Source organism: Coregonus lavaretus (genome assembly GCF_964263955.1).
Source record: "Coregonus lavaretus genome assembly, chromosome: 1".
NCBI classification, from domain to species: domain Eukaryota; kingdom Metazoa; phylum Chordata; class Actinopteri; order Salmoniformes; family Salmonidae; genus Coregonus; species Coregonus lavaretus.
The window spans coordinates 9,443,164-9,586,904 of NC_139988.1; the positions used below are offsets into that span (position 1 = coordinate 9,443,164).

Sequence of the window (143,741 nt, forward strand, 5' to 3'; positions counted from 1 at the left end):
AGAAACAAAATGGACAGAAAAAAACTAGGAAAAAAAGACAGTGACGTATTGGAACATGCAACAAGGCCTCCCCATGTACATGCTGACAGTCACTTCCCGACAGAACAGAAGTGTCATTTTCTAAAATATCAAAATCACAAATACTGACAATAAGGACTCCAACATTTCAAGAACACTTGTAGACTTCTGATAATGGAAATTATGGCTCCAACATTACCCTGTAATAAACTCTTCACCAATACTGATTTGGATGAGGTTATGACAGGGTAGTTACTATGGTAACACTGACACTGAAAAGGAAAACAAATCTAGAAAGTAAGAGAACAGTCAGAACACAACAACAGTATAAAGAAATATCTGTCCAGTTTACTGTGTTCCTCAGCTGATTATTCTACAGTATAATTGACACAAAACATTTTTTTCGATGTCTGCTAGAAATAAAATAAAACTATAATAAAACTTGGACACTGTACTGCTTTTGCAAAGAAAAAACAAACATTCATGAAAATATATATCTATGTATTTTTTTGTGGATTTTCCATTCTATTGTGATGGACAAAGGGGACAAACACTGAGGAGCCGTAGCAGCCAGTTCTACAGTCTGTGACGATCCAGCAGCGATACATCTACACCCTCGACAACTCTTGGCCCCACCAGTATCCATGAGGCCTGCGAAGAGCTTCTTCTGATCGGACGACGTACCCTCTTACAACCCGTGGCAGGAGCAAAATCTCTTTTCCGCTCACTCTGGCAGAGCAGTCCACCAATCAGGAGAGAAGCGTTTGAGTGAACGAGAGGAACAGTGCATACAGTCATTTCCCTTCTACCAGCAGGATTTTAAGGTGCCAAACCCAGCTGAAACCATCAGCTTTCTTCCTGTGCAGTCTCTGTCTAGTCAGGGAACCTCTGTAGAATACGTATTTTACATTCAACAAAGACAGATTGCTTGAGAGAGAAAAACGACTAATTAATAGTCTTATCCATTCAGAACTTCAGTGGAAAGAGAGAACAAAGAACACGCACAAAATAGAAAAACATCCAGAAAGTTCCTTTCACCTGCAATAAGAAAAATTACTTCTTCACGTTCCAAAGAGCGGGACTAAAGATGAAAAGCTGAGGTATATAGTTTGAGGGGAAGCATTATCATCATCACCAACATTAAAATCATCATCAACATTAAAATCATCATCATCATCATCATCCCACTTGGTAGTCTGTAGTTTCATATCCTTCTTCCCTCTGTGTTGTGGCCCCTCCGGGGGCCTCAGTCTGTCCGTCTGTATGTGTTGGTACTGGGTGGCTCCGGGGAGGAGAGGAGGTGGTGCTGGTGGGGGACACTCTGTCTGTCTCTCTCCCTCTCTAGGGCTGGAGGTTGAGGGTGAACTTCCACTGCTGGTTGAGGTTGGGGCTGCACACCTCCACTGTCAGCCCCCCAGTGCGTGCACTGCGGCTGTCCAGGCACAGGTTGCTGCCCATGTGCCGCAGCTTGGAGTTGCTCTCGAACTGCTCCCATTTCTGGAGACACATGAGGTGGGGTCAGGGAGGGGTTGGGAGACGGAGGAAACAAGGGTGCACAAATCAGTCACAGGTTTTTATGTAATAATCCTATGATCACTAATGGTTTCTATTGATGGTGAGTTTAAATCCAAAGGGATCATCCCAATCCAGTCTCTTTAATTTACTACTAGTGCTTTCTGATTGATCTGATCCTTGGTGCATGACTCGGTGCTCGTCTCGCTCACTTGTCTGCTGTCGTTTTCCCTGCAGCCCTGCAGTTTGATTTGTGAGCCTGCGATGCGGTCCACCACCGTCAGACAAAGGTCCATGTGCTTTACTGACTTGTCCTTGGTCAGCGCCCATTCCTGAGGACCAAGAGGGGGACACAGTCAATTTGCTACATTTGCACAGTTTAGGGTAGTCCTCTGAATGACTATGCAGATCTATTTTTTATGTGTGTGTCTTTGTCAAGTGTGAATATGTGGTGTTTGCATGTTGTCTGTTATAAATCACACCTATATAGACCAACAGGGGCTTGACTCTCCCAGAATCTCTTCCTCCAGCTCAGTAATATAATCAATATATTGTGGGAAGTGGGACATCAAAATGGATTTCATCAGTATGAATCAGACACCCCCAATCAAAGTAGTCCAGAACCTGATAGTTGACTATCCAGTCCAGAATCTGATAGTTGACTGTCCAGAACCAAAAATGGTTGACTGGCCAGTCCAGAACCTGACCAAAGTAAACCCACCTCAGTGTGTGTTACCCAGCCCAGTGCACAGCTTGGTTATGTGTAATGGATCTGAGCAGTACCTGAGCCCTGAATGGTACCTGATTTCCCCCAGCGTTGTGGCATTCATAGACCCCCACAACTCCGTCTGCAAAGTGTCCCAGCGTGTCTAAGCAGTTCCCTCCCTGCTGCAGAGCTCCGAAGGCAATGTCCTGATGGTCAGGGACCCTGAAGGGCCAGACAAACACCACAAGTCAAATCACAAGACGTGAGTATATGCCAGCACCACAGTATTTCCCCTAGTTGAATTTCCAAGTGTCACGCAAAGGCCCCCAAAGTATGTTCCGCCTATATAATGGTAGGGGAAACAGTCAACAGCTATGTCTTTATGTTTTGGCCATTTTCAAAGCAGTATCTTGCTGGTCCACTGTGGCGGTGCTGCCTCTCTACTCACCGCAGCTCGGGGTACACGTTCTCCAGGTACCACTTGAATGGCTGGCAGCCCAGCCTCTTCTTCATCTCCATTCTGCTCTGAATGCTGCCAGACAGAGAGGAAACCATGACTCATCTAACTACCAGCCATCTCAGAGAGACAGACCGCAGCATGACATCTGGAGGCAACTGAGATCACTACATCAAAGCACAGAGTACATCATATTAGAACTCAGCTCAGGGTGTACCATCTGACCTTCTGTATGTGTTAGAAAAAGGGAAATGTGTTTTGATATTCTATACAAGGACAGCAGGGCGATCTGCGATGCCATCTTGGAAGAAGGTTGTCTGAAAGGATACTTACTTGCCGTAGGGCACAGAAAGAAGGGTGTCTGAAAGGATACTTACTTGCCGTAGGGCACAGGAAGAAGGGTGTCTGAAAGGATACTTACTTGCCGTAGGGCACAGGAAGAGGGGTGTCTGAAAGGATACTTACTTGCCGTAGGGCACAGGAAGAAGGGTGTCTGAAAGGATACTTACTTGCCGTAGGGCACAGGAAGAAGGGTGTCTGAAAGGATACTTACTTGCCGTAGGGCACAGGAAGAAGGGTGTCTGAAAGGATACTTACTTGCCATAGGGCACAGGAAGAAGGGTGTCTGAAAGGATACTTACTTGCCATAGGGCACGTTTCGGGCCGAGGGCACAGCGGCGTAGTAGAAGTTCTTAAACTCGTCCATCCACACCTCTGCTGCTCGCCTCGTGTTCCTGTAGACATACAGATACACACCATGTTAGAATACTTACAAAATGTATCCTTCCTGGTCCTTCTTCCAGTCCTGTAAATAATCACTGATTTCAAAAACTACAGGCAATGTTATAGAACCCCTGCTTGCACCTTTTCAATTGATCATATGTTATTTATTCAATGGAAGGAAGGATGTCTGTTAAAAATATGAACAGGGCAAGAGAAAGTGAGGAGGCGGTTCAAGCTTCAGAAAACACGAGTGTGACAGTCCTCGAAGCTATTTTGAGATATGAGCACACATCCTAAGACTTGGCAATCTGTGGGGTTTTCAGTGCTGCGTGACAGACGGGCAGTGAGGGAGTGTTCACTTCTCTCATCCATGAATCACCCAGATGCCATGCGTGCTGGAACAGTGTTGACACTGCAGGGGTGAAGCCAGGACGAGAGCAGAGCTGAGGCCTCTGTTCTGATTGAGCCTCTATTTGAATGACTGCAGCTCAGCTAGACTTTGAACAGCGGTATTATGATGTGAATTTCAGAGGAATGAAACAGGCCTTCTCTGCAGGCTACTAGCAGGTATTCGTCCCACTGCCTCAGCTTGGATTTCATTGGGTCTTTGAGAAAAGTAAAGTTAGGGGAAAATGTGGGTAAAGTTAAAGTTACTGTAGGGTTAGTGAGTAAACTCAATTGCCAGTTGTTAGCCGGTACAGTGGGCCTTTATTATGGCTCTAATTACAAACCCTAATGTACAGTCACTCTAGTTGGTTATGTGACAATATGTAGAAGAAGTTAGTACCCAGTGGACCACAAGAGGGCAGACTTTAGCCAAGTCTACCTCACATCCTTTACATTTTAGTCATTTAGCAGACGCTCTTATCCAGAGCGACTTACAGTTAGCGAGTGCATACATTTTCATACATCACAGGGACAATCAATAGTCACCTAGCAAACACGGTGCCACTGCCCCCAGGGAAGGTATATGGATGCTGCTTCCTGAAGACGTGTCCCACTCGACTGCAGGGAATGATCTCTAGACTGCCGCCACACTGCCACACGCGGAAAGAGATCTCTGCAATGTCCAAAGACAAATACAAAACACACACATTATTATAACGGTTTAGGGCAAGGTTTTAGAGTGACAATTCATTGTGCTAGAACTTCTCACGGTTGGCACCTTCAACGTCAGTACGGTTTCAATCAGAAAATGGGCTCATATAATATTGACATATAGATATCGTCCCATTCCCACACAATGACAAACAAGCTCAAGCTTTCCTAGTGTTCTGTGTCCTCTTACCTAGATTCTCTCCACCCCACACATCCATCATCATGTCATACTTCCCCAGCAACTCAAAGTAGTCCTTGTCCATGACAAAGAGGCCGCCGGCGATCATGGGAGTCCTGAGAAAGAGGTAAGACAGAAAGTAGTTAGGGCTATGAGACAAAACAGCGTGGCTATGAGACAAAACAGCGTGACATTTCTGCCAAGTTCAGCTCTCCTACAGTCCTCTCATCAGCATGTGATACCCGGAGCCTGGCCCTGTAACCCGGCAGCAGCAGGGAGCTGTGGTGCCCTGTAACCCGGCAGCAGCAGGGAGCTGTGGTGCCCTGTAACCCGGCAGCAGCAGGGAGCTGTGGTGCCCTGTAACCCGGCAGCAGCAGGGAGCTGTGGTGCCCTGTAACCCGGCAGCAGCAGGGAGCTGTGGTGCCCTGTAACCCGGCAGCAGCAGGGAGCTGTGGTGCCCTGTAACCCGGCAGCAGCAGGGAGCTGTGGTGCCCTGTAACCCGGCAGCAGCAGGGAGCTGTGGTGCCCTGTAACCCGGCAGCAACAGGGAGCTGTGGTGCCCTGTCCTGTGACTGTTTGGATGGAATAATACAACACTTCACTTGTCCTCAGAGGCTATTTTGTTTTCAAAAGGAAGAAAAACATCAATGAGCGTCTTGGATAAAATAATGTTGTTGAACAAAAATCCATGGCTCAAAACAAAAACAAGGTCTGGTCTACAGAGAAATGGATCAAACAAGGTCTGGTCTACAGAGAAATGGATCAAACAAGGTCTGGTCTACAGGGACATGGATCAAACAAGGTCTGGTCTACAGAGAAATGGATCAAACAAGGTCTGGTCTACAGGGACATGGATCAAACAAGGTCTGGTCTACAGGGACATGGATCAAACAAGGTCTGGTCTACAGGGACATGGATTACATTTACATTTACATTTAAGTCATTTAGCAGACGCTCTTATCCAGAGCGACTTACAGTTAGCACATACATTATTTTTATCGAACCCACAACCCTGGCGTTGCAAACGCCATGCTCTACCAACTGAGCTACATCCCCTGCCGGCCATTCCCTCCCCTACCCTGGACGACGCTGGGCCAATTGTGCGCCGCCCCATGGGTCTCCCGGTCGCGGCCGGCTACGACAGAGCCTGGATTCGAACCAGGATCTCTAGTGGCACAGCTAGCACTGCGATGCAGTGCCTTAGACCACTGCGCCACTCGGGAGACATGGATCAAACAAGGTCTGGTCTACAGGGACATGGATCAAACAAGGTCTGGTCTACAGGGACATGGATAATGCATGGATAATGCAGGGATACAAAAGCAGATCTAGAAGACCATTTAACCAGAACAGCTTATCCTATTGTTGACATTTTCAAACACAGAATGCCAATTATGATAAAAAATGACTTGAGTCACCCTTTGGGTTAATTACCATCACCTTGTGAAGAGGAACAATATGCATTACAGGCAATGAAGAGCCAAATTCTAATTCTAGTCTTTGGATATTGATTAAATGCCGCCCTCTGTTGGTAAACAATGGAACAATGTGTTTACTGAGAGAATGCATCTGACATTTGGTTATTCAGTAAAACAGAATTATTTCTGTGATCTCATACTGATTGAACAAATCAAAGTGTTTGCTCTCTTCTGATCTAGAAGCGATTGAATTGCAGAAAAATAGTACAATGTACCAAATCTATCCTTTCACAGCAATATCCCCATCAAATATCTTCTCCCTTCTCATCACTGAACACAATTTAAGACACAAAGCTGGATAAGATGAGAATGCCTTCAATCACCTCTGCCTGTGTTTACTTCACTCTCCGATGTCATACGGCAGGGAGAAAACAACAGAGGCTCAAAGGCTCTGGGTCTTTTTCAGGAGCTTTGGACTATATTCCCCAGAGGGCTCAGTGTGGACGCTGCACACTGATATCTAATGCTGCTTGCCTCAGCCTCTCCTCCAGGGGGCTCAGGGGCCTGGCTATGAGGCAGAGGTGAGGCAGGCAGGAGAGGTCAGCAGAAAGAACCCAGAGGAGAAGAAGGCTTACTTGATTGGAGCAGTGGGGTTTCCTTGACGCACCCTCCTCTGCTCCAAGGTCATATAGTCCCACTTGAAGACCAGATTCCAATCAAATCCTAGAGCGGGAAAAACAGGTACTGATTAGGTTTCAAGTGATTTCAAGTAAACAAGAGTGGAGTCATTTTAATAAAAGGAAAAGCTGGTTGTCAGTGTTTGTATTCCTCCTAACACTTCTATCCTTTTCACACACAATGCCTAACTGATAGCTATAAGGCCATAAGCAAACAAGAAGCGGTGCTCCTAGTGGCCGGGGACATAAACATAAATCAGTTTTACCTCATTTCTACCAGCATGTCACATGTGCAACCAGAGGGAAACAAACACTAGACCACCTTTACTCCACACACAGAGATGGGAACAAAGCTCTCCCTTGCCCTCCATTTGGCAAACCTGACCATAATTCTATCCTGCTGATTTCTGCTTACAAGCAAAAACTAAAGAAGGAAGTACCAGTGACTCAATATGGAAGTGGTCAAATGACGCGGAGGCTACGCTACAGGACTGTTTTGCTAGCACAGAATATATTCCGGGATTCTTCCGATGGCATTGAGTAGTACACCACATCAGTCACTGACTTTATCAATAAGTGCATCGATGACGTCGTCCCAACAGTGACCGTACGTACATACCCCAACCAGAAGCAATGGATTACAGGCAACATCCGCATTGAGCTAAAGGCTAGAACTTTCGCTTTCAAGGAGCGGGACACTAATCCGGACACTTATAAGAAATCCCGCTATGCCCTCAGACGAACCATCAAACAGGCATAAAGGCAAACCAGGACTAAGATTGAATCGTACTACACCGGCTCTGACGCTCGTCGGATGTGGCAGGGCTTGCAAACTATTACGGACTACAAAAGGGAAAGACAGCCACGAGCTGCCCAGTGACGCGAGCCTACCAGACGGGCTAAATGTATTTTATGCTCGCTTCGAGGCAAGTAACACTGAAGCATGCATGAGAGCCCCAGCTGTTACAGACGACAGTGTGATCACGCTCTCCGTAGCCGATGTGAGCAAGACCTTTAAACAGGTCAACATTCACAAGGCTGCGGGGCCAGACGGATTAACAGGACTTTTACTCAGAGCATGCGCGGACCAACTGGCAAGTGTCTTCACTGACATTTTCAACCTCTCCCTGACCGAGTCTGTAATGCCAACATGTTTCAAGCAGACCACCATAGTCCCTGTGCCCAAGAAAGCGAAGGTAACCTGCCTAAATGCCTACCGCCCCATAGCACTCACGTCAGTAGCCATGAAGTGCTTTGAAAGGCTGGTCATGGCTCACATCAACACCATCATCCCGGAAACCATAGACCCACTTCAATTCGCATACCGCCCCAACAGATCCACAGATGACGCAATCTCAATCGCACTCCACACTGTGCTTTCCCACCTGGACAAAAGGAACACCTATGTGAGAATGCTATTCATTGACTACAGCTCAGCGTTCAACACCATAGTGCACACAAAGCTCATCACTAAGCTAAGGACCCTGGGACTAAACACCTCCCTCTGCAACTGGATCCTGAACTTCCTGACGGGCCGCCCCCAGGTGGTAAGGGCAGGCAACAACACATCTGCCACGCTGATCCTCAACACAGGGGGCCCTCAGGGGTGCGTGCTTAGTCCCCTCCTGTACTCCCTGTTCACCCACGACTGCGTGGCCAAGCACGACTCCAACACCATCATTAAGTTTGCTGACGACAACGGTGGTAGGCCTGATCACCGACAACGATGAGACAGCCTATAGGGAGGAGGTCAGAAACCTGGCAGTGTGGTGCCAGGACAACAACCTCTCCCTCAACGTGAGCAAGACAAAGGAGATGATCGTGGACTACAGGAAAAGGAGGGCCAAACACGCCCCCATCCACATCGACGAGGCTGTAGTGGAGCGGGTCCAGAGTTTGAAGTTCCTTGGTGTCCACATCACCAACAAACTATTATGGTCCAAACACACCAAGAATGTTGTCAAGTGGGCACGACAAACGCCATTTGGCATGGGTCCCCAGATCCTCAAAAAGTTATACAACTGCATCATCAAGAGAATCCTGATCGGTTGCATCACCTCCTAGTACGGCAACTGCTCGGCATCTGACCGTAAGGTACTAGAGGGTAGTGTGTACAGCCCAGTACATCACTGGGGCCAAGCTTCCTGCCATCCAGGACCTATATACTAGGCGGTGTCAGAGGAAGGCCCAAAAAATTGTCAGACTCCAATCACCAAAGTCCATAGACTGTTCTCTCTGCTACCGCACGGCAAGCGGTACCGGAACGCCAAGTCTAGATCCAAAAGGCTCCTTAACAGCTTCTACCCCCAAGCCATAAGACTGCTGAACAATTCATCAAATGGCCACCCTGACCATTTACATTGACCCCCCTCCCACATCTATGCATAGTCACTTTACCCCTACCTACATGTACAAATTACCTCGACTAACCTGTACCCCCCACATTGACTCGGTACCGGTACCCCCTGTATATAGCCTCGTTATTGTTATTTTATTGTGTTACTTTTTATTTTATTTTTTACTTTAGTTTATTTAGTAAATATTTTCTTAACTCTATTTCTTGAATTGCATTGTTGATTAAGGGCTTGTAAGTAAGCATTTCATGGTATGGTTGTATTTGGCGCATGTGACAAATTAAATTAGATTTATATCACATATCTGTGGCGTCTATCTTAATATGGTTGTACATTACACTTCTCATAAGCCCTATAGAATGCAGGAGCCATGGGAGACAAATCAATCAAATAGTTTCCATTCCAAAGGGCTTAAAGATTTATCAAGCTCTTATTCTCTCCTTTGCTCTCACACACACGTGCAGCTAGGCAGCCAACCAGCCAGTCAGTCAGTCAGCCAACCAGCCAGTCAGCCAGCCAGCCAGGCATTCAGTCAGTCAACCAGCCATTCAGTCAGTCAACCAGTCAGTCAACCAGCCAGTCAGCCAGCCAACCAGCCAGCCACACACCAAGAAACAGACTTCTTTGGCAGAAGGTGACATTGGGTACAGAGTGAAAAACTGCAGTGTAATTTTCTAGCCTGCCCTGGAGAGGAAATGAAAGCTGCTGGTGATTTACCTCCTTTGAGATCGGCTGAGGCGCCTACGTACTGGAAGTTGTCCATGTTGATGACGTCGATGATGGGGGAAACAACCCGCGTTTTGTCCTGTGGGAGAAGTAAAGAGAGATGGAACACAAAGATGCAGTGTTCCACTAGATTATTTTCCAGGCCGGGGGGGGGGGAGACTGAAATAATACTGAGGGACTGAAATAATTAGTCAAAACCACCACATAATTTCACAATCAAGCACAAGATAAAAGCAGAATAACTAAGTTAGACTCCAAAACAAATCTGCGTTGAGTCAAACTTTTGTCCAAATATTCCCTTAAATATATGAGCTTAATGCAGCCAGAACACAAATAGATGTTGGTCTTCCTGTGACACCGGGTGCTGTAGATGTCCTGGAGGGCAGGCAGTGTGCTCCCGGTGATGCATTGGGTTGACCGCACCACCCTCTGGAGAGCCCTGCGGTTGCGAACGGTGCAGTTCGACAGGATGCTCTCAAAGGTGCATCTGTAAAAGTTTGTAAGGGTCTGAATTTCTTCAGCCTCCTGAGGTTGAAGAGGCTCTGTTGCGCCTTCTTCACCACACTGTCTGTGTGGGTGGACCATTTTAGATTGTCAGTGATTTGTACGCCGAAGAACTTGAAGCTTTTCACCTTCTCCACTGCAGCGACATTGATGTGGATAGGGGGGTGCTCCCTCTGTTGTCACCTGAAGTCCACGATGAGCTCCTTAGTTTTGTTGACGTTGAGGGAGAGGTTATTTTCCTGGCACCACTCCGCCAGGGCCCTCACCTCCTCCCTGTAGGCTGTCTCGTCATTGTTGGTAATAAGGCCTACCACTGTTGTGTCGTCTGCAAACTTGATGATTGAGTTGGAGGCGTGCCTGGCCACGCAGTCATGAGTAAACAGGGAGTACAGGAGGGGGCTGAGCACGCACGTGGCCGCTCCTCCTCACACCCGAGTAACACGTAGGTAATACTCTTAACCCAAGGCTCTGATACTGCATTATTTAGCAACTCTAGTTATGTTTACCCTACCTGGCTGAACCCCAATCTGTCGAACTGTCCCTCTGTCTGTCTGTTTAAGTACCTAGAGGGGATGTGTGTGTGTTTAACGTTACCTGTGCTTGTCTCAACACCTCTGAATCCCCCATGTCTGTCAGTGTGTTTATCCATTAGTGTCTGTCTGTCCGTCTGTCTCTGCCTGCCTGCCTGCCTGCCTGCCTGCCTGCCTGCCTGCCTGCCTGCCTGCCTGTCTGTCTGTCTGTCTGTGTGTGTGTGTGTGTGTCTGTATAGGATGACAAGATAACACAACAGGATAACAGATAATAGGCTAACAAGATAATAGGATACCAGACAATAGGATAACAGGATAACAGATAATAGGATAACAGGATAACAGATAATAGGATACCAGATAATAGGATAACAGGATACCAGATAATAGGATAACAGGATAACAGATAATAGGATACCAGATAATAGGATAACAGGATACCAGCTAATAGGATAACAAGATCCCAGATAATTGGATACCAGATAATAGGATAACAGGATACCAGGATAACGGTAGGCATCTGAGCTCAGGCCAAACTCAGAGGGGGCTGCTGCTTCAACAGAATGGTATCTGCCAGGCCTGCGAGTGTGTGCTCCGGTGTGTGTCGGTGTTCCGGTGTGTGTGTGTGTGTGTGTGTGTGTGTGTGTGTGTGTACAGTGGGGAAAAAAAGTATTTAGTCAGCCACCAATTGTGCAAGTTCTCCCACTTAAAAAGATGAGAGGCCTGTCATTTTCATCATAGGTACACGTCAACTATGACAGACAAATTGAGAAAAGAAAATCCAGAAAATCACATTGTAGGATTTTTTATGAATTTATTTGCAAATTATGGTGGAAAATAAGTATTTGGTCACCTACAAACAAGCAAGATTTCTGGCTCTCACAGACCTGTAACAACTTCTTTAAGAGGCTCCTCTGTCCTCCACTCCTTACCTGTATTAATGGCACCTGTTTGAACTTGTTATCAGTATAAAAGACACCTGTCCACAACCTCAAACAGTCACACTCCAAACTCCACTATGGCCAAGACCAAAGAGCTGTCAAAGGACACCAGAAACAAAATTGTAGACCTGCACCAGGCTGGGAAGACTGAATCTGCAATAGGTAAGCAGCTTGGTTTGAAGAAATCAACTGTGGGAGCAATTATTAGGAAATGGAAGACATACAAGACCACTGATAATCTCCCTCGATCTGGGGCTCCACGCAAGATCTCACCCCGTGGGGTCAAAATGATCACAAGAACGGTGAGCAAAAATCCCAGAACCACACGGGGGGACCTAGTGAATGACCTGCAGAGAGCTGGGACCAAAGTAACAAAGCCTACCATCAGTAACACACTACGCCGCCAGGGACTCAAATCCTGCAGTGCTAGACGTGTCCCCCTGCTTAAGCCAGTACATGTCCAGGCCCGTCTGAAGTTTGCTAGAGTGCATCCAGAAGAGGATTGGGAGAATGTCATATGGTCAGATGAAACCAAAATAGAACTTTTTGGTAAAAACTCAACTTGTCGTGTTTGGAGGACAAAGAATGCTGAGTTGCATCCAAAGAACACCATACCTACTGTGAAGCATGGGAGTGAAAACATCATACTTTGGGGCTGTTTTTCTGCAAAGGGACCAGGACGACTGATCCGTGTAAAGGAAAGGTCCTGGAGTCTCCAGATCTCAACCCCATAGAAAATCTTTGGAGGGAGTTGAAAGTCCGTGTTGCCCAGCGACAGCCCCAAAACATCACTGCTCTAGAGGAGATCTGCATGGAGGAATGGGCCAAAATACCAGCAACAGTGTGTGGAAACCTTGTGAAGACTTACAGAAAACGTTTGACCTGTGTCATTGCCAACAAAGGGTATATAACAAAGTATTGAGAAACTTTTGTTATTGACCAAATACTTATTTTCCACCATAATTTGCAAATAAATTCATTAAAAATCTTACAATGTGATTTTCTGGATTTCTTTTCCTCATTTTGTCTGTCATAGTTGACGTGTACCTATGATGAAAATTACAGGCCTCTCTCATCTTTTTAAGTGGGAGAACTTGCACAATTGGTGGCTGACTGGTGCTCTTTCATGCCATCCCTAGGAGGGGTGCGTCACTTGAGTGGGTTGAGTTACTGACGTGATCTTCCTGTCTGGGTTGGCGCCCCCCCTTGGTTTGTGCTGTGGTGGAGACCTCTGTGGGCTATACTCGGCCTTGTCTCAGGATTGTAAATTGGTGGTTGAGGATATCCCTCTAGTGGTGCGGGGGCTGTGCTTTGGCAGAGTGGGTGGGGTTATATCCTTCCTGTTTGGCCCTGTCCGGGGGTTTCTTCGGATGGGGCCACAGTGTCTCCGGACCGCTCCTGTCTCAGCCTCCAGTATTTATGCTGCAGTAGTTTATGTGTCGGGGGGCTGGGGTTAGTTGGTTATACCTGGAGTACTTCTCCTGTCTTATCCAGTGTCCTGTGTGAATTTAAGTATGCTCTCTCTAATTCTCTCGTTCTCTCTTTCTCTCTGAGAACCTGAGCCCTAGGACCATACGTCAGGACTACCGGGCATGATGACACCTTGCTGTCCCCAGTCCGCCTGGCCTTGCTGCTATTCCAGTTTCAACTGTTCTGCCTGCGGTTACGAAACCCCTACCTGTCCCAGACCTGCTGTTTTCAACTCTTAATGATCGGCTATGAAAAGCCAACTGAGAGACCTGAGCCCTAGGACCATACGTCGGGACTACCGGCCGTGGTGACTCCTTGCTGTCCCCAGTCCGCCTGGCCTTGCTGCTATTCCAGTTTCAACTGTTCTGCCTGCGGTTATGGAACCCCTACCTGTCCCAGACCTGCTGTTTTCAACTCTTAATGATCGGCTATGAAAAGCCAACAGATTTATTCCTGATTATTATTTGACCATGCTTGTCACTTATGACAAGGTTTTGGCCTTTCTAGGGAGTTTTTCCTAGCCACCGTGCTTCTACACCTGCATTACTAGCTGTTTGGGGTTTTAGGCTGGGTTTCTGTACAGCACTTCGAGATATTAGCTGATGTAAGAAGGGCTATATAAAATAAAATTGATTGATTGATTGACTAAATACTTTTTTTCCCCACTGTATATATATATTTGTTTCAGAGACAGTATCCCTGACCGTGGGGCTAAATGACATGGGTGACTATGGTACACACTGACCTCTGCCACCCTCTCCAGGAGTGGTTCCAGCCAGTGTTCGTTACACTCGCAATGGCTGTCCAGGAAGGTGAGAACACTTGCAGTGGCTGTGTTGGCCCCTCTCACCCGCGATCTCATCAGACCTGTGGAGGAGAGATGCCTGGTGCTCTTATCTACAACATGTAATGTTATTCATACGCCTCTCATTTCCTTAACTACATATACACTACCGGTTCTCTGAAGTTTGGCTACTCATATTTCAATATTTTTTCATATTGAAACTTTTCACATTATTAATACAAAACTTAAAAATACCCCGATTAAAATGGTTAAATTTACATTATAGTCATTTAGCAGACACTTATCTAGAGCGACTTATAGTAGTGAGTGCATACATTTTCACATTTTTTCATACAGAGTGAAAAGCTATTAAATGAGTATGTTTTAATGACTTGGTTTGAAGTCATCTGGTATGTTTAATGACTTGGTTTGAAGTAATCTGGTATGTTTTAATGACTTGGTTTGAAGTAATCTGGTATGTTTTAATGACTTGGTTTGAAGTCATCTGGTATGTTTTAATGACTTGGTTTGAAGTCATCTGGTATGTTTTAATGACTTGGTTTGAAGTCATCTGGTATGTTTTAATGACTTGGTTTGAAGTAATCTGGTATGTTTTAATGACTTGGTTTGAAGTCATCTGGTATGTTTTAATGACTTGGTTTGAAGTCATCTGGTATGTTTTAATGACTTGGTTTGAAGTCATCTGGTATGTTTTAATGACTTGGTTTGAAGTCATCCATTGTCTGCTGAAGTGCAAGCTCATATGAAATGTAATCCTGGGTTAGATAATTACAATCTTGCTTAGTTGGTTGAGAAGGGCAGGGTGTGGTGTGCTATTGTGTAAAAGAGAATCAGTTTTGCAGAGATACGAATAATGAACAGAGGACTGCAGCCAAGTCTTTTTGGATATGAATAATGAACAGAGGACTGCAGCCAAGTCTTTTTGGATATGAATAATGAACAGAGGACTGCAGCCAAGTCTTTTTGGATACGAATAATGAACAGAGGACTGCAGCCAAGTCTTTTTGGATACGAATAATGAACAGAGGACTGCAGCCAAGTCTTTTTGGATACGAATAATGAACAGAGGACTGCAGCCAAGTCTTTTTGGCCCAATGTTCTTTCTATTGGACAGCACACAAAGCACTTTACAAAAATATACTCTGCTTGTTACAAACTCTTCATTGTTTTGGAGTGTATATTTTCTCCCCAGTATAAACCTGTTCAGTGTTTTTCTTTCCTCGCCCTAATGATCCTTCTCTGCTGGTACAAGTGGAACATTTGATTAGGGTACATCTGATTAGATAAAAATACACCTTACGCAACAGCGGGGACTGTGAAGCAACACAAACATAGACACATCCATACAAACACACGATAACATACGCACTATACACACATGTACACATGGATTTTGTGTTATAGATATGTGGTAGTAGAGTAGAGGCCTGAGGGCACACACTGAATATGTTGTAAAATCTGTTATGAATGTATTGTAATGTTTTTTAAATGTATAACTGCCTTAATTTTGCTGGACCCCAGGAAGAGTAGCTGCTGCCTGCTAATGGGGATCCATAATAAATAAAATCTGATTAGGGTACATGCAGTGCTGGACAAGGTCAAGGACAATGGGCATCAAATATTGATGATGACTGAAGCCTGACCAATCATTTTCAACTAGTAGTTTTATTCCTTCAAATGTATTTCCCATACATCCACTCACCTTCTCGTCGATCGTTTCGAAGAACCCGGATCTTCTCAATTGTCCCCAACAAGGCTCCATCTTCAGCTGAACCACGAGACACAAACCTTGGTTACTAAAATAAACCATCTATATACATATACACACACATGTCAAATAAACATCTACAGTTGAAGTTTACATACACTTAGGTTGGAGTCATTCAAACTTGTTTTCAACCACTCCACAAATTTCTTGTTAACGAACTATAGTTTTGGCAAGTCGGTTAGGAGTCATTTTTTCCAACAATTGTTTACAGACAGATTATTTCACTTATAATTCACTGTATCACAATTCCAGTGGGCCAGAAGTTTACATACACTAAGATGACTGTGCCTTTAAACAGCTTGGAAAATTCCAGAAAATGATGTCATGGCTTTAGAAGCTTCTGATAGTCTAATTGACATCATTTGAGTCAATTGGAGGTGTACATGTGGATGTATTTCAAGGCCTACCTTCAAATTAAGTGCCTCTTTGCTTGACATCATGGGAAAATCAAAAGAAATCAGCCAAGACCTCAGAAAAGAAATTGTAGACCTCCACAAGTCTGGTTCATTCTTGGGAGCAATTTCCAAATGCCTGAATGTACCACGTTCCTCTGTACAAACATTAGTACGCAAGTATAAACACCATGGGACCACGCAGCCGTCATACCGCTCAGGAAGGAGACGCGTTCTGTCTCCTAGAGATGAACGTACTTTGGTGCGAAAAGTGCAAATCAATTCCAGAACAACAGCAAAGGACCTAGTGAAGATGCTGGAGGAAACAGGTACAAAATTATCTATATCCACAGTAAAACAAGTCCTATATCGACATAACCTGAAAGGCCGCTCAGCAATGAAAAAGCCAGACTACGGTTTGCAACTGCACATGGGGACAAAGATCGCACTTTTTGGAGTAATGTCCTCTGGTCTGATGAAACAAAAATCGTTATGTTTGGAGGAAAAAGGGGGTACCTTGCAAGCCGAAGAACACCATCCCAACCGTGAAGCACGGGGGTGGCAGCATCATGCTGTGGGGGTGCTTTGCTGCAGGAGGGACTGGTGCACTTCACAAAATAGATGGCATCATGAGGAAGGAAAATTATGTGGATATATTGAAGCAATCAGTCAGGAAGTTAAAGCTTGGTCGCAAATGGTCTTCCAAATGGACAATGACCCCAAGCATACTTTCAAAGTTGTGGCAAAATGGCTTAAGGACAACAAAAAGCATGTACGAGCAAGGAGGCCCACAAACCTGACTCAGTTACACCAGCTCTGTCTGGAGGAATGGGCCAGAAGTCACCCAACTTATTGTGGGAAGCTTGTGGAAGGCTACCCAAAATGTTTGACCCAAGTTGAACAATTTAAATGCAATGCTACCAAATACTAATTGAGTGTATGTAAACTTCTGACCCACTGGGAATGTGATGAAAGAAATACAAACTGAAATAAATCACTCTACTATTATTCTGACATTTCACGTTCTTAAAATAAAGTGGTGATCCTAACTGACCTGAAACAGGGCATTTTTACTAGGATTAAATGTCAGGAATTGTGAAAAACTGAGTTTAAATGTATTTGGCTAAGGTGTATGTAAACTTCTGACTTCAACTGTATATAGGCCTTATAAAGGCTTTATGAAGACCTATTTTCAGCCTTAAAAAAGTTGTTTCATTTAAAGCGGGACCAATGGTTTACTTAGTTGCCCTCCACTGACGGCGACACTGTCTGACAGAAAACTCTAGAACGACTCAAAGATCGCTTTAATCTATTTCAAAAGGCTGACGGGTACAACAAGAGACCTCTATGAAAACTATGGAGGGAAAGATAAATGACAGGTGTGATGCCTGAGCTGGAGGCATGTGCCCTTAGGGGTCCCCCAGAGTTTAGAGGGAGGGAGCCTGAGCGATGGTTCAGGACAGGGGCTTTAGTTTACAGACGGGGTGACGGGGGAGAGAAGGACCTGGAGCCTGTAAACCAGTGCCAGTACTGATCCAGAGTGACAAAGGCACTCTGGATCAGTACAAAAGAGAGAGTAGAAAAGACTCAAACAGCAACTCACGGTTGTCGCTGTAATCATCCACCAGAATAATCTCCTTGACAAGGTGGGGGGGACTCTTCTTAAGAACACTGGAGGGGAGGAGAGGGTTAGACATGGGCTAGCATCACCAGGCCTAGACTGTCAGAGTGTGTGTGTGTGTGTGTGTGTGTGTGTGTGTGTGTGTGTGTGTGTGTGTGTGTGTGTGTGTGTGTGTGTGTGTGTGTGCTCACCTGACCACAGTGCGGAGCAGAGCTGAGCGGGCCTCATTGTGGAAGGTGATGATCACACTAGAAGCAGGCAGCTCTGTCTTCCACTGTTTATGCCGGCAGCTGAGGGACAAAGGGGAACATTCATTAGGACACTGAAAACACTCAATGGCCAAAAAGGACCAATTATCTGCCTTTAAAAGAGAGAAACAAGGGTTAGCTGGTGTTGTGTTCCAATACGCTGGCTGAATAAATGTAGCTTTTGGAGTTTAAATCTCTGGGCCCAGACCAATGTATCCATCTGTAACCTTTAAAAAAATAGGTTACACACTCTTGTGACGGTTTGGTGAAGCTGTAATGGACAGCAAGTGTTGCTTGCTTAAGCGATGGAGCCTCAGACCAGCCCCTTGAGATTTCAATATGACAGAGATGGGATAATCCACTAGAGCCCAGTCACCAGCAGCTTCGGCTACGGTTGAGAGAGCAGCCGCTCCCCACGTCAACGCCATCGACACAGAGTGCCCACGACGAGCCTCCATGGAGCGAGAGAGAGAGGGAGGGAGAGAGGGAGAGAGTGACAACACTAGAGTAAGATTGTGACATCAATCAATGCTTCCTACAGGAGTTACAAGACAAGACTCTCCCTTTTTAGGAAAACTCCAGGCATAAAATAGCTGGCCATAGTTCCCAGAGCAGAGATCAACTATGATACCATCTGGGCCAGGAGAGGACCTCCTGAAGCTACTGGATCAATGGATGCCTGATCTACTTTACAGACAGTACCTGAGACACACACAACTTCAGTAGTGGACTATTTAGTGCCCCAGCTGAACACCAGCAGGTCTCCCAATAGACCATTACACACCGCCTGGTGTCTCCTACAGTAATCAAGTTATGGCTGTTAGGGGAACTAAATTGACACAGACTGAGCAGAGTTCATTTTTAACCTTCCTTGGAGATGGAGTTTTCTGTCTACTCAGTCTGTCATAAAGAAGTAAACCGTCTATAACATGTTTGGGTTGACAAGTAGCGGAGGGGGTATAACATTAAACTAAATATGGGTGATTAGCAATGTACCGGCAAGGCACCGGCATTTTCATTTGATATGCATTTCACTATTTTTCCATAAGCGTACAGTGTAAACTCCATATCCTGCTCCGGATGTGTGTAGGCAACAGACCTGGGTTCAAATAACATTAGTAATTGAAAAAAGACATTGTAAAAAATATATATTATGTATTTTTTCAAAAACGCTTTATATTTTATTTTACAATGTATTATTTAAATTACTTTCACATACATTTCAAAGTAAGTATTAAGAAAAAAAAAATTTGAAAATACAAGTTGTTGAATATTAGAATGTATTTGGAAATACATTTGGAAAGTATCAAATATAAATCTATTTTCAAATACAAATATTAAAATACTATGTATTTAAACCCAGGTCTGGTTGGTCTTAGGGGTATATACTGTAGTTTCACATACCCTAATATTTCTAGGAAATTATTTCAAAATACTTCAAATACACAGCAAATAAGTATTTAAAATAAAAATAGTTTAAAAATGCATGTATTTGAACCCAGATCTGGTAGGCACTATAACACGATGGCACTGAAGAAGAGAGGCCGTTTCCTTTGATCTACAGGCAAACGTGTTCAGCCTGTGCCTGACTGGAACATAGCACTTTTACACCCTCCGCAGGAGGACTCCTAACCTACATTGCTGTTAGGACTGTATTCACATTAAAGTCCATGCTTCTTCGAATGGATGTAAACTAGTCAAGTAAACCATCCCCGGCTTAACCAAGCCCTTGACACCGGCTGTGTACCATCAAACAAACTGCAGCACTCCCCTTTCTTTGCACAGACAACAATCCTACTTCATGTACGCCATGTGATGTAGCTCTCTCTGAGCTCCGCAATAGAAATGAGGTGTCGGTAACAAGATACTGTAGGGAGGGGATATGAAAGACTAGCCATAGTCGGAATAAAAAACCAGCACGGCTGAGGAGTTGCTTTGTATAACCTACTGCCTGGTCCTTTGGTGGTCTCCTCACGTGCACGTCGTGCAGCGCTTCACAATGTGACCCGCTCACATTTCTCATGAAATATTCATCCTGCAGTGTACACCGAGAACGCTTAATTAGAATCGGAGAGAGTGGCCAAAACAACAACGGTTACAGAGTCCACGCTGGGTTGACAACAGACGATACATAAAACATTAAGACCCGTAGCCTCCAGCAGGCCTCCAGCCATCCTAGGTAAAGCCTCCAGCAGGCCTCCAGCCATCCAAGGTAAAGCCTCCAGCAGGCCTCCAGCCATCCAAGGTAACGCCTCCAGCAGGCCTCCAGCCATCCAAGGTAACGCCTCCAGCAGGCCTCCTGCCATCCAAGGTAACGCCTCCAGCATGCCTCCTGCCATCCAAGGTAACGCCTCGAGCAGGCCTCCTGCCATTAATGTATTTAAATTTGATTTTCACAGTGTGCAAAGGGTTTCATGTATACAAATATAAGAGGCAATTATCCCTTTCTGCTTTGGTACTGATCTTTCTAACATGATGTACTGGGTCCATTCTAACATGATGCACTGGTGGGTCCATTCTAACATGATGTACTGGTGGGTCCATTCTAACATGATGTACTGGTGGGTCCATTCTAACCTAACATACTGGTCAATCAATTTTATTTTATATAGCCCTTCTTACATCAGCTAATATCTCGAAGTGCTGTACAGAAACCCAGCCTAAAACCCCAAACAGCTAGTAATGCAGGTGTAGAAGCACGGTGGCTAGGAAAAACTCCCTAGAAAGGCGAAAACCTAGGAAGAAACCTAGAGAGGAACCAGGCTATGAGGGGTGGCCAGTCCTCTTCTGGCTGTGCCGGGTGGAGATTATAACAGAACCATGCCAAGATGTTCAAAAATGTTCATAAGTGACAAGCATGGTCAAATAATAATCAGGAATAAATCTCAGTTGGCTTTTCATAGCCGATCATTAAGAGTTTGAAAACAGCAGGTCTGGGACAGGTAGGGGTTCCATAACCGCAGGCAGAACAGTTTAAACTGGAATAGCAGCAAGGCCAGGCGGACTGGGGACAGCAAGGAGTCACCACGGCCGGTAGTCCCGACGTATGGTCCTAGGGCTCAGGTCTCTCAGTTGGCTTTTCATAGCCGATCATTAAGAGTTGAAAACAGCAGGTCTGGGACAGGTAGGGGTTTCGTAGCCGCAGGCAGAACAGTTGAAACTGGAATAGCAGCAAGGCCAGGCGGACTGGGGACAGCAAGGTGTCATCATGCCCGGTAGTCCTGACGTATGGTCCTAGGGCTCAGGTTCTCAGAGAGAAAGAGAGAACGAGAGAATTAGAGAGAGCATACTTAAATTCACACAGGACACTGGATAAGACAGGAGAAGTACTCCAGGTATAACCAACTAACCCCAGCCCCCCGACACATAAACTACTGCAGCATAAATACTGGAGGCTGAGACAGGAGCGGTCCGGAGACACTGTGGCCCCATCCGAAGAAACCCCCGGACAGGGCCAAACAGGAAGGATATAACCCCACCCACTCCGCCAAAGCACAGCCCCCGCACCACTAGAGGGATATCCCCAACCACCAACTTACAATCCTGAGACAAGGCCGAGTATAGCCCACAGAGGTCTCCACCACAGCACAAACCAAGGGGGGGGGCGCCAACCCAGACAGGAAGATCACGTCAGTAACTCAACCCACTCAAGTGACGCACCCCTCCCAGGGACGGCATGAAAGAGCACCAGCAAGCCAGTGACTCAGCCCCTGCAACAGGGTTAGAGGCAGAGAACCCCAGTGGAGAGGGGAACCGGCCTGGCAGAGACAGCAAGGGCTGTTCGTTGCTCCAGCCTTTCCGTTCACCTTCACACTCCTGGGCCAGACTACACTCAATCATATGACCTACTGGAGAGATAAGTCTTCAGTAAAGACTTAAAGGTTGAGACTGAGTCTGCGTCTCTCACATGGGTAGGCAGACTGTTCCATAAAAATGGAGATCTATAGGAGAAAGCCCTGCCTCCCGCTGTTTGCTTAGAAATTCTAGGGACAATTAGGAGGCCTGCGTCTTGTGACCGTAGCGTACGTATTGGTATGTACGGCAGGACCAACTCGGAAAGATAGGTAGGAGCAAGCCCATGTAACGCTTTATAGGTTAACAGTAAAACCTTGAAATCAGCCCTTGCCTTAACAGGAAGCCAGTGTAGGGAAGCTAGCACTGGAGTAATATGATCAAATTTCTTGGTTCTAGTCAGGATTCTAGCAGCCGTATTTAGCACTAACTGAAGTTTATTTAGTGCTTTATCCGGGTAGCCGGAAAATAGAGCATTGCAGTAGTCTAACCTAGAAGTAACAAATGCATGGATTAATTTTTCTGCATCATTTTTGGACAGAACATTTCTGATTTTTGCAATGTTACGTAGATGGAAAAAAGCTGTCCTTGAAACAGTCTTGATATGTTCGTCAAAAGAGAGATCAGGGTCAAGAGTAACGCCTAGGTCCTTCACAGTTTTATTTGAGACGACTTTACAACCATCAAGATGAATTGTCAGATTTAACAGAAGATCTCTTTGTTTCTTGGGACCTAGAACAAGCATCTCTGTTTTGTCCGAGTTTAAAAGTAAAAAGTTTTCAGCCATCCACTTCCTTATGTCTGAAACACAGGCTTCTAGCGAGGGCAATTTTGGGGCTTCACCATGCTTCATTGAAATGTACAGCTGTGTGTCATCCGCATAGCAGTGAAAGTTAACATTATGTTTTCGAATAACATCCCCAAGAGGTAAAATATATAGTGAAAACAATAGTGGTCCTAAAACGGAACCTTGAGGAACACCGAAATGTACAGTTGATTTGTCGGAGGACAGACCATTCACAGAGACAAACTGATATCTTTCCGACAGGTAGGATCTAAACCAGGCCAGAACTTGTCCGTGTAGACCAATTTGGGTTTCCAGTCTCTCCAAAAGAATGTGGTGATCGATGGTGTCAAAGGCAGCACTAAGGTCTAGTAGCACGAGGACAGATGCAGAGCCTCGGTCTGACGCCATTAAAAGGTCATTTACCACCTTCACAAGTGCAGTCTCAGTGCTATGATGGGGTCTAAAACCAAACTGAAGCATTTCGTATACATTGTTTGTCTTCAGAAAGGCAGTGAGTTGCTGCGCAACAGCTTTTTCTAAAATTTTTGAGAGGAATGGAAGATTCGATATAGGCCGATAGTTTTTTATATTTTCCGGGTCAAGGTTTGGCTTTTTCAAGAGAGGCTTTATCACTGCCACTTTTAGTGAGTTTGGTACACATCCGGTGGATAGAGAGCTGTTTATTATGTTCAACATAGGAGGGCCAAGCACAGGAAGCAGCTCCTTCAGCAGTTTAGTAGGAATAGGATCCAGTATGCAGCTTGAAGGTTTAGAGGCCATGATTATTTTCATCATTGTGTCAAGAGATATAGTACTAAAACACTTAAGTGTCTCTCCCGATCCCAGGCCCTCGCAGAGCTGTGCAGATCCAGGACAGCTAAGCCCTGGAGGAATACGCAGATTCAAAGAGGAGTCCGTAATTTGCTTTCTAATGGTCATGATCTTTTCCTCAAAGAAGTTCATGAATTTATCACTGCTGAAGTGAAAGCCATCCTCTCTTGGGGAATGCTGCTTTTTAGTTAGCTTTGCAACAGTATCAAAAAGAAATTTTGGATTGTTCTTATTTTCCTCGATTAAGTTGGAAAAGTAGGATGATCGAGCAGCAGTGAGGGCTCTTCGGTACTGCACGGTACTGTCTTTCCAAGCTAGTCGGAAGACTTCCAGTTTGGTGTGGCGCCATTTCCGTTCCAATTTCCTGGAAGCTTGCTTCAAAGCTCGGGTATTTTCTGTATACCAGGGAGCTAGTTTCTTATGACAAATGTTTTTCGTTTTTAGGGGTGCAACTGCATCTAGGGTATTGCGCAAGGTTAAATTGAGTTCCTCAATTAAGTGGTTAACTGATTTTTGTCCTCTGACGTCCTTGGGTAGGCAGAAGGAGTCTGGAAGGGCATCAATGAATTTTTGTGTTGTCTGAGAATTTATAGCACGACTTTTGATGCTCCTTGGTTGGGGTCTGAGCAGATTATTTGTTGCGATTGCAAACGTAATAAAATGGTGGTCCGATAGTCCAGGATTTTGTGGAAAAACATTAAGATCTACAACATTTATTCCATGGGACAAAACTAGGTCCAGAGTATGACTGTGGCAGTGAGTAGGTCCAGAGACATGTTGGACAAAACCCACTGAGTCGATAATGGCTCCGAAAGACTTTTGGAGTGGGTCTGTGGACTTCTCCATGTGAATATTAAAATCACCAAAAATTAGAATATGATCTGCTATGACTACAAGGTCTGATAGGAATTCAGGAAACTCAGAGAGGAACGCTGTATATGGCCCAGGAGGCCTGTAAACAGTAGCTATAAAAAGTGATTGAGTAGGCTGCATAGATTTCATGACTAGAAGCTCAAAAGATGAAAACGCCATTTTTTTTTTTGTAAATTGAAATTTGCTATCGTAAATGTTAGCAACACCTCCGCCTTTGCGGGATGCACGGGGAATATGGTCACTAGTGTAACCAGGAGGTGAGGCCTCATTTAACACAGCAAATTCATCAGGCTTAAGCCATGTTTCAGTCAGGCCAATCACATCAAGATTATGATCAGTGATTAGTTCATTGACTATGACTGCCTTTGAAGTGAGGGATCTAACATTAAGTAACCCTATTTTGAGATGTGAGGTATCACAATCTATTTCAATAATGGCAGGAATGGAGGAGGTCTTTATCCTAATAAGATTGCTAGGGTGAACACCGCCATGTTTAGTTTTGCCCAACCTAGGTCGAGGCACAGACACAGTCTCAATGGGTATGGCTGAGCTGACTACACTGACTGTGCTATTGGCAGACTCCACTAAGCTGGCAGGTTGGCTAACAGCCTGCTGCCTGGCCTGCACCCTATTTCACTGTGGGGCTAGAGGAGTTAGAGCCCTATCTATGTTGGTAGATAAGAGGAGAGCACCCCTCCAGCTAGGATGGAGTCCGTCACTCCTCAGCAGGTCAGGCTTGATCCTGTTTGTGGGTGAGTCCCAGAAAGAGGGCCAATTATCATTTACATTTACATTTACATTTAAGTCATTTAGCAGACGCTCTTATCCAGAGCGACTTACAGGAGCAATTAGGGTTAAGTGCCTTGCTTAAGGGCACATCGACAGATTTTTCACCTAGTCGGCTCGGGGATTAGAACCAGCGACCTTTCGGTTACTGGCACAACGCTCTTACCCACTAAGCTACCTGCCGCCCATTATCCACAAATGTTATCTTTTGGGAGGGGCAGAAAACAGTTTTCAACCAGCGATTTGGACCCAGTACATCCGGTTAGAATGGTGGGTCCATTCTAACAATGTACTGGTGGGTCCATTCTATCCTGTTGTACTGGTGGGTCCATTCTAACCTGATCTACTGCATCCATTCTAACCTGATGTACTGCATCCATTCTAACCTGATGTACTGCATCCATTCTAACCTGATGTACTGGTAGGTCCATTCTAACATGATGTACTGGTAGGTCCATTCTAACATGATATACTGGTGGGTCCATTCTAACATGATATACTGGTGGGTCCATTCTAACATGATGTACTTGGATCCATTCTAACATGATGTACTGGGTCCATTCTAACCTGATATACTGGTGGGTCCATTCTAACCTGATATACTGGTGGGTCCATTCTAACCGGATGTACTGGGTCCATTCTAACCTGATGTACTGGGTCCATTCTAACCTGATATACTGGTGGGTCCATTCTAACCTGATGTACTGGGTCCATTCTAACCTGATGTACTGGGTCCATTCTAACCTGATGTACTGGGTCCATTCTAACCGGATGTACTGGGTCCATTCTAACCTGATATACTGGTGGGTCCATTCTAACCTGATGTACTGGGTCCATTCTAACCTGATGTACTGGGTCCATTCTAACCTGATATACTGGTGGGTCCATTCTAACCTGATGTACTGGGTCCATTCTTTTGATGTAAAGTGATTTTATGTTCAGTTTTCTTTTCACTTTCTGAAGAGTACTTCTAGTTCTATTCATATGATTTCTCTGGCAGAACATCTAAGTGTTGTACATAAACCTTGAGCATTTGGGCCTTTCCTCATTTAGAACTCTCGCGACTTGGAAACAAATGTGACAATTTGATGAAGCAGAATGTTGGAAAGTTTGTGGGGGAATTCTTCTAGTGGAAATACTGTACTGAGAGCCATGGCTCAGGAGGTGTATTAATAAAAATAGGTGACAGATATCTTCCATTGCTGCCAAGGAAGAGTCCAGGACAAGAAAAAAACAACAGGTTAGTTCAAATAAATCCTAAACCCATTTCTACTAGTGGTTGTACTGTAATAGACATGGTTCAGACACTCGGGGTAACCTCCCTGTGGCTCTGTAGTCACAGCTCATGTTGATGTGGGAATAAAAGAGCTTCAAATCTATTCAAATATATGCATGTTATGCATGCAAATGTTGGGCACACTGTGGGCACCTTTCACTTGTATGCTAACAGTGTCAGCCAGAGAAACTCTGGGAGAGCTCAAACTCAGTGAAGAAGACACAAAACTTTCAAAGACACTGGCCTAATCCTGCAGGGTGTCATGGAAACCAATTTATACAGTCAATATGTCAACTATAGAGGAAACGTATCCTTGATTCAAATACACTGACTAGCACTATGGCCATATATGGTAAACTGGCATTCATTTAATCCCCACATACTTCAACCCACACACACAGTGAGAGGAGCCAAGCTGGTGAAGCAAACAAATCAATGTGCCACCCCCTGGCATTGATATCCATCAACTATGAATACAGAGACCTCTGCATGACATCATTTTCACCAGAGCACATACTGTGAGCCTGGCACATTGACTGGTGAGAGATACAGTTCAATCCCCTCCTAGAAGTTACAGCTCTCTACAGACACCGAGTGAACGGAAATTAAATCAGCATGCGGTACACCTCCGGAATAAACAAATCAATCACTGTGAATTCTACCCCATTTCCTTGTTGAAACTAACAGGACAGAGTGAAAGCTGAAATAGTGTATATGATATGGAACAAAGTAAAGAGGAGAACTCACAGTAAATCACAATACTCCTCTTCACAGCAACAACAGAGGAGAGAAGACAAAAGGCTGAAATATCCATGTTCACATTCAGCCTGGCTGCTTTATGTCAGCCTGGTTCCAGATGGCTGCTTTATGTCAGCCTGGTTCCAGATGGCTGCTTTATGTCAGCCTGGTTCCAGATGGCTGCTTTATGTCAGCCTGGTTCCAGATGGCTGCTTTATGTCAGCCTGGTTCCTGATGACTGCTTTATGTCAGCCTGGTTCCTGATGACTGCTTTAAGTCAGCCTGGTTCCTGATGACTGCTTTATGTCAGCCTGGTTCCTGATGACTGCTTTATGGCAGCCTGGTTCCTGATGACTGCTTTATGGCAGCCTGGTTCCTGATGACTGCTTTATGGCAGCCTGGTTCCTGATGACTGCTTTATGTCAGCCTGGTTCCAGATGGCTGCTTTATGTCAGCCTGGTTCCTGCTGACTGCTTTATGTCAGCCTGGTTCCTGATGACTGTTTTATGTCAGCCTGGTTCCTGATGACTGCTTTATGTCAGCCTGGTTCCTGATGACTGCTTTATGTCAGCCTGGTTCCTGATGGCCGCTTTATGTCAGCCTGGTTCCTGATGACTGCTTTATGTCAGCCTGGTTCCTGCTGACTGCTTTATGTCAGCCTGGTTCCTGCTGACTGCTTTATGTCAGCCTGGTTCCAGATGGCTGCTTTATGTCAGCCTGGTTCCAGATGACTGCTTTATGTCAGCCTGGTTCCAGATGGCTGCTTTATGTCAGCCTGGTTCCTGATGACTGCTTTATGTCAGCCTGGTTCCTGATGACTGCTTTATGTCAGCCTGGTTCCTGATGACCGCTTTATGTCAGCCTGGTTCCTGATGACTGCTTTATGTCAGCCTGGTTCCAGATGGCTGCTTTATGTCAGCCTGGTTCCAGATGGCTGCTTTATGTCAGCCTGGTTCCTGATGACTGCTTTATGTCAGCCTGGTTCCTGATGACCGCTTTATGTCAGCCTGGTTCCTGATGACCGCTTTATGTCAGCCTGGTTCCTGATGACTGCTTTATGTCAGCCTGGTTCCTGATGACCGCTTTATGTCAGCCTGGTTCCTGATGACCGCTTTATGTCAGCCTGGTTCCTGATGGCCGCTTTATGTCAGCCTGGTTCCTGATGACTGCTTTATGTCAGCCTGGTTCCTGATGACTGCTTTATGTCAGCCTAGTTCCTGATGACTGCTTTAAGTCAGCCTGGTTCCTGATGGCTGCTTTATGTCAGCCTGGTTCCTGATGACTGCTTTATGTCAGCCTGGTTCCTGATGGCTGCTTTATGTCAGCCTGGTTCCAGATGGCTGCTTTATGTCAGCCTGGTTCCAGATGGCTGCTTTATGTCAGCCTGGTTCCAGATGGCTGCTTTATGTCAGCCTGGTTCCTGATGACTGCTTTATGTCAGCCTGGTTCCTGCTGACTGCTTTGTTGGCGTAGACGTGACCCTACATTCCCTTGGGAACATTCCTACAGGCACACTGACCACAGCCAGAAGTGCGCGTCAGTTACTGATCTACAACCCCTGACAAAGTATGGGCCGACTTGAAAGAAGCTGAGCAGGAGGAGGATGGAGAGCGCTGCTAGCCGAGGCTAAACAACAGCAAGTCGAAGAGACGTAATTGATTCACCATGTGCCATTACAGTAAACAGAGCGACACCAAACAATACATGTCTGTAGCCATATCTAATTTCAATTACTCTGACACAATACATATCTCGACGGGTCTGACCTAGAGTATGTGGACAACTACAAATACCTAGGTGTCTGGTTAGACTGTAAACTCTCCTTCCAGACTCACATTAAGAATCTCCAATCCAAAGTTAAATCTAGAATCGGTTTCCTATTTCGCAACAAAGCCTCCTTCACTCATGCTGCCAAACATGCCCTCGTAAAACTGACTATCCTACCGATCCTTGACTTCGGCGATGTCATTTACAAAATAGCCTCCAACACTCTACTCAGCAAATTGAATGTAGTCTATCACAGTGCCATCCGTTTTGTCTCCAAAGCCCCATATACTACCCACCACTGTGACCTGTACGGTCTTGTTGGCTGGTCCTCACTACATATTTGTCGCCAAACCCACTGGCTCCAGGCCATCTATAAATCACTGCTAGGCAAATCCCCGCCTTATCTTAGCTCATTGGTCACCATAGCAACACCCACCCGTAGTCTGCGCTCCAGCAGGTATATCTCACTGGTCATCCCCAAAGCCAACACCTCCTTTGTCCGCCATTCCTTCCAGTTCTCTGCTGCCAATGACTGGAACGAACTGCAAAAATCTCTGAAGCTGGAGACTCTTATCTCCCTCACTAGCTTTAAGCATCAGTTGTCAGAGCACCTTACCGATCACTGCACCTGTACACAGCCCATCTGAAATTAGCCCGCCCAACTACCTCATCCCTATATTGTTATTTATTTTGCTCATTTGTACCCCAGTATCTCTATTTGCACATCATCTCTTGCACATCTATCATTCCAGTGTTAATACTAATTGTAATTATTTTGCACTATAGCCTATTTATTGCCTTACCTCCATAACTTGCTACATTTGCACACACTGTATATATACTTATTTCTGTTGTATTTTTGACTTTGTTTTGTTTTACCCCATATGTAACTCTGTGTTGTTTTTATCGCACTGCTTTGCTTTATCTTGGCCAGGTCGCAGTTGTAAATGAGAACTTGTTCTCAACTGGCTTACCTGGTTAAATAAAGGTTAAATAAAAAAAATAAAAATATCTGTAGCCATATCTAACTTCAATTACTCTGAATTGTTTGGCAGGAGCTTCAGGGACGAAGACTGCTCAACTTGCTGATGTTCCACGATATGCCATGCCGTCCCAGTCACCAGATCTCCTCCCAATAGAACACCTATGGGAGATTCTGGAGCGGCGCCTGAGACAGCATTTTCTACCACCATCAACAAAACACCAAATTATGGAATTTCTTGTGGAAGAATGGTGTTGCATCCCTCCAATAGAGTTACAGACACTATGTTGGTGTTTCCTTTATTTTGGCAGTTACCTGTAGCTAACTAACTAACATGTTTACAGTGAGGGAAAAAAGTATTTGACCCCTCTGCAAAACATGACATAGTACTTGGTGGCAAAACCCTTGTTGGCAATCACAGAGGTCAGACGTTTCTTGTAGTTGGTCACCAGGTTTGCACACATCTCAGGAGGGATTTTGTTCCACTCCTCTTTGCAGATCTTCTCCAAGTCATTAAGGTTTCGAGGCTGACGTTTGGCAACTCAAACCTTTGTTGCCTTGGCCGTGTGTTTTGGGTCATTGTCATGCTGGAATACCCATCCATGACCCATTTTTAATGCCCTGGCTGAGGGAAGGAGGTTCTCACCCAAGATTTGACGGTACATGGCCCGTCCATCGTCCCTGTCCCCATGGCAGAAAAATACCCCCAAAGCATAATGTTTCCCACCTCCATGTTTGACGGTGGGGATGGTGTTCTTGGGGTCATAGGCAGCATTCCTCCTCCTCCAAACACGGCGAGTTGAGTTGATGCCAAAGAGCTCCATTTTGGTCTCATCTGACCACAACACTTTCACCCAGTTCTCCTCTGAATCATTCAGATGTTCATTGGCAAACTTCAGACGGCCCTGTATATGTGATTTCTTGAGCAGGGGGACCTTGCGGGCGCTGCAGGATTTCAGTCCTTCACGGCGTAGTGTGTTACCAATTGTTTTCTTTGTGACTATGGTCCCAGCTGCCTTGAGATCATTGACAAGATCCTCCCGTGTAGTTCTGGGCTGATTCCTCACCGTTCTCATGATCATTGCAACTCCACGAGGTGAGATCTTGCATGGAGCCCCAGGCCGAGGGAGATTGATAGTTATTTTGTGTTTCTTCCATTTGCGAATAATCACACCAACTGTTGTCACCTTCTCACCAAGCTGCTTGGCGATGGTCTTGTAGCCCATTCCAGCCTTGTGTAGGTCTACAATCTTGTCCCCGACATCCTTGGTGGAGAGTTTGGAATCTGATTGATTGATTGCTTCTGTGGACAGGTGTCTTTTATACAGGTAACAAGCTGAGATTAGGAGCACTCCCTTTAAGAGTGTGCTCCTAATCTCAGCTCGTTACCTGTATAAAAGACACCTGGGAGCCAGAAATCTTTCTGATTGAAAGGGGGTCAAATACTTATTTCCCTCATTAAAATGCTAATCAATTTAGAACATTTTTGACATGCGTTTTTTTGGATTTTTATGTTGTTATTCTGTCTCTCACTGTTCAAATAATCCTACCATTAAAATTATAGACTGATCATTTCTTTGTCAGTGGGCAAACGTACAAAATCAGCAGGGGATCAAATACTTTTTTCCCTCACTGTATGTCTACTCTAGCAGCCATTTTCACATATACTAGGCCTTCAATGTAAACAGCGGTATAGCTGGAAACCTTTCAACACAGTTGTTTAGGCGGTGCCTGGTGCAGAGTTCTTCTAGGAGCTGGTTCTCTTTAGAGAATTCTCCCCATATCCTGGTGAAAACAGACTGGGGGTGGGGTGGTGTGGGGCACAGACCTTCCTGACCACACTTCCTGCATACCCGCCAGTCATAAACCACAGGCGCTCATGGGAAACCTTTGGTGGTGTGGCTAAATGCTTAGTGTATGACACATGAATGAGATAGTCAAGACACATGCTACAACTCAGAGTATATTTTAGGCACTTTCAAGAGCCACTGAACATGCCGATTGCAACGTGTTTTTCTGTTGCTCATTAGAAAAACGAGATTTCAGTCTTGGAGGTGTGTTTCCTGACCGATTCCGCGTTTGGTTAATGATGTTTGTCCCCCATGAGACACTGTAGATGCGGAAGCCTATTTCACTTCCTCAAAATCCCCAGAATGAATCTAAGATAAATCAAGAAATATGTCATAAATGTTGAAGTTTTTACTGAGGATGTTTTGGTTGCACAGTTTGACATCTAACTAAGGTGTCTGGTGCAGTATTTGTCAAGTTAACAAATGTGTGACGTGTCATCTTACATAAACAAAGTCAGAGCTGCTGGGCAGGTCTGTCTCACTGTCTATCTATGCTATTGGATAGAGCGCAATCGCCACAGCTGTTCACCCCATGTTAGTGGGCAAATGAACATCTTCAAATCAAAACCCAACCTTAATTTACCCGTTGTGACGCATAGATGTTCCGAACCCTATTTACACTTTGTAGTCAATTTTGACACTAGAATAACAGTTTCTGACTCATATGGATGCCACATAGGCTGTTTTCAAAGGGATTTGTTGCTTTTTAAAGGCAGTCGCTCTTTAAGGGGTCGTTAAGGTCTTTGCGGAGACGGAGTTCAGTAACGTCAAACTCCAGGCACTTTTGCTTGTGGGACCCACAGACGATAATGAGAGATGGTGTACTCTGTGTTAACTAAAAACACCACAGGCCTTCCCTAACCATACAGTGAGGGAAAAAAGTATTTGATCCCCTGCTGATTTTGTACGTTTGCCCACTGACAAAGACATGATCAGTCTATAATTTTAATGGGTTTATTTGAACAGTGAGAGACAGAATAACAACAACAAAATCCAGAAAAACCCATGTCAAAAATGTTATAAATTGATTTGCATTTTAATGAGTGAAATAAGTATTTGACCCCCTCTCAATCAGAAAGATTTCTGGCTCCCAGGTGTCTTTTATTACATTTACATCATTTAGCAGACACTCTTATTCAGAGCGACTTACTCTTAAAGGGAGTGCCCCTAATCTCAGTTTGTTACCTGTATAAAAGACACCTGTCCACAGAAGCAATCAATCAGATTCCAAACTCTCCACCATGGCCAAGACCAAAGAGCTCTCCAAGGATGTCAGGGACAAGATTGTAGACCTACACAAGGCTGGAATGGGCTACAAGACCATCGCCAAGCAGCTTGGTGAGAATGTGACAACAGTTGGTGCGATTATTCGCAAATGGAAGAAACACAAAAGACCTGTCAATCTTCCTCGGCCTGGGGCTCCATGCAAGATCTCACCTCGTGGAGTTGCAATGATCATAAGAACAGTGAGGAATCAGCCCAGAACTACACGGGAGGATCTTCTCAATGATCTCAAGGCAGCTGGGATAAATAAAAGAAAAAGGAAAAAGGAAAATACAAAAATTAAAAAAGAAATAATAAAAACAATTGTAAAGTGCTTATCCCACTGCCTATAAGGTGAATGCACCAATTTGTATGTCGCTCTGGATAAGAGCGTCTGCTAAATGACGTAAATGTAAATGTAGAACAATGACCCAAAACACACAGCCAAGGCAACAAAGGAGTGGCTCAAGAAGAAGCACATTAAGGTCCTGGAGTGGCCTAGCCAGTCTCCAGACCTTAATCCCATAGAAAATCTGTGGAGGGAGCTGAAGGTTCGAGTTGCCAAACGTCAGCCTCAAAACCTTAATGACTTGGAGAAGATCTGCAAAGAGGAGTGGAACAAAATCCCTCCTGAGATGTGTGCAAACCTGGTGGCCAACTACAAGAAACGTCTGACCTCTGTGATTGCCAACAAGGGTTTTGCCACCAAGTACTAAGTCATGTTTTGCAGAGGGGTCAAATACTTATTTCCCTCATTAAAATGCAAATCAATTTATAACATTTTTGACATGCGTTCTTCTGGATTTTTGTTGTTGTTATTCTGTCTCTCACTGTTCAAATAAACCTACCATTAAAATTATAGACTGATCATGTCTTTGTCAGTGGGCAAACGTACAAAATCAGCAGGGGATCAAATACTTTTCCCTCTCTGTAACTCACTGGTGACATAAGTCATACTACAGCGCTCTACCTAGTGATTCCAAAAGGACCTTCCAATCTGTAAATAAGTTGAATATGTCAAGTTAATTCTGGGAACAACATTAACCTACACAGCACCAATTACTTATTTTTTTTTAGACTGGAATATATTTGTCCTGCAGCTTTGGAATAACCGTAATCAAGCTACTGATTAATCCAGAACATGCTGAGGATGCAATAATGTTTTTCCAAGACCATCAAAAACGCCATGAGAGATTAACAGGAAAATTATGATTAAAATTTTGGATGGTTACAAATTGCCATTTCATTTTTGTTACTGTCAACTGAACGATTGCCAATTTCCTATTAGATATGCAGGTACAGCATGAGCAGTAGAGGCAACAGCTCTGCATATTTTACTCACACTCACACCATAATCATGGTTTTGAATAATCAGGCTTTAATTGCAGCCAGCAATGACTTATACCTATGGATTGTGTGGTGGATATTTTAATCAATAATGAGGAGAGACAAGGTCAATCACCAATCAGAATATTAACTTGATTAAAAACGTATTGATAAGGGAGCTGGTCACAATACCCACACCAAAGTGAATAGAGTGAGAGCCCAACGAACAGGAAATGCTGACGTCTTATATAGTGGACCTACAAATGCTTAGTCATGGCTGGTTCCACCCCTCCCCGGCAGATCAGGAGCTACCTTGTTTTCTTCTTGTGGCTATGTGTATCGGGTCATGGCGCACAAACAAGTGATAACGTTAGCTCCGTTACTGCTCATATCTCCACACAGCTGCGCCCTTGGAAGAGAGTAAAAGACAGCCCTGTAGGGAAAACCATGTCTGCTGTGCCTACCAGATCAGCCCTATAGGGAAAACCATGTATCCTGTGCCTACCAGATCAGCCCTATAGGGAAACCATATTTCCTGTGCCTACCAGATCAGCCCTATAGGGGAAACCATGTATCCTGTGCCTACCAGATCAGCCCTATAAGGAAACCATGTCTGCTGTGCCTACCAGATCAGCCCTATAGGGAAAACCATGTCTGCTGTGCCTACCAGATCAGCCCTATAGGGGAAACCATGTCTCCTGTGCCTACCAGATCAGCCCTATAGGGAAACCATGTCTCCTGTGCCTACCAGATCAGCCCTATAGGAAAAACCATGTCTCCTGTGCCTACCAGATCAGCCCTATAGGGAAACCATATTTCCTGTGCCTACCAGATCAGCCCTATAGGGGAAACCATGTATCCTGTGCCTACCAGATCAGCCCTATAGGGAAAACCATGTCTGCTGAGCCTACCAGATCAGCCCTATAGGGGAAACCATGTCTCCTGTGCCTACCAGATCAGCCCTATAGGGAAACCATGTCTCCTGTGCCTACCAGATATGTTCCCATTTAAAAAGAGTAATAGACATGGCTGGCATTTCAACCCACCGCTGAGGGCCAAAACAACAACTCACAGACTTACTCAAACCATATGGATTTGGCCCTCCTGTCCTGATATCTTGGCAGGGATAGTGCCCAGGTCCCTGGGAGCACAGGAAGGAAGACCAGCCCGGAGGATAATCAATTGTACCTTTGAGCAGCGTTCCTCTGGCTGACATGAGGGAGCCAATGTGGCAGATAAAGCAGAGGAGCAGGGGCGACTCCTGGGCCCCCTGAAGACACTGATCAGAATGTCAGATGGAAAGCTACTTTGTTACAGCCACCGACCACTCCCTCTCATTGGCCTCCCTCTGTGCTCCACCACTCCCTGTCCCTTGTCAATTGTATCCACTTCGATGTATCATCCTGCCCCCTTCACGGTCTTCGATATTTCCTCTTGTAACACGCTCTGTGCCACGGGGCCAAAAGGCCTCGAACTCAGAATACACTAACTGAATGCACTAACTGTAAGTGGCTCTGGATAAGAGCGTCTGCTACATGACTAAAATGTAAATGTGGGATGAAAGGGCATCATAGATAAAAAGAGGCACTTCCAATTCAATCTTATATGCACTATTGGGGAAGTCCCTGGGCACCTGCCTTAGTCACAGCCAAGTTAGAGATAAGGAATCCATTACACAAGAGGATAAATCTCAAGGCCATTCGCTTTGCATCGTTCGATATTGAAACATTCTGGAAATCTGAGGGTATTAAGAGCGAGCCACAGAGGTTTCCCCAGGCAAATAAAACAGCAGAGTGATTCTCTAACTGGATGATGAGTGACATGATTATGTGGTAATGGAGGAAGCTCTTCCAGAGTGGGCTTCCTGTTATCTGAAGGTTCTCCCTGGAGTATCTAAGCTCTATTGACCAGGGCCCGGTTTCCCGATAGCGATGGAACTTAGGCTTACGAGTGTTTTAATGATGCATCTTTCCTACAACGGATGAAGATGTAACATGCATTTCCCAAAACACCATGCAGAGAGAAATAGATTGAGGCAAAAATTACAGACAGTCTACAATTAGCAAAATATGACCAATCTATTTACATTGACACCCCCCCCCCCCCACCCCTTTTTTTTGTTTTTACACTGCTGTTACTTGTTGTTTATTATCTATGAATAGTCACTTCACCCCTACCTACATGTACAAATTACCTCGACTAACCTGTACCCCCCACATTGACTCGGTACCGGTACCCCCTGTATATAGCCTCGTTATTGTTATTTTATTGTGTTACTTTTTTATTTTATTTTTTACTTTAGTTTATTTAGTCAATCTTTTCTAAACTCTATTTCTTGAATTGCATTGTTGGTTAAGGGCTTGTAAGTAAGCATTTCACGTTAAGGTCTACACCTGTTGTATTCGGCGCATGTGACAAATAACATTTGATTTGATTTTGATTTGATTGAACATGAAATGTATTTAAATATGATTGAAATATATATTTCAATCATATTTAAAAGCAATGGGTTTTTTCTGGCCACTCTTCCGTAAAGCCCAGCTCTGTGGAGTGTACGGCTTAAAGTGGTCCTATGGACAGACACTCCAAACTCTGCTGTGGAGCTTTGCAGCTCCTTCAGGGTTATCTTTGGTCTCTTTGTTGCCTTTCTGATTAATGCCCTCCTTGCCTGGTCCGTGAGTTTTGGTGGGCGGCCCTCTCTTGGCATGTTAGTTGTGGTGCCATATTATTTAAATTTTTTAATAATGGATTTAAAAATGGTGCTCCGTGGGATGTTCAAAGTTTCTGATATTTTTTTATAACCCAATCCTGATCTGTACTTCTCCACAACTTTGTCCCTGACCTGTTTGGAGAGCTCCTTGGTCTTCATGGTGCCGCTTGCTTGGTGGTGTTGCAGACTCTGGGGCCTTTCAGAACAGGTGTATATATACTGAGATCATGTGACAGATCATGTGACACTTAAATAAAGTCCACCTGTGTGCAATCTAACTAATTATGTGACTTCTGAAGGTAATTGGTTGCACCAGATCTTATTTAGGGGCTTCATAGCAAAAGGGGTGAATTCATATGCATGCACCACTTTTCCGTTATTTATTTTTTAGAATGTTTTGAAACAAGTTATTTTTTTCATTTCACTTCACCGATTTGGACTATTTTGTGTATGTCCATTACATGTAATCCAAATTAAAAATCAATTTAAATTACAGGTTGTAATGCAACAAAATAGGAAAAATGCCAAGGGGGCTGAATACTTTTGCAAGGCACTGTAGGTTATATTGAGGAGCCAGCAGAAGAAGAAACCCAGAAGAAGAAACCCTGTCCAGTGTTATTGTGAGGCTTAGTTTGGTTATATTGAGCTGCCAGCAGGAGAAGAAACCCTGTCCAGTGTTATTGTGAGGCTTAGTTAGGTTATATTGAGCTGCCAGCAGAAGAAGAAACCCTGTCCAGTGTTATTGTGAGGCTTAGTTAGGTTATATTGAGCTGCCAGCAGGAGAAGAAACCCTGTCCAGTGTTAGGCTGAGGAGGAAAAAGGAAGACTTCTGTCTGATTAATGTTGCCCTCCTGATAATCAGATGACAGCATGAGGTCCCAGAATTTCCCATAAGACATTAGTAATAGGGAAGTGCACTGATGTTAGGGGCAAAACCCCTCTTAGGCTTCACTCCCCCCTATTACATTTTACATTTTAGTCATTTAGCAGACGCTCTTATCCAGAGCGACTTACAGTTAGTGAATACATATTTTTTTTTAATACTGGCCCCCCGTGGGAATCGAACCCACAACCCTGGCGTTGCAAACACCATGCTCTATCAACTGAGCTACATCCCTGCCGGCCATTCCCTCCCCTACCCTGGACGACGCTGGGCCAATTGTGCGCCGCCCATGAGTCTCCCGGTCGCGGCCGGCTGCGACAGAGCCTGGATTCGAACCAGGATCTCTAGTGGCACAGTTAGCACTGCGATGCAGTGCCTTAGACCACTGCGCCACTCAGGAGACAGGAGATCCTGTTGAAGTCGGAAGTTTACATATACCTTAGCCAAATACGTTTAAACTCAGTTTTTCACAATTCCTGACATTTAATCCTAGTACAAAATCCCTGTCTTAGGTCAGTTAGGATCACCACTTTATTTTAAGAATGTGAAATGTCAGAATAATAGTAGAGAGAATGATTTATTTCAGCTTTTATTTATTTCATCACATTCCCAGTGGGTCAGACGTTTACATACACTCAATTAGTATTTGGTAGCATTGCCTTTAAATTGTTTAAATTGGGTCAAACATTTTGGGTAGCCTTCCACAAGCTTCCCACAATAAGTTGGATGAATTTTGGCCAATTCCTCCTGACAGAGCTGGTGTAACAGAGTCAGGTTTGTAGGCCTCCTTGCTCGCACACGCTTTTTCAGTTCTGACCACACATTTTCTATAGGATTGAGGTCAGGGCTTTGCGATGGCCACTCCAATACCTTGACTTTGTTGTCCTTAAACCATTTTGCCACAAATTTGGAAGTATGCTTGGGGTCATTGTCCATTTGGAAGACCATTTGCGACCAAGCTTTAACTTCCTGACTGATGTCTTGAGATGTTGCTTCAATATATCCACATAATTTTCCTTCCTCATGATGCCATCTAGTGCACCAGTACCTCCTGCAGCAAAGCACCCCCACAGCATGATGCTGCCACCCCCGTGCTTCACGGTTGGGATGGTGTTCTTCGGCTTGCAAGCTGCCACCTTTTTCCTCCAAACATAACGATGGTCATTATGGCCAAACAGTTATATTTTTGTTTCATCAGACCAGAGGACATTTCTCCAAAAAGTACGATCTTTGTCCCCATGTGCAGTTGCAAACCGTAGTCTGGCTTTTTTATGGCTGTTTTTGAGCAGTGGCTTCTTCATTGCTGAGCGGCCTTTCAGGTTATGTCGATATAGGACTTGTTTTACTGTTGATATAGATACTTTTGTACCCGTTTCCTCCAGCATCTTCACAAGGTCCTTTGCTGTTGTTCTGGGATCGATTTGCACTTTTCGCAGCAAAGTTCATTTATCTCTAGGAGACAGAACGCGTCTCCTTCCTGAGCGGTATGACGGCTGTGTGGTCCCATGGTGTTTATACTTGCGTACTATTGTTTGTACATATGAACGTGGTACCTTCAGGCGTTTGGAAATTTCTCCCAAGGATGACCAAACTTGTGGAGGTCTACAATTTTTTTCTGAGGTCTTGGCTGATTTCTTTTGATTTTCCCATGATGTCAAGCAAAGAGGCACTGAGTTTGAAGGTAGGCCTTGAAATACATCCACAGGTACTTTTTTTTTTATTTGTATTTTTTTATTTCACCTTTATTTAACCAGGTAAGCCAGTTGAGAACAGGTTCTCATTTACAACTGCGACCTGGCCAAGATAAAACAAAGTAGTGCAATAAAAACAACACAGAGTTACATATGGGGTAAAAAAAACATAAAGTCAGAAATACAACAGAAAATATATATACAGTGTGTGCAAATGTAGCAAGTTATGGAGGTAAGGTACACCTCAAATTGACTCAAATGATGTCAATTAGCCTATCAGAAGCTTCTAAAGCCATGACATCATTTTCTGGAATTTTCCAAGCTATTTAAAGGCACAGTCAACTTAGTGTATGTAAACTTCTGACACACTGGAATTGTGATACAGTGAATTATAAGTGAAATAATCTGTCTGTAAACAATTGTTGGAAAAATTACTTGTGTCATGCACAAAGTAGATGTCCTAACCGACTTGCCAAAACTATAGTTTGTTAACAAGACATTTGTGGAGTGGTTGAAAAAAGAGTTTTAATGACTCCAACCTAAGTGTATGTAAACTTCCGACTTCAACTGTACCTACTGCAGGCCTCATCGTCCACATACAACACTCTGCCAGTCACATTCTGTTAAAGGTCCCCAAAGCCATGAAAAACAGAAAGGAAAACGCTGCACACTGGTCCCCAAAGCACACACATCCCTGGGTCGCTCCTCTTTTCAGTTTGCTGCAGCTAGCGACTGGAACGAGCTGCAAAAAACACTCAAACTGGACAGTTTTATCTCCATCTCTTCATTCAAAGACTGGACACTCTTACTGACAGTTGTGGCTGCTTCGCGATGTATTGTTGTCTCTACCTTCTTGCCTTTGTGCTGTTGTCTGTGCCCAATAATGTTTGTACCATGTTTTGTGCTGCTACCATGTTGTGCTGCTGCCATGTTGTGTTGCTACCATGTTGTTGTCATGTGGTGTTGCTACCATCCTGTGTTGTCATGTGTCGCTGCCATGCTATGTTGTCTTAGGTCTCTCTTTATGTGGTGTTGTGATGACTCTCTTTCGTGATGTGTGTTTTGTCCTATATTTTTATTTTTAATGCCAGCCTCCTTCCCCGCAGGAGGCCTTTTGCTAGGCCGTCATTGTAAATAAGAATTTGTTCTTAACTAACTTGCCTAGTTAAAGGTAAAAAAATATATTAAAATAAAATATCACTCGACTACTCACTGCAGTAAAATCCCCATGAATTCAGTTGAAATTATTTCCTTATGTTCCCATGTGTTCCCCACTTAATTCCTCCCATGACTGAGGTGGAATGGAGACTTACTGGTCGTGTCTGGTGTCAGGGACTCCGCGGTCCATCCTCAGCTTGTCACTCTCCACCTGGTTGAACTTGTTGCGGGCATAGGGATCCTGCCATGGCCGCACCACCGTAGCACCAACATATAGGTCCTGGTCATAGTCTTGCCACCTCACCTTGCCTGCAAACCAGAGCAGAGACACAGGAGAGGAAATTAAGACAGTACAGTGGACAGCACAGTAAATAAAGATGTTCTAACCGCTCTCCCTCTTACTGGGCAGAAAACAGCTGCTAGCACTTTCTGGTCGCAGTTTCATCACAAGTGAACCTTGTGTTTATTTTGCACATTCCAGATCTCACAGATGATTTGAGACTTTCCCAAACTGTAAAAAGAGCCTGCAGTCAGCTACATTACAAAGACTTTCCCAAACTGTAATAAGAGCCTGCAGTCAGCTACATTACAAAGACTTTCCCAAACTGTAATAAGAGCCTGCAGTCAGCTACATTACAAAGACTTTCCCAAACTGTAATAAGAGCCTGCAGTCAGCTACATTACAAAGACTTTCCCAAACTGTAATAAGAGCCTGCAGTCAGCTACATTACAAAGACTTTCCCAAACTGTAAAGAGCCTGCAGTTAAAAATAAATGCCATGTTTAATTGTAATTCTTGTCACAACAACATATGAAAGCAAAATATGTCCCCACATAAACACTGGATATCAGTGTGGCTAAATACTAATGCAGCCGTTGTGTTAATGAAGCCTGTAAAACATACAGCAGCATTGGATTACATTATCTGTCAGACAGGGTGGGGGCACACAGAGAAAAAAAGACCTTGAGTAATTCACCTCATTGAGCTCTGACAGCCTGTCTTCAGCATGACAATTAGGAGGGGCTGAGAATAATCCGTCACAGATGCTAATCATTCCACAGAAATTGTGAATTGTATGCAGGGGGCATTATAGCTGACTAAGCTTCGAAAGAGAAAGCAGTTGACCAACCACAATGTAGTTGAGGACTTGGTGGACTGTATATTCTGTAGGGTTAGGTTTTACTTAGCACTATGTGTTCTCTCCCAGGTGCTTGTAAGGGCACAGATGACAGATCGGTATGATTCCAGTTGAGGTTGTTTAATGATGCTGATTTACAGAGCAGTAATGGCACAGCACAGCGTGTGGCTTGACAAATGTGTTAACCAAGAGTTTGTGTGTGGTTCTGAAAAAGGGGAAATGATATACAATAGTAAATGGCAGGTATAGGCTTAATATAACCTCAAATTACATAAGCTATAAATAATATGACTACAGTAGGTTATCTGTCACACATGGCAATACAACCTAATAACATGGCTGTGACTTCCCTAATGAATGATCAGAGGAGTGCAACTACACAGTCCTATTGAGCAGCACCATCATCCTCACACAACTGCATGAACTTGAATGTATAATGCATCCACAAGGCTCATTGCTAACAAAATACCCACATAATCTATACAGTAAACATCCATATAACCACAGAGCATATAAGACTAGACACTGAAATGCTAAATGTCTGAAATGAGATGACAAACAACATGGTTAGCAAGCTTACAGTTTCTAGCTCGCGGTAAAAACGCTAATTCGCATAACAAAGAAGTGCGTCCACAACACATGAATTGTAAGAAATATGAACTCACATTTCTTAAGAACGCACACTGGCCTTGGTTAAACAAGGAATGCTAACTAAAAGGTAATCACAGGAGATGGCTGGAACTTCTCACCACTTGTGTACTTTCTCTAGTTACTTCCTTCTCCTCAGTTAGAGATCTCCCAGCATGCTGTGCTCCACATCACCGGTGGGCGGAGCTACAACCGTCCTATGATGAATTGATATTTTCTCTAAATAGTCTTTCCTACACCTTGGGTAATTCATCTCATTGTGCTCTGACAGCCTGTCTTCAGCATGACAATTAGGAGGGGCTGAAATAAAACCGTCACAGATGCTAATTCTTCCACAGAAATAGTGAATTGCAAGCTGGGGGCATTATAACGGACTACGCTTCGAGAGAGAAAGCAGTTGACCTTGTCATTTCCATGATTAACACGAGCAACAGATGACTATCTATGAAATGAATTGTGCAGTCTATTAAATGGCTCAGTCTTACGTCATCACGATCTAAACAGACATGTAGTAGCACAACATTTGGTTGTCATCCGTTTTTTTACATCAAATATCTTCACATACATAACAGTCATTAAGTTATTAGGTCACTTGTTATTTTGCTAATAGTAGCAGTTAAGGCTGTGTTAATGGGCATGGTCTGCTGGTAATGATGGGACTAGATTTGTAAAGAGGAAATCAAATCCTCCATGCCCACTGCCATTCCCGAAGACCCATGATAGGCTGCAGTAAATTCCGGAACATTATATTTACTTTTTACATTTGAGTCATTTAGCAGATACTCTAATGCAGAGCGATTTACAGTTAGTGCATTCATCCTAAAATAGCTAGGTGAGACAACATATCATAGCTAGTAGGGGGAAGCTTGTTCCACCATTGGAACGTAAGGTATGCAACGATCCCTTATAAAGTAACTTTACTTTATCACTATCAAGAACTGAGGAACTGGTTCCTGGCCAGATCTTCGATCCTGCCCTAAGAGACAAGTTAAGAACAGGTTGTGTCTCTCCTTTACAGCTTCTCCTTGTTGTGAAAGTTAGACAGTTCAACCACCCATCTCTCCAGCTGCAACATTCCTCCTCTGACTGTGCTTACTAGACAAAAAGCTTTGAAACCTGTCAGTCGGGTTACATTTAAAAAAAATGTTTTGCTCAGGTGGTAGGAATCCATTAAGATATAATAGGAGTCTGAACAGCATCTCTGAGAGAGATAAGGCCAGGTAGATCAGGTCAGTGCAAAATGTATGGTGTACCTTACTGAACTCAACCCTAGTAAACTACAGCACATTGCTGTACACTGTACAGGTCATCCATGAAGCCTTCTAACTAAAGAGGAATGTTCCATGGCACGTCTTGAGCAGAACAGCCACAGTGGATGAAGACTGAGGTCTGTGGCCTGGTATGTCCTGCAGCAGATTCCTCATATCAAAACACTGCATATAATAACATTGTTAATGAATAAGAAAACCGGAATAAAGAATCAAATGACTCAGAAACTGGGTGGTCTTCACATCTTGATCCAAGAGGAAAGTCACTCACAGCACATACCCTGTACACTACAGTACAGCGCTGGATGAAAAGCACACAACACATAATACCCTGTACACTACAGTACAGCACTGGATGAAAAGCACACAACACATAATACCCTGTACACTACAGTACAGCACTGGATGAAAAGCACACAGCACATAATACCCTATACACTACAGTACTGGATGAAAAGCACACAGCACATAATACACTGAACACTACAGGACTGGATGAAAAGCACACAGCACATACCCTGTACACTACAGTACAGTACTGGATGAAAAGCACACAGCACATTATACACTGTACACTACAGTACAGTACTGGATGAAAAGCACACAGCACATACACTGTACACTACAGTACAGCACTGGATGAAAAGCACACAGCACATAATACCCTGTACACTACAGTACTAGATGAAAAGCACACAGCACATAATACCCTGTAAACTACAGTACTAGATGAAAAGCACACAGCGGTGGCCACGGAAACAGCTAGCAGCATCATAATAATCAAAATGGAGAAAGACATTCCTACAGGGACAGTGCACACAGCATCATTCTCAATCGAAGCCTGTTCTCTACAGCACTTAACTAAAAGGGGAGAACAGGACCCGCAGTGGAGGAGGACAGAGCTCTCAGCAGTCATCAGTCTAATTAGCTGCTCTGAAGAGAATGGAGCAACCAGGATGTTACCTCCACAACATTTCCATACAGATATGCACGAGCACACACACACACACACACACACACACACACACAGAGCTGAACTGAAGTAGTTTTAGACAACCTTGAGGCAACAACTTGTTTTCTCTTCAGTTCGACTCTAGCAGTTTGATCTTTTAATATACTGAAGATCAAAAACATTTGGAAAAAAAGGAGTAAAAAAATAAATAAAATAAAAATAAAACATTTGTTTGTGTAAAGCGTAAAAGTTCAAAAACTTAACTGCCTAAAATGTAAATGTCTTTGCTATATCAGTGAAGATTGGTCACTTTTCTTTCATAACCAAACTAGGTAGGGGGAGGGGCTTGTAAAGGTCTACAGTATGACGATATACACGGAGTGGACAAAACATTAGGAACACCTCCATGACAAACTGACCAGGTGAATCCAAGTGAAAGCTATGATCCCTTATCGATGTCACTTGTTAAATCCACTTCAAATCAGTGTAGTTGAAGGGGAGGAGACAGGTTAAAGAAGGATTTTTAAGCCTTGAGACAATTGAGACATGGATTGTGTATGTGTGCCATTCAGAGGCTGAATGAGCAAGACAAAAGAGTTAAGTTCCTTTGAATGGGGTATGGTAGTAGGTACCAGGCGCACCAGTTTGTGTCATGAACTGCAACTCTGCTGGGTTTTTCATGCTCAACAGATTCCCATGTGTATCAAGAATGGTCCACTACCCAAAGGACATCCAGCCAACTTGACAACTGTAGGAAGCATTGGAGTCAACATGGGCCAGCATCTCTGTGGAACGCTTGACACCTTGTAGAGTCCATGCCCCGACGAATTGAGGCTGTTCTGAGAGAAAAAGGAAGGGGGTGCAACTCAATATTAGGAAGGTGTCCCTAATGTTTGGTATACTCAGTGTACGTGAACCAGTCTTCCCAAAACTGTACCAGAGGTGGTCTGTGGGCTTGTTTTGGCATTCGGACAGGAAACCATATAGCCATATAAGAGCCCTTGTGTGGGGAAGTGTGGAGCTCTCTAGCTGAAACACAGTACTGTGGCTGATGGGCAGCTGGGAGGAGCACAAAGTCCTACAGATAGAGAGGAAGGAACCCTCACTGCTGCCAAGGCACATTTGGACCCACATTTTGGATGGATCTTCAGCTCCATATGGCAAGGAGTAGCTAGCAGATCTTTTACCGTATTGTACAGTAGTAATATGGGAATGTACATTTAGGAATGGGTGGTGTAGGACATGATTTCAGACTTACTCAACGTCATAAAAGGAGTAACTATATATTAGGCCATCTGGAAAGCCGCTTAATTAACAACGGCACCCTTCTGTGAATTCTTTGTTACGTTCCAACTTGAGTGTTAAGACGAGTGACCTAAATAGTGTGAGGAATTGAAACAAGATATCTGAATAGTGATGATTCCCTGGAACTACTGTACACCCCAGAGTATTCTACATATTGTTCAGGATACAAAGCAGAAAGATGTCTCCCTGCCCTACCTTTACAGAAAACACAGAACGTTTCTGACATAAATTAAATGGAACAGCTCTCCAAGGACTACCTTGCCAAGGAGAGAATATGTGACAGTTCTGATGGTAAGAATACTGTAATTTATATCCCTCCGTACACGACATGCTGCTTTTTGAAATGCAGGAAAAGCCTATATAACGTCAGCATATGCTTACACCGAAGCTTAATGCATTAAGCAGCTCTGCTAAATTGGATCCCGGTTTGGTTGAGCACATGGGCTCGTAAATTGGTAGGATAGGGACTTGGGTGATTGGCCCGGTGACAAAGATCAGACACTCTGAAAAACTGCCAGATTAATTCAGATGCTTTTCATAGCATTCCTATACACACACCTTGCATAATTAGCCCTGACCTTGTAAACAGAAAAGGTAGTTTACTAGGTTTAAACAGAACCACAGCTGGAACCCTGCTCTATTGCACAGTAGGTTGAACAACATGACAACCTCCTGGAGTCCTGTGCTGACTGATCTTCTCATCCTGTCTGTAAATGGAGTGGCTAATCAGAATGGATGGCGCTGTGGGATGCCTGGCTGGGTTGGGATATGTGGCTCTTACCTGGGGGGAGCGTCTCCAGGCTGTGGGTTTTGTCATCTGCTTTGCGGTGGGCCTGATTTGATGAGTCAATAGTGTTCCAGTCATCCTGCCAAAGAAACACAAAGACACATGAATATAGAAACACATAGAGAAGGTCCCTTTCTACATTCAGTGGAAATATGTTCCCCTCCTCAGAAAAGGATGATCTGATGATAGAAAACCTCCACGTTCATAAATAGCATTATGTCAAGCACCGAGAATGTCAAGCACATTTCCCAAACTAATTCTGAAAGCAAATGGTTAGAAAAAGCATTTAAAATACTGTAGTCTTCCTAGTTCCCTGTTGATGCTTTGATTGATTTGTTCAAGGTTAGCTGTGGAATTACAAACACATTTGATTTATTTATTTTACTTCACCTTTATTTAACCAGGTAAGCCAGTTGAGAACAAGTTCTCATTTACAACTGCGACCTGGCCAAGATAAAGCAAAGCAGTGCGATAAAAACAACACAGAGTTATATATGGGGTAAAACAAAACATAGTCAAAAAATACAACAGAAAATATATATACAGTGTGTGCAAATGTAGCAAGTTATGGAGGTAAGGCAATAAATAGGCCATAGTGCAAAATAGTTACAATTAGTATTAACACTGGAATGATAGATGTGCAAGAGATGATGTGCAAATGGAGATACTGGGGTGCAAATGAGCAAAATAAATAACAATATGGGGATGAGGTAGTTGGGTGGGCTAATTTCAGATGGGCTGTGTACAGGTGCAGTGATCGGTAAGGTGCTCTGACAACTGATGCTTAAAGCTAGTGAGGGAGATAAGAGTCTCCAGCTTCAGAGATTTTTGCAGTTCGTTCCAGTCATTGGCAGCAGAGAACTGGAAGGAATGGCGGCCAAAGGAGGTGTTGGCTTTGGGGATGACCAGTGAGATATACCTGCTAGAGCGCATACTACGGGTGGGTGTTGCTATGGTGACCAATGAGCTAAGATAAGGCGGGGATTTGCCTAGCAGTGATTTATAGATGGCCTGGAGCCAGTGGGTTTGGCGACGAATATGTAGTGAGGACCAGCCAACAAGCGCGTACAGGTCACAGTGGTGGGTAGTATATGGGGCTTTGGTGACAAAACGGATGGCACTGTGATAGACTACATCCAATTTGCTGAGTAGAGTGTAGAAGGCTATTTTGTAAATTACATCGCCGAATTCAAGGATCGGTAGGATAGTCAGTTTTACGAGAGCATGTTTGGCAGCATGAGTGAAGGAGGCTTTATTGCGAAATAGGAAGCCGATTCTAGATTTAACTTTGGATTGGAGATGCTTAATGTGAGTCTGGAAGGAGAGTTTACAGTCTAACCAGACACCTAGGTATTTGTAGTTGTCCACATACTCTAGATCAGACCTGTCGAGAGTAGTGATTCTAGTCTGGTGGGCGGGTGCCAGCAGATTTGCATCATCATGTTACTGTGGCAACAAGATGCCCCTGACCTGGCATTGCTCTGCTTCAAGCAGCTTTTCAAATGTCAGTGAGTTTGTCAAAAGCATCTTGATGAAGAAAAAGGAACAGTGGTCCTATGACAGTCAACAACTTGGAACGTAGATGGACAGAGGAAGGACAGAGGGCATGTTTTATTCAGCTTAGGGCTCATAGCCATTCAAATAACTTTACAATTTGTATGTCGAGTCACGCAGACCGCATTAGATCTTCTCAAGAGTCAGACCAAGTATATTTCTGTATGGTACGTTGGGTCAGACACACAGACAGCCTGTAAATTACACCCAATATACAAAAAAACGATGTTTTATACAATCTAATGGACAAAACACATTTTGGTCTCCCTGTTTATAACCATCAGGAGAAACTATTAGAAACGTTCTAGACTTATAAAAACCTTTCATGCAATCTCCTGCAATAGGGTGATCAAATTAAGATCCTACATCTGTACCCATACCATAGGACGCGTTGGCCTCAGCATAGAGCCCATTTGTTTAATCTCGCCTGCCTCTATAACCAACTGCTGGGAAATTTGGCCGCGCTGACAATAAGAGCATGGGCCAAGCTAAACGGTGAAACACTGCAGCACTGCAAGCCTGTAACACACCGCGGGCCGGCCCGGCAATAACTCAAACAGGAAGGCCTCTTGCCAAGGTTAGCAGCAAATAAACAAACAGGCGGGATGGTATGGACAGAGAGCAAGTTACTGAAGTCCAGAAGCCCTCGCTCTGCCAAACACGACCAGCATCTGCTCTGGTCGACTGCTCCCTCAGGCCAAAATGGACTGGTGGCTGTGGCAACCAACAGCATTCAGACGTCAGCATTTTATCATATAAACGTATCAAATCAATGATCATACCATATTAAAAATCAATAAGTATATAGGTAATAGGTTGAAAACTTTTGTGAAAGAGCAGAGTTTGAAAGATATGGCATATAGGAGCAAACCAAATGGACATCATGAAAATGATCGGAGAGGTTGAGGGTAGAGGAAGTTCAGGAGTAAAAACAAACAAAATAGAATTATTGTTAAATTGACTGTGTCCATAAAAATGTATATAGTATGTACAAGCTGGAAGTAGAGTCCTAAGCGTTGTTGTTCACTAGTTTACACCAATTAGGGGAGGGGTGGTGGGGTTGGAAAGTAATAAAGGAAAATATATTTTTAAAAGGATTTGTATACACTACCGGTCAAAAGTTTTAAAACACCTACTCATTCAAGGGTTTTTCTTTATTTTTACTATTTTCTACATTGTACAATAATAGTGAAGACATCAAAACTAGGAAATAACTCATATGGAATCATGTAGTTAACAAAAAAAAGTGTTAAACAAATCAAAATATATTTTATATTTGAGATTCTTCAAATAGCCACCCTTTGCCTTGATGACTCCCGAGTGGCGCAGTGGTCTAAGGCACCTGGTTCGAATCCAGGCTCTGTCGTAGCCGGCCGCGAACGGGAGACCCATAGGGCGGCGCACAATTGGCCCAGCGTCGTCCAGGGTAGGGGAGGGAATGGCCGGCAGGGATGTAGCTCAATTGGTAGAGCATGGCGTTTGCAACGCCAGGGTTGTGGGTTCGATTCCCACGGGGGGCCAGTATGAAAAAATAATAATGTATGCACTCACTAACTGTAAGTCGCTCTGGATAAGAGCGTCTGCTAAATGACTAAAAATGTAAATGTAAATGACAGCTTTGCACACTCTTGGCATTCTCTCAACCAGCTTCATGAGATAGTCATCTGGAATGCATTTCAATTAACAGGTGTGCCTTCGTAAAAGTCAATTTGTGGAATTTCTTTCCTTTTTAATGTGTTTGAGCCAGTCAGTTCTGTTGTGACAAGGTAGGGGTGGTATACAGAAGATAGCCCTATTTGCTAAAAGACCAAGTCCATATTATGGCAAGAACAGCTTAAATAAGAAAAGAGAAACGGCAGTCCATCATTACTTTAAGACATGAAGGTCAGTCAATCCGGAAAATCTCAAGAAATGTGAAAGTTTCTTCAAGTGCAGTCACAAAAACCATCAAGCGCTATGATGAAACTGCCTCTCATGAGGACTGCCACAGGAAGGAAGACCCAGAGTTACCTCTGCTGCAGAGGATAAATTCATTAGAGATAACAGCCTCAGAAATTGCAGCCCAAATAAATGCTTCAGATTTCAAGTAACAGACACATCTCAACATCAACTGTTCAGAGGAGACTGTGTGAATCAGGCCTTCATGGTCGAATTGCTGCAAAGAAACCACTACTAAAGGACACCAATAAGAAGAAGAGACTTGTTTGGGCCAAGAAACACATGCAATGGACATTAGACCAGTGGAAATTTGTCCTTTGGTCTGGAGTCCAAATTTCAGATTTTGGGTTCCAACCGCCGTGTCTTTGTGAGACGCGGTGTCGGTGAAGGGATGATCTCTGCATGTGTATTTCCCACCGCAAAGCATGGGGGAGGTGGTGTTATGGTGTGGGGGTGCTTTGCTGGTGACACTGTCTGTGATTTGTTTAGAATTCAAGGCACACTTAACCAGCATGGCTACCACAGCATTCTGCAGCGATACGCCATCCCATCTGGTTTGGGCTTAGTGGGACTATCATTTATTTTTCAACAGGACAACGACCCAACTCACCTCCAGGCTGTGTAAGGGCTATTTTACCAAGAAGGAGAGTGATGGAGTGCTGCATCAGATGACTTGGCCACCACAATCACCCGACCTCAACCCAATTGAGAAAGTTTGGGATGAGTCAGACCGCAGAGTGAAGGAAAAGCAGCAAACAAGTGCTCAGCATATGTGGGAACTCCTTCAAGACTGTTGGAAAAGCATTCAAGGTGAAGCTGGTTGAGAGAATGCCTAGAATGTGCAAAGCTGTCATCAAATAAAAAATATATTTGGATTTGTTTAACACTTTTTTGGTTACTACATGACTCCATATGTGTTATTTCATAGTTTTGATGTCTTTACTATTATTCTACAATGTAGAAAATAGTAAAAATAAAGAAAAACCCATGAATGAGTAGGTGTTCTAAAACTTTTGACCTGTAGTGTATATGTATTTATATGTATATGTATATACAGTTGAAGTCGGAAGTTTACATACACTTAGGTTGGAGACATTAAAACTCGTTTTTCAACCACTCCACAAATTTCTTGTTAACAAACGATAGTATTGGCAAGTCGGTTAGGACATCTACTTTGTGCATGACGAGTGCAAGTTTACATACACCCTTAGCTAAATACATTTAAACTCAGTTTTTCACAATTCCTGACATTTAATCTTAGTAAACATTCCCTGTCTTAGGTCAGTTAGGATCTTTATTTTAAGAATGTGAAATGTCAGAATAATAGTAGAGAGACTTATTTATTTCAGCTTTTATTTCTTTCATCACATTCCCAGTGGGTCAGAAGTTTACATACACTCAATTAGTATTTGGTAGCATTGCCTTTAAATTGTTTAACTTGGGTCAAACGTTTTGGGTAGCCTTCCACAAGCTTCCCACAATAAGTTGGATGAATTTTGGCCCATTCCACCTGACAGAGCTGGTGTAATTGAGTCAGGTTTGTAGGCCTCCTTGCTCGCACAAGCTTTTTCAGTTCTGCCCACACATTTTCTATATGATTGAGGTCAGGGCATTGTGATGGCTACTCCAATACCTTGACTTTGTTGTCCTTAAGCCATTTTTCCACAACTTTGGAAGTGTGCTTGGGGTCGTTGTCCATTTGGAAGAACCATTTGCGACCAAGCTTTACTTCCTGACTGATGTCTTGAGATGTTGCTTCAATATATCCACATAATTTTCCTTCCTCATGATGCCATTTATTTTGTGAAGTGCACCCGTTCCTCCTGCAGCAAAGCACCCCCACAGCATGATGCTGCCACCCCCGTGCTTCATGGTTGGGATGGTGTTATTCTGCGTGCAAGCTACCCCCTTTTTCCTCCAAACATAACGTTGGTCATTATGGCCAAACAGTTCAATTTTTGTTTAATCATTTCTCAAAAAGTACACTCTATGTCTCCATGTGCAGTTGCAAACCGTAGTCTGGCTTTTTTAATGGCGGTTTTGGAGCAGTGGCTTCTTCCTTGCTGAGCGGCCTTTCAGGTTGTCGATATAGGACTAATTTTACTGTGGATATAGATACTTTTGTACCTGTTTCCTCCAGCATCTTCATAAGGTCCTTTGCTGTTGTTCTGGGATTGATTTGCACTTTTCGCACCAAAGTACGTTCATCTCTAGGAGACAGAATGCGTCTCCTTACTGAGCGGTATGACGGCTGCGTGGTCCCATGGTGTTTATACTTGCGTACTATTGTTTGTACAGATGAAAGTGGTACCTTCAGGCGTTTGGAAATTGCTCCCAAGGATGAACCAGACTTGTGGAGGTCTACAATTTATTTTCTGAGGGCTTGACTGATTTCTTTTGATTTTCCCATGATGTCAAGCAAAGAGGCACTGAGTTTGAAGGTAGGCCTTGAAATACATCCACAGGTACACCTCCAATTGACTCAAATGATGTCAATTAGCCTATCAGAAGCTTCTAAAATCATGACATCATTTTCTGGAATTTTCCAAGCTGTTTAAAGGCACAGTCAACTTAGTGTACGTAAACTTCTGACCCACTGGAATTGTGATACAATGAATTATAAGTGAAATAATCTGTCTGTAAACAATTGTTGGAAAAATTACTTGTGTCATGCACAAAGTAGATGTCCTAACCTACTACCCAAAACTATAGTATGTTAACAAGAAATTTGTGGAGTGGTTGAAAAACAAGTTATAATGACTCCAACCTAAGTGTATGTAAACTTCCGACTTCAACTGTACATATCGCAATATTCTTTTGGACGATATACTTTGACTCCAAGTATCCATATTTATTTTATTTTTGCTAGGTAGTTAACGTTAGCTAGCGCTAGTTGGCTGTACTTGCGCCAAAACGCTGGTAATTTTCATCCTATAACTTGTTCTCCATCTTTTTAAATAGTGAGCCAACATGTTTTCAGCACTTTTATTTCCATGAATGATCAAAACTCATTTTTCTCATGGCTCTGTCTTGTCTCTCTGCAGCAGACATATGGTGAGCAATATGTTTGGAACATCAAACCGCAAAACATTTTGCAGTATCGTATCGCAGTACATACATATCGTATCTGCACCTAAATATGGCGATAGTATAGTGATAGTATTGTATGGGGATAGTATCGTATTCCTCTTTAAGGAATACCTGGGATAGGATAAAGTAATCCTTCTACCCCCCCCCCCCCCCCCCCCCCCCAAAAAAAAAAAAAAAAAAAAAAAAACATTAAAAAAAATTGTAAAGTGGTTATCCCACTGGCTATAGGGTGAATGCACCAATTTGCAAGTCAATTTGCAATGACGTAAATGTAAATGTAAAATAGTACCATATGGTGATAATACCGTATGGTGATAGTATCGTATGGGGATAGTATCGTATGGGGATCGTATCGTATGGTGATAATACCGTATTGCAATAGTTGCATATCGCGATAGTATAGTATGGCGATAGTATCGTATGGCGATAGTATCATATGGTGATAGTATTGTATGGTATGGTGATAGCATCATATGGTGATCGCATAGAATGGTGATCGTATCGTTTGGTGATCGTATCGTATGTGATAGTATTGTATGGTATGGTGATAGTATCGTATGGGGATAGTATCGTATGGTGATCGTATGGTATGGTGATAGTATCGTATGGTGATAGCATCGTATGGTGATCGCATAGAATGGTGATCGTATCGTATGGTGATCGTATCGTATGGTGATAGTATTGTATGGTATGGTGATAGTATCGTATGGCGATAGTATCGTATGGCGATAGTATCATATGGTGATAGTATTGTATGGTATGGTGATAGTATCGTATGGGGATAGTATCGTATGGGGATCGTATGGGGATCGTATGGTATGGTGAACTTATCGTATAGTATGGTGATAGTATCGTATAGTATGGTGATCGTATCGTATCGTATGGTGATCGTATCGTATGGTATGGTGATCGTATCGTATGGCGATCGTATCGTATGGTATGGTGATCGTATCGTATGGTGACGGTATCGTATGGTGATAGCATAGTATGGTGATAGCATAGTATGGTGATAGCATAGTATGGTGATAGCATAGTATGGTGAGGTCCCTAAGTATGGTGAAAGTATCGTATGGCGTATCCACCATCATGCTCCACCATCATACTCCACCATCATGCTAACGTAGCTTTTAACTCTGCTGGTCCCTGCTGTGCTCTGCTATTACATATGCCACTGTAGTACGTAAGCCCTGCTATGAACAGCAATGCTACCATCTACCATACATCATCTATCTGGAACAGATGCTGAACTGTAGATACCAGGCAGTTAAGTGACTCTATGATGACAGATACTGAACTGTAGGAACCAGGCAGTAAAGTGACACTATGATGACAGATACTGAACTGTAGGAACCAGGCAGTAAAGCGACACTACGATGACAGATACTGAACTGTAGGAACCAGGCAGTAAAGTGACACTATGATGACAGATACTGAACTGTAGGAACCAGGCAGTAAAGTGACACTATGATGACAGATACTGAACTGTAGGAACCAGGCAGTAAAGTGACACTATGATGACAGATACTGAACTGTAGGAACCAGGCAGTAAAGTGACACTATGATGACAGATACTGAACTGTAGGAACCAGGCAGTAAAGCGACACTATGATGACAGATAGTGAAATGTAGGAAACAGGCAGTAATGCGACACTATGATGACTAGGCTATATAATGTATGACAAGCATGCAGAGAGAAGTATGTTATTTAGATTTGTCACATTTTGGCATTTAAAAACGCAAGAAGTAGAATGTGTGTGAGAAAACAGTTTTGATGGTCTCCATTAAAAAGAGGAGGATCCCATCAGCTTTCTATAGGCTAGGCCTACTAGATTTTTCCCCCCCTAATATTAAGCACATTGTTTCGCTTTACAACAGGAGTATAGCCTACCTGGCTGGCATGAAAATGAACCACGGGAAAAGCGTCCTCCATTCGCTATTTAAGTGCATAGATGACAAGTATTTTTTCCCATGCCCCTGTTCCGAGACAGGTGCATGATAATGTTCCATTCTAAATCAAAAATCATTTCACACATAAATGATATTATTTTGTTTATGTAAAGACTACATTAAATTATGAATAGTCTGATGGGTGACAATATTAGCCTATCACTTGTGAATTATATATTATCACTTGTGAATGATGCCCAGCGTGTGCAGTAAGGCAAGAAACAGTGCATGCCTTTTTTTGCGACTTGTTCAAATCATAGTCGCACACCTCATGTAGCCTAGCCCATAGGTTTTGATTTGTAGGTTTGTATCACAACTAAAGACGCCTAATAATTTTAAGAAGTTAAGTACATTAATCCGCTTTACAACCGGTGTAGAGTCTAACTGAAGATAATTTTCACCATAAAAATGCACCTTTATAATAAAGCATTACATGCATAATCGCATTTGCGGTCACTTTTGGTTTTCCTGCTAATTGATTGAAATTTGGAACATTCACGCTTATATCCTACTGCCGTGTGCATTGCTGCGTTTCTAATGTAAGAAATTGTCTAATAGTGTGTCAACATTTTAAGATAAACGTTCTGATCTGTTGCGTCAGCCTCATTGCTTTTAAAAATTGTTTTAATGCTAGTGGTTGTATTCATTTTGGATCTATCACATCCCACAACTGTCCCAGACTATGTTTGGAATATTTATTTATTGCACAGAAGGACAAGTTGACCAATAGAATAGGTAAACTTCTGTACTATGGGGGATAGTAGATTGACATAGACTAGTGTTTTTGCTGTTCGTTAGGCCTACTCCTCTTGTTGGCTGATGAAAAGTAGGCTAAATCTAACATCTTCAATATGCGCCTCGGAATTCACTCAGTTGCGTCCCCTTGGTCTTCACTTGTAGCCTACTTCTTAGCTGAGATGCCTGTGAGAAGGCCCCGATCACGTGACGGGCATTGGATAATAAGAATTGAGATATCTGAGAGAGCCATGTGAGTGAGACGTGTTTCGGAGAAAGGCAGCTGGGAATTATAATTATTATATTCAGCCCAAGGGCACAACGGCCACGTTGGCAGCAAAACGCATGGATTTTTTAGGGGGCATTGCAGCCACACAAGGTGGATGCCACCGGGAAATTCAAGGCCTGGTGAGAATATTATCAAGTGCTTGTCAAATTGTGAATGAGAGACTGATGAAGTGTGTGCAGCCTGCACAAGAAACAAAGCAGAGCTCATGCCTTTCATGCAACTTTTTTCAAATGATCATTATAGTCGCATCATGCAGCCTTAGAATGTATTAAAAATCAAAACATATAGCCCAACGTTTGTATCACAAATAAAGTTGCATAAATAACTAAATTGAGCATATAGGAGGACCTGTTTCTTTGTTAACCACTCAACACAGAATAGCCGCACTTCCTTGGAAATCGTTTGGAGAAAATATCCTTTCTATTTTATTCAGCTATGTTCAATTATATTTTTCATACTATAAAATAATATAAAATAATGCCACGGAATTCTAAGCAAATCTTGTCTGCTAAATGAACTAGTGTAGCCCACAGCCATTTGGCATAGCCAGATCAGGGCCTAACATAGGAACAACTCAGAGTATGCTATTCTGTTCTTCTCAAATAGACTACATTTTCTTGATATCATGCTTCTTTAGACCTGTCTAAAATAAATAATGGATTCATTGTGATGGTGTAGGTTATATTAAATTGATTTACACTTTTTTAAATGTAGATGTTCCAAAAGGTCTGCACCAGTGGCTTGTAGGCTATGCATGGAAGCCAGGAGATGCTAAACGTGTTTACTGTATGTTAATTAACGGTCAATTACCGTGCGACCGGCAGTTATTTGCTTGACAATCACCGGCTGACAAAATGTCATGACTGCCACAGCCCTAGGTGTGGTTAGTGTGTGTTAGTACCCTACCCATGGACAACTGAAAAGGTCTTTCATTTACCGACTGACAGCAATGGAGTGATTTACAAAGGTCATTTCCAAATGCTGACAAGCTACAAGATGGTGATGGCGCAAACTACTGAAAGAAAGATGTCAACCATTTAGGCTTATTCAAACTTCAACAGCCATACATAGTGACCCAACAGCATTAGAGAAACAGCCTACCTCAGACAAGTTAACATTTTCTCATTTAGCTAAACCGTTCACTGTGTACATCTCATGAGCCATGCAGTCAGCCTTGGCCTTGAGACAGTCATGAACATGATGAACCACAACAGCTAGACCTAACTACCACAGCTAACAACAGATGCAAAACAAAACAAGAAAACTTGCTTCACACATCACCTGAATTGAGTTGAGGAGGGTTCAACGTACTGAAAGTTGCAGATATACCATGAATAGAGCTGACACAATGTCAAATATGCATGTTCTGTTCTATCTTAATGTTCATGAATGTGGCCTTGTGAATGTGGCCTTAGACTTGAACTTTTCTACTTTGCCCAGAATGCTAAATATAGCTTAGCTAACCAGCAAACTCAAACTCAGTGTAAAAAAACATTCAGCTTTATTTAACCCTCATTAATGACTCCTCTGGCATGGGCAGGTGAAAGGATCAGCGCAAGCTTAACTTAATCAAGGAATCAATTAGAAAAAGAAAATTACTTAAGGCTTTCCTTCTGCCAAAACCAACCCGCTGCCTCTGATGGCTAAATTATTCAGTGCAATTAATCATGGCTAAAATGTTGACATTCGGCGGAGAACGTCTTTTACTTCTCTCCTGTTCTCTTTTTTTTGTTTTTGCTAAATCAGTCTGACGAGTCTTTGGTTCTGTGAGTAATCTGCAGCACACGCTGGGCGGGCTCAGGAAAAATGAATAAAACTTCCTCCGAAATCAGACGTCCTTCTAAGTCACCCGAGAAAAATTGGGTATTTTCTTGCAAATGTTAGCCAACAAGAGAACTCCCTCCATATGTTAGCCAACAAGAGACCTCCCTCCATATGTTAGCCAACAAGAGATCTCCCTCCATATGTTAGCCAACAAGAGATCTCCCTCCATATGTTAGCCAACAAGAGATCTCCCTCCATATGTTAGCCAACAAGAGATCTCCCCTGCTGATTGCTCAGCAAGCCTTTGACTCATCACCAACAGTTTGAAGATTATTAGCCAAATCTCTTGCAGCAGGAAGCCTTGGTTTGATTATGACCACATATCACATGTTCTTCTGGCCACCACAAATGACCATCGGCTCATTCATACCCACAAGCCTCAGTGATAGTCATCTGGAAACTTGGCAGTCCAATGGGGGATGGTGGTGTATAATTGGACAGCTTTCTTTGAGGAACATGAGGGAGTGATATCACTAATATTATCACAGCTCCACACACTGTAGCATATAGATAATAGATGAACTGTCAATGCCAATGGCTCTGCCAAACATCCATCTTCTGTAAGACACCATGCTGGCTTAAGCTGCAATATGTAACTTTTTGGGCGACCCGATCAAATTCACATAGAAACGTGAGTTATAGATCTGTCATTCTCATTGAAGGCAAGTCTAAGAAGTGGTAGATCTGTTCTATGTGCACTATTTCTATGCTTCCCGTTCTTAGGTTTCGTTTTTGCGTCTTTTACTTTTGTACACCAGCTTCAAACAGCTGAAACTTCAATAATTGTAGTTATGGAAAATATATTTCACAGCGGTTTAGATAGTACAATGATTCTCTACACTATGACTATACAGACGTGCTACCTTGTCCCGGACATTTTTTGTCATTTAGCAGACGCTTTTATCCAGAGTGACATCCGGGAGCAATTAGGGTTAAGTGTTTTGCTCAAGGGCACAGACAGATTCTTTACCTAGTCGACTCAGGGATTCGAACAAGCGATCTTTCGGCTACTGGCCCAATGATCTTAACCGCTAGGCTACCTGCCATCTTTTGGCTGTCTTTCCAAGTGATGGAATGGAGGGGAGAGAGAGAGAAGAAACTATCAGCTTTCTGCCCAGGGCCCTGGTGCTGAGAAAGGGCTTCATAAATACCACCTGTCCCAGACATTGAACACTGAGCCACTGAAGAGCCCAGACATGGCTGCCTTACTCCTGCCCAGACACAGAGCCTCTAATCAGGTCCAGAACAACTGCATTACTGTAATGGCCACAGTCAGTAGATCAGGCCAAGGCATCCTCTGTCTCCTCCGCATGGTGACATGCCGCCTCAAAGCTCTCATTTCCCAACTCGCTCCGGCTGAAAGCCACTTACGCCCTGTGTTGAGCCGCCAGAGTCCGGCCTGGGAATGTCAGCCGGGATGACACCGGTGGCGGCTGTGACCCGAAGATACAGTACTAATTAAAAAGGAATGCTGGCACCTGTCAAGTGAGATTCGTACCCTCGATGGATGCAAATAGGATGCACATTTTTGCTATTCTAATTATGAGAATAACAAACACACTAATTTCCAAATTGTGAAGATTCACTTGATCAAGTTTGCAAATGCAACACCATGATAAGAGTAGATGTTTTGTTCCCACTTTTGTAAAATATTTGCATCTTTTGTAATTAAACAAATCTGAAGCCATTATATTCCATTGTGTTTCTTAAGGCTCTGTTGGGAGCAGATTGGTGTGTCAGCTGGTGTAATTACTCTCTGAGTTCGTATTAACGTGGGTGATAACGGTCTGTGGTAGGAGTCTGCTTCACTCTCGGAGTTCGTATTAATATGGGTGATAACAGTGTGTCAGGAGTCTGCTTCCCTGTCAGTTTGGATCTGTGCATCACCGCCGACTCGCTGTTCATGGGTTAAATATGGAGTTGTCCATTAGCAGGCTGTCACTAATGCACAGGGGGAGGAGGGCGACTTTTCCCTTGAGAGAAATCGATACCATCACTTTTAAACATAAAAATCAGAAAACAACAGAGGAACTTCTGGGACTAGCAGGATTCAGGAGGAGAGGAGCCTCCGGGACTAGTAGGATTCAGGAGAAGAGGAGCCTCCGGGACTAGTAGGATTCAGGAGAAGAGGAGCCTCCGGGACTAGCAGGATTCAGGAGGAGAGGAGCCTCCGGGACTATCAGGATTCAGGAGGAGAGGAGCCTCCGGGACTATCAGGATTCAGGAGGAGAGGAGCCTCCGGGACTATCAGGATTCAGGAGGAGAGGAGCCTCCAGGACTAGCAGGATTCAGGAAGAGAGGAGCCTCCGGGACTAGCAGGATTCAGGAGGAGAGGAGCCTCCGGGACTAGTAGGATTCAGGAAGAGAGGAGCCTCTGGGACTATCAGGATTCAGGAGGAATGGAGCCTCTGGGACTAGCAGAATTCGGTGGCAGACCTCATTAAGTCCTAGCTCGGTGGCAGACCTCATTAAGTCCTAGCTCGGTGGCAGACAGAGACAAAATGAATAAGCCACTAATCTTCTGGGAGATTAACGCCTCGCATCCAGTCTGTTCCATTTACATTTTAAGAGCCAACCTGGAATACACACACACACACACCATCCGTATCCTCCAGAGACTTTGTCCAGAAGAAACACACACTTCACCACTCATGGTCAAAGCCATACAGTACAGAAAGTGTGAACATGAAGCTGCCATACAGTTATATCACCGGGAGACAGGACATCAAATCAGTCATGGTTCTTGAGAGCTGTTATTAACCCGTAGGGTTCTACAGCCCCTAGTCTATAATCTTGACCTCTGGAATGATCCATTCTGATGTGACGGCCCACTGAGTCAGCTCACCTTGACCTCTGGAATCACAGTGATTCCTATATATCAACACAAGGGTCCCCCTACCTTGAGCTCAGCATGATGTGGCCTCACATCTGGAATGCAACAGAGACTTAACATCCCACAGGACCTGGTATACACACTGATTACGCCATGAAACATGAAACTGCGGGATTGCTGATGGGGATTTTATTGCTCGTTGTAACCAGACGTAATTGCATTTGATAGCTAGCTTACTGACTGGCGACTCTGCTCATGCAATTAGATCTTAACAGGGCCAAGTATAGGGTGTGTTTCTTGAACGCTGCTTACGACAACGTCAACTACAGTGAGGGAAAAAAGTATTTGATCCCCTGCTGATTTTGTACGTTTGCCCACTGACAAAGACATGATCAGTCTATAATTTTAATGGTAGGTTTATTTGAACAGTGAGAGACAGAATAACAACAAAAAAATCCATAAAAATGCATGTCAAAAATGTTATAAATTGATTTGCATTTTAATGAGGAAAATAAGTATTTGACCCCCTCTCAATCAGAAATGTTTCTGGCTCCCAGGTGTCTTTTATACAGGTAACGAGCTAAGATTAGGAGTACTCTTAAAGGGAGTGCTCCTAATCTCAGCTTGTTACCTGTATAAAAGACACCTGTCCACAGAAGCAAATCAATCAATCAGATTCCAAACTCTCCACCATGGCCAAGACCAAAGAGCTCTCCAAGGATGTCAGGGACAAGATTGTAGACCTACACAAGGCTGGAATGGGCTACAAGACCATCGCCAAGCAGCTTGGTGAGAAGGTAACAACAGTTGGTGCGATTATTCGCAAATGGAAGAAACACAAAATACCTGTCAATCTCCCTCAGCCTGGGGCTCCATGCAAGATCTCACCTCGTGGAGTTGCAATGATCATGAGAACGGTGAGGAATCAGCCCAGAACTACACAGGAGGATCTTGTCAATGATCTCAAGGCAGCTGGGACCATAGACACCAAGAAAACAACTGGTAACACACTACGCCGTGAAGGACTGAAATCCTGCAGCGCCCGCAAGGTCCCCCTGCTCAAGAAAGCACATATACAGGCCCGTCTGAAGTTTGCCAATGAACATCTGAATGATTCAGAGGAGAACTGGGTGAAAGTGTTGTGGTCAGATGAGACCAAAATCGGGCTCTTTGGCATCAACTCAACTTGCCGTGATTTGAGGAGGAGGAATGCTGCCTATGACCCCAAGAACACCATCCCCACCGTCAAACATGGAGGTGGAAACATTATGCTTTGGGGGTGTTTTTCTGCTAAGGGGACAGGACAACTTCACCGCATCAAAGGGATGATGGACGGGGCCATGTACCGTCAAATCTTGGGTGAGAACCTCTTTCCCTCAGCCAGGGCATTGAAAATGGGTTGTGGATGGGTATTCCAGCATGACAATGACCCAAAACACACGGCCAAGGCAACAAAGGAGTGGCTCAAGAAGAAGCACATTAAGGTCCTGGAGGGGCCTAGCCAGTCTCCAGACCTTAAATCCCATAGAAAATCTGTGGAGGGAGCTGAAGGTTTGAGTTGCCAAACGTCAGCCTTGAAACCTTAATGACTTGGAGAAGATCTGCAAAGAGGAGTGGGACAAAATCCCTCCTGAGATGTGTGCAAACCTGGTGGCCAACTACAAGAAACGTCTGACCTCTGTGCCAACAAGGGTTTTGCCACCAAGTACTAAGTCATGTTTTGCAGAGGGGTCAAATACTTTTTTCCCTCATTAAAATGCAAATCAATTTATAACATTTTTGACATGCGTTTTTCTGGATTTTTTCGTTGTTATTCTGTCTCTCACTGTTCAAATAAACCTACCATTAAAATTATAGACTGATCATTTCTTTGTCAGTGGGCAAACATACAAAATCAGCAGGGGATCAAATACTTTTTCCCTTCACTGTAACAGTGTGCTAGTATAGGCACATGGTTATTCTTTTTTCACAGAAATGCAACTGAAAGCATCATGAGTTCAACCTCAGTTGAGGGGATGAACATCATTTTTATCAGTTCAGGCTGCATGTACAGTCACATAGGCAGATTCTGACCCTCAAATGAACCTACATGTGGCAGAAAAGTGAGTGCAGCAAATACGCTGTGGACAAACAAGAGTCTTTGTTACTCAGATTATACATTTAGCACAAGATACTTTTCTATTGTGAGGAGATAAACAAGGCTTTAGTCTCTGAAACATAGATGTTATCATAGAGCCCAACAAAATCCCAAGGCAATGAATCATTTTGAAAGATACTGTAATGAAGTATAAAACAAGTAAAAAATGAGTTAAATTAACTAGCCAATTAAACTTCTAACTTGCCATTTAGTACCAAGAATGTAGTAATTTGATCAGGACCTTGACATAAGAAGATGCAAGAAAGTGGCGCTGTGCAGAAGCTAAAGCAAATCATTTTGGAAAGAGTTCTGCACTACAACTCATTTCTGGGAAGCATTTGCAGTGGGCTCTTCCATGGCTTCAGACCCAGAAAAGGGTTTGACGTGTCATATTGGCCATCAACACCTTAAACAAACCTGGAGACAAAAGTTACCCATGTAATTCAAAACAAAGGCCATCACAAGATATTTCTGATGCGTTTTATCTTTTTTCCAGCGTGAAAAACAAAGAATTATGCGTTAGGGAGACCCCTAAGTTTAACTTGCTAGTTATCTCAGAAAGCGGCTGAATTAATAAGGTGACGGGGCATCATATTGTGTGAGCTTTCTGCCGTGTTTGAGAAGTCGAAGCCCTGTGGATGAGTTCTGTTCAGATGCTACTACAGCTTGATTCCCTTGAGTTTTTTCTCCTCTCTGTTCTAGGCCAGTCTGCTCCTCCCCCATATTATCTGAGCAGAGCAGGCAGGCCCCGTTGCCCTAGTGACTCCGAGACTCCACACAGACAAAGTGTGTACACAGTACTGTTCTTCCTTCAGACAAGCATGCTTCAAAACTTTGTTCATATGCACAATGCCTCTCGTTCCCATTTGCTTGTAAACGTCCAAACTCAGCAAAAATGACGGTAGCTCCTACCTATACATGTATAACTTTATGACCTGGATTGCCTTGTCTTTGCAATTCCTTTATTTTCGTTTGCGCTCGTTAGTATATTTAGCTAGCAGCCTCCATGGAAATGTGCTATATTACTTGTGCTCATTTTGTTAGCATTCTGGTAATAGACTCCCAATGGGCTTTTTTGCCTTTTTTTGGGCGCCCCCTTGTGTACTAAGCCGGTAATACCGTAAATCACAATGTGAGAGAAGCACGGTATGACGATATGAAACTCTGGATACCGCCCAACCCTATTTAAGCACATTGTTTTTAGCTGATGAGTAACTGAGTTTTATTTAAAATCACAGATTGGAGGAGGGGCATTGGGGGAGTGACCAGGTGGCCACCACACCCTTCATTCACATGACTATTACACATTCTTTAGGCTATCCTTTAATAGAAGCTCTGTCAAAGCACTACTGTTGCCTGAATTGACAGTCAGTCACCCACCCACCAACATGACACATTACTGCTGGAGGGCAAGCGGCTGACTGACAGTGTGTTAGAACAGCACCACTTTTATGAAGGAGATTTGGTAGTTGTCTTTTGAAGCACTATGTTTATGGAAGAATATCACCAACTACCGTAACCTAATCCTGTTGAATGGTTTTTAGCCTTTTAGAAGTATTTTAATAATCCCCAAAATGATCAGTTATTTAATCCACTTTTAAATTTTAATATAAAAAAAGGATAACAACCGCTCAACAGGATAGTGCTGAAAAAGTACTTTAAAAACTAATAAGGCTATCACTTTTCATTTTCATTCCATCTCCTCCGATTCTTTCATGTCCTTTCAAGTCAGTGAGATTACTGAAGCGTAATTCCTCAGTGAATTGCTGTTAAAAACCACAGCAGAAAATGACCTGTCACCCCTCTATAATACTAGCAGTAAAGACACGTCACAGAAACCAAGAATGGATTAACCTGTAAGTACCTGTTAAAACTGAGGATTCTTCCCTGGATGCTACAGAAAAAAAAGAACACTAGCCAAAATGGTGATCAGGGTTATGGCATCAGCCTACGATAGTCATATAGCCAACCCCTGACATGCTTAGTTTCATAATACATAGGTATGACAAAGCATTTATACATACCAGGAATCTGATGCAATTAATCATTTTGTAATTATAACATCCAGTGAAAATATTCAGAACATACTTTTTTTTACCATATCAAACTCTTCATCTCTAAGTGCAATAGGAACAGATGAGGGGGAACGGGAGCGTGAAATGAAGATCTCAATAGTAACCTAATCATTGGTCTTGCATATTTTGCATGTAAAGCCATAATCTGAGATGTAGTGCATGTTTCGTGTTTTCCCACCTTAGGGCACAGGTGTCAAACTCATTCCACAGCAGGCCGAGTGTCTGCGGATTTTCGCTCCTCCCTTGTCCTTGATTGATGAATTAAGGTAACTAGTTAGTAAGGAACTCCCCTCACCTGGTTGTCTCTGGCTTAATTGAAAGGAAAAACCAAACACCTGCAGACACTAGGACCTCCATGGAGATAGTTTGACACCCCTGCCTTAGGGTCTACACAAAGCTCACTGAGAAGTCTTGTAACTATGGTTACCACCACGCGCTCATGTTTTGACAATTAACCTAGCATTTTCATAGAGGTGCAAATTAGGATGCCTTCCTGCCTTCCAGTAAAGCTACATCTGAAGGAATGACTGTTACACTGTATGCCCGTCTCTCTGAGCCCTTTCCAAGTCTGTGGTCTCACACACACACACACTGCAGTACCCACCTGTTCAAAGTTCTGCCCAGTAATGCTGCTTTCGAGCTTACAGCAGCTTTCCAGGGAAATCTCCCTCTTCCTTTCCCTCACAGGACATAGGAGAACTCCAACCCCAGTCCCCCACGCCACTCACCTTGACCCCCACGCCACTCACCTTGACCCCCACGCCACTCACCTTGACCCGCACGCCACTCACCTTGACCCCCACTCCACTCCACTCACCTTGACCCCCACTCCAATCACCAGTCTAGTGATAATGACGGGGTCTTGTTCAAACTTGTATGGCTGCTATATAATGGACTACTCAGTTCTTAAGAATGGCTACAAAGACTAGTTTTGAATTAAATACCCCTGCCAACTAATATCAACACATATTTAGTTTGAGAAATTGTTTACCTTCTGTAAGTTTAAGAAATATTGCCTTGTGCCTTGTAATTCCGTTTCCAAAAACCCACATATCTTTAAGATACACTACATGACCAAAAGTATGTGTACACCTGCTCGTCAAACATCTCATTCCAAAATCATAGGCATTAATATGGAGTTGCTCCCCCCTTTGCTGCCATAACAGCCTCTACTCTTCTGGGAAGGCTTTCCTCTAGATGTTGGAACATTGCTGCAGGGACTTGCTTCCATTCAGCCACGAGCATTAGTGAGGTCGGGCACTGATGTTGGCGATTAGTCCTGATGTTGGAACACAATCAGCGTTCCAATTCATCCAAAAGGTGTTAGATGGAGTTCAGGTCAGGGCTCTGTGCAGGCCAGTCAAGTTCTTCCACACCGATATCGACAAACAATTTCTGTATGGACCTTGCTTTGTGCACAGGGGCATTGCCATGCTGAAACAGGAAAGGGCCTTCCCCCAAACTGTTGCCACAAAGTTGGAAGCACAGAATCATCTAGAATGTAATTGTATAATGTAGCGTTAAGATTTCCCTTCACTGGAACTAAGGGGCCTAGCCCGAACCATGAAAAACAGCCCCAGACCATTATTCCTCCTCCACCAAACTTTACAGTTGGCACTATGCATTGGGGCAGGTAGTGTTCTCCTGGCATCCGCCAAACCCAGATTTGTCCATCGGACTGCCAGATGGTGAAGCGTAATTCATCAATCCAGAGAACACATTTCCCCTGATCCAGAGTCCAATGGAGGCGAGCTTTACACCACTCCAGCCGACACTTGGTTTTGCGCATAGTGATCTTAGGCTTGTGTGCGGCTGCTCGGCCATGGAAACCCAACAGTTCTTGTTCTGACGTTGCTTCCAGAGGCAGTTTGGAACTTGGTAGTGAGTGTTGCAACCGAGGACAGATGATTTTTACGTGCTACAGCACTCTGCAGTCCCGTTCTGTGAGCTTGTGTGGCCTACCACTTCGCGGTTGAGACGTTGTTGCTCCTAGACGTTTCCACTTACCAGCACTTACAGTTGACCGGGGCAGCTCTAGCAGGGCACACATTTTACGAACTGACTTGTTGGAAAGGTGGCATCCTATGACGGTGCCACGTTGAAAGTCACTGAACTCATCAGTAAGGCCATTCTACTGCCAATGTTTGTCTATGGTGATTGCATGGCTGTGTGATCGATTTTATACACCTGTCAGCAACGGGTGTGGCTGAAATAGCAGAATCCACTAATTTGAAGGGGTGTCCACACTGTATATACAGTGCCTTCAGAAAGTATTCAGATCCACTTTTTCCACATTTTGCTATGTTATAGCCTTATTCTAAAATGGATTAAATAAATAAAAAATCATCCGAAATCTACACACAAAACCCCATAATGACAAACCCGAAAACAAGTTGAGAATATCTTGAAAATAATAAATAATAATAATAAATAATTGACATAATTATTCAGACCCTTTGATATGAGACTTGAAATTGAGCTCAGGTGCATCCTGTTTCCATTGATCATCCTTGAGATGTTTCTACAACTTGATTGGAGTCCACCTGTGGTAAATTCAATTGATTGGACATGATTTGGAATAATAGTGAAGACATAAAAACTATGAAATAACACATATTTAATCATGTAGTTACCAAAAAAGTGTTACCAAATCAAAATATATTTTATATTTGAGATTCCTCAAAGTAGCCACCCTTTGCCTTGATGACAGCTGTGCACACTCTTGGCATTCTCTCAACCAGCTTCAGGAGGTAGTCACCTGGAATGCATTTCAATTAACAGGTGTGCCTTGTTAAAAGTTAATTTGTGGAATTTCATTCCTTCTTAATGCGTTTGAGCCAATCAGTTGTGTTGTGACAAGGTAGGGGGGTACACAGAAGATAGCCCTACTTGGTAAAAGACCAAGTCCATATTATGGCAAAAACAGCTCAAATAAGCAAAGAGAAACGACAGTCAATCATTACTTTAAGACATGAAGGTCAGTCAATACGGAACATTTCAAGAACTTTGAAAGTTTCTTAAAGTGCAGTCGCAAAAACCATCAAGCTCCATGATGAAACTGGCTCTTATGAGGACCGCCACAGGAAAGGAAGACCCAGTGTTACCTCTGCTGCAGAGGAAAAATTCATCAGAGTTAACTGCACCTCAGATTACAGGCCAAATAAATGCTTCACAGAGTTCAAGTAACAGACACATCAACATCAACTGTTCAGAGGAGGCTTTGTGAATCAGGCCTTCATGGTCAAATTGCTACAAAGAAACCACTACTAAAGGACACCAATAAGAAGAAGAGACTTGCTTGGGCCAAGAAACATGAGCAATGGACATTAGACCGGTGGAAATGTGTCCTTTCGTCTGGAGTCCAAATTTGAGATTTTTGGTTCCAACCGCCGTGTCTTTGTGAGACGCGATGTGGGTGAATGGATGATCTCCGCATGTGTATTTCCCACCGTAAAGCATGGAGGAGGTGGTGTTATGGTGTGGGGGTGCTTTGCTGGTGACAATGTCTGTGATTTATATAGAATTCAAGGCACACAGCATTCTGCAGCGATACGCCATCCCATCTGGTTTGGGCTTAGTGGGACTATCATTTGTTTATAAACAGGACAATGACCCAACACACCTCCAGGCTGTGTAAGGGCTATTTGACCAAGAAGGAGAGTGATGGAGTGCTGCATCAGATGACCTGGCCTCCACAGTACATATTTGTATATTCAGTGCTCTAGCTTGGCTTCCTGAACTCGTTAGGAACTCGCCTTTCATCTCATATTAATATTGTCCATCAAACAAAGTGTTTGTTTCTAATCTATGAATTATTTTAGATTACAGGCTATAAAACAATTTCGGAATGTGCTACAGCGACGAAACCACTCTCTCCTGCTGCGTTATGATTTACATTTACATTTTAGTCATTTAGCAGAGGCTCTTATCCAGAGCGACTTACAGTTAGTGAGTGCATACATTATATTTTTTCATACTGGCCCCCCGTGGGAATCGAACCCACAACCCTGGCGTTGCAAACGGCGTGCTCTACCAACATCCCTGCCGGCCATTCCCTCCGCTACCCTGGACGACGCTGGGCCAATTGTGCGCCGCCCCATGGGTCTCCCGGTCGCGGCCGGCTACGACAGAGCCTGGATTCGAACCAGGATGGCACAGCTAGTGGCACAGCTAGCACTGCGATGCACAGTGCCTTAGACCACTGCGCCACTCGGGAGGCCACATGATGTAAGTATTCCAGGCATATGTTGTTAGTGGCTGTGACGTAGGAGTTGATGGACAGTCGGAAGAGCGAATGAAATGGTAGGAGGGACATCCCAGCTTCAAGTGGTGTCAGATTTCACATCCTGCTTCACCAGGCAGAGGAGACATAATCCTGTGTCCATGAGAATCAGGGCTACCGCTCAATGCAGTAGCCCCTATGTTGTCCACTTATCGATTCACAAGCAAAAATGTCAGTCGGAACCAGTACCGGAACCACGCAGGTCCCCAAAACAGGGGACTTTACATCTAAGAGTCAAAGTGTCATTACGTTACTGTAGAATTGCCCAACTGTTCTGCTCAGACAAGCATCATGCAGGTCTCCTGGTCTTGTCTGGGGGCGAAGGGAAAGCTGTAATTGAACTGGCCCACAATAATACTTTATGCTGCATCTCTAAATAACTGACTGACTGGCAGGCAGGCTTACCAAGAGACCTGGTGATACTGAAGCACAGAGTGGCAGGTTTATACACATCAGGTGTGAAGGCAGATCAAAGTTTAAAATTCTATGTTGAGTTAGCTACATATTGAGTGTGTGACAGACGGTCCAATTTGAAACAAAAGTATAGTCCCCACTTATCTCAAAAGCCTGTCTTTTTCTGCAGGTCTAATGAAAAGCAATTCTGCCACTGCCCTCCTGGTTATTTCAGGTGTGCAGGAGGCATACTGCTACAGCTCAGTGAGTGGCAGTTCAAAACCAAAGGCCTGGCATTTGAAGTTAAAAGGTCTTGCCTCGCTGACTGAAATGATCAATGGAGCAGGAAGTTTTACTTGTGCATTTTCCAGCCTTGTCGGTTTATAGCCTTTGATTAGCTTAACCAATACTTTATGAATTAAAGCCTTTGTCAGGTTTGTTCAAAGGATTAGTGGAAAGAAAACACACAGAACATACCAGATGCTTGTATTTAACTCATGGTTTTAACATTGCAGCAGCGTAGGGGCTCCACTAAGGCTCCATCACTGTTTTTATCATATCATACAGGTGAAGAGGCTGCCGCACTTATGAAAATGTGTCTCAAGAGTGACATCTTAAAAGACAAACTAATCGCAGTGCTTTGGACTGTCATGCTGTCAACCGCCAGCCAAACGGCAGGCATCAAGCTAAATGTAAATCTGTAATTGTCCCCTGTAGCTCAGTTGGTAGAGCATGGCGCTTGCAACGCCAGGGTTGTGGGTTCGTTTCCCTCGGGGGGCCAGTATGAAAATATATGCACTCACTAACGGTAAGTCGCTCTGGATAAGAGCGTCTGCTAAACACACTAACACACGACTAGATGCTATTAAGTTTAATGGCCGCATTAATGGATGAGGTACATCCTTCACACCCTTTAGGAGTAAAAACAGCCCATACAAAGCTGATTTATAGAAAAGGGGAGGACCAATTCTACCACAATTCACTGGACCAGCCCTTGAAATTGGCATTTTCTAATCAAATCAAAGTTTATTGGTCGCGTACACAGTTTGGCAGATGCTATAGCAGATGCAGCTAAATGATTGTGTTACTAGCTCCTAACACTGCAGTAAAAATGTCAAACAAGTAGGTATTTTGGGACCGCATGTTAGGCTATATTGAGTCAGCTCAGCCGCATACATTTAATCTGATAAGAGGAAGCTATTCCCCACTCAATAAAACCCCTGCATTACATCTACCACGAAGCTCAGAAATATTTTCAGATCACAACAGTGTTCTCGCTTGGCTCACAGTGATATTGCAAACCGAATGCCGAATGTTGGTCTTCTATCATAACTGAAGCTTTACCATTGGTGAAGAAGTAACCAATCATCTCATTGCAAATCAAGTCCAATTAAGCCTATACTAATACACCTTTATCACATCCTGAAGAAGTCAAGAATTCAAACAAACACCTTGTTGTACGATCACTCAGAGAATTGTAAATACTTAGGACACAAAATAGCTCCAATATGTTGTTCAGTTGGGCATTAAATTGATCAAGAGAGATCTCAGCAGCACAGCAAGTTGGATACTCACTAAAGAGATGAACTGAGAGCAGCGGTGGCAGCAACCTGGGCTATTTGAGAAGAATCCCTGCTATGGAAGACTATTACAGCTCAACCCTCAGGTCGGGGCACCGACACACACTGCCTGAACAAACCCCAGACCCAGCCAGGCAGGGATTTCAAATGATCTGAAGGAGGGGCTTTTTTCTGTGCGTTTCAAATTGCTTCACTTCAAAGTAAAATAAACCATGGAGGGTGATAAACTAGGGGAGCCCTGACCACGCAGTGGCTGGCCTTCCTACTACCAAGGTGTAGCAGAGCTGGGAGCCCACAGCGCGCAGTAGACCTCCATAACGCCCTGTTGAAACTCAAGACTCTGCAGAGCAAACTTAGAGAAGGCTAAGAAGGATGCAACTCAATGGGGAAATTGTGTGTGCTGGCCCACCACCCAGACCCCCATCTGCGTGAGGAAACCAGACCGCAGAGTCCGGGGAGTCCAAGTGGAACCAGAGCGCAGAGTCCGGGGAGTCCAAGTGGAACCAGACCGCAGAGACCGGGGAGTCCAAGTGGTCCCAAAACTAAGGCAACCAAAAGCAGCAGCCTCTAATGTGCTAGTGATGGCTATTTAACAGTCTGATGGCCTTGAATTAGAAGCTGTTTTTCATTCTCTCCGTCCCAGCTTTGATGCACCTGTACTGACCTCGCCTTCTAGATGATAGCGGGGTGAACAGGCAGTGGCTCGGGTGGTTGATGTCCTTGATGATCTTTTTGGCCTTCCTGTGACATTGGGTGCTGTAGGTGTCCTGGAGGGCGGGTAGTTTGGTAATGCGTTGGTCAGACCGCACCACCCTCTGGAGAGCCCTGTGGTTGAGGGCGGTGCAGTTGCTGTACCAGGCGGTGATACAGCCCGACAGGATGCTCTCAATTGTGCATCTGTAAAAGTTTGTGGTGGTTTTAGGTGTCAAGCCACATTTCTTCAGCCTCCAAATTTCTTCAGCCTTCTTCACCACACTGTCTGCGTGGGTGGACCATTTCATGTCAGTGTACACTGCTGTCCCGTCGATGTAGATAGGGGGGTGCACCCTCTGCTGTTTCCTGAAGTCCACGAACATCTCCTTTGTTTTGTTGATGTTCAGTGAGAGGTTATTTTCCTGGCACCACACTCCCAAAGCACTCACCTGCTCCCTGTAGGCTGTCTCGTCACTGTTGGTAATCAAGCCTACTACTGTTGTGTCGTCTGCAAACTTGATGACTGAGTTGGAGGCGTGCTTGGCCACGCAGTCATGGGTGAACAGGGAGTACAGGGGGGGGCTGAGCAGTGTAGAGGATCAGCGAAGTGGAGATGTTGTTTCCTACCTTCACCAACTGGGGGCGGCCCATCAGGAAGTCCAAGACCCAGTTGCACAGGGCGGGGTTCAGACCCAGGGCCTCGTGCTTAATGATGAGCTTGGAGGGTACTATGGTGTTGAACGCTGAGCTATAGTCAATGAACAGCATTCTTACATAGGTATTCCTCTTGTCCAGATGGGATAGGGCAGTGTGCAGTGCGATGGCGATTGCATCGTCTGTGGATCTATTGGGGCTGTAAGCAAATTGAAGTGGGTCTAGGGTGACAGGTAAGGTAGAGGTGATATGATCCTTGACTAGTCTCTCAAAGCACTTCATGATGACAGAAGTGAGTGCTACGGGCGATAGACATTTAGTTCAGTTACCTTTGCTTTCTTGGGTACAGGAACAATGGTGGCCATCTTGAAGCATGTGGGAACAGCAGACTTGGAAAGGGAGAGATTGAATATGTCCGTAAACACTCCAGCCAACTGGTCTGCGCATGCTCTGAGGACGTGGCTAGGGATGCCGTCTGGGCCGGCAGCCTTGGGGGGGTTAACATGCTTAAATGTCTTACTCACGTCGGCCACGGAGAAGGAGAGCCCACAGTCCTTGGTAGCGGGCTGTGTTGGTGGCACTGTGTTAACCTCAAACCGGGCGAAGAAGGTTTTTAGCTTGTCTGGAAGCGAGACGTCGGCGATGTGGCTGGTTTTCCATTTGTAGTCTGTGATTGTCTGTAGACCCTGCCACATACGTCTCGTGTCTGAGCCGTTGAATTGCGACTCCACTGTCTCTATACTGATGTTTTGCCTGTTTAATTGCCTTGCGGAGTGAGTAGCTACCCTGTTTGTATTCTGCCATATTCCCAGTCACCTTGCCATGGTTAAATGTGGTGGTTTGCGCTTTCAGTTTTGCTCGAATGCTGCCATCTATCCACAGTTTCTGGTTAGGGTAGGTTTTAATAGTCATAGTGGGCACAACATCACCTATACACTTCCTGATGTAATGATACAAAACACTTTATGAGCTAATAATGTACAAAATAATACATAAAAAAACAAAATACCGCAAAGTTTCCTAAGAGCTAGTCGCGAGGCCGCCATTCTCGTCGTCGCCGCCAAGTCAGTGGCCCCGGCTGTGTCTCCTCTCAGTCAGTGTCCCCGGCTGTGTGGTAGTCACTCAGACACATGAGCAGTGGAGCGTTACACCCACAGTTCAGCCCATGAGGGCCACCTCCTCTGGGGAAGGCAGTCCCTAAAGGTCAGTGAGCAAACCTGCTCCAGCTGGGCCCAGGCAAGGTAGCAGGGTAGGTGGATGGAAGTATGCCAGAGCACTTGCCTCAAAGTCAAAGTCTGAAGCCAACTTTTCTTTGGCTCACAGGTTAGGGGAGGAGTAAACTGGAAATGAAGTATGGTTGAAGAATGACCCTGTCAACTGATGTCCTGTCAGGCGCGGTAGGATGAGCCAAGCTGTTATTATTTGCTTAAATACAATAACACGTTTTTAATGAATGAGAGTTACACCTTTCTGTATTAACCCATAATTTTTCATTCAGTTTAGACTAACCCAAGCTGTTGTTATCAATAACTCACACTCACAGCCAGACTGTTATGATAAAGCGTTCCAAGTTCTCGTTTGACTCCGCGGATAGCAGACACCAGCCTGCAGTTCCAGCCTCAGGAGTCACCATCTTGACTAATCCAACATTTTACATTTACATTTACTCTTATCCAGAGCGACTTACAGTTAGTAAGTGCACACATTATTTTTTTTATTTTTTCATACTGGCCCACGTGGAAATCGAACCCACAACCCTGGCGTTGCAAACGCCATGCTCTACCAACTGAGCTACATCCCTGCCGGACATTCCCTCCCCTACCCTGGACGACGCTGGGCCATAGAGCATTACATTTGCTTATGAAAGGGTTTATGAAGGCTCCATGAAGCCTTAAAATTGTTTGTTGAAATAGGGACCAGAAATGGACAAACTACAGAGAGGGTATTCAATGCTGAGTGCAGATGGACATTTGGGTTCAGAAATAAAGTCAAAATCATGCCAGTGATGATGTAACACATGGTTAAAAAAAAACTGAAAAAAAAAAACTTTCAAGGTAGAAAACACAAAAGAACTGGCATCCGACTTGGGGACTCTTTTTCCTATTCTCTTCCAAATTTAGGCTAAAATAACATTCAGAGGTCTGGCACACCAAGTTCAGCAGCTTTCACAGAGCACAGGTCCATATGGCAACAGTGTAACTAAAGCTTTTATTACATCAATTCTCAATTAAATATGGCCTGACTCAGAGCATTGTAACCTTTTACAATGAATGCCCTGCAACAGAAACACTGTGCCAGACTAACCGTTTACCTCCCCTCATGCTGATCATACATCTGGCATCAAGCATAAAGTTCAACACTGAAGAATTAGCTATATGGTTACGTTGAATGATCACATGGTGGAACTGATCAGCATGATAACATGTGACCCAACAAAGGCTCCTGATAGGAGATGGAGATGATCGTGGACTTCAGGAAACAGCAGAGGGTGCACCCCCCTATCCACATCGACGGGAGCGCAGTGTAGAAGTTCCTTGGCGTACACATCACCGACAAACTGAAATGGTCCACCCACGCAGACAGTGTGGTGAACAAGGCGCAACAGAGCCTCTTTAAACCTCATGAGGCTGAAAACATTTGGCTTGGCACCTAAAACCCTCACAAACTTTTACAGATGCACAATTGAGAGCATCCTGTCGGGCTGTATCACCACCTGGTATGGCAATGGCACCGGCCGCAACCGCAGGTCTCTCCAAAGGGTGGTGCGGTGCGCCGAACGCATTAAACTACCCGCCCTCCAAGACACATACAGCACCCGATGTCACAGGAAGGCCAAAAATATCATTTAGGACATCAACCACCCGAGCCACTGCCTGTTCACCCCGCTATCATCCAGAAGGTGAGGTCAGTACAGGTGCATCAAAGCTGGGACCGAGAGAATGAAAAACAGCTTCTATCTCAAGGCCATCAGACTGTTAAATAGCCATCACTAGCATATTAGAGGATGCTGCTGCCTATTGAAATCACTGGCCACTTTAAGAAATGGAACACTAGTCACTTTAATAATGTTTACAGTCACTTGAATAATGTTTACATATCTTGCACTACTCATCTCATATGTATATACTGCATTCTATTCTATAATATTCTACTGTATCTTAGTCCATGCCGCTCTGTCATTGCTTGTCCATATATGAATATTTTCTTAAATTCCATTCCTTACTAGTTGTGTGTGTATTAGGTACAGTGGGGAGAACAAGTATTTGATACACTGCCGATTTTGCAGGTTTTCCTACTTACAAAGCATGTAGAGGTCTGTACTTTTTATCATAGGTACACTTCAACTGTGAGAGACGGAATCTAATCACATTGTATGATTTTTAAGTAATTAATTTGCATTTTATTACATGACATAAGTATTTGATCACCTACCAACCAGTAAGAATTCCGGCTCTCACAGACCTGTTAGTTTTTCTTTAAGAAGCCCTCCTGTTCTCCACTCATTACCTGTATTAACTGCACCTGTTTGAACTCGTTACCTGTATAAAAGACACCTGTCCACACACTCAATCAAACAGACTCCAACCTCTCCACAATGGCCAAGACCAGAGAGCTGTGTAAGGACATCAGGGATAAAATTGTAGACCTGCACAAGGCTGGGATGGGCTACAGGACAATAGGCAAGCAGCTTGGTGAGAAGGCAACAACTGTTGGCGCAATTATTAGAAAATGGAAGAAGTTCAAGATGACGGTCAATCACCCTCGGTCTGGGGCTCCATGCAAGATCAGCCCAGAACTACACGGCAGGACCTGGTCAATGACCTGAAGAGAGCTGGGACCACAGTCTCAAAGAAAACCATTAGTAACACACTACGCCGTCATGGATTAAAATCCTGCAGCGCACGCAAGGTCCCCCTGCTCAAGCCAGCGCATTTCCAGGCCCGTCTGAAGTTTGCCAATGACCATCTGGATGATCCAGAGGAGGAATGGGAGAAGGTCATGTGGTCAGATGAGACAAAAATAGAGCTTTTTGGTCTAAACTCCACTCGCCGTGTTTGGAGGAAGAAGAAGGATGAGTACAACCCCAAGAACACCATCCCAACCGTGAAGCATGGAGGTGGAAACATCATTCTTTGGGGATGCTTTTCTGCAAAGGGGACAGGACGACTGCACCGTATTGAGGGGAGGATGGATGGGGCCATGTATCGTGAGATCTTGGCCAACAACCTCCTTCCCTCAGTAAGAGCATTGAAGATGGGTTGTGGCTGGGTCTTCCAGCATGACAACGACCCGAAACACACAGCCAGGGCAACTAAGGAGTGGCTCCGTAAGAAGCATCTCAAGGTCCTGGAGTGGCCTAGCCAGTCTCCAGACCTGAACCCAATAGAAAATCTTTGGAGGGAGCTGAAAGCCTGTATTTCCCAGCGACAGCCCCGAAACCTGAAGGATCTGGAGAAGGTCTGTATGGAGGAGTGGGCCAAAATCCCTGCTGCAGTGTGTGCAAACCTGGTCAAGACCTACAGGAAACGTATGATCTCTGTAATTGCAAACAAAGGTTTCTGTACCAAATATTAAGTTCTGCTTTTCTGATGTATCAAATACTTATGTCATGCAATAAAATGCAAATTAATTACTTAAAAATCATACAATGTGATTTTCTGGATTTTTGTTTTAGATTCCATCTCTCACAGTTTAAGTGTACCTATGATTAAAATTACAGACCTCTACATGCTTTGTAAGTAGGAAAACCTGCAAAACCGGCAGTGTATCAAATCCTTGTTCTCCCCACTGTATATGTTGTGAAATTGTTAGATATTACTTGTTAGATATTACTGCACTGTCGGAGCTAGAAGCACAAGCATTTCGCTACACCCGCTATAATATCTGCTAAACACGTGTATGTGACAAATAAAATGTGATTTGATAATCTGGAGACATGGTGGAAGTGATCAGCATGATAACATGTGACCCAACAAAGGCTCCTGATAACCTGGAGACATGGTGGAAGTGATCAGCATGATAACATGTGACCCAACAAAGGCTCCTGATAACCTGGAGACATGGTGGAAGTGATCAGCATGATAACATGTGACCCAACAAAGGCTCCTGATAACCTGGAGACATGGTGGAAGTGATCAGCATGATAACATGTGACCCAACAAAGGCTCCTGATAATCTGGAGACATGGCTGCATCTGGCTTGACTATTCAGTAAGTAACATTGAAAATGTGTTTGTATTCTATATTATTGATGATATTTGAACACATTATTGATAACAATATGCTGCTATGAAATCAATACAAGCCATCTACTGACAGGATGGATTTAAAACTGGATAATCTACATTAGCCAGTGTTCTTCCCCTAGGACTAAAACAATTAGCTGTTTTTTTTTTTTTTTTTGGGGGGGGGGGACTCCTATCCTCTTCACAGTCACAGAACATTTGATTATAAATACTGAAAATATGAATATTCAAGACAGGACAGTCAGATATTTCATATTCTTAGAAAATAAACACTTCTGGGACCCTTAGCTGCTCATCGGGAGGCCTTCAGCCTCTTCAAAAGAACGCTGTTTTTACACAGTGTGAGGTGGAAAGGAGGAACATTGTGGTTTTGATCACTCACTACTGTACTTGAAGTGGAAACACAATGGGAGAAATGGATGGTTCAGACACCATTTCAGAACTATTTCTCGGTGGCACCTGCCTTCGGAGAAAACGCTATGTATGGTGCAACAATGATTGAGGAAACTATGTATAGTATTTCCTTTTTGAAAGCAGGGCTCTTTTTGTGCAAACTAAGACACCTTTAGAAATGAAATCTTCATTCCCATTATGTAGGCAAGTCTTTCCTTCTTTGCCTATCAGTAAGGTTTTCATTAGTTAAAAGTACAGTAGGCTGTACTCCCTTTTCCTGTTATTATGAAACTCTACAACTCTCTGACAGCACCCTAAACCATATTCAACCAAATCTAGGCAATGTCCTACTAAACCACCACATTGCATGTCTGATGTTCTAAACCACTACCGTGCTGTTCAAATTCACAAAGGAAAGCTAAGATGGGATGACAGTGACACAGTTGACGTAAGAGGAAACAACCGTCAGAGCCTTGGCTCTGGTTGGCACGGAACGGGGCAAGGTTAAACGCTGATCAAGTACTTTTCATTTAGCTAGTGATGACTGCAGAGATACAGCCAACTGCTTCGTCACAGCACAGCCAGCCGCACACAGTCAGTAAACTTCTGACTTGCACTTGGGAGCAACTGCTCCGCTTTTGAGCTCATTGTCTCTCGTAAACCGGAATGATTTAAATGCCCTGTTAAAGCCAGGGCCTGTGGAGTATGAAAGACATTCTTCCAATCCTACAGTTGGAGTAATTATTCATCAACAGCCACTACCAAATCAGAATGAAATGAAACAAGCTAAACATACTGAGGTATTATGCCAAACTGAATCAGACTCCTTGTCAGCAACGCGGATATGAAGGGGACGATTGGTTCTGAAGGGAAAGAGAAGCAGGTGGGAGGGTGAATATATATTGGGTGCGAGGCGTTTATTTTGTTCATGGAGACTAGTGAAAATTGGAGGCCTTCCTCCTCAGTGTGTCAGTCAGGCCTCTTTCTCACTCTCTCTGATCCAATGGTGTTGTCCTTCACCCATCGAACAGAAACCCAAATAATCTCCTGCACTCGGGTGTGTAGCTGTGGATTACTCAGGGAATATGAAATGTGGTGGCGAGGGGAAGACGACCTGAATTGCAAAGTGTTAATACTAATTGTAATTATTTTGCACTATGGCCTATTTATTGCCTTACCTCCATAACTTACTAATATGACATTTAGCAGACGCTTTTATCCAAAGCGACTTACAGTCATGCGTGCATACATTTTTGCGTATGGGTGGTCCCGGGGATCGAACCCACTACCTTGGCATTACAAGCGCCGTGCTCTACCAGCTGAGCTACAGAGGACATACATTTGCACACACTGTATATAGATTTTCTATTGTGTTATTGATAGATTAATTTGTATTTTAAGAATAATGACTAAAGGAGCCTGCTTCATACACACAAGGTCTTTCTAACCAGACCGTTAAACTGAAACGGTTAAACTGATAGGAGTCCCCCCCAAAAATTGTAAAGTGGTTATCCCACTGGCTATAGGGTGAATGCACCAATTTGTGAGTCGCTCTGGATAAGAGCGTCTGCTAAATGACGTAAATGTGCCCTTGAGCAAGGCACTTAACCCTAATTGCTCCTGTAAGTCGCTCTGGATAAGAGCGTCTGCTAAATGACTAAAATGTAAATGTAAATGTTAAATATTCTGGAGATGGAGAGGAACAAAGGCTCCAACTGTGATTCCTAGAAATAAGTATTTGCAAACGGCAAGGTTGACATGTTGAGAGGCATTTGGTTTCAGGCATAAACTCAATAAAGGTTGTAACTTGTACTGTACTCCAGTCCTTGATTGCCTCTGAAATGAAACAAATTTCATATACGTCTAGCAAGCTGATGGTGACACCAACTAAGAAAATCTCATTATTTGGGGAGATTCATAAAGTGGACTTTGAGGAAAATAGTTTCTCCGTTTTCATAATTAGACCCTGTAGGGCATCCACCTTTGTGATACAATGCCTTCTGGGATTCCAATCATTTATTCAATCCAATGAAATAGGTTGAGATTGGCCAATTTCTCCTTTAAACTCCAGCCATGGGCAATGGGCATGAAGCAGAGCTCACTTGTGGAATGCAAGTACCTAGATTGACCAAGACCAACTCTCATTATCCGAAATGGCACTGAATAAAAGGCCCTACTTTTCCACCAAGATCACAAAAGGAGATGATCAGGGATAACATCCAATAAATATCCACATCGTTCTGGTAGAATCAGCAGTGCAATAAATCCACAAGGGGACTGATTGAGAATCATGAGCCATCAAGTAGGCAGATAGTTTTAAATATTTTATTTAAAAGGCAGTATTTCATAATCATGACTGAATAATTCATGGAAGTTTGTTCACCATGTCAAGGTAACGGCATGTTGTTGATTATTTCTTAACAGCTTGTGTAGATTGGTGAGGAGCAGGCAGCTCTGTCCTGGCAGCCAAGGCTGCCGAGCTGTGTGGGGTCTGTGGAATGGGGGGAGGCGGCAATCACGCACTGGGTGACAAAGTGAAACGTTTGGGGAGCAAGGGGCTGTCAGGTGATGATGCATGGGCAGCACTGAGGAAGTTGCAGGCTCCAGCTCTTGTTCCCGGGAAGTATCTGCTGCAAGCATCAGATATTTAGTCAGTCTTTACATTCCTGTAAATACAGTAGCCAGTCCCCATCAGATAGTCCTGTAAATACAGTAGCCAGTCCCCATCAGATAGTCCTGTAAATACAGTAGCCAGTCCCCATCAGATAGTCCTGTAAATACAGTAGCCAGTCCCCATCAGATAGTCCTGTAAATACAGTAGCCAGTCCCCATCAGATAGTCCTGTAAATACAGTGGCCAGTCCCCATCAGATAGTCCTGTAAATACAGTAGCCAGTCCCCATCAGATAGTCCTGTAAATACAGTAGCCAGTCCCCATCAGATAGTCCTGTAAATACAGTAGCCAGTCCCCATCAGATAGTCCTGTAAATACAGTAGCCAGTCCCCCATGAGATAGTCCTGTAAATACAGTAGCCAGTCCCCCATGAGATAGTCCTGTAAATAGTAGCTAGTTTGATGAGGACTGTGGATGGTAAGGTCACCACTTAGGGGCAGATCAATTGATAACATTAAACAGAGATTATAAACTCCAGTCTGTATACATGTAAATCCATAAAATGATACGGACTAGACACGTTACGAGCATCATATGATGACTAACAAATTGGATTCAATGAAACCTAATCAAATCTATTTTGGATGAACAATAGAATATGAATTTGTTTTGATCACTTGCTTAGTATTCATTCCATGAGATACAAACAAAATCTTAATTCATCCCCATACATAAAACACAGCCAAGTTACACTAAGTTTCACTCTAAATAGATGCCAATGAAAATCTTTCAGATTTCTCAAGTAATCCTGGTCCTTTTCCATGGTACTGAGTCTCAACTGAAACCCCTAAGCTGCAGTCTCCAGAGGGGCAGGAAAGTTGCCCACAGTACAGTCAACGAGAGTCAGCATAGCAACTGTTGCTCATGTCTCCACTGAGTGGCCATGATGTGCATAATTTACTTGACAGAGGTTAAAAAGTTTGACAAAGTAATGTGGTCTGCCCAATTTCGCTGTTTCATACGATTTGGGGGCATCAATAAAATTGTTGACAGGTAGAAAAAAAGCAATGAGAGTTTAGCTACAGTCATTGATGGCTTGAAGTTCAGCCGACCTCCATGTCACCACAAACCACTGTGAGTGTAATGAATTGAACATTTCCCCAGCAGTAGTCTTAATTACTTTGGCATCCTCAAAATATATATTTTTAATTGGTATGCAGCCATTTCGGATGGGCTGAGTGGAGTAGAGGAGTGGGAGTGCTCAGAATCGTGACCGATACAGGGAGCAGCAAACATTCTCTCATTAGACCCTGGGTCTCACAGACAGGCAGATGGCTCCCTCAACTGTCAATCCATCAGGATCCATGGAAACAAACCCACTATTTTCCTTCTCTCTTCATTTGCCAAGCCCTCCCTCTTTACTCCAAGAACATTGTCATTGGCCCACCGTGCTGGTCCACCCTTCCTGCCAGCTGTGAGGGATATTCTCTGCATGCCATCATTCACACTCTCACGTTGCCAGTTTCAAGTCATTCTGGAAACGGTGCGTATAACAATTCATGCTGCCAGCTCAATTCACAACAAACAATTAAAACAGCGTTAATTCTATTTCAATTCCAGTTTTGGGGAAATGTAAAAAAAAAAAAAGTGAAAGCTGACCTGAATCTGATATACATTTCTAATACCCCTAGGAGAAAGATAGTAATCTTATTGATCTGATAATATGCACCATCTTTAATGAATTCAGTGATGCACCACTGGGAGAAAAATCAAGCCAAATCCGAAAGACAACAAAATACGAGTGTCCTTTTCCCTCCGATCGCTCGGAGACACACAGGGAGCCGACAACACCGCATTCCAGTGATATGAGCACAGGGCAATCACCACTGTATCCCAATAGACTGAGGCCCATATATATCCATTCCATGTTGCTGTAGGAGAGAGAGTTCAGTCAGGATTAAAGTAATCTATAGAATAAGATGGGAATCAGGGCCTCATTATGGTTCCATCATTTCTATACACAAGTTATGTAAAGCATAGACAGGCTGTTGGATGGTAGAACCGGGCAAGAACTTATGCGTCATTTTGCTGTTGCAGACTGGAGAAATAAAGCTTCTCAATAAAGCCAAATGCAACAACAACAAAAACACTTTCTATTGGGTTTTCTTTTGAGGAAGGAAAGGACTCATTGAAGATGTGATATTAATTAACACAGCTGAGCTCTTCATTGCTCAGTCTAATCATGGCCTCTAGAACACTGGTTAGGCTATAGAACACTGGTTAGGCTATAGAACACTGGTTAGGCTATAGAACACTGGTTAGGCTATAGAACACTGGTTAGGCTAAACATCATCTTCATTTGGACAGTGCTACTCAGAGTGACAAGATCAGGTTAGTTGGAAACTGAATTTAAGATCCAATTAGATTGAATAAATAATTTTTTCATATCTTTCTTGCCTCCAATATGCTCAACATCAAAATGTGATCTCAAAATATGACCTTGTGATACAAATGTAACAGGGTTGGTTATGTTTCCACTTGACACTGAAGAAATATGTATTCGATGTTCAGGTACTCCTATTGGTTGGTTGAATTTACATATCAATAAGGTGTTATGCCATTGGTCATGCTTGCAGATAGGAGAAAATAGCAAATGTAAATTCTTCCCAGTCTGATATTGACATGCAAGCGGTTGGTCACGTTCTGAAATACTGTATTCTATTTAAATATTTACGAGTTCACTATGTCCATGGCCTGTGTGTGTGTGTACTGTAGGTGTCAGGTACCTGTTAGATATTGGGGGCATCCTGGGATGTGCTTCTGTATGTTTTGCTGTAAGCAGGCTTTAATTGTAATGATCACATTAGCCCATGCTAATTCACAGTTATTTCCATGCTAACAGACGAATCACAAATCTACAGTCACCAACATACTGTTGTCCTGCACATCGAATGTGCTTCCTTGTGTCTATCGTCAGAATAAACACCAATCAACTGGGATCACTGGCTGGACAATGCTTTCTTTAAAAACGCAACGCAAGAGAGTTACGAAGTACGATCACATCGATTATACAAACATGGACGTCTCTGACAGGTGGGTCCATCTACTTTACAGATTAGTCTGGTTAAAAAATTGCATCATGCCACCCATGGAATTTACATCTTAGCCCCTAATATAATGACTTCTCTGAAGAAACACAGCTTCAGAGAACAGTCACTGATAACTAGCTATTTTTTTATTGTCATTTAGGGACCCTAAAATACAGTTTTGTGCAGTGTGGATTTACTGTGAAATGTATGACTTGTGTGAGCAAAAGGAAAAGGCTTGGAAATTGACATTTATCTAATGACACAGAAGAGAGGGTAAATGAAATATTCAATGTTTTGGTGCGTTTGTCAATGTCCTTTGATGTCTTCAATTCCTGCCTCCGAGTAGGCAAGCGTCTTGCTTTCACAATAGGAAAGACATGTTCAATTGCCTACAACACAACAGAGGAGGGATTATTTGTCATTGCTGATGAAGAAGTTTTAAAGTTTTCAGTCCTATTCAAAGAAGAAGGAAACAGATCACTGGCAGGGAAAGTGCGATTTCAGTTGCTCAACTTCCCGTAGGAATATGGTTTCCACACAGGGGGTTTAATTTACTGAAAATACTAGGGCTACTCTCTATTTCCCGGTGTTGGTCAGTGTTTTTAGCCTTTGGACTCAAAGCTCATGACAAATACCTGCAAAACTACCAACTCTGTTGGCTCTGTTGGCTCACTTGGCTGCCCTGTTTTTTCCCAACAAACAGCCTACAGCTATTATCCAGTAAATCATTCCACACATACAGTCATATATTATCCATGTGCCCTGCTCTCATTGGTTGATCACTTAAACTGATAAAATGGTAGCCTGCACAGAGAATTGACATATACAAGTCAACTTTCTGACAGTCCTTTTTCCTAATGCTCTCATTTGCCAATATTTTAAAGTTAATATTTCAAATATTTTAAAGTTAATATTTTCTAAGTTAAGTTTAAAGAGTAAAATCAGGTAAAACAGGTATGTACAGTACTAGCTACAGAGCCTTCAGAAAGTATTCACACCCCTTGACTTTTTCCACATTTTGTTGGGTTACAGCCTGAATTTAAAATAGATTACTTTGAAATGTTGTGTCACTGGCCTTCACATAATACCCCATAATGTCAAAGTGTAATTATGTTTTTTGGAATTTTGCAAATTAATACAAAATCAAAAGCTGAAATGTCTTGAGTTAATAAGTATTCAACTCATTTGTTATGGCAAGCCTAAATAGGTTCAGGAGTAAAAACGTGCTTAACAAGTCACATAATAAGTTGCATGGACTTACTCTGTGTTCAATAATAGTGTTTAACGTGATTTTTGAATGACTACCTCATCTCTGTACCCCACACATACAGATAAGGTCCCTCAATCGAGCAGTAATTTCAAACACAGATTCAACCACAAACACCAGGGAGATTTTACAATACCTCGCAAAGAAGGGCACCTATTGGTAGATGGATAAATATAAAAAAAGCAGACATTGAATATCCCTTTGAGCATGGTGAAGTTATTAGTTACACTTTGGATGATATCAATACACCCAGTCACTACAAAGATACAGGCGTCCTTCCTAACTCAGTTGCCAGAGAGGCAGGAAACCGCTCAGGGATTTTACCATGAGGCCAATGGTGACTTTAAAACAGTTACAGAGTTTAATGGTTGTGATATGAGAAAACTGAGGATGGATCAACAACATTGTAGTTACTCCACAATACTAACCTAAATGACAGAGTGAAAAGAAGGAAGCCTGTACAGAATAAACATTTTCCGAAACTTGCATCCTGTTTGCAACAAGGCACTAAAGTAATAGAGCAAAATAATTGGCAACGCAAATCACTTTTTGTCCTGAATACAGTGTTATGTTTGGGACAAAATTTAATAGAGCACATTACTGAATACCACTCTCCATATTTTCAAGCATAGAGTGGCTGCATCATGTTATGGGTATGCTTGTAATCGTTATGGACTGGGGAGTTGGTCAGGATAAAAAAGAAACGGAATGGAGCCAAGCACAGGCAAAGTCCTATAGAGGAAACATTGTTCAGTCTGCTTTCCACCAGACATTGTGAGATGAATTCACCTTTCAGCAGGATAATAACCTAAAACACAAGGCCAAGATGACAGTGAATGTTCCTGAGTGGCTGAGTTACATTTTTGAATTAAATCTGCTTCAAAATCTATGGCAAGACCTGAAAATTGTTGTCTAGCAACAATCAACAACCAATTTGACAGAGCTTGAAGAATTTTGCAAAGAATAATGGGCAAATGTTGTACAATCCAGGTGTCAAAAGATCTTAGAGAGTTACCCAGAAAGACTCAGAGCTGTAATCACTGCCAAAGGTGATTCTAACATGTACTGACTCAGGGGTATGAATACTTCTCATTTACATTCCTGATTTTATTTTCAATACATTTGCAAATGTTTCTAAAAACATGTTTTCACCTTGTCATTATAGGGTATTGTGTGTAGATGGGTGAGAATCTGGAATAAGTCAAGGGGTATGAATACATTCTGAAGGCACTGTAATTAAAAGGAGGATGCCATCAGCACAACAAGTAGTTATCTGGCCACGGTATGACTTAAGTCTTAAACAGGTTTTACCCAAATGACAAAGACCAAAGCGGCAACAGATACAACAGCTCTTGAAATTAGTTTTATAGTCTTCTGAACAACTCCACCAAACTATCAAACAGTAGCCTTAACCCTCATTCAATAGTGAATTCCCACAGATGACAATAAACACACCACAGTTACGGTGGCTTTGTTTTCACGTTTGTTCCTTTTTTGCATGGCCTTAGTTGTTCTAGATTTCCACAGTGGTACGCTAAGACAAGTGTTACGAACCCCGTGGCTCTAAACATCTAGGGTGGATGGACATGAGACCCGTAACATAAATTCATGTAAATTATAAGTGTGGCAGGGAACAGTGAGAACCAAAAATGACACAACAACCATGAACTACCGTCAAACACAAAGTGTTTATTTCTGAACACACGGTAATGGTTTGGGAAAAAGGGCTGAGCAGGACCCAAGAAATGAAACAATAGTGTAAAACCCCCTAAACTGATCTTGCCTGCCTCAAGAACCGCTAGGCTACTGCTACCATACAAAAATACAGTGGGTGGTCCGCTCAGGTCTCACTAGTGTTTATAGACAGATTTCTTCCTACGGGTAATGTACGCCCAAGGGCAACTAGCTTAAACTCCCCTTTTCCCAGAAACACACAAAACTACAAAACAGGGTAATCAGCAATTATATAAGTACACACCACACAGGATACAACAGTATCCACACTCAGGTAAAGAAATAGATTCTAATAAAGTTACCAATAGGGTAACCAACAACTTAGTGAGTACACAGGACACCACCGTGTCCATACTCACATATGAAAAAAATCTCTCTCTTTTGCAACAAACACAAGTCTGGTTTTTATAAAATGGGATGTGTGATTGAACAAACGAGTAACAGGTGGTGCAATTCACAGGAATGTTCACTGATTGGTCCAATCAGCAGACACCTCAACGACCACCAATCAGGAACATACAGGACACCTGTGATTAGGGCAGAAGGAGAGAAACACACAAAAACACAGAATACCTGTATCCGTAACACTCCCACCCTTAAAAGAGCAAACCAAAATGGTTTGCGACACACGTACTATCACAACACCCAAAATTCAATAATCATCCTGCCAGGATAACAAAAAAAAAACCTAGATCATCAAACACGAGACAAAGCATCTGCCATCACATTATCTAACCCCTTTTTGTGGCGGATCTCCAAATTATAATTTTGCACGACAAGTGCCCAACGCATAAGGCGTTGGTTCTGGTTGTACATCCGGTGGAGAAAAACTAAGGGGTTATGGTCAGTATACACTACCACTGGTAATGCACTGGAACCAACATAAACTTCAAAGTACTGCAGAGCTAACAACAATCTTCAGACCATACAAATTTTCTCGCCGGACTGAGCAAATCCGTTAATGGAGCAACTACCGCAGAGAAATTTTTACAGAAACTACGGTAGTAGCCAACCATCCCTAAAAAACGGCGTAGCTCTCTTCTGGTGGTAGGTGCGGGAAATGCGTTTATAGCTGAGACCTTGGCATCTAGAGGGCGCACCTGACCATGGCCGACCTGTTTACCAAGATAAGTAACAGTGGCCTTCCCAAACTCGCACTTTGCTAAGTTCAGGGTTAGAGAAGCGGTTGCTAGACGTTCACACACTACCCTTAGAGTGTTAACATGATCAGACCACTCAGTTGAATAAATTACCAGATCATCAAGGTAAGCACTACAATTAGGAACTCCAGCCAATACTGTGTTAACCAGGCGTTGGAAAGTGGCTGGTGCGTTCCGCATCCCAAATGCCATGACAGCATATTGTAGGAAGTGATCTGGGGTCACAAATGCAGAGATGTCGGAGGCACGTGGGGTTAACGGCACCTGCCAGTAACCTTTTAGAAGATCTAATTTGGTTACATAAGTAGCAGCACCAACAGTATCAATACAGTCATCCAGTCTGGGTAACGGGAACGAGTCGGGCACTGTGACCGCATTGACTTTCCGATAGTCCGTACATAATCTGGATGTCCCATCAGGTTTAGGAACCAGAATGCACGGAGAACTCCAAGGACTTGAACTTGGCATAGCCAGGTTATTCTCCAGCAAATAACCGACCTCACCCCTCATTATCTTTCTCTTAGCGACGTTGACACGATAAGGATGTTGCTTGATAGGTGCAGCGTTTCCAACATTAATGTCATGTTCTAACACATTTGTACATGTAGGAACATCATTAAAAAGACATGGAAAGCTGTGTAATAGTCTCACAATATCATCTGACTGTCTGTCCGTTAAATGAATCAGGCTTGACGGGAGAGACAGCAGCATCTCTGAATTGGGCAATCTAGCACACTGCTGCTGAGTATTGCGCAACTCCAAACCATCTCCGTCCACATCATTAACATGACCTCCCACTACAGCCGTAGCAGCAACAGAGACAGCCGACTCGGCCAGTTTCTCTGGACTGTCTACCTGAGTGACGGGTCTGGTGTGGTATAGGAGTGGGCGATATACCGGTTTGATAGTAAAAACCGGTATTGTGCCGCGCCATGATATGGATTTAGCAATATCATGGATACCGCGATTTATTCAGAATTCATAAATTCGAATTTTGCATCAATATTTTTTTGTTCCAAATTTCAACTGAGTGATAGTACTAAGTAGCTACATCTTTTTTTTTTTTTTTTTATCCAACCTTTCTTGGTTCTTACGAATAAAAGAATGTATGTTAATATGTTGACCTATTTTTATGAGCGCACGTCGCATGCACTTGTTGCACGCATGTAGTGCTAGCAACAAAGAAGTGTGCAGGCAGCTGCAGTTAGGAGGCAGGTTAACTATTGGGGGAAAACTTTACAATCCAGGATGAGCGAAAACACAGAAATTGATGTTGCTCAAGAGCAGGAGGATAAATTGGTTAAGAAGAAAGGGGGCACCTCTGTTGTTTGGAACTGGTTTGGCTTTAAAATCTCCGACCCCGACCAAAACACTACCCTATGCAAGTTGTGTCGTCGTGTTGTCTTAGCAAAAGGTGGAAACACGACCAACCTGTTCAATCACTTAAAAAACATACATGTCCGTGAGTATGAACAATGCACCAGAATGCGTGAGACAGTAAGCCCAGGAGCTCGCCCGAAGACAAGCCAGACTCGCACTCAACAATCAATTATATCATCATTTGCTGCCGGTACTTGCTATGAGAAGACGAGCAAAAAATGGATAGACATCACAGCTGCGATTACAAATCACATAGCGAAGGACATGGTACCGATTCAAACTGTGGAGAAAGAGGGGTTCAGAAAGTTGATTCAAACTCTGGACCCAAGATATGAGATCCCGAGCCGCAAATATTTTAGCCAAAAATGCCTGCCACAGCTTTACACAGAATGCTGGGACAGAGTTTACAGTGAGATAAATAACATTCCATTCTTCTCCACTACTGCCGATCTATGGTCAAGTCGTACCACAGAACCTTATATAAGCCTCACAATCCATTACATAGACGGTGACTGGAAACTGAAAAGTAAGTGCCTACAGACGTCTTATTTCCCAGACGACCACACCGGGGAAATAATTGCAGGTGGGCTGAGGGACATACTGTCGTCCTGGGGATTAAAAGAGTCGCGTCAAGTTTGTATGACGACCGACAGCGGATCGAACATGATCAAGGCATTGCAGCTGAACAAGTGGGCAAACCTTGGATGTTTCGGACACAGGCTGCACAATGCTATTGGTAAGTTTCAGGACTGTAGCCTAGGCCTACCCTGTATGATGCTTATTATTAAGAAAAAATACAGCTCACATCAGCCATGTACCGTAGGCTAAATCTAAGCACATCAGATTTGTAAAATGTGTAACAGTTGAATGTAAATGCCGTAAATCCTCAAACAAAGATTAAAAGTTATATTGTATTGTGATTTCTATATAAAAATGCATTATTATTAATTATTATTGTATTGTGATTCGATTATTTTTCACCCTATTATTTTGATTTCTTATTCCCAATTTCCAGAGAGGAGTGTCCAAAACGCTCCCGGGCCACAGGGGTGTGCGATTTCCCGGGCCACAGGGGTTTGCAAAAAGGTGGTTAGCACGTTCTCATACAGCTGGAAAAAGCAGAAGGCCCTGATGACAGCACAGAATGAACTAAGCCTGCCCCTGCACAAGCTCATCACAGAATCTCCGACAAGGTGGGGATCTCGTCTGAAAATGATGGAAAGAGTCCTGGAGCAGGAAAAGGCCATTACACAGGTCCTGGCAGGGGACAAAAAGACACGGCACCTTGTACCTACCTGGCAAGACATCCAGGTCTTGGAATCAGTCACAGCAGCACTGAAGCCACTCCAGGACTTTACAGATGCCCTGTCAGGAGAAGCGTATGTGAGCGTGTCCTATTTGAAGCCTGTCATCAATCTGTTAAATGCAGAGGTTCTAAATCTGAGCAAGGACGATACAGAACTGACCAAAGAGATCAAGATCAAGGTTCTTGATTACTTGAATAACAAGTACACTGACCCTGCAACAGATGAGCTGCTCTCCATGGCTACCTTTCTAGATCCAAGGTTCAAGACCAGGTACATGTCCGCTGAGAAACTGGAGGACATTAAGGTATTTATTCATTTGTTCTTGTTTTATTGCTTCAAATGTAAAGCACTTTGGGCTGCATTTTATGTATGAAAGGTGCTATACAAATAAAGTTTAATTATTTTCATTTTTTAAGGTGAGAGCTGCCTCAGAGACCGAAGCCCTCCTGGTGGAGAACACAGCCCTGGGAAAATCGTCTCTTGCAGAGGATCACACTGACAGGGAGAAAGAAGCTTCCACTGCTCAACAATCAGGCAAGAAGCCCAAGAAGAGCCTTGGGAGCTTCTTTAAGCAGACCAGCAGTGCACCTGCCTCATGTTCAGAGAGGCAGATCATTGAGCAAGAGCTGAATAGCTACATTCTGGCAACGGCAGCAGACAGCGAGTCTGATCCTTTGGAGTGGTGGCGATTTCACGGATCTAATTTTCCACGTGTGAGTTGTCTGGCAAAGAAATACTTATGCATCCCTGCCACAAGTGCCCCCTCTGAGAGGGCATTCAGCACTGGGGGCAATGTGGTGACATGTCACAGGGCAGCACTAAAGCCAGAAACAGTCAACATGCTGGTATTCCTGGCACGGAACTTGTGAAGAAAGTTCTAGTGAAGATTTGTTGATATTGTTGATAATTGATGGTTGAGGCTTGAAAGGTTTAGTTTCAAACGGTTAGTTTTTTACATATCTACGGACCGTAGCCAAAACAAACACACGTATTTGAATTTGTAATTACCTTATTTTCTTTATCTCCTGTTATTTTTTATTTAATTTTACTTAATATCTAATTTATATATATATATATATATATATATATATATATATATATATATATAGGCCTACCTACCTCATGTTTACGGAATGCATGTTTGCACAATACAAATAAAAACTTTTCAGGTCCATACGGTCCAATGCCTCACTCTTTCTGGTTATATAAGGTTCAAATACATATTTTTCCTTAACTAATATAATTTAACCAAGAAGGGATATTAAAATGTGATTCATATTTTTTTACGTCATATATCGTGATATCATATCGATATCGTCTGGACAGTGGAAAATATCGTGATATGAATTTTAGCTCATATCGCCCACCCCTAGTGTGGTATGTCTTCAACATGTTAACGTGGCACACACGAGATTGGCGTTTTCTATCAGGAGTCTGTATCACATAGTCAGTTTCACTTAGTTTCTTTTCAATGACATAAGGACCAGAGAAACGTGCTGACAATGACGCTCCTGGCACAGGCAACAATACAAGAACTCGGTCACCTGGCTGCAGTGAACGAGAAACAGCCTGTGTGTCATAGTGTCGTTTCATCCGTTTCTGTGAGGAAGACAGTGCTTCCTTTGCTAGAGCACAGGCAGCATGTAGGCGCTCACGAAAGCGACTAACGTAGTCCAACACATTTTCTTTCACACACAACTCTTGTGACAAAAACTGATCCTTAAGGACTTTCATAGGTCCTCTCATGGTGTGTCCAAACACCAGTTCAGCTGGGCTGAACCCTAGGGATTCCTGTACTGTCTCACGGACAGCAAACAACACTAGAGGAACTCCCTCATCCCAATCTTTCTCAGATTCCAAGCAATATTTACGGAGCATAGACTTCAGGGTCTGATGCCAACGTTCAAGCGCACCCTGAGACTCTGGGTGATATGCGCTTGACACACGGTGTATAACTGACAAGGATTTTAACACTTGTTTGAAAAGTTTAGAAAGGAAATTCGTACCCTGATCAGTTTGTATCACCTTAGGTAATCCAAAAGTTGAGAAGAATTTGATCAACGCTTTACTCACCACCGGAGCAGTAATCCTTCGCAGAGGAATGGCCTCTGGGTACCTGGTGGCCACACACATAATTGTCAACATAAACTGGTTACCAGATTTTGTTTTTGGTAATGGTCCAACACAATCAACCATCACATGTTCGAATGGTTCACCTATGGCCGGTATGGGACAAAGAGGCGCGGGGGAAATAACCTGGTTCGGTTTCCCAACTACTTGACAGGTGTGGCAAGTCCGACAGAACTGAGCCACATCTTGTTTTAAGCCAGGCCAAAAGAAATGTCGCAAAACACGATCATAAGTCTTGGTGACTCCCAGATGTCCGGACCACTGGTGATCATGAGCGAGGGATAAAACATTTTGTCGAAAGGCTGTAGGAATCACTATTTGGTAAACAGCATTCCAATCTCCGCCAGCGTCAACATGGGATGTCCATTTACGCATGAGGAGATTACCATCAATGAAGTAGGCCATGTTTTTCTTCTTTAGCTCGTCCTCCGAGACAACACTAGAAAAACATTTAGCCAGGCTAATGTCAACCTGTTGGTTAGCGATCAGCTGCTCACGAGTAACTGGTAACTGTATTGCCTCAGCAACAAGTTCCACATCCTTCTTCCTTTCTCTGGGCTGTTGGTCAGACTGCACCAGCTTACCAGAGGTAGCACCCGAACTATCCTCTGGGTCACACTCTCTGAATAGAATCGTGTTCGACAAATCTATCACTTCACCCACTTGTCGTGCTTGAGCACGTGTGACAGCACAAGCGGGGAACACATCTGGATAACCTTGTGCCAGCTCCTCGGAGAGAGACTGGTCACTTTTATCCAATACCTCCAATATGGGTATTACCTTTCCTCCGGCAATATCGTTGCCCATTATAAATGTCACACCTTTTACTGGCAACATAGGACGTACGCCAACTCTGAACAATCCACTGACTAACTCAGAGTGTACGTTCACAAAGTGCAATGGCACTGGGACGAAACCCATTTAAATTCCTTGTACTAACACACTGGAACCACAATATGTATTACTGGACAAGGGCAACACATCAGCGAGTATGAACGACTGCGCCGCACCAGTATCTCTGAGGATTCTAACTGGACGCTGAGACGCTTCGTCATCTGATATAGAAACAAACCCCTCAAAAATGAACGGTTCATAACTGTGATCTGGGACAGGGACTTTCAAACCACATTCACTATGAGGCTTCTGTCTTGATTCTGGCCTTACAACCGTACGAATCAGCCCAACACCCGTTGGCGGCCTGGCGTGCTGAGGCATCCCCGGTTTGCGTTTTAGCAGAAAGCAATCATTAACTATATGTCCCACCTTATGACAATAGAAACAGTGACGCACATCTTTTGGGCGTGCTGGATGTACTGCTGGTCGACTAGGACTAGAAGTTAGCAACTCCGCAGCCCTGCTCTCCGTACGAGCCGAAAACACGCTCTTATGCGTCAACACAAACTCGTCTGCCAATACAGACGCTTCCGACAGTGAGGATACTTTCTGTTCGTTCAGATAAACTACAATGCGTTCGGGTAAGCAATTTTTAAACTCTTCTAACAAGATTAACTCCCGTAGAGAGTTAAAATCAGTTACCTTACTAGCACTGTGCCATTTGTCAAACAGATTTCCTTTGTCTCTAGCAAACTCCACATAAGTCTGAGTAGGAGACTTTTTATGAGACCTAAATCTTTGTCGATATGCCTCAGGAACAAGCTCATAGGCACGAAGAACAGTAGCTTTGACCACTTCATAATTCAAACTGTCTTCAAGAGGTAGCGCTGCCAGAACCTCTTGGGCTTTACCTGTTAGTTTACACTGAAGTAATAGGCACCATACCTCGTCGGGCCATTTCAATGCTACCGCTATACGTTCAAACACACTGAAATAGGAATCAACCTCTGACTCCCTGAACACAGGTACCAAGGTGATCTGCCTACTAATATCAAACGTAGCAGATGACACAGCTGATGAGGATGGCTCACTAGCAGGCATAGTATTAGCAGAGACTAACCTCGCTGTTTCTGCCTCTAGTTCCATTTTACGCACCTCCAGTTCCATCTTACGCATCTCCATTTCCATCTTACGCGTCTCCAGTTCTGCCTCTAGCTTACGCGTCTCCTGTTCTGCCTCTAGCTTACGCGTCTCCTGTTCTGCCTCTAGCTTACGCGTCTCCTGTTCTGCCTCTAGCTTACGCATCTCCAGCTTGTCTTGCCTGATTTGTGCCCGCTCTTCCGCCTCCATTTGGAGCCGTGTCGAGCGGACATCGATCCTGGCATCACTGTCAGTCAGTGGGGAGAGTGGGTCATAACGGGGCAATGTGGCTGGAGCCTTAGCCTCGTCCTCAGACACTGATGGGCTTACAGGATCAGCAACCACATCCCCTACAGGAGCAGCAGACTCAGGCGGCGGTAACTCAAGCACTCGCTCGTTTAACAATATCGCTAGCACTACTTCCCTAACTTCTGCTTTCACTAAACCCCTCGGTATGGGTACAGAAAAGTGGTCAGCCAAAGCCTGTAGATCCACTCTACGGCAATTATCAAAAACCTCCCACGTAGGGTTTTCCAAAAATGCCTCCAACTCAAAAGTAGCCATCCTACTAGCAACACGAGCCGTCGACTACTGAACACACAAAAAAAACAGGTAGTTACAGCTGCCAAGCTCAACACTGAACCAGACACTGACTAATTTACATGAGTAGCATGGGATAGATAGGATCCCAGACGAGCACCCACTTTATGTTACGAACCCCGTGGCTCTAAACATCTAGGGTGGATGGACATGAGACCCGTAACATAAATTCATGTAAATTATAAGTGTGGCAGGGAACAGTGAGAACCAAAAATGACACAACAACCATGAACTACCGTCAAACACAAAGTGTTTATTTCTGAACACACGGTAATGGTTTGGGAAAAAGGGCTGAGCAGGACCCAAGAAATGAAACAATAGTGTAAAACCCCCTAAACTGATCTTGCCTGCCTCAAGAACCGCTAGGCTACTGCTACCATACAAAAATACAGTGGGTGGTCCGCTCAGGTCTCACTAGTGTTTATAGACAGATTTCTTCCTACGGGTAATGTACGCCCAAGGGCAACTAGCTTAAACTCCCCTTTTCCCAGAAACACACAAAACTACAAAACAGGGTAATCAGCAATTATATAAGTACACACCACACAGGATACAACAGTATCCACACTCAGGTAAAGAAATAGATTCTAATAAAGTTACCAATAGGGTAACCAACAACTTAGTGAGTACACAACACACAGGACACCACCGTGTCCATACTCACATATGAAAAAAATCTCTCTCTTTTGCAACAAACACAAGTCTGGTTTTTATAAAATGGGATGTGTGATTGAACAAACGAGTAACAGGTGGTGCAATTCACAGGAATGTTCACTGATTGGTCCAATCAGCAGACACCTCAACGACCACCAATCAGGAACATACAGGACACCTGTGATTAGGGCAGAAGGAGAGAAACACACAAAAACACAGAATACCTGTATCCGTAACAACAAGCCAGCACTGTTATGGCTCTGTCTGCAAACCTCTACATTTTCAATAAGACCTGGAACATGCCATCATCTTCTTCAAACAGTGCTTTTGTTGTGTCTAAGGCAACCAGCATATTTATGAGTGCCATCAGAAACTTTGATCTGGGCAAGGCACTGGAGTGGTAAAACAATAATTTAATGTTATAAAGGAAAGGAAACCCAACTCCACTTTTTACAAAGTTAAGAAACTGTCTCTAAACCTCACCCATACAATAACTGCACACATTTTAAATTGTCTTAGATACTATAGATTTACAGATTGTAATAAGTAACTCAAGCTAAATAAAAATAGACTTTTGTCCTCATAGATCTTCAGCATCTGGTAGGTAGGCTAGGTTGATCCAGTTCCCCCATATCTACAGTGCAAGAGGGCATCAAAACGTGTATATTGGCAAGAGCAGCAAACCGCGAGCGCTATAATGTAATGGGTGCATTCTGTTCAAATCACATTGAGAGGAAACATCCACACGCAGCAAATGGAAATCTGAATATAAATTATGCAAAAGAAGAGCTGGGGAGTATTTGTAAAAAATTTAACAAAAAAATAATAATCCAGAAAACCAGTAACGCTGATATTCTGCTGGCAAATCCATTGTTCATCCTTCCAATAAAACAAAGCACATTGTTGAAGAAGGGTAGGAATGGGATCTTCCCTCTTCCATAAAACATGATTAGCCCAAGGAAAATCCATTGAAACAGGGTCTTAGGACAAAACTGAGGCAGCAGCACTGTCATTAAAAGCACAAAGAGGCTCTACTACAGTTAACGCTGCTAGTGCTCAGATCACCACTACTGGCCGGTGGACTTCACACAATCCCAAACTCTACTGGGAAGTGCAGTCTCTCAAACACATGAGATTTTAACAAACTAATTCTCAGCTTTAACAAAACAAAGAGTCACACTTGACAGAGGGGCCAGAAATACAAACAGAAAGTGAGAGACTTTTCAGGGAAGTGGCCCTCCCTCTACACATAAACAGTTAAAGCCCAGCAGGAAAAACATGTCTAGTCAGCGGAGTAGTGAGGATGGCCTATGTGTTAGAAGTCCTCATGCCAAAGTACACATTCCTGCTGGTGCCATCCCTGGCCAGTCCCTTCAGAGTCATATTACTGTTTTACAGGCTGTACAGTGGCTTGAGCACATCTGCCCCTTGTTAGACGTAATACTGTCAGGAAGACAATCTCCTCATTTATCCAAGTATTACAACCATTTGGGATTCACCAGTGTCCAAGTCAAGCTGTTTTACTGCCCCCTGTTATACAGAGAGACTGAGCATTGGAAAGCTTTATGTTAATACCTCATAACTTATGAGGTAACATTTCTCAGAACAGGAAATGCAGTTGAAGTCGGAAGTATATATACACACCTTAGCCAAATACATTTGAACTCAGTTTTTCACAATTCCTGACATTTAATCCTGTCTTAGGTCAGTTAGGATCACCACTTTATTTTAAGAATGTAAAATGTCAGAATAATAGTAGAGAGAATGATTTACTTCAGCTTTTATTTATTTCATCACATTCCCAGTGGGTCAGAAGTTTACATACACTCAATTAGTATTTGGTAGCATTGCCTTTAAATTCTTTAACTTGGGTCAAACATTGTGGGTAGCCTTCCACAAGCTTCCCACAATAAGTTGGGTGAATTTTGGCCCATTCCTCCTGACAGAGCTGGTGTAACAGAGTCAGGTTTGTAGGCCTCCTTGCTCGCACACGCCTTTTCAGTTCAGCCCACACATTTTCTATAGGTTTGAGGTCAGGGCTTTGTGATGGCCACTCCAATACCTTGACTTTGTTGTCCTTAAGCCATTTTGCCACAACTTTGGAAGTATGCTTGGGGTCATTGTCCATTTGGAAGACCCATTTGCGACCAAGCTTTAACTTCCTGACTGATGTCTTAAGATGTTGCTTCAATATATCCACATAATTTTCCTTCCTCATGATGCCATCTATTTTGTGAAGTGCACCAGTCCCTGCTGCAGCAAAGCACCCACACAGCATGATGCTGCCACACCCGTGCTTCATGGTTGGGATGGTGTTCTTCAGCTTGCAAGCTTCCCCCTTTTTCCTCCAAACATAACGATGGTCAATTATGGCCAAACAGTTCTATTTTTGTTTCATCAGACCAGAGGACATTTCTCAAAAAAGTAAGATCTTTGTCCCCATGTGCAGTTGCAAACCATAGTCTGGCTTTTTTATGGCGGTTTTGGAGCAGTGGCTTCTTCCTTGCTGAGCGGCCTTTCAGGTTATGTCGATATAGGACTTGTTTTACTGTTGATATAGATACTTTTGTACCTGTTTCCTCCAGCATCTTCACAAGGTCCTTTGCTGTTGTTCTGGGATTGATTTGCACTTTTCGCACCAAAGTACGTTCATCTCTAGGAGACAGAACGCGTCTCCTTCCTGAGCGGTATGACGGCTGCATGGTCCCATGGTGGTTATACTTGCGTACTATTGTTTGTACAGATGAACGTGGTACCTTCAGGCGTTTGGAAATTGCTCCCAAGGATGAACCAGACTTGTGGAGGTCTACAATCTTTTTCTGAGGTATTTTGATTTTCCCATTATGTCAAGCAAAGAGGCACTGAGTTTGAAGGTAGGCCTTGAAATACATCCACAGGTACACCTCCAATTGACTCAAATGATGTCAATTAGCCTATCAGAAGCTTCTAAAGCCATGACATTTTCTGGAATTTTCCAAGCTGTTTAAAGGCACAGTCAACTTAGTGTATGTAAACTTCTGACACACTGGAATTGTGATACAGTGAATTATAAGTGAAATAATCTGTCTGTAAACAATTGTTGGAAAAATTACTTGTGTCATGCACAAAGTAGATGTCCTAATCGACTTGCCAAAACTATAGTTTGTTAACAAGAAATGTGTGGAGTGGTTGAAAAACTAGTTTTAAATGACTCCAACCTAAGTGTATGTAAACTTCTGACTTCAACTGTAAGTCCGAAAGATTAAAGCAGAATAAAAAAGTAATCATTTAAAAGCTCACAGTGGGATATCAAAGAACAAATTATTTCAGAGTAGGATACTTTTCCTCATCATGGCACTGAGTATTACCACTGCTGGAGATTAATGACGAGCTCCAAGCACCTGAATCACCCTATTGAACAAAACAATAATGGAAGAACACTGACAGTTTTGCACATCAGTAGAGCTCCTCAAGCATTGCAAGAGGCCAGATCAGCTGTCTGCAGAACAGAGAGAGTGTGCTCCAAACCAGGTCCATTTGTATGGCTTAGCCAGGAAGCAGATAAGAGCAACACACACCGGATAAAGACAAGTAGACAACAACCCACAAAAACAGTGTTTCCTGCTGATCAGGATCAGAGCACGGGAGAGATTTAACTTGGGTTTTCCCACTTTGTGATCAGCGGGCCCATCCAGCCCCTCTTTATTCAGCCTAGTCAGTATTAGATCAGGGATTGCTCTGCTGGATCAATAGGGCAGAAGCTGGGAGGGCCTGGAATGCTCTCTAAACACTTTTTATGGCTCCATGTAAAACCATGTATGAGGCAAAGGTCAGGATAGAGCAGGGGCATCAAAAGCAATGTGCTCTCCACATGGCAACACATTTCCCCTCACTGGGAGGCAACACGTTTCCCCTCACAGGGAGGCAACACATTTCCCCTCACAGGGAGGCAACACATTTCCCCTCACAGGCAGGCAACACATTTCCCTTCACAGGCAGGCAACACAAATCCACAAAATAATTGTTGGATTTCAAAAATGGTTTTGTTACGCTGAGTTATTCCGTAAACAATGGGAGATTGCAACTTGCCACATCATAATAAGTTGCCTGAGGAGAATAAAACAGGACTAGATGTTAGATCTGACAGAGGGAATAGTAATCCAGGAGGACTAGGTGTTAGATCTGACAGAGGGAATAGTAATCCAGGAGGACTAGGTGTTAGATCTGACAGAGGGAATAGTAATCCAGGAGGACTAGGTGTTAGATCTGACAGAGGGAATAGTAATCCAGGAGGACTAGGTGTTAGATCTGACAGAGGGAATAGTAATCCAGGAGGACTAGGAACACTCAAATATTAGAATACATTTGTGAATGAATACCATTATTATTACAAACATTATTCCAGCAAATTAATCAAACATCCAGTGGGCTGTTCAAAACTGAAAAAAAATTAACCTGAGGATTATCAGTTATGACATCAGCAAAGACTGAAGAAATTCTCCCTCTGCATTAAACACACTTGACCTTTTTAATGTACACTTTCTAATACTTGCAAATTAATGAATTATTATTCCAAAGAGAGCTTTGATTTAACAAGCTGAGAAAGCACAGCATGGCCATTCACACTCACAGGCACTACAATGTTGTCCGCTGAGCCAGAGCAGAACAACCAGCTTGTCAATAATTGTGTTACAGATTGGAGATCAGATCAAACACATTGGAGCCAGAGATAAAAGCTGCCAATCTGGTTACCATACACGTCCAGTGAGTGCATTCTCGCCAAGCCGCAGCCGCTCCCAATACAATATTGTGACAGGTTGGGGAGAGCATCCATCATCCGACCTGGCTGCTTACACGGAGGACCTCCAACCTGCATGACTTCATAGAGGCCTAATTTAAGGCCTTTCAGTATATTGTTTACTCACAGTTCAAGGCAGCAATTCACTCCATGTTAAGTTTATGTGGCGTGTTCAAAGTGAAAGTGTAGGGTTGAAACTGTAAATGTCTGGGTGACGGTTTGGGTAAAATGTATGTCTGTGAAAAATAAATTGCTCGGTGGAGAGCAATAAATTAGATCATATTTAAAATGGTTAGAGGCCTTCTGAGCTGTGAGTACAGACAGAAGCCTGAACATCTGCTGTACATTCCATCACACCATTCAAACTAAGATGCAAAAAAGAGGCAGGTAGCCTAGCGGTTAAGAGCATTTTGCAAGTAACGGAAAGGTCGCTGGTTCGAATCCCCAAGCAGACTAGGTGAAAAATCTGCCGATGTGCCCTTGAGCAAGGTACTTAACCCTAATTGCTCCTGTAAGTGCTCTTGATAAGAGCCTCTGATAAATGACTACAATTTTTTATGTAAGGACTTCGATAAAATTGAAATATATATATATATATATATATACACACACACACACACACACACACGTGTGATAAGAATAAAAATACACTCTACCTAAATTGCAGTGAAGAGCACTGTCAATAGTCCGAAACAGCAGAGGGTTCCAGTCCTGCAGTAGCAGGAGGAAGCATAAAGCTGTTGGGCTCTCAGCCACTGTGGTCTCCTTTTACTGTTGCTCTCCTGCAACATTGCAAAGCAGCATCTTCCCAAATCCCAGACAGACAGCTCTGATAGGCCTACAGCTGATGGACTAATTGTAGATATAGCCTGTCTTACACATGGATAGAAATACAATGAAAATGCATTCTGTTGAGGGCTCATCTCCGTCCACAACAAAAGTCAGACATCAGATGCCCCCTTCCCACAGAGAGGACACCAGCAGCACCGTTATCACCACTATTTGAGTCCAATGTGGGAGTTTAGCACAGCAGTGTCATTCCTGAGAGGTACCCTGTGATTTGGCCTTGAGGCATCCCACTGCCAGCTAAATGAGTAACTGCTCGCTGATAACTGGAGATTAGGCCTTTGTTAATCAAATCAGAATGCCCATGGGTCCTTATCTAGCTGCACCACCTATCAGCCTAATGTCAAATGAAAGGAGCAAAATGACAGATCACACATTGACAAGAGGAGAGCAAATAGCGGCCCAAGAAAAGGGGACAGGTGTTATCACAGGCGTTGGTTCCATGATAAAAACACTCATATTTTTGCTGAATGGACTTAACCATAAGTGACGTGTTTGACCTCGTCAGTCCTGTATATTAAGGTAACAGAGAAAGAATAATGAATAGCTTGGGAGAGAACTATAGTGCTTAGGCTATAAACTACAGGCATTAGCCTATTCCTCACTTGAAATTGTATGACCATAAATAAGCAGGGATTTTAACAATGGCAGACGACGCATAAGGTTTGCATATTTTGTTACAATGTAGCCTATATATTTCCTGCCAGTATAGCAAAGGGGGAGTATATTTCAACAATGAAGTATATTTGTAGCGATATACTTCACTGTTGAGGTCTTCCTAAATAGTTGAATAAGTAAGTGGTGTGTGCGTGAAACACAGCTCTTGATAAAGTGGTTACAACAGCCCAGCTATTCAATCACAGCAAACTTATACGATACCAGACAGCGCAACGTTCAAATCACACAATAGCTATTTCCATTTTTCAAGCAAATGAAGATAATCTACTTGATGATGGAAACTGATTTTGGAACGATATAATGTTCCATAATATAAAGCGCCTATCAAAATAGCCACTTGTTAAACATCTTCACAGCATGTTTCGCTTTAGTCTTGAAAGGATTCCACCGACTGAATTCTCCTGCAAGCGAGCTATGGGGTGTATTCATTACGGAAACGGTTTACCGTTTAAGAACCAAACGGAATCAAACAGAGAAAAACGAAAGTATGATGTTGGACAAATTCAGGAAGGTAGCTAATCGTTTCGTTCCGTTTAAGAAACGTTTTGCACCAGAATCGGCATAATGAATACATCCCTGATTAATTTTCAATAAGCGCAAAGTGTCGGGGAAACCTACCTTTCGACTGAACGTTGTTCCCGAATAGAAATAATATGCTATGCCAAGCACCCACAGGACCGCGAAGCATAGTAATATCCTCGATTTCCTTCGCATTGCTGTCTGTTTGAATGTGAAATAATTGTCCGATAGCCTATTGCTTTGATTAAAGCGTCCTGTATCCGAGCTGTGTGCCTGCTATTGCCGAGCAGAGTTCAGTGCAGCTTCGGCAGTCGAGCAGAGAAAGCAGGAAACAGCCAACATCACGGGGTTAGAGGGGAAAGGCCGTATCTAATCCAATCACACTCCGTGGAAGGAGGAGTAATGGGGGTTGGTACGTTTGGAGCTCTGCATGCATTCTTGTCTTTGACAGAATAAACATTGTTGCAATATTGTAGTGATTTATTAGTGGATTAATTATTTTAGCTTTTGAAACATTGTCGCAGTGGATTTTAAAACGATCCAGTTTGTGTAACAGATTAAGCGGAGACTACGGCCTGTGTAGATGGTAGCAATATTGTAGTCCATAATATAAAAGTAACAGAGAGGGTTATGGTGTTCATTTCCCCCCACGATGAAATCGGGGAGGGAAGTGTGAATCAGTCTCCGTCCTTACGTTCTTCGTTGGTTTGTTCGTTTATTCGTATGTTCATTCGTATGTCAGTCACACGCGATATCTCAGAGATGAGAGAGCACTGGCCCGGTTTTACGAAATTTGGGTGAATTGCCGCGTTCTGGTGCTAGTCGGAACTAGGAAACTATTGATTTTTTCCGACTTGCTGATTTTTTGAATGCGTCACGTGTATAAATACAACCGGTTAGCAAATCGGTAATTCCGAGTAACCTAGTTCCGACTAGCACGTGAACTGGGCAAATGATGAGTCTTGCCATAGCCGGCATTTACAAAATTACACTGATTGACCAGATGGTGGCGCTATAACAAGAGACTGAAAATGCAAACTTTTAAAGGTCACACCCAAAGTCCTAACTTTGTGTTGATTATAGGGTCAATGGGTTCTATGGCCCCCCGAAAATTTGGTCCAATTGTATTAGGTATATTAGTTATTTTTTTAGTTTTAGTTTAAAAAAATCTATTTCTCTGGCCAATTGTATTAGTATAAAATAATATAATTTGAGCATACAATATACACTACATGATCAAAAGTATGTGGACACCTGCTCGTCAAACATCTCATTCCAAAATCATGGGCATTAATATGGAGTTGGGAAGGCTTTCCACTAGATGTTCGAACATTGCTGTGGGACATGCTTCCTTTCAGCCACAAGAGCATTAGTGAGGTCGGGCACTAATGTTGGGCGATTACGCCTGGCTCGCAGTCGGCGTTCCAATTCATCCCAAAGGTGTTAGATGGGGTTGAGGTCAGGGCACTGTGCAGGCCGGTCAAGTTCTTCCACACCGATCTCGACAAACCATTTCTGTATGAACCTAGCTTTGTGCACGGGGGCATTGTCATGCTGAAACAGGAAAGGGCCTTCCACAAACTGTTGCCACAAAGTTGGAAGCACAGAATCGTCTAGAATGTCATTGTATGCTGTAGCGTTAAGATTTCCCTTCACTGGAACTAAGGGGCCTAGCCCAAACCATGAAAAACAGCCACAGACTATTATTCCTCCTCCACCAAACTTTACAGTTGGCACTCTCCATTGGGGCAGGTAGCGTTCTCTTGGCATCTGCCAAACCCAGATTCGTCCATCGGACTGATTCATCACTCCAGAGAATGCTTTCCACTGCTCAACAGTCCAATAGCAGCGAGCTTTACACCACTCCAGCCAACGCTTGGCATTGCGCATAGTGATCTTAGGCTTGTGTGCGGCTGCTTGACCATGGAAACCCATTTCATGAAGCTCCCGATGAACAATTATTGTGCTGATGTTGCTTCCAACTCAGTAGTGAGTGTTGCAACCGAGGACAGACGATTTTTCGCGCTTCAGCACTCGCAGTCCCGTTCTGTGAGCTTTGTGGCCTACCACTTCGCGGCTGAGCCGTTGTTGCTCCTAGACATTTCCACTTCACAATAACAGCACTTACAGTTGACCCGGACAGCTCTAGCAGGGCAGAACTTTGACGATCTGACTTGTTTAACACCTGTAGCCCAACTGATGCAGCATAATGGCTATAAATAAAAAGGCTGAAGCATGGGGTTGGTACATTTGTGCTAATCATTAGCTAGATCAGTGCTTCCCAAACTTTTTCATGCCCCCCCCCCCCACAGATCAGGGTTGGGTTATAAAAAAATATCCAAAACTTTGAACATCCCACGGAGCACCATTCAATCCATTATTAAAAAATGGAAAGAATATGGCACCACAACAAACCTGCTAAGAGGGGACCGCCCACCAAAACTCACGGACCAGGCAAGGAGGGCATTAATCAGAGAGGCAACAAAGAAACCAAAGATAACCCTGAAGGAGCTGCAAAGCTCCACAGCGGAGATTGGAGTATCTGTCTATAGGACCACTTTAAGCCGTACACTCCACAGAGCTGAGCTTTATGGAAGAGTGGCCAGAAAAAAGCCATTGCTTAAAGAAAAAAATAAGCAAGTACGTTTGGTGTTTGCCAAAAGCCATGTGGGAGACTCCCCAAACATACAGAAGAAGGTACTCTGGTCAGATGAGACTAAAATTGAGCTTTTTGACCATCAAGGAAAACGCTATGTCTGGCGCAAACCCAACACCTCTCATCACCCGGAGAACACCATCGGCAGGGACTGGGAAACTGGTCAGAATTGAAGGAATGATGGATGGCGCTAAATACAGGGAAATTCTTCAGGGAAACATGTTTCAGTCTTCCAGAGATTTGAGACTGGGACGGAGGTTCACCTTCCAGCAGGACAATGACCCTAAGCATACTGCTAAAGCAACACTTGAGTGGTTTATAGGAAAACATTTAAATGTCTTGGTATGACTTAAAGATTGCTGTACATCAGCAGAATCCATCCAACTTGAAGGAGCTGGAGCAGTTTTACCTTGAAGAATGGGCAAAAATCCCAGTGGCTAGATGTGCCAAGCTTATACAGTGAGGGAAAAAAGTATTTGATCCCCTGCTGACTTTGTACCTTTGCCCACTGACAAAGACATGACCAGTCTATAATTTTAATGGTAGGTTTATTTGAACAGTGGGGCGGCAGGTAGCTTAGTGGTTAAGAGCATTGTGCCAGTAACCGAAAGGTCACTGGTTCTAATCCCAGAGCCGACTAGGTGAAAAATCTGTCGATGTGCCCTTGAGCAAGGCACTTAACCCTAATTGCTCCTGTAAGTCGCTCTGGATAAGAGCGTCTGCTAAATGACCAAAAAAAAAAAAAAAAAATCTGATTCAATGAATGATGGAGCTGAGTTTGCCTTTTGTCCCAACATTTCATTTAAAGTGCTCCAAAGCTTTTTACTACCATTCTTTATGTCATTTATCTTTGTTTCATAGTGTTTCTTCTTCTTTTTATTCAGTTTAGTCACATGATTTCTAAATTTGCAATACGTTTGCCAATTGGTTGTGAAAGTGTTGTGGTTAGATGAGACCAAAATCGAGCTCTTTTGCATCAACTCAACTCGCCGTGTTTGGAGGAGGAGGAATGCTGCCTATGACCCCAAGAACACCATCCCCACCGTCAAACATGGAGGTGGAAACAATATGCTTTGTGGGTGTTTTTCTGCTAAGGGGACAGGACAACTTCACCGCATAAAAGGGACGATGGACGGCGCCATGTACCGTCAAATCTTGGGTGAGAACCTCCTTCCCTCAGCCAGGGCATTGAAAATGGGTCGTGGATGGGTATTCCAGCATGACAATGACCCAAAACACACAGCCAAGGCAACAAAGGAGTTGCTCAAGAAGAAGCACATTAAGGTCCTGGAGTGGCCTAGCCAGTCTCCAGACCTTAATCCCATAGAAAATCTGTGGAGGGAGCTGAAGGTTCGAGTTGCCAAACATCAGGCTCGAAATCTTATTGACTTGGAGAAGATCTGCAAAGAGGAGTGGGACAAAATCCCTCCTGAAATGTGTGCAAACATGGTGGCCAACTACAAGAACCGTCTGACCTCTGTGATTGCCAACAAGGGTTTTGCCACCAAGTACTAAGTCATGTTTTGCAGAGGGGTCAAATACTTATTTCCCTCATTACAATCTTGTCCCTGACATTCTTGGAGAGCTCTTTGGTCTTGGCCATGGTGGAGAGTTTGGAATCTGATTAATTGATTGCTTCTGTGGACAGGTGTCTTTTATACAGGTAACAAACTGAGATTAGGAGCACTCCCTTTAAGAGTGTGCTCCTAATCTCAGCTCGTTAACTGTATAAAAGACACCTGGGAGCCAGAAATCTTTCTGATTGAGAGGGGGTCAAATACTTATTTCCCTCATTAAACTGCAAATCAATTTATAACATTTTTGACATGCGTTTTTCTGGATTTTGTTGTTGGTATTCTGTCTCTCACTGTTCAAATAAACCTACCATTAAAATTATAGACTGATCATGTCTTTGTCAGTGGGCAAACGTACAAAATCAGCAGGGGATCAAATACTTTTTTCCCTCACTGTATATATTCTTAAATCCCATTCCTTACTTTTTTGTGTGTATTGGGTATATGTTGTGAAATTGTTAGATATTACTGCACTGTCGGAGCTAGAAGCACAAGCATTTCGCTACACCCGCTATAACATCTGCTAAACACGTGTATGTGACAAATAAAAATTTATTTGATTTGATTTCACTATGGAGCCTGACTGTATAAGGCCTGCTTCACTATGGAGCCAGAATGTATAAGGCCTGCTTCACTATGGAGCCTGGATGTATAAGGCCTGCTTCACAATGGAGCCTGGCTGCATAAGGCCTGCTTCACAATGGAGCCTTTAGCATCTCCATGGTTCTCCATCCGCACAATTTCCTCACAGCAGAAATGTTATGGCTACCAATTTCATACCCACACGTCACCTATGCTGCTTCGAAAAGCTTGCCAGTGAGATCAGAAGGTTGCCGTTGATAATGGCTTACCAGTGAGATCAGAAGGTTCCCATTGATAATGGCTTACCAGTGAGATCAGAAGGTTGCCATTGATAATGGCTTACCAGTGAGATCAGAGGGAAGCCATTGATAATGGCTTACCAGTGAGATCAGAGGGTTGCCATTGATAATGGCTTACCAGTGAGATCAGAAGGTTGCTGTTGATAATGGCTTACCAGTGAGATCAGAGGGTCACCATTGATAATGGCTTACCAGTGAGATCAGACGGTTGCCGTTGATAATGGCTTACCAGTGAGATCAGAAGGCTGCCTTTGATAATGGCTTGCCAGTGAGATAGGAAGGTTGCCATTGATAATTGCTTACCAGTGAGATCACAATGTTACCATTGATAATGGCTTACCAGTGAGATCAGAAGTTTACCGTTGAAAATGGCTTACCAGTGAGATCAGAAGGTTGCCGATGATAATGTCTTACCAGTCAGATCAGAGAGTCACCATTGATAATGGCTTACCACTGAGATCAGAGGATTGCCATTGATAATGGCTTACCAGTGAGATCAGAGGGTTGCCATTGATAATGGCTTACCAGTGAGATCAGAAGGATGCCGTTGATAATTGCTTACAAGTGAGATCAGAGGGTAGACGTTGATAATGGTGTACCAGTGAGATCAGAGGTTCGCCGTTGATAATGGCAGATTAATGAGATCAGAGTGTTGCCATTGATAATTGCTTATCAGTGAGATCAAATGAAATCAAATGAAATCAAATTGTATTTGTCACATACATGTGTTTAGCAGATGTTATAGCAGGTGTAGCGAAATGCTTGTGCGTCTAGCTCCGACAGTGCAGTAATATCTAACAAACAGTGCAGTAATATCTAACAAACAGTGCAGTCATATCTAACAAGCATTATAAACGGCGAGATCAGAGTGAGATCAGAGAGTCGCCGTTGATAATGTCTTACCAGTCAGATCAGAGAGTCACCATTGATAATGGCTTACCAGTTAGATCAGAGGATCGCCGTTGATAATGACTTACCAGAGAGATCAGAGGGTTGCAGTTGATAATGGCTTACCAGTGAGATACTAATCAGAGGGTTGCCGTTGATAATTGCTTACCAGTGAGATCAGAGGGTCGCCGTTGATAATGGTGTACCAGTGAGATCAGAGGGTTGCCGTTGATAATGGCGTATTAGTGAGATCAGAGTGTTGCCAATGATAATGGCTTACCAGTGAGATCAGAAGGTTGCCGTTGATAATGTCTTACCAGTAAGTTCAGAGAGTCGCCATTGATAATGGCTTACCCGTGAGATCAGAGGGTTGATGTTGATAATGGCTTACCTGTGAGATCAGAGGGTTGCCGTTGATAATGGCTTACCAGTGAGATCAGAGGGTCGCCGTTGACAGTGGCTTACCAGTGAGATAAGAGGGTCGCAGTTGATAATGGCTTACCAGTGAGATCAGAGGATCAGAGGGTCAACGTTTATAATGGCTTACCAGTGAGATAAGAGGGTCATCGTTGATAATGGCATATTAGTGAGATCAGAAGGTTGCCGTTGATAATGTCGTACCAGTAAGTTCAGAGGGTTGCCGTTGATAATGGTTTACCAGTGAGATCAGAGGGTTGCCGTCGATAATGGCTTACCAGTGAGATCAGAGGGTCGCCGTTGACAGTGGCTTACCAGTGAGATAAAAGGGTCGCAGTTGATAATGCTTACCAGTGAGATCAGAGGGTCGCCGTTGATAATATCTTGCCAGTGAGATCAGAGGATCAGAGGGTCAACGTTTATAATGGCTTACTAGTGAGATAAGAGGGTTACAGTTAATAATGGCTTACCAGTGAGATCAGAGGGTTGCCGTTGATAATCGCTTACCAGTGAGATCAGAGAGTCACCATTGATAATGGCTTACCAGTTAGATCAGAAGGTTGCCGTTGATAATGTCTTACCAGTAAGTTCAGAGAGTCGCCGTTGATAATGGCTTACCCGTGAGATCAGAGGGTTGATGTTGATAATGGCTTACCTGTGAGATCAGAGGGTTGCCATTGATAATGGCTTACCAGTGAGATCAGAGGGTCGCCGTTGACAGTGGCTTACCAGTGAGATAAGAGGGTCGCAGTTGATAATGGCTTACCAGTGAGATCAGAGGATCAGAGGGTCAACGTTTATAATGGCTTACCAGTGAGATAAGAGGGTCATCGTTGATAATGGCGTAATAGTGAGATCAGAGTGTTGCCAATGATAATGGCATACCAGTGAGATCCGAAGGTTGCCGTTGATAATGTCTTACCAGTAAGTTCAGAGGGTTGCCATTGATAATGGTTTACCAGTGAGATCAGAGGGTCGCCGTTGACAGTGGCTTACCAGTGAGATAAGAGGGTCGCAGTTGATAATGCTTACCAGTGAGATCAGAGGGTCGCCGTTGATAATAGCTTGCCAGTGAGATCAGAGGATCAGAGGGTCAACCTTTATAATGGCTTACCAGAGAGATCAGAGGGTTACAGTTAATAATGGCTTACCAGTGAGATCAGAGGGTTGCCGTTGATAATTGCTTACCAGTGAGATCAGAGGGTTGCCGTTGATAATGGCTTACCAGTGAGATCAGAAGGTTTCCGTTGATAATGTCTTACCAGTCAGATCAGAGAGTCGCCATTGATAATGGCTTACCAGTTAGATCAGAGGATCGCCGTTGATAATGGCTTACCTGTAAGATCAGAGGGTTGCTGTTGATAATGGCTTACCAGTGAGATCAGAGGGTCGGCGTTGACAGTGGCTTACCAGTGAGATAAGAGGGTCGCAGTTGATAATGGCTTACCAGTGAGATCAGAGGGTCGCCGTTGATGATAGCTTGCCAGTGAGATCAGAGGATCAGAGGATCAACGTTGATAATGGTGTACCAGTGAGATCAGAGGGTTGCCGTCGATAATGGCTTACCAGTGAGATCAGAGGGTCGCCGTTGATAATAGCTTGCCAGTGAGATCAGAGGATCAGACAGTCAACGTTTATAATGGCTTAACAGTGAGATAAGAGGGGCATCGTTGATACTGGCGTATTAGTGAGATCAGAGTGTTGCCAATGATAATGGCTTACCAGTGAGATCAGAAGGTTGTCGTTGATAATGTCTTACCAGTAAGTTCAGAGAGTCGCCGTTGATAATGGCTTACCCATGAGATCAGAGGGTTGATGTTGATAATGGCGTACTAGTGAGATCAGAGGGTCGGCGTTGACAGTGGCTTACCAGTGAGATCAGAGGGTCGCAGTTGATAATGGCTTACCAGTGAGATCAGAGGGTCGCCGTTGATAATAGCTTGCCAGTGAGATCAGATGATCAGAGGGTCAACGTTTATAATGGCTTACCAGTGAGATAAGAGGGTCATCGTTGATAATGGCGTACCAGAGAGATCAGAGGGTTGCAGTTATTAATGGCTTACCAGGGAGATCAGAGGGTTGCCGATGATAATGGCGTATTAATGAGGTCAGAGTTTTGCCAATGACAATGGCTTACCAGTGAGATCAGAAGGTTTCCGTTGACAATGTCTTACCAGTCAGATCAGAGAGTCGGCATTGATAATGGCTTACCAGTTAGATCAGATGATCGCCGTTGATAATGGCTTACCAGTTAGATCAGATGATCGCCGTTGATAATGGCTTACCTGTGAGATCAGAGGGTTGCAGTTGATAATGGCTTACCAGTGAGATCAGAGGGTTGCCGTTGATAATTGCTTACCAGTGTGATCAGAGGGTCGCCGTTGATAATGGTGTACCAGTGATATCAGAGGGTTGCCGTTGATAATGGCGTATTAGTGAGATTTGAGTGTTGCCAATGATAATGGCTTACCAGTGAGATCAGAAGATTGCCGTTGATAATGGCTTACCAGTGAGATCAGAGGGTCGCCGTTGATAATAGCTTGCCAGTGAGATCAGAGGATCAGAGGGTCAACGTTTATAATGGCTTACCAGTGAGATCAGAGGGTTGCCGATAATAATGGCGGATTAATAAGATCTTAATAAGATCTTACCAGTGAGATCAGAAGATTGCTGTTGATAATGTCTTACCAGTCAGATCAGAGGTTTGCAGTTGATAATGGCTTACCAGTGAGATCAGAGGGTTGCCGTTGACAATGCCTTACCAGTGAGATAAGAGGGTCGCAGTTGATAATGGCTTACCAGTGAGATCAGAGGGTCGCCATTGATAATGGTGTACCAGTGAGATCAGAAGGTTGCCATTGATAATGGCTTACCAGTGAGATCTGAGGATAAGAGGGTCGACATTGATAATGGCTTACCAGTGAGATCAGAGGGTCGCCGTTGATAATGGTGTACCAGTGAGATCAGAGGGTCGCCGTTGATAATGGTAGATTAGTGAGATTAGAGTATTGCCAATGATAATGGCTTTTTAAAATTTAGTTTTAATTGTACCTTTATTTAACTAGGCAAGTCAGTTAAGAACAAATTCTTATTTACAATGACGGCCTACACCGGCCAAACCCGGACGACGCTGGGCCAATTGTGCGCCTCCCTATGGGACTCCCAATCGTGGCCGGTTGTGATACAGCCTGGAATCAAACCAGGGGGTCTGTAGTGACGCCTCAAGCACTGAGATGCAGTGCCTTAGACCGCTGCGCCACAACGGTGACCCTATATTGGCTTACCAGTGAGATCAGAGAGTCGCCGTTGATAATGGCTTACCAGTGAGATCAGAGGGTCGCCGTTGATGATGGCTTGCCAGTGAGATCAGAGGGTCGCCGTTGATAATGGCTTACCAGTGAGATCAGAGGGTCACCGTTGATAATGGCTTACCAGTGAGATCAGATGTTCGCGTTGATATTGGCTTTTCAGTGAGATCATAGGGTCGGCATTGATAATGGCTTACCAGTGAGATTAGAGGGTCGCCAGTGATAATGGCTTACCAGTGAGATCAGAGGGTCCCGTTGATAATGGCAGACCCTGGCCGTGACCCCACTCTCCGTTTGTGTCTCAGGGAGATTTGGGATATGCAAAAAAAAACGTTGCCAATTCACACATGCGTAGGGGCGCCGTACTACTGTTGCTGGCCCTGTTAAACACATTTCACTGCACCTATCCAGTGTATGTGACAATAAAACATGTGTGAAATAGGACAATATAAGCACCCACCTATTCATATAAGGTGTATTCACCGACACAATTGGGCCCATAACTGGCACTCTGTTGACACCCAGCAACCCTGTTGACACCCAGCAACCCTGTTCATACCCAGCAACCCTGTGAGAACCAGCAGACAATTATTGTTCTAATTTCTTTGTGTTGTGAGGCAACGTCAGGGTTATGACTGTATGAGAACTGAGAATGGGAAAGCAGCCAGCAGAATGTTGAGGCAACGTCAGGGTTAACACTGTAGGAGAACTGAGAAAGGGAAAGCAGCCAGCAGAACGCTCATTTTAGCAAAGTCGGGAGGGAATGTGTGAGGGTGCCAGAAATGCCCTGCTTCATTATTTCAAGCAGAAGTCTTTCCACTTCGCCTGGATGTCACTGGCCAGCAAGTATTATATCGGCTTTTTAATCAGCCACCATCTGCCGAGGGCCTACCATCAGTGACTGCAGTGGCCATCACTCTAATGAAATGATCAGTTTAATTAAATAAATGAGGTTCTGCGAATATTATAGGAAACCTTGCCAGGCGAGTTGGTAGATTCAGGGATAGTCTAAGACAAAAACTATTAATTTTCATGTACTGACTTTATAAGGTAAATATGTGTTTAATGAAACATGGCTGCTCAACCTCTCAAGGTGTTGTGTTGGATTTGCCCCAAACATAATGCTTTGTATTCATAAAGTTCATTTCTTTGCCACATTTTTACATTTTGTACAGGCTTTTTCATTTCACTCTGTCAATTAGGTTAGTATTGTGGAGTAACTACAATGTTGTTGATCCATCATCAGTTCTCCCATCACTGCCATTAAACTCTGTAATTGTTTTCAAGTCACCATTGGCCTCACGGTGAAATCCCTGAGCGGTTTCCTTCCTCTCTGGCAACTGAGTTAGGATGGATGCCTGTATCTTTGTAGTGACTGAGTGTATTGATACACCATCCAAAGTGTAATTAATAACCTCACTGTCAAGGATTCTGCCGAGACTGCCCTTCCTTCTGGTTCGGGCAGGCTTCGGCGTTCGTCGTCACCGGAATACTAGCTGCTGCCGATCTATGTTTCATGTTTCTATGTTCATCTGGTTGTTGTCTAGTGTTGCACACCTGTTTCCCATTATGGTATTATGTCCTTCCCTATTTAACCTGTTCGCTCCCACTGTGTGTTGTGCGGGTTTGTTACTTGTTTCGAGTGTCGTTTGTGAGCGGGTTTGCTCCTCCCTGTGTTGGAGGCTTTGCTTGTTTCTTTACTATTCAGTAAAGTAGATTTTCATTTCATTCTGTGTCCTGCGCTTGACTCTGGCCTACCGCATTCCACAGACATTCATGACAGAAACCCGCACCTCTATGGAGTCAGCAGGAACAGCCAGATTAACCGAGACGATGGAGGAACGAGTCCAATGACAAGAGATGATGATTCAGACTCTCGGTGTCACCATGGAATGAGTGTTCCAGACGATGGAACGATGGGAGAGAGGTGGTATCCCGTCACCATCTCCAACCACTCAACCACCTACAACACTGGTCACCACTCCGCCACCTGGGTCCAGTGGGATTCGGCTCTCGCTCCTGAGGGCACCTGCCGGGTGCCAGGGATTTCTCCTCCAGGTAGAGCTCTACCTGGCCACCATTCACCCGGCGCCCTCGGGATACGAGAGCGTGTCCGCCCTCATCTCCTGTCTATCGGGGAAGGTGCTTGAATGGGCCAACGCCGAGTGGGGAGGAATAGACTCGAGAACTGTCCGTTACGAGGATTTCACCCGCCGCTTCCGGGTGGTATTCGATCATCCACCAGAGGGGAGAGCGGCGGGTGAACGTCTGTTCCACCTACGACAGGAGATTAGGAGTGCGCAGGAGTTTGCGCTGGAGTTTAGAACTTTAGCAGCCAGCGCGGGATGGAATGAGCGGGCCATGATTGACCATTATCGTTGCAGCTTAAGGGAGGACGTCCGTCGGGAACTGGCCTGCAGGGATACCGATCACAACCTGGACCAACTGGTGGACATGTCCATCAGGTTGGATAACCTGTTGGCAGCCCGCGGACGTTCTGATCGGGGGCTATCCATTCCATACCCCAGCACCTCCGAGCCTACCCCCATGGAGCTCGGAGGTGCTGCGGTTAGGGAGACGGGGAGAGGGACCGTCCCTTGCACCAACTGTGGCCGCAGAGGACACACTGCTGGTCGGTGCTGGGGAGGGTCCTCAGGAGGTCGAGGCAGCAGGCAGAGCACTGGTCGACCGTCTCAGGTGAGTAGGCACCCGACTCACCCAGAGCCCCCTGTTGCTAACCTGTGTATTGATATTGTTTTTCCAGAGTTTTCCCCCCATTCCCAGCATAAGGCGCTAGTAGATTCAGGCGTGGCTGGGAATTTTATTGATCGCCAGTATGCTCGTAGTTTAGGGATCCCTACTGTGTCTGTTGATAAACCTTTCCCTGTGCATGCATTAGATAGTCGCCTGTTAGGGTCAGGCATAATCAGGGAGGTCACCGCTCCACTTCTGATGAGGACGCAGGGGGGTCATGAGGAGAGGATTAGCCTCTATCTGATTGATTCTCCTGCGTATCCTGTGGTGTTGGGACTTCCCTGGTTAACCATTCATGACCCCACGATTTCATGGCAACAGAGGGCTCTCAAGGGATGGTCCGGTCACTGTTCAGGGAGGTGTGTAGGAGTTTCCTTGGGGGCAACTACGGTGGAAAGTCCAAACCAGGTTTCCACTATGCACATTCTTGCCGAGTATGCTGATTTGGCTATCGCCTTCAGTAAAAAGAGGGCGACTAAATTACCACCCCATCGTCCGGGGGATTGCGCGATAAATCTCCAGGTAGGAGCTGCACTTCCCAGGAGTCACGTGTATCCTTTGTCTCAGGAGGAGAGAGCGGCTATGGAGACATATGTCACCGAATCTCTGAGACAGGGATACATTCGGCCATCCACTTCACCTGTCTCCTCAAGTTTCTTTTTTGTGAAGAAGAAAGATGGTGGGTTATGCCCGTGCATTGATTACCGTGGCTTAAATCAGATTACCATCAAGTACAGCTAACCATTACCCCTGATAGCTAGTATGACGGAATCATTGCACGGGGCACGCTTCTTCACAAAATTGGATCTCAGGAGCGCATACAACCTAGTGCGTATCCGGGAGGGAGATGAGTGGAAGACGGCATTTAGTACCACCTCTGGACATTATGAGTATCTTGTCATGCCATACGGGTTAATGAATGCTCCATCAGTTTTCCAATCATTTGTGGATGAGATTTTCAGGGACCTGCACGGACACAGGGTAGTGGTGTATATTGATGACATCCTTATATACTCCACTACAAGGGCCGAGCATGTGTCCCTGGTGCGTAAAGTGCTTGGAAGACTGTTGGAGCATGACCTGTATGCTAAGGCAGAGAAATGCCTGTTCTTTCAGGAGTCCATCTCCTTCCTAGGGTACCACATGTCCGCGTCTGGGGTGAGGATGGAGAGTGACCGCATTTCGGCCGTGCGTAATTGGGCGACTCCAACCACGGTGAAGGAGGTGCAGCGATTCTTGGGGTTTGCCAACTACTACCGGAGGTTTATCCGGGGCTTTGGTCAGGTAGCGGCTCCCACTACCTCGTTGCAGAAGGGGGGACCGGTGTGTCTGCGGTGGTCAACTGAGGCGGACAGGGCTTTTAGTCACCTGAAGGACCTGTTTACCTCGGCTCCAGTGCTGGCTCATCCGGATCCCTCCTTGGCCTTCACGGTTGAGGTGGACGCGTCCGAGGCTGGGATAGGCGCTGTACTTTCTCAGCGCTCGGGCACGCCACCCAAGCTCCGCCCCTGTGCTTTCTTTTCGAAGAAGCTCAGCCCGGCGGAGCGCAACTATGATGTGGGGGACCGGGAGCTGTTGGCTGTGGTCAAAGCCCTGAAAGCGTGGAGACATTGGCTTGAGGGGGCTAAACACCCTTTTCTCATTTTGACTGACCACCGCAATCTGGAGTACATCCGAGCGGCGAAGAGGTTAAACCCTCGCCAGGCAACGTGGTCCATGTTTCTCACCCGTTTAGTTTTCACCCTTTCTTACAGGCTAGGCTCCCAGAACGCTAAGGCAGATGCTCTGTCCTGACTGTATGAGAGTTCCGTGGAGCCCACTCCCATACTTCCGGCGTCGTGTCTGGTGGCACCGGTGGTATGGGAGGTTGACGCGGACATCGAGCGGGCGTTGCGTAACGAACCTACTCCTCCCCAGTGTCCAGAGTGTCGTATGTACGTACCGCTGGAGGTCCGCGATCGTTTGATCTATTGGGGTCACACGTCACCCTCCTCTGGTCATCCTGACACCGGCCTCGGGGACGGCCAGGAGGAAACGGCGCGGGGCGAGTCGGATGATTTCGATGATATTCTCTCAACAAGGAGGGATCGTGGATATCCCTCCTAGGAACTCAGCACCGCTCCTCCGGACCGTAACCCTCCCACTCCACGAGATACTGCAGGCCCCCCCATCCGATGCCTCGAATCCAGGATGGAACGGACCGAGTACGCCGGTGCCCCCTCGATGTCTAGTGGGGGCGGAGGAAACATAATGATGGTCATTATGGCCAAACAGTTCTATTTTTTTTCATCAGACCAGAGGATATTTCTCAAAAAAGTACGATCTTTGTCCCCATGTGCAGTTGCAAACCGTAGTCTGGCTTTTTTATGGCGGTTTTGGAGCAGTGGCTTCTTCCTTGCTGAGCGGCCTTTCAGGTTATGTCAATATAGGACTCGTTTTACTGTGGATATAGATACTTTTGTACCTGTTTCCTCCAGCATCTTCACAAGGTCCTTTGCTGTTGTTCTGGGATTGATTTGCACTTTTCGCACCAAAGTACGTTCATCTCTAGGAGACAGAACGCGTCTCCTTCCTGAGCGGTATGACGGCTGCGTGGTCCCATGGTGTTTATACTTATGTACTATTGTTTGTACAGATGAACGTGGTACCATCAGGCATTTGGAAATTGCTCCCAAGGATGAACCAGACTTGTGGAGGTCTTATTTTGATTTATTTTGATGTCAAGCAAAGAGGCACTGAGTTTGAAGGTAGGCCTTGAAGTACATCCACAGGTACCCCTCCAATTGACTCAAATGAAGTCAATTAGCCTATCAGAAGCTTCTAAAGCCATGACATCATTTTCTGGAATTTTCCAAGCTGTTTAAAGGCAGTCAATTTAGAGTATGTAAACTTCTGACCCTCTGGAATTGTGATACAGTGAATTATCAGTGAAATAATTTGTCTGTAAACAATTGTTGGAAAAATTACTTGTGTCATGCACAAAGTAGATGTCCTAACCGACTTGCCAAAACTATAGTTTGTTAACAAGAAATGTGTGGAGTGGTTGAAAAACAAGTTTTAATGACTCCAACCTAAGTGTATGTGAACTTCCGACTTCAACTGTATGCAAACTTCCGACTTCAACAGTACATGTTTAAACCATTTCCAGAATGAGCTAGAAAGATTAGAAATCACTTCCACAATTTGCTTTTGGTATTGCAATAATCTACTCTTATCCTCAGCAGACCTACAAATTAGTTTATATTTTTCACCATATGACATAAAAAATACAATTTACATGTTTAAGCAGTTGTTTTAAGAAAAAAAACGTGGCTGCAATAAAGACAATCTTTCTGGAAAGGGAGACGGTAGAGGAGAGTGTCAGGAAGTGTATTTTTCCTCTCCTTGCCGTTGGGTTTTATGGTAATGAGTTTAACTACAGTAGAGCTTGTTGAACACCTCTGAGACCCATCTGGAGGATGGTATTCAGAAACCTTCTGCTCAACAGGTCCAGGATCCTGTAGACTCCCTCTGTCAGATGGCTCTTGATGTCTGGTTTCAGAGTCACCTTGAGGGTGTGGAGGAGAGTGGAAAGGAGAGGGAGGCGAGGCCAGGAAGAGGCAGTACCAACCAGGGCAGTGTTCAGTAGGAATGTTGCAGATAGAAATGTACAAACACAGCCCAGTGAAATTACTCTCAGGGGAGAGCTCATCTTCAAATATCTTTAAAAAAAGAAGACATTTTCTTCAAAAGGCAGGCCCCCAATAAACTGGTTTTGATTTGACTGAGAGTTTGAGGCTGGGGAAGGGGCATTAAAATTGACTCAGAAACGTCATAATGTTGGTGTGATGAATGAGATGACTGATCTGGTTTTGCCTCTTTCTTACACCTTTGTTTGTGAACGCAGCCGAGGCAGTTTTGATAGCCTGGCAGGAACATTATGTACTGCCAGCTGGAAACTGGTCAACAAAAGCACTTAGTCTACCTGGAAAGAACCATGGCAGTGTTCAACTATTGCTTAAAACAATCCTTTGTTTAATCCTTACTCAAAGAGTTTCCCATGGACTCCTACATTCCAAATCAGAAGTTTGAAATGAAATAAGTTTGGTAATATGGGTGATTGTTAAATGGGACAATTGATAGCTGTGACGAGTACTGAGGATACGAAGAGGCAGGAATTAACAAGGTCAAGGTTTACTCAAAGAGAATTAACAAAGATAGTACATGACACGAAGCAAAACATGACACAGAACAGTCCAGTGTTAAATAGGGGTGGTGATGAGATGTGCAGGTGCGCTGGAGGTGATTAGGGTGCATTGGATTTCCATTCCGGTGTTGCCGAGGTGGATGATGAACCCCTGTTTCAGGGTCTCCGCCACATACCTCAGTCTCCGCCATGGAAAGGGGGTAAATGCGACTCGTCGGGGGTGTTGTCCCTCCAGCAGGTCAATGGCGCAGTCCCAGGGCCTGTGAGGAGGGAGACACAGCCTTTACTGAAGAGAAGACATCGGCGAGATCTGCATACTCACGTGGAATGTTGGGCTGGAGTGCGGACTACGGACTCCCCACTGACGTGGAACAACAAACCACCGGCAGGCAGGTCTTCCGGCATGAGGTAGACCAGGCTGTGATACTCTTGGTGCTCCAATTGACGGTGGGGTTGTGTAGTCTGAGCCAGGGCAATCCCAAGACGATCTGGTGAAGGGGTGACGTGACGATGTGGAATGACAGCTCCTCGTGGTGCTCCGGCAGTGTAGGAATGGTGATGGTGATGGGGAGAGTGACGTGCATAATGGTGCCTGATCCAAGGGGTTTATTGTCCAGTGAGGTGACGTGTAGCGGAGATGGCAGTGGCACGGTGGGCAACCCCCATTCAGAGACCAGCTCCCCATCTATAAGGTTCCCTGCTGATCTGGAATCTATCATAGCAGTAGAAATGGAAGAGAAGGAACAACCAGACACCGTTATGGGAACTAAAAACAATAGTTTTGTGATAGGAGCTGACGTAACACTCACAGAGCGGTGACGGGAGTCATACTGCCTAGATAGGGAGCCGCCAGGAGATCTGTGGTCCGTGGTGGTGTAGGGGGTGCTGCCCACCTCCATGGGTGAGGACTCGGAAGCAGGGCGGCTTCCATAGCTCAGATGGGGTGAGCGTTGAGACTCTGGGAGGTGTTGGGAACGCTGTCTCTCTCAACATGTCGTCAAGACAGATGGTATCAAGGTCCATTTCGTCATCCCGACATGCGAGTTCCATCTTGATTTCCTCCCGTAAGCCTCTCCTGAAGGCCGTGCGCAGAGCACCCTCATTCCAGCCGGAAGACGCCGCCACCGTGCGAAAGCTCAGAGCATACTCAGACGCGGGCCCCTCTCTCTGTTGTAGATGGAGGAGACGCTCACCCCCGTCCTTTCCCTCCGTGGGATGATCAAACACCGCCCTGAACCGAACGAGGAAGGTGGGGTAGGGTAGTGCCACTGCCTCTTCTCCTTCATGAGACTGCCGTGGCCTAATCCAGCACCTTCCCCTTAAGAAGTGAAATCACCAGTGCTATCCTGGCTTGGTCAGATGGATATGCCTCAGGCTGACGCGCCAGATAAAGTGACACTTGTAACAGGAAGCCTCTACATTTAGTAGTTTTACCGTCAAAGCGCGCCGGTAGGGCGAGGGTTCCCGCAGAAGTGGGTGATAGCCCGGGGACAGGTGGATTGGAGGCACTCGCGCTCCCTGAGGTGGGACCGGAGCACTGGGCAGATTATGCAGAGTTTGGAGCACTTCCTGCATGGCGGCGTTCAACTGGGCTAGCTGCTGCTGGTGCTGGTCGAGGCACTGGGAAACTCCTGCTGCATCCATTTTCGTTTGGTGTGTGATTCTGTGACGAGTACTGAGGATACTAAGAGGCAGGACGCAGACACAGGAATTAACAAGGTCAAGGTTTACTCAAAGAGAATTAACAAAGATAGAGCACATGACACGAAGCAAAACAATCACACAAAACATTACACGGAACTGTCCAGGGTTAAATAGGGGTGGTGATGAGATGATGAGGTGCAGGTGCGCTGGAGGTGATTAGGGTGCGTTGGGTTTCCATTCCGGTGTTGCCGAGGTGGTGCGCTCAGACCGGCGAATCAGAGCGCCGGAGGGGAGCAACGGGAGGAGACGTGACAATAGCGACAGCATTTAAAGTAGTAGTAGTGGATTTAAGGGTAATATGAAAAAAATTACTGTAGTTAATGTTATAAACTTATCGTTAAATATATCGTTATCATGATAATTCAGTCAATTGAATGCATTTTTGTTCATATTGCCCAGCTCTACTAATCACCATCTTCCTTGATGATGAGAGAAATCCAGAGAGATCTTACCTTCTGTAACTTGCTGACGTACTGTGCTACCATGAAGGAGGAGAGGATAGTGAAGCCCCTGGTTATGGTGGCACACTTCAAAAGCACCTCCGCATCACTCTCAGGGGATGGGGAATAGAAGAGGAGAGCTTTTTAAGAACTAGACCACGCCAGACGCTGAGGGTTCAACTTTTATTTCAGACAGAACTTCAGAAGTGGGACAACTTCTACAAAATTGTGACTTTTGAGTGATGCAGCACAGTGGGTGTTCAGAGTGCACTCTGCTCCTGACCCAGACGTGGGCTGGATATTACTGATGACAGCACAGCATTTGAATCAAATCTCCAGGTTGCGGCTGAGAATGAATATATTGTAAATGCATTGTGACGGAGCAGAACAACAAGAACAAGGTTTTGTCTCATCTGAGACATGAATCATGATAGCTAAGAGCATAATATGGAGCAACAAAAGCTATTTAATCATTCTAATTGTGTATAAACTAATGTTTATGCTCACAGTCAGCATAAAACAAACAGTATAGCCCATTAAAGAACACAAAGGCCCGGCTGGAACAATTTCTCCATCCCTGCTTTCCTCTCTTGACTGATTAGATGTACAGCAAAGCACAGCTCACATGCTGAAAGCAAACAGAGGAGAAATATGGCCACCGTTGTCAGGGTGAGAGGTGTTGTTAAACAACCCAGTCTCCATGCAATTTGTCACCTGTGAGGGTTATTATATTTCACAGCCAGGAACTGATACATGATGCACTGAACCTGATATGCTAGTTCAAATCAACAAGCTGTACCTCTCAATTTCCTCTTGTTGACCCTTCCACCTCTGCGTGGAACAGGGGAGGTCTGATGTGTGCAGAGGTGACCCCCTTTGGATGAGGAAGACGAACACTAACAGTCTTCTCATTAAGAACGCAATATATTTGATATCTAAAAATAAACCCCACCTGAAGACAATGTTGAATAATTGAATACGTAATTATTTCCTTTTCGTCAACAACGTCAGGAAGGCTTTGATGTTGAGATTATGTTGCTCCTTTTAGAAACAGGAAAACATCATGTATCCCTGAATATGCTGATCAAATAGCTGAATATAGCTCCTCAACCCTGATTCAACTAATCAGAGATGCATCCAGCAGTACAGGACTTTAAAAGGTGTCCATCCACAAGCTTAACTGGGACTCCCGCTGTGCCCGCTTTTCATGTCTCCTACAACAGTTCTGTCATCCTCAGTAGGAATTTTTGATTTCCCTCACGTTGCTTTTGATCCAGTCCGCGGGGACCAGCAGGGCATACAACCAGCTACAGAAATATACCATTACTGAAGGAGAAACCATTCTTCTCCTTTCTTTCTTTCCACTGGGTGAGCTCTGCTGATTGAAATAGGCCCAGATTCATGTGTGAAATAGGCCCAGATTCATGTATGAAATAGGCCCAGTTTCATGTGTGAAATAGGCCCAGATTCATGTGTAAAATAGGTCCAGATTCATATGTGAAATAGAACCAGATTCATGTGTGAAATAGTCCCAGATTCATGTGTGAAATAGGCCCAGATTCATGTGTGAAATAGGCCCCGTTTCTTGTGTGAAATAGGCCCAGATTAATGTGTGAAATAGGCCCAGATTAATGTGGGAAATAGGCCCAGTTTCTTGGGAATATGGAGCAGGCACGACCACCTCTTATGAAACCCTGCATAATATAACATGATAAGACTCACCTATAATATACTCCTTTATCCTGAAATACTCCTGCCCTACTAACAGGACTGGTTAGCCTGCTGACAGCATGCTGGAGTCGTTTGACACTGACAGCACATCTATACAGAGGACTCCTTTGGGAGGAACCCAGGCTAAATATCATGTCAACTTCTAAAACAACAGGCTGTCTGTATCATACAGTATATTTGTCAAGGGGTGTGATGATTAAGGGTGCGCTTTATGCTGAAAAAGACATTTAGTACACATGAAGACATTTACTACACATGAAGACATTTAGTATACATGAAGACATTTAGTACACATGAAGACATTTAGTACACATGAAGACATTCAGTTCACATGACGATGGTTGGTCGCTGTTCTTCAATTGGAACCAGCAGGAAAATAGAAACTGCTGAATAATTTATAGGATGCACACAATTCCTGTAAATGCCAATGTCATTCCTATCAGTTGAGATTACAGTGAGGGAAAAAAGTATTTGATCCCCTGCTGATTTTGTACATTTGCCCACTGACAAAGAAATGATCAGTCTATAATTTTAATGGTAGGTTTATTTGAACAGTGAGAGACAGAATAATAACAACAAAAAAATCCAGAAAAACGCATGTCAAAAATGTTATAAATTGATTTGCAGTTTAATGAGGGAAATAAGTATTTGACCCCCTCTCAATCAGAAAGATTTCTGGCTCCCAGGTGTCTTTTATACAGCTAACGAGCTGAGATTAGGAGCACACTCTTAAAGGGAGTGCTCCTAATCTCAGCTTGTTACCTGTATAAAAGACACCTGTCCACAGAAGCAATCAATCAATCAGATTCCAAACTCTCCACCATGGCCAAGACCAAAGAGCTCTCCAAGAATGTCAGGGACAAGATTGTAGACCTACACAAGGCTGGAATGGGCTACAAGACCATCGCCAAGCAGCTTGGTGAGAAGGTGACAACAGTTGCGATTATTCGCAAATGGAAGAAACACAAAATAACTGTCAATCTCCCTCGGCCTGGGGCTCCATGCAAGATCTCACCTCGTGGAGTTGCAATGATCATGAGAACGGTGAGGAATCATCCCAGAACTACACGGGAGGATCTTATCAATGATCTCAAGGCAGCTGGGACCATAGTCACCAAGAAAACAATTGGTAACACACTACGCCGTGAAGGACTGAAATCCTGCAGCGCCCGCAAGGTCCCCCTGCTCAAGAAAGCACATATACAGGCCCGTCTGAAGTTTGCCAATGAACATCTGAATGATTCAGAGGAGAACTGGGTGAAAGTGTTGTGGTCAGATGAGACCAAAATGGAGCTCTTTGGCATCAACTCAACTCGTCGTGTTTGGAGGAGGACGAATGCTGCCTATTTTGGTATTGGCTGAGGAGAGGAGGGTGCCATGTCAGATGGTTGTTAGACCCTGTTCTTGGAGGTGTGGCTGAGGAGAGGAGGGTGCCATGTCAGATGGTTGTTAGACCCTGTTCTTGGAGGTGTGGCTGAGGAGAGGAGGGTGCCATGTCAGATGGTTGTTAGACCCTGTTCTTGGAGGTGTGGCTGAGGAGAGGAAGGTGCCATGTGACATCAGTTTCCAAACGAGACAGAAAGACAAAAGGAAATGGCTTCAGTTCTCAGGCTCGGGAGCTGCCATGTTCCTATCAGTCAGCGAGGTAATCGTTTCCATGCATCCTCCAGTGTTCACGCCAAAGACGTGCCCTTCTCCAGAGCACATCTGCCTCCACTTAAGCACCCCTCTGGCACAGACCAACAGCCCTTTTCAGAAGTTGATTCTGAAGTTGTTCTGTTTCATTGCCTACAGTGGGAGGCAGTGGGATGTTTTCCTTGGTTACCACCCCCAAAATATGTTCAATGTCAGGTGGAAATGGGCTAACTTAGGTGCTGGCCTGGATCCAAGGTTGACTGAGCATAATAGTCAAGGCGAATGGGGAAGGGGTAAGCCAGTCACTCCCTTGGGTGCTTGTGTGATTGTAGCAGCAGCTGTAAAGGAAGATTCTGTATGAACATTTAGGCAAACCTGTGTGACAGGTGTGTAGACAGCCGTTATTTGTCCATGCAAGTATAAGGCCTCCCAAGGGAACACCTACATAGTGTCAAAAGCCTTCAGGAGACGCATCATCACAGGGAGAAGGGAATCCTTCAGGAGACGCATCATTACAGGGAGAAGGGAATCCTTCAGGAGACGCATCATTACAGGGAGAAGGGAAGCCTTCAGGAGACGCATCATCACAGGGAGAAGGGAAGCCTTCAGGAGACACATCATTACAGGGAGAAGGGAATCCTTCAGGAGACGCATCATTACAGGGAGAAGGGAAGCCTTCAGGAGACACATCATTACAGGGAGAAGGGAAGCCTTCAGGAGACGCATCATTACAGGAAGAAGGGGAATTAGTTTGAGGGGATTGAGAATGAAAAAACATGTAGCATAGAGTTGCTTGCTATTGTCAAAGTATTGTAAATCGAATAAAGTTAATGTGAATTTGGGGGTGAAAAGGTATGATTCAAATTCTGGTCCAGCGAGAACTGTTATGATGAATGAGACTAAATATTTCTACGGGTCAGTCCGCGCCGTGGATCAGTGGACACTGATGTTTGCACCAAATTAAATAGATTTCCTGGCTGCAAGGTAAAACACTAGGCAGCCAACTGTTTCACTTGCCAAAAGAGAAACTCTAATATTCCCTTTGCTGCAGTGCACAATGTCTGTGCTAGCACCTTAGCATGCAACTGCTGTTTCCATCTACCCATCTAAGCCTTGCATTCCATTGTTTATGACACAATAAAGGAAGTACTGTTTTTCCATCGTGAACAGCAAATGAAACACAAATCAGACACTCTGTGCATGGACATATTAAAGTGGTAAGGCTTTAGATTACCGAGAAGCATGGCTTGAGTTGTGGCACAGGTGAAGGAGGGAGGAGGAGGAATCCACAGCACTAACAATGATTCATCCTCACACCCTGAGGGTGTCTGGGTAAAAGGAAAATCAGAAGGCCCTACTTGTGAATATGAAACTAATCTCCGACCAGAGATTAGAAGAGCACAAAACAGGGCTCCTTGTGTTATACTTCAGAGAAGTGATGCAAACCCCAGGCAAAATGTGCTCTGCTGTAGTGTTATCAAACTCCAGGCAAAATGTGCTCTACTGTAGTGTTAAAACAAACCCAGGCATAATCACAATGACATCAACTAAAAACATCCCCTGAAAGAACCATCCTTATGCCCAAGGATTGGGTAAAAACATGGTCAGGTGTTCAAGGGGGACAAACTGCAGGGCCCCCAGTACCATGGTCATGTAATAATATAATATAATATGCCATTTAGCAGATGCTTTTATCCAAAGCGACTTACAGTCATGTGTGCATACATTTTTTTTTTAGGTATGGGTGGTCCCGGGGATCAAACCCACTACCCTGGCGTTACAAGCGCCATGCTCTACCAATTGAGCTACAGAGGACCACACGTGGTAGGGGTTGGAGAGCATCCCGTCGCCCTGACGGAGCAGGGCAGTCAGAGTGTCCAGCGCTGGAACGGTCAGAGCAGCGGTCAGGGTTGTCTCCTTGCCAGACTCAACTAGAAACTGAGAGAAGAGGGGAGCATGGGAGTTGAACCAGAGACGAAGCCAATGAGGAATATGGATTTAAGATTAAGGACAGGCAGAGAGAGAAGTACTACATCCTGTGTGGGTTCTCAATGTGCTAAGTGTAACCCAGAGAGAGAACAGAGAAAAACAGAAATACTGGAACACCAATTGGGGTGAGACAACATTCCTGTTTGTAAGTCTTGTGGACACAGTGAGGGATTGTAGTGAGGGATTGTAGTTGTGTGTTATAACACATAACGTTAGTTCTTCCTGCAGAGTTGCAGTGAGGTGAGAGGGGGCCATATTGATAAATGAAATCAGATTCAGCTTGATTAAATGGGACCCTGCTGCACACTGAGACTGAGACTGAGACAGGGAGGGAGACACTTACTGCTGCAGCCCAAAATTGGTTTTCCCCAGCTAAACCAATTCTTCCCCCAAATCACATCCAAGACACGGGAGACAGTGCAGAGCAGGAGAAGCGTGACATGCTTTGTAACGGACAACCAGACTGTGGTTCTTTCTACAATGCCCTAAGGGGGTTTCTACGCTAAATAGGAAACACATTTACCCTTCAAGTCCATGTTAAGTCCATGCCAAAGCCAATCTAATGCTTTGTTTTGTCCCTCTTGAAGCATGGAAGCAGGTTTGTAAGTGAGGAGACATTGTATCTTTACCATAACTAGATTTTGTGTGATTCTACCTCAAATAAGATTTTAATAGTCCTCAATAAAGCACAGCACATCAAATGTCATAGTGGATACTTACTACCAAGGCAGGCATCATCTGAGGTGCAATGAGTCAGAATGCCTTTAAGCAGGTTTCTGGAAGCAGGCAGCTGGCAAGCAACTTCGTTATCGTCACAGTTGAAAGGACTTACTGCAAAAAACACAGTGTGCTTTTAGTAATGTCAACAACGCCCACAGAACCCTTTTTAGGCAAATCACTGTTGAGGAGAGCTGAGAAGAGGGGAACTTGAGTGATTCCTGTCCTGAAGCCTTTATTAGGAAAAATATATATGGCTAGGTTTTTAAGGTGGAGTTAACTACAGTTTAGTAGCCCATATATGAAATGTTATCCAGACTTCAGTGTATAAGTATTCAGGACCCCAATTGCAGTAGCTTGTACTGCTATCAGCTACCGTTAGCGGTTTTTCACCATTGTCCGTGGCCTGCACCACCTACCAGCCAGCTCTAGCCTGGACTATTATTCGGCCAGTCTGCACTGTCTGCACAGCGCGTTATCGACCCAGAACATATCAGTTTTTCTGCCGGAATCACTGAATCACTGGACCTTTAACTCCGGATTCATCGCTACCAGCTAGCTGCAACAAAATGGACGTTGTGGTTTGGCTAATCATCCTGAGCTAGGCCCATCTCCCGGCTATCTACCTCTCTGTCAACCGGACGGGACCACCTAGTGTTGACACGGAGCCCCGCCGATCCTACACGACTGGTCTGCCGACGAAATCGTCTGATGTGGTTACAACAGGCTTCTGTTAAGTGAATTATTTAACAAACTATTTTAGTGTCTCTGTGCGTCTCCCAAAAGGTTGTAAGTATTTTGGGATTTAAGTAACGGCCAGAGTCCCGGTCTGCATAGTCAGAGATATTTATTCATTGAGAATTCTGCCATCACAATTTCAGAGTCCATCTTTTATACTCATACGTCATACAAAAATAAATCCCTTCCCTCTGTAGGCGGGCTGTAGTTTTCCACTCTAAAACTGCTCTACTGACCTTCAGTTCACACACACACACATATACACACATGCATACACACATACATACACACACACACACACATATCCTACTCCCTGCTTTACTCAGTTATTGCCGTTCTCACAATATTCTGCACCATGTTTTCATAACAGTTTCTCCCCTCCCTAAATTGGGAGGCCTCTTTATCTTAGTTTCTCAGTTGTCTTTGTTGTCTGGCCTAACTCTTACTCACATTGCTAAATAGTGGCTCAATGCCATAGCCTTTACTGGTCCTACACTCACACATTTCTAACACATTATACACAGTTTCAGGGTGTAATAATTAGTCATTATTAATTAATCTATCAATTCCACCCTTTGACTAAATATTACACACATACAAAATATATGTTGTTATAGAAATGAATCACACTCATTGAAGTATATAAGTTGGTTTGCATATTAAAACATTACAGGTTCATCAGGGTTACCCCATGATTAAAAGCATAACGTTACTTTTTAGCAATGGTAACTAGTACATCATACTTAAAATGAGACTTTAATACACAAAAGATCATTACAATATCTTTTAAACTAGAGATTTATAGTTCTAGGAAAACATCCAGTCTCAAATTATCTGGATCGTCGTCGTCCTCCACCAAGCCTGGTAGGTCATATCCTTCAGTCGGAGTCCGGGATTGGGCCGTATCTCACCATCTGTTGGGAAACCGCCTTGCTCACCAACCCTCAGACACAGGGAATAAGACAACATCCACAAAGAACAAGTATACCCATAGAAGCTATAACTTCACCCAGAATAGTTACAACAATAGTTTTCCATTTACCAAATATGTTAACAAACCAACCGTTTATGGAGCTACCAATACCAGAGTTCTCAGCCAGTTCGTTCGCCAGCATGGTGAGTCCCTGAAGCGCTTTGGTCACGGACCCGTCCGGTGCTGTATTGTTTGGGGATGAAAGTACAGCACATAGATCCAAACAGAACACAAACCCCGTCCCGCTCAGCCAAAAGCATATCTAAAGCTATTCTATTCTGCCATGCTATTAAGCTAGTTGCCGCTGTCTGCTCAACTAATCCCTTTATTGCATCACGAGTGTGGTTTATAAATCTTTGCTGGTTATAGTAAATATCATTCATCCAATCTACGTTTTTATTAATTGTTGACCACCAGAAAAGACTTGATTCAAACCCAGCTGCGATCTGATTCCTAGCTTTGAATTGTTCTGGAACCCCTCGAGGTACTCCTATCCCATCAATATATATATCCTTTCATCAAAGGATCCCGGGAGGAGGTTCTACTTTCTACGTGACAACTCACCAGTCTCTGACACGTTTGATTGTTTGCGTATGTAGGTGAGTTCACAATCAGTTATCACCACACAACCATCAGATGTCAGCACGGGCCTGGTTTTGGTTCCTAAAATCCTCTGGCTGCAACAAAGAGGAGAGATTAGTCATGGTCTCTTTTAGTTGTGATATTCTCTGTGTGGGAGCAGGAGCTAAGAGACCCTACCCTGTATCCTATCTTACTAGTCCTAGAAAAACAATTAGAATCCCCTGTGATTTCAAACTGAGGCAACCCAGGTCGGGATGACTTTGTTATCGGGGGAAACAGATAGTGCAAGTTACCATAAGACTCTTTCACCACATTCCCAGGTGGCTTGCATGGAGGATAAACCTGACACAGAGTTAAAGCCTGTCAAGGGGAACAGAGTAGTTGTTAACCTTGGTTTGGCTGTCCTACAGGCATAACAGTCCTCTTTAGACCGTATACTGAATCCATTCCAACCACAGGTTAAAATCTATTTACTCCGTCTCCATCTGTACTACTTCCTTCAGGTCTATAGTTTGCACTGTCTCACTACCTCCCTCAGAGAGGTTTACTCTATAGGGTGCCCCAGTTGAAGAAGCTATCTCACTTGTCAGGTCTGTAATCTGTTTTAGCATAATTCAGACTTTCAGACAGTACCTACCCTCATATGGGTCGCACTGCCATTTCTGATAATTCCCTACTTTCACAATACTACACCTGTCCCTAAACTGTGTATGGAGATTGACATATCCCCCCCCCGCTTGGTATAAGCAACTACATAGTCCCAGGATGTACATGGTGACATACATATGGTGATGTCCTTCCCTAAAGTCCGTAGTATTTCCCCTTTCCCTACGTCTAGCTGTCTCCTATGCCTTTTCAACTTGTGTTAGGTTAACTACCACTTCTGGCTGAAACAGGAGGGTCCGTGTGTGTTAGGAATATGGCCCCCACAATCAGACAGCTACCTACCGTCGGGAGACCTGTGAATCTCCACCCTCGCCCTGAGAATATGTCAGACGCCAGAGGCCAACCCATTGCTTTACCTTCTATCGAACTCACACAGGGATGATCAGACAGGGTAAGGGAATCTTCGTTAAGGAGCCAACCCCCGAGCCCTAGTGGTGATCGGATCTTTCTCCTAACTCTGTGTTTGTTCGTCAGGTGTAACTGGGTTTACCTTTTTGCAGTGAGTGACATGCACCAAGGTGGATCTTTCGGCGATTCTTACAGTGAAGGCTGTCACCAACAGGACCTGATATAGACCTTCCCAACGGGGCTGCTTCCAGTTTTTCTTCTTTAGGGACTGGATCCACACCCAGTCTCCTGGTTAGATAGAGTGGGTCACCTTCTCCTTTAGTTCACCTGTGGGGCACAAAACCTCTGACATACAGGTGTGGTTAATAAACTACCTTCTCAGGTGTTCTGCTAGGGTGCTCTCTAGTTCTATGTCTGCCTGTCTGGTCCTGCCAACTGTGGCATTCTGTAAGGTCTTCCAAACACTTTCTCAAAGGGGGATAACCCATCATTATCTGGGGTTACTCTAAATGTCTTCCCTTCACTCCGTGATAACTCTATAAAATCAATTTCCAATTGCTGGAAAGGGTACTTAGCCGGAGGATACTCACCCTGAGGTGCCCTTTGTCTGCCCTGGTGATTATTTTGAGCACAGATAACACATCTTGAACATTTTTTATTTTATATATATATATTTTTTTTATAATGAGTAATCCCATATGCCACAAAGTGTTGTCTAATCTGTTCTACCATCCATCCCTCCTTTTGACACATGTCACTGCCCATGTGTCAATATTATTACCTACCTAACAATCACTTAGGTAATATTGGTAATTTATCATCCAATTGCCATCCCTTATTTTTATTTATTGGTAAAATAAACAATCTTAAAGTCCTCCTCTCATGCCTTTAGAATTTACCAGTGTGGATGATTAATTAACACCAGAAAGTTAAAACAGAGTTCAGAGGCAATTGAAATTCCATCCCATAGTATACCAAACATTACCATTATTCTAAATATTTAATAAATGTTACTTATCCCAAGTGTTCATTAATCCTCATGACATTCATTCTCATAAGAAATCATATATACCCCAAACTCAGCCAAAACCTAAAAAACTCCATAAAATTCACTGTGTGCTCCTCTAAGACCTATCACCCTTGACCTGCTGAAAACCCCCCAAAATTGAAACAACAAGGCTTTATAAACATCATACTAGGTGTGTTGTTTTTTATTTGAAAACCCCAATTAAAAAACAACAACCAAACAGCCAGGTCATGAGGACTCCTGATTTCTCTCTTCCCCTTCTGCCTACAGTTTCTTAACTGGTGCCCTTTCCTTGCACAGTAACTACACGGTTCCTCACATTCTCTAGCAAAATGTCCAGTTTTGTCACAATTGTAACACTTCCACTCACTCCTGTCTCCACTATTACCATTTCCTTCTTGTCTGTCTTTGCTACCGTAACCTCTCTTCTCTCCTAGGTATTGACTAATAGTCTCACTGTCTCTAATTCAACACAAAACCCCATCATCAAATGTACTCCCAGCAGAACTGAAAAAAACAAAACAGACTGTGATTTCCAGGACACTGCACCTTTGTTTCTGGCCTCACTATCTCCCCGGGAATTGGCCCTCCCTCAAGGTCCCTCCCAATCTGCTCTTGGTTAAACTGCAAACCTTGTATTGCTTCTGGTTTCATAGGGTATTGCTTCTGATATGGCCTATGATTAGATTTGGGTATCACCTGTACTGGAATTACCCCTTTTATTAATCCTACGTCTGCTGGACCCCGGGACCACAAATGCTCTGGAACTTCTTTTAAGTCTGACTCCTGTTGTTCTGTCAACAGGTATTCCTCTCCTCAGCATCTGCTATTCTCATCTAAATGTACTATCTGTGGATGGGCTGTGTTGATCGCCACTCACAATATTGACCCAATCAGTGATCCTCTTGCCCTTGGATACCCACTGGCCCATGTCTTTCCAGTCCTCTGCTGGCTCCTTTGCTAGGGACACATGTGGGCTCCATATTTCCCTGAACAGTCTCTGACTTTGGGGCCCTATTTCCACCTCCACTACTGCGTGGGTGTTGTCATAGTGAAACCATTTCAAGGCTATAGTCCTTTCTGTGGTTTTGAATAATGCTTTCTCATAGATTGCATCTGGACCTGGGTGCTTGTTATACCAGAGAGTACAGTGTAGGTCATCGGGGGACATTTTAGTGGGGCCTGGTACTACATCATCAGCAAGTTCCATCAAGGTTCGGGGAATATCAGTTATTCCCCCCCTAAACAAATCTTGCCTATACCAATAACATGGCTCCCCTTCCCCACAGACCACCATATTGTCTCTGACTATGTGTACTTTCATTCCCCTCTCAGCGGAAATGACAGCCACATTCAATTTAGTCATTACATCACGTCCTAGTAAATTTACCCGACACAGCTTAGATATCAGGATGGGTATGGTTGCCTCTCATCCTGATTGGTCATGTTTTAGGGTTATTGGGGCTGATAACCTTTCAATAAATTGATGACCAGAGGCAGATCGCACTATGATTTTCTCCCCATCAATCCTGACTCCATCTGGCTTGTCTGTTGCACAGGTTGCTGTCCTGCAGGCTCCCGTATCACAAAGGAATTTAATTTTCATACCCATTACTGTCAATGTCAAATAAGGTTTATGTTCCTGTTGAAGTGCTAAGTCAATAGTAGCCAATTCAAACACCTCACAATTTGGATCAAAGGGTTCCTTAGTCTTCCCCCCACTAGAGTCTACTATTTCTCCCTCAAGGACTAGTCACGCCTTATCTTCCTCTTCCTCACGCTCAAAGCTGAGGGATGGACTTCTCTCTCTCTCTTCTCTCTTTTCTCTCCTGTCTGACTTTCTCTGCCCTTGTCCTGTACTCCTCTATCTCTGGCTCTTCCTCACCTTCATCTTCCCTTCCTCCTCCAGCCCCTTCTTCCTCATAGGGAGGTGGGGCCGGTGGGGCCGGTGGGGGGGGCAACATTATTCCCCTGCACTCTCCTTCTCCTCCCTACGTATTCATCATCTGGATTTTCTCTCCATGCCTGGTCTGCCAAGTTTGGATATAACCTTTCTGCCCTCTGCTCTGGGGGAGGCACGGAGACCTCAACCTTCACTTCTCTTTCCCTCTCACTCACTTCTCTTTTCTTCCTGCCTTCTTTCTTGGCTCTGTCCTGTCTGTTATTCTGCTCATGATGGATTGCATGTCTCTCTGAGGCTATTACACAATTCAGTTATTTTCCCAACATACTCTCCGTGATCGGCCCATGGCAAAAGTGTCCTCTGGGCATCCCCTGAAACCCACTGCCCTCTAACGGCAGCCCAAACCTTACTATTCCTGTTTTGGGGTGGGTCATTCCTTCTACCGCTCTGGCCACGTCCTCTGTGTTCATGGCCTGTCTGCTAAATGGCATATTATTATTATTACTGTATACATCTAAGGTTGCTGGGGCCCCTTTCATTCCCCGCCAATATATTAGGTAAGGCTATCAGTGGGTACTGGCCCCCTCCTACTCTCTCTCTCTCTCTCACTGCTTATTTCTCCTTTACACACCTTATGTATCTGTTTAAGCATGGATTCGAGTTTATCTGCGTCTAGACGTCCCTCAAAACCATACCTCTCCCTCCACCTGGTTACATAATGGAGATATCTTCTATCCCTGGATTCCATTTTAATTACATCAAGCATTTCTCGTCCCCAGTAAATTCTGGGACCTCTTGTGAGGATTTGCCCCCCCATGGTTGGTACTGTTAAAAATCCCTTAGCCACCTCTTCTATATAACAAGTCAATTTAACAAGTAATTCAAAATAGCTTCACACAACAACACCTTGAATCACCCCTTCCTGTATATGTAATCTTGACTAGTCCCCCAGAATTATCTCATACTTTTACAGAGGGATTGATCCCCACAATGTAATCTTGATAATTCCTGACAGTCTCATACAATAGGAATGGGTTATCCCTCCTCTATACAACCACCTCTCCCTGTATATGTAGTCTTGACTAGTCCCCCAGAATTATCTCATACTTTTACAGAGGGATTGATCCCCACAATGTAATCTTGATAATTCCTGACAGTCTCATACAACAGGAATGGGTTCTCCCTCCTCTATACAACCACCTGGAATTATTCATGTGACTTTTGAGCAAACATTAGGTCTCACACGTATACAACCTTACATGATTATTGGTGTTGTATCGGTAACCTGGAGTTTATAAGGCTCCAGAACGGATAGAGTTACAGCAAAATCTACAGTTGTTTGTGACTTTTGACTTTACTAATATTCTATTTCTCACACATGCTACTTTAATTCCTTCTGGTGTACTTTTTGTATTTGTTTAACCCGGATTATTTGTTGACTGTTCAATAATCTCTTACAGGTTACATCCCATAGGTGTACTTTTAATAGTTCCTTCTATTTCAACACCGGGTAGTTTCTTTTGGTAATGGCCTATTACCGTGAATCATTACGGACCCACCACCAGGTTGACTAGTCCCCCAGAATTATCTCATACTTTACGGAGGAGTCTATCCTCACAATGTAATCTTGATAATTCCTGACAGTCAACCCCACATTTCACTTAAAATGGCTACGCATTGATACATTTGCTACTTTTCAATATTTTAGCAAGTCCTCAAATCAATTTCACCAAGTTAATGAATAAAGACTACTGACCTTATCCTTGCAGCCGAGATTCAATGTAGGTTTGGATTCCGTCACCGTCTCTGTCATTAATCAGGTGTCCTCTGGCCTGTTTTAACCCTTAATGTCAAAGGGCAGGACTTTCTATTTACGAATGTATCATTCGCCCGTCGACGGTTTTCAGAGTTACCTGGAATGACAGAAACAGGGTATTGGAATCCAGCTCGAAGGACCAAGCTGTTAAGTGAATTATTTAACAAACTATTTTAGTGTCTCTGTGCGTCTCCCAAAAGGTTGTAAGTCTTTTGGGATTTAAGTAACGGCCAGAGTCCCGGTCTGCATAGTCAGAGATATTTATTCATTGAGAATTCTGCCATCACAATTTCAGAGTCCATCTTTTATACTCATACGTCATACAAAAATAAATCCCTTCCCTCTGTAGGCGGGCTGTAGTTTTCCACTCTAAAACTGCTCTACTGACCTTCAGTTCACACACACACACATATACACACATGCATACACACATACATACACACACACACACACATATCCTACTCCCTGCTTTACTCAGTTATTGCCGTTCTCACAATATTCTGCACCATGTTTTCATAACAGTTTCTCCCCTCCCTAAATTGGGAGGCCTCTTTATCTTAGTTTCTCAGTTGTCTTTGTTGTCTGGCCTAACTCTTACTCACATTGCTAAATAGTGGCTCAATGCCATAGCCTTTACTGGTCCTACACTCACACATTTCTAACACATTATACACAGTTTCAGGGTGTAATAATTAGTCATTAATAATTAATCTATCAGCTTCCCATTCCGACGTCGACCACGAAGATTCCATCTGCTAGCCCCGGCCCGCTAGCACACGTTAGCCGTGGCCTCTTGCTCGCTAGTGCTTTAGCAGCCCCCGAACTACCTCCGAACTATCCTATTGCTGTTCCCCGGACCTTATGATAACTCAGCTATACAGCTGATGCCTGCTGGACTGTTCCTTTTTACGGTACCGCATCCTGTTTATGTTTAGCCTCAGCCCAAACTGTGTCGTCATTACCAGCTGTTGTCTTAGCTCTCTCAAATTACACCTGTGATTGCTTTATGCCTCTCTCCCATGTCAATATGGTTAGCTTATTGTTGTTTCGGTTATTTCTAATTGTACTATTTCACTGTAGATCCCCCAGCCCAGCTAAACCTGCCTTAGATAGCTCCTTTGTCCCACCCCCCATACACGCGGAGACCGACTCAATTGGTGCCTCCAGTGATGCTATCTCTTTCATTGTTACCCAACGCTTAGGTTTACCTCCACTTTACTCATATCCTTCCATATCCTTGTCTGTACATAATGCCCTGAATCTTTTCTACAACGCCCGGAAATCTGCCCCCTTTATTCTATGTACCCAATGCACTAGAAGACCAGTTCTTAAAGCCTTTAGCCGTATCCTTATTCTAGTCCTCCTCTGTTCCTCTGGTGATGTAGAGGCTAACCCAGGCCCTGCAGCCCTCAGTATCACTCCTACTCCCCAGGCGCTATCATTTGTTGACTTCTGTAATCGCAAAAGCCTTGGTTTCTTGCATGTTAATATCAGAAGTCTACTTCCTAAGTTTGAGTTATTCACTGCGTTAGCACACTCCGCCAACCCTGATGTTCTAGCAGTGTCTGAATCCTGGCTTAGGAAGGCCACCAAAAATTCTGAAATTTCCATCCCCAACTATAACATTTTCCGTCTAAATAGAACTGCCAAAGGGGGTGGAGTTGCAATCTACTGTAGAGATAGCCTGCAGAGCTCTATCATACTGTCCAGGTCTGTGCCCAAACAGTTTGAGCTTCTACTTCTAAAAATCCACCTATCCAGAAATAAGTCTCTCACTGTTGCCGCTTGCTACAGACCCCCCTCAGCCCCCAGCTGTGCCCTGGACACCATATGTGAATTGATTGCCCCCCATTTATCCTCAGAGTTCGTACTGCTTGGTGACCTAAATTGGGATATGCTTAACACCCCGGCCATCCTACAATCCAAACTAGATGCCCTCAATCTCACACAAATTATCAACGAACCTACCAGGTACAACCCTAAATCCGTAAACATGGGTACCCTCATAGATATCATCCTGACTAACTTACCCTCTAAATACACCTCCGCTGTCTTCAACCAGGATCTCAGCGATCACTGCCTTATTGCCTGCGTCCGTAACGGGTCCGCGGTCAAACGACCACCCCTCATCACTGTCAAACGCTCCCTAAAACACTTTAGCGAGCAGGCCTTCCTAATTGACCTGGCCCAGGTATCCTGGATGGAAATAGATCTCATTCCGTCAGTAGAGGATGCCTGGTTGTTCTTTAAAAGTAATTTCCTCTCAATCTTAAATAAACATGCCCCATTCAAAAAATACAGAACTAAGAACAGATATAGCCCCTGGTTCTCCTCAGACTTGACTGCTCTTGACCAGCACAAAAACATCCTGTGGCGTACTGCATTAGCATCAAATAGCCCCCGCGATATGCAACTTTTCAGGGAAGTTAGGAACCAATATACACAAGCAGTCAGGAAAGCAAAGGCTAACTTTTTCAAACAGAAATTTGCATCCTGTAGCACTAACTCCAAAAAGTTTTGGGACACTGTAAAGTCCATGGAGAATAAGAGCACTTCCTCCCAGCTGCCCACTGCACTGAGGCTAGGAAACACTATCACCACCAATAAATCTACAATAATCGAGAATTTCAACAAGCATTTTGCTACGGCTGGCCATGCTTTCCACCTGGCTACCACTACCCCGGCCACCAACTCTGCACCCTCCGCTGCAACTTGCCCTTTCGACTCTGTCAACCACCGCATTCTTATTGGCAGACTAAATAGCCTTGGTTTCTCAAATGACTGCCTCGCCTGGTTCACCAAATACTTCTCAGATAGAGTTCAATGTGTCAAATCGGAGGGCCTGTTGTCTGGACCTATGGCAGTCTCTATGGGGGTGCCACAGGGTTCAATTCTTGGGCCGACTCTTTTCTCCGTGTATATCAATGATGTCGCTCTTGCTGCTGGTGACTCTCAGATCCACCTCCACGCAGACGACACCATTTTGTATACATCTGGCCTTTCATTGGACACTGTGAAAACAAACCTCCAAACGAGCTTCAATGCCATACAACACTCCTTCAGTAGCCTCCAACCGCTCTTAAACACTAGTAAAACTAAATGCATGCTCTTCAATCGAACGCTGCTGGCACCCGCCCACCCGACTAGAATCACTACTCTCGACGGGTCTGACCTAGAGTATGTGGACAACTACAAATACCTAGGTGTCTGGTTAGACTGTAAACTCTCCTTCCAGACTCACATTAAGAATCTCCAATCCAAAGTTAAATCTAGAATCGGCTTCCTATTTCGTAACAAAGCCTCCTTCACTCATGCTGCCAAACATGCCCTCGTAAAACTGACTATCCTACTGATCCTTGACTTCGGCGATGTCATTTAAAAAATAGCCTCCAACACTCTACTCAGCAAATTGGATGTAGTCTATCACAGTGCCATCCATTTTGTCACCAAAGCCCCATACACTACCCACCACTGTGACCTGTACGCTCTTGTTGGCTGGTCCTCACTACATGTTCGTCGTCAAACCCACTGGCTCCAGGCCATCTATAAATCACTGCTAGGCAAATCCCCGCCTTATCTTAGCTCATTGGTCACCATAGCAGCACCCACCAGTAGTCTGCGCTCCAGCAGGTATATCTCACTGGTCATCCCCAAAGCCAACACCTCCTTTGGCCGCCATTCCTTCCAGTTCTCTGCTGCCAATGACTGGAACGAATTGCAAAAATCTCTGAAGCTGGAGACTCTTATCTCCCTCACTAACTTTAAGCATCAGTTGTCAGAGCACCTTACTGATCACTGCACCTGTACACAGCCCATCTGAAATTAGCCCAGCCAACTACCTCATCCCTATATTGTTATTTATTTTTGCTCTTTTGCACCCCAGTATCTCTATTTGCACATAATCTCTTGCACATCTAGCATTCCAGTGTTAATACTAATTGTAATTATTTTGCACTATAGCCTATTTATTGCCTTGCCTCCATAACTTGCTACATTTGAACACACTGTATATATATTTTATGTTGTATTTTTTTCGACTTTATGTTTTTTTACCCCATATGTAACTCTATGTTGTTGTTTTTATCGCACTGCTTTGCTTTATCTTGGCCAGGTCGCAGTTGTAAATGAGAACTTGTTCTCAACTGGCTTACCTGGTTAAATAAAGTTGAAATAAAATAAAATAAAAAGTAGCTTGATATCATACTTTTACAGTAGCTAGTAATATCATAACTTGTACAGTAACACTTAAGTAAATATATATCTTACCCTATGGCAGCTGCTCCTGACCTTGGAGGTATCCAGTCCATCTCCGAGCAGCAGCAGGAGAAGGTAGAACTGTTCTGGGGTACTGCTGACCAGCAGCTGGTCCAGCAGCTCCTTTACTGGCTCATCCAGGGACCTCACCTCTGATACTGACAGCCATGGGGCTGACACAGAAGAGTTATCAAAACATTAAGAAGACCTTTCTAATATTGAGTTGCACCCCAAATAACTTGGACATCTACTGGAGGGTCAGTGATGGTATAGGAAGTTAACTTGGACATCTACTGGGGGGTCTGTCAGTCAAGGTACAGGAAGTTAACTTGGACATCTACTGGGGTCTGTCAGTGAAGGTACAGGAGGTTAACTTGAACATCTACTGGAGGGTCTGTCAGTGATGATACAGGAAGTTAACTTGGACATCTACTGGAGGGTCTGTCAGTGATGATACAGGAAGTTAACTTGGACATCTACTGGAGGGTCTGTCAGTGAAGGTACAGGAGGTTAACTTGAACATCTACTGGAGGGTCTGTCAGTGATGATACAGGAAGTTAACTTGGACATTTACTGGAGGGTCTGTCAGTGAAGGTACAGGAAGTTAACTTGGACATCTATTGGAGGGTCTGTCAGTAAAGGTACAGGAGGTTAACTTGAACATCTACTGGAGGGTCTGTCAGTGATGATACAGGAAGTTAACTTGGACATTTACTGGAGGGTCTGTCAGTGAAGGTACAGGAAGTTAACCTCGACATTTACTGGAGGGTATTTTACAACTATTATCAGCAGCAGGAAATCCCACAACGTACAGGTAGGTGAGCATCAATATTGATGTTACTCATATTGATGTTACACAGGAAACAGAAACCAGTTGGGACTTACTGTATGAATGTGCGGGTTGACAACATGCCTAGTAAAGTTTGCTTAACTATATATCTTTGTCTGTCGTGACTACAACGCAAAGCATATTGAAACATGGTGGCAGCGGTACTCAAAAGATCCTGGATCTCATCAATGTAAAGGAAGAATACATCCCAGGCGGCAGTTTGAAAAAGTGCAGCGCTTACAGGCTAGTCATCGCGCCGAACGTTAACGTTAGCTAGCTATCGTATCCAATAGCTAGCTGGACATTGGATACAAGCAGATTCGTGAGTAGCTAACGTTCCATTCTAAGAATAAATCGCCATGGAAAATGCACTGAAACCCAAGGGAAAAATATACTTTGATGATTGTAATTTAGCACTGACCTGGAAAAGATGGAAAGAGGAATTCAATTTGTACATGGCTCTTACAATGAGAGAAAAACCCGAGGATTACAAAGTGAAGCTACTGTATTATCTCATTGGGGAAAAAGGCAGAGAGATTTGCGAGACTCTATGTGTGGGCAGTACAAAAGACGATCTCTCTGTTGAGGAAGTAATTGCAGCCCTGGATGCATTTTGTGATCCCAAGAAAAATGAACAATTGAGAGATATAATTATTTCATGCGAAGTCAGGGCCAAGATGAGAGTTTAGACAAATATCTGTCGTAGTAAATATAAAATGTTATAGATTGGTCTGACTAAAATGTTGTGCAAGAGGTTGTGCAGGACCCATTCATGTTAGGAGTTTGTTTTCAATAAATGCTGTTCCTGTGCAAGAACAAAGGACAGAGGGCCATATCTTGTCACCAGATGGCCTAGTCTTGCAGGAATGCGATAACAGGACAACATCCCCACCTCCGGCCATAAAACACCAGTTACTCCCCACGAGTTTCCTTTGACACACACAGATATCTCACTGTGGACGCACACTCATTCTCAACTCCCCTTCTACTGGTCGGGTGCCAAGGGCAGAGGACTCTGCCGTGCACCAATGGGGCATCTGCTCTGGACAGAGCAGACCCGCCTCCTACGCCTCGGGAACCAATCAAGGGACTAGAAGAAGGACCCCTTCCTTTATGTTACATTGTATAAAGTAATGCTGTAAACTCTGTTTAATCATTCCTTCTCAACTGTCTCCATGAGAGGCAATTGATTTGGGTCCATGCATGTAGCTTGAGCAGGACAAGATCTCTCTGTTTTAATAAACTGCCTTTTTGCATTAAGCAAATTCCTCTCTGTCTAGCGTCGATGGTTTGTACTCCCTCTCCTTATTATGTGTTCACCAACATATCTCACTGAATTGAGGACTCTAGTGGCCACCTGCAACTTTGGAGTAATCACAGACTCTCTTATCAGGGACAGGATTGTGTGTGGCACATGTGACCCACACTTAAGAGAGCGCTTACTCAGAGAGACTGATCTCAGTTTAGAGAAATGCATACAGATTGGCAGAGCTGCAGAACTGTCCAGACAGAGAGCTAAAGTCATAAATGTGCAGGTCCCTGTAGCAGTGCATGCAGTCACACAGAAAGATAGACGAGAGGGAGAGGAGACCCTACAGAGGGACAGAGCATTATACAATGCAGATACTGTGGACGGACACATGAGAGGAAAAATGAAAAATGCCCTGCATATGGACAAAAATGTAAATCCTGTGGAAAAAACAATCACTTCTCTACGGTTTGCAAAAGTGCAGGGACCAGCAAGAGAAACAGAGTCCTGGCAATGGAAAATGCGTTAGCTGACTCAGAGAGCGGTGAGGATGTTCTCTGCATCACACTAGGGCCAAAGTCAGAGAGCATCAACGTGGTGCAGGAGATAACCACAGACCCCAATGCAGCTCTTTTTGCAACCATGCTGGTCAACAAAAAGTCAGTCAGATTTCAGCTAGATTGTGGTGCTAGTTGTAATGTTATCCCTGCAAACCTCATAAAAGCCAGTCACCTAGAGCCCTGCAGTCAGGTATTGGTGATGTATAACAAGAGTACTCTGACGCCACTGGGGAAGAGCACACTTAAAGTGATCAATCCACGCAATAAGAAAATCTACCGAGTTGAGTTCATCGTAGTCAACAAGAATGTGCACAGGCCCATTCTATGCAGTAAGGCTATCCAGGCAATGGAGTTGATTACTGTGCAGCATCACAACATCCTGGCCATCGAGAAAATAACAGGATCCTGGACTAAAGAGCAAAGTAAACAAGAGTACTCTGACGTATTCCAGGGAGATGGATGCTTATCCGGCAAACTGAAGCTGGAAGTGGATGAGCGAGTGGAGCCCGTCCAGCTGCCAAAGAGAAGAGTGCCAGTAGCACTATATAAACCACTCAGAGAGGAGCTCA

At 44.0% G+C, this 143,741-nt stretch overlaps 1 protein-coding gene across 2 annotated transcripts; it reads right to left on the minus strand.

The window, feature by feature from the left end:
- Window positions 1-346: 346 nt before the first annotated feature.
- Window positions 347-103,660, minus strand: LOC311131299 (polypeptide N-acetylgalactosaminyltransferase 2-like). Of its 2 annotated transcripts, none has more exons than XM_084164197.1 (16): window positions 103,447-103,660; window positions 46,952-47,036; window positions 41,015-41,168; window positions 18,090-18,188; window positions 17,881-17,948; window positions 15,820-15,885; window positions 14,058-14,179; window positions 9,859-9,946; window positions 6,746-6,833; window positions 4,705-4,808; window positions 4,350-4,476; window positions 3,335-3,427; window positions 2,685-2,768; window positions 2,332-2,458; window positions 1,743-1,862; window positions 347-1,515 (listed from the first exon to the last, which is right to left on the minus strand). In XM_084164197.1, exons 1-16 carry the CDS (start codon window positions 103,540-103,542, stop codon window positions 1,360-1,362), a joined length of 1,677 nt encoding a protein of 558 aa, XP_084020323.1. In that variant the 5' UTR covers window positions 103,543-103,660; the 3' UTR covers window positions 347-1,359. The 2 variants fall into 2 exon arrangements, with proteins under 2 accessions (XP_084020323.1, XP_084020322.1); XM_084164196.1 differs by having other exon boundaries at window positions 2,314-2,458; window positions 103,447-103,640.
- Between the last annotated feature and the right edge of the window lie 40,081 nt (window positions 103,661-143,741).

Coding starts and splice junctions, on each gene's coding strand:
- LOC311131299 (XM_084164196.1), bottom strand. CDS start 103,542: ATGCGAAGGAAATCGAGGATATTACTATGCTTCGCGGTCCTGTGGGTG. Junction 18,189..41,014: donor CCTGACACCAGACACGACCA/GTAAGTCTCCAT, acceptor TTTGTCCCTCAG/CTGCCGGCATAAACAGTGGA. Junction 1,863..2,313: donor AGGTACCATTCAGGGCTCAG/GTACTGCTCAGA, acceptor CTTGGTCCTCAG/GAATGGGCGCTGACCAAGGA.